This window comes from Gopherus flavomarginatus, chromosome 5 (assembly GCF_025201925.1).
Source record: "Gopherus flavomarginatus isolate rGopFla2 chromosome 5, rGopFla2.mat.asm, whole genome shotgun sequence".
NCBI lineage: Eukaryota > Metazoa > Chordata > Testudines > Testudinidae > Gopherus > Gopherus flavomarginatus.
This window is the reverse complement of record NC_066621.1, coordinates 97391393-97513090: the sequence shown is the minus strand read 5'-3', so window position 1 is coordinate 97513090 and position 121698 is coordinate 97391393. Positions and strand designations below refer to the sequence as shown.

General features: G+C 45.9%; 2 protein-coding genes across 10 annotated transcripts; both read left to right on the top strand.

Annotated features, from left to right (window-relative positions):
- The first annotated feature begins 22130 nt into the window (after positions 1–22130).
- Positions 22131–48031, top strand: LOC127050797 (transmembrane protein 151B-like). 2 transcript variants are annotated; one of them, XM_050952336.1, is made up of 2 exons: positions 22131–22441; positions 44519–48031. In XM_050952336.1, the coding sequence occupies exons 1-2, from the start codon at positions 22349–22351 to the stop codon at positions 45947–45949; spliced, it is 1524 nt and encodes a 507-aa protein (XP_050808293.1). In that variant the 5' UTR covers positions 22131–22348; the 3' UTR covers positions 45950–48031. The 2 variants fall into 2 exon arrangements, with proteins under 2 accessions (XP_050808293.1, XP_050808292.1); XM_050952335.1 differs by lacking the exon at positions 22131–22441 and adding an exon at positions 40880–40940.
- Positions 48032–55693: 7662 nt separating this feature from the next.
- Positions 55694–121130, top strand: TYRO3 (TYRO3 protein tyrosine kinase). Of its 8 annotated transcripts, XM_050954948.1 has the most exons (20): positions 55695–56224; positions 60811–60994; positions 65564–65664; positions 76356–76526; positions 80060–80146; positions 84764–84879; positions 87372–87549; positions 88553–88695; positions 90514–90658; positions 97640–97769; positions 97997–98097; positions 99396–99491; positions 101890–101970; positions 103686–103778; positions 104620–104741; positions 105037–105146; positions 106754–106913; positions 108723–108859; positions 114345–114757; positions 119433–121130. In XM_050954948.1, the coding sequence occupies exons 1-19, from the start codon at positions 56131–56133 to the stop codon at positions 114718–114720; spliced, it is 2625 nt and encodes an 874-aa protein (XP_050810905.1). In that variant the 5' UTR covers positions 55695–56130; the 3' UTR covers positions 114721–114757; positions 119433–121130. The 8 variants fall into 8 exon arrangements, with proteins under 8 accessions (XP_050810906.1, XP_050810905.1, XP_050810904.1 ...); XM_050954947.1 differs by lacking the exon at positions 119433–121130 and having other exon boundaries at positions 114345–116910; XM_050954949.1 differs by lacking the exons at positions 80060–80146; positions 119433–121130 and having other exon boundaries at positions 55694–56224; positions 114345–116910.
- Positions 121131–121698: the final 568 nt, after the last annotated feature.

Sequence of the window (121698 nt, the reverse complement as noted above, 5' to 3'; positions counted from 1 at the left end):
TTTTGGATTATGCCCCTACTTCAGGGGGTCGGCAACCTTTCAGAAGTGGTGTGCCGAGTCTTCATTTATTCACTTTAATTTAAGGTTTTGCCTGCTAGTAATACATTTTACCTTTTTAAAGGTCTCTTTCTATAAGTCTATAATAGAAAACTAAACTATTGTTGTATGTAAAGTAAATAAGGTTTTTTAAATGTTTAAGAAGCTTTATTTAAAATTAAAATGCAGAGCCCCCGGACCAGTGGGCAGGACCCAGGCAGTGTCATAGGTTGCCTGCCCCTGCCCTGGTTCATTTGAAGTAAGGAGGCTGCATTTTAGTTTGTTATAAGGCATTAGTTAATCTCTAGAACAGACTGGTCAAAGCATGACTAAACCTGCTGAGAGCAATACTACGCTGTAAAAGGGATGGATAAGCTGACCTAACAGGAATAAGTATTTTCCATCTCTGATTTATCTAAAATCTTCTGTACACATTCTGAGATCTGTATGGTATGACAGGTACTGTAGGCATGAACAAGGGAAGCGTCCATAACATTTTCTGTCAGATAGGTATAAAAAAATACTCAGTATTCAAGTATAAATTTCTCCCAGACAAGATGACTTCCTGTCAAAGCTGCCAGAGTTGTATGTATCTTCTCTCCTCATTTTTTTTATCATCAGTTTTAATAATACAGTCAGATGCTATATATAGTCTATGCTCTATCAATAAATCATGCCCATGCATCTTCATATTTGTCCTATAATTTATAAGTACCAGCTTACTTTTGTGCATTGTTAAATTATTCTAACAAAATGTCCCTAGTCTAGTTCCAGGAGTCATTAGAGGTGAACTTCAATGCTTTTTAATTTAGAATTAAAGATATTGTACTAGACTTTATGGACTCATTCCCTTCAGTCACAAACCTGGATAAACATCTTCATTCCCAGTTCTAGCCCACCACAAGCCCCCAGTTTAACACCTTGTAGTAGAAGCAATTCATCTTCTGATCAAGGGATGGCCATGGCAGTCTGTCCCTAAGGGCCATATACTTCCCCTCGATTGAGTGACATGGAAGAGAGCAGAATGACAAAGATCTCTTGGAAACGGGTTTGGAGGATTGTACAAAGGAGAAGGCAATGGAGATATACAGTATGTCCACCAATGGTCTGTCGCAGAGCTGCAACATGGTAAAAATAGCGACAGGCTGCCTGAAAGGGGGCTGGCTGGGAGATACAGCCACACTTGGCATGTTCTTCCTCCAAAAAGATGGAAGTTATGCAGCACTAGTCAGCCCTCTCCACTGTGGAGTTAATCCTGCAAGGTGCTGAGTGCCATCAGTTCCCACTGAAGTCAGTAACAATGAAGGCACTGAAGACTGCAGAGGAGTGCTCAGCACTTCACAGAAAAAGCCATACATAACCCCCCTGGGAACACTTATAACCCAGTCCAGCAAAGCACACAAGTATTTGTGTAACTTAAAGAATGAGTAGTCCCCCACGAAGTCAAAAGGGACTACTCGTATGCTTAAAGTTATGCACATTGTTACACGGTTTCACCACACTGGCACCTCCTGCTGGCTGTTTCAGGAATTAGCTCTGGTCAGCAGGTATGCCCTCCAGTGGAAGGAGCTCTCCCATCCTATCTTTGCCTGCAGACTCACTGCCTCTGCTTTGTGGCACAGTCCTCCAGCTGTGTCACAATCCAGGTTCCCACCTTCCAGGGGACTCCTTCCACAACAGGCTAGTTGCTCCTCACAGTGAGTTGGTAGTCCATAGCCTGGCTGCCTTTTCAGTGGCAAGTGGGGGAAGAGAACCCAGTCCCACCCAAAGTTCTGGGTCCCAGCCCAGGGACCCTGTAAACAATAGCTTCCCACTGCCATCACCTGCCTCAGGCCTGCAAGTCCTAGCAACTCCATTCACAGTACTAGTCTTTGGGCTTCCTATAGCACAGTCACTTGGTTTGGCCTACAGCTTCCTTTTATATAGGACAGCTGGGCCCTGATTGGCTAGGCCAGCTGCTGCCCTAATTGGCTCTTTCCTTGCAGCCCTCCAGCCTGTTTTAACCCTATCAAGGCCAGCGTAGGGCAGACTCCGTGTCGCACACATCCATATGAGCATAGCTGGAGCCAATGACAGCTTTGTTGCAAGTGGAACAAATTAAGAGGCAAGCAAAGCCAGTGTGCATGTCCATACATACCCAGAGATCCACCTACAGAGTTCTGGATGGCTTTTGTTTTAGATCTCCAGCCTTCATGGGATTTGAACTCAGGCCTTCTGTACTAATTGCAACAGGTACACCTCACCAAACAGACTGTTGTGGATTTATAGGCTCATGTAAGACAGGGATGTTTTCAGTAAAACCTCTACTTAACTCACTTCAAAAAAAAAATCCGTGGCCAAAGTGAATTCATGTAAACATATGAATGGGGATGTGTGGATTTTTTTTAAACAATATTTGCTCATATCTAGCAATGCATCTGCCAAGCAGTATGTTGGCTTCTGAGAATTAGCGTGGGATTTCCTCTTAGTTGTTTGTTTTATTGGATTCCTGTATATAATGTTATCAGGCTACGAGGACAGACTCTGAAATAATACAAGTCTTTAAAAACAAAATATAGTATTTTTGGAGAAGATGATTTAATTTACTCTTAACAAATTAAGGTATCTTCATTGCCTTATCACCATCCCCATCACAATCCCAAAACAACTCCCACTTAGAAAAGAGTTTTCCTGCAAAATCAACCTATAGCTGACACTCCTGAGGGCTGACTCCCTTGCAGACAGGAAGGTGTAGTCAAAGTGGATTTACTTCTCTTATGCTGTACATCATAAGTCAAGCACTTGATTTGGAGAACTGTAGGTGAAATTCTACATTTGTCCAGATGGTGAACACATCCTCATCAATACACAGAATGACTAAAGGAAAAATCTGTGAACTGAGGGTTGAGTCACTTTTTTTACTGGCAACACACCCCAAAATACCACTAATGAAATTGATGCTTCTGAATTTCATCCTCTTGTGCACAGGAGGTTTTCCCTCATTGCTACTGCCGTTGGACCTGTCTGCCAAAGTCTGAGTAATGTAACGGATGTATTTAAGTCTACTGTGGCTGATTTTTAAAGGAATCCTGTCAAAGTGCCTAAGCCTGACATTTCACACAACTTAAAATAGTTTAATGCACTGGGCTTGCTCCCTGTATCAAATTATCCTTGGGGATCTCCTGAAGAACTTTTCATTTTGGAGGTACTCCAGGATTCTTCCCATTCTCCTTCTGTCACTTTGTCTCACACATCATAGAAATCCATTCTCTGGCTGATTAGGGTGATAGAGGTCTAAATGCTGCTCCCACCATAACCCATCAATGTTACTCAGAGTGTAAGATGGAGTGACTTAAGAGGAAGTGAACACACACACACACAGAGTAAAATTGCATTGCCTTTGCAACACTTCCAGTGCAGGAAGCTCAGTAATGAATGATCCCTTTTGTGACAGCTATATTGTATTGTAACTAGGATCAAGCCATCAGAAAGTATTTAATACTGTACAACTATGCTAATACTGTTAGATCTGGCAGGAGCCACTGACATTGCTGATCTGAAGTGCTGACTTAAGCGACCTCGCAAAACTGACTGTGGAATCACACAAAATGGGCTTTGCTCAGTCATTTTTGAGAACTCAGAGGGTTGTGATGGGCAACTGTGTCTCCTCCTCGTGTCTGCTCACCCACGTTGTCCCACAAGCCTCAAGCTGGTCTCACCTCCTGTTTACATATATGTTAGTCACCTTGGGGAAACCCTGAGATGCTGTTGCCTCCTCCAGCAATACGCATGGAAATATGCATCTGTACTTCTTTACATCTTCATGTCAGCTGCACACAGCGCCATCACCCAGACCTCTAGGCCTAGAAGAGATAAGCAATTGCATGAAAAAATAGCTGGCTAAAATGAAACTCAGGCAAGATGGAGGTGATGGCTGGAAGACGGAGATTGCTTAAAATTGCCATTACCTTAAAGGGTCTCTACTCTCATGTCCGTTACACAGTCTCAGGATACTACTGTGTTCCTGGTTGCCTCTGGGATACCTAAATAGCAATGGTAAATGCCCTTCTCCATCTTGCACTGAGTAGATGCAAACCTAGTCATGGTGATCTGCATATTCATCACATCCAGACTGCACTATTGCCATGCACTATGCCTGGGGAGGAAAATGAAAGTCACAGGGAAGCTCCAGCTAGTCCAAAACACAGTAATTCATCTACCAAGCCACACTGATTGATGGGAGCACATTTTTCCAGGGCACTGCTTGCTACATTAGCCTCCTCTCCAATACCAGAGCCACTTCAAAGCTCAGTTCTTAATTTTCGAAGCCATCAGTGGGTTGGCTATTACTAGCTTAGTGACTCATTATGACAGCTGCATCCATCAGGAACTATGGAGCAGATAGTGTCCAGAGGGAAACTCACAGGCGTTGGACCAGGTGTTTTTACCTACAGATTTCCTTCAGAAATCAGATTGACACCAACTCTTGACACCTTCAAAGTGCAATGTACATCTCCTCTCTTTGCTATTAGCTTCACACAACAAAAACACTGGAGACTAGCCAAGCAATGCTTCCCTCAAGTTAATCAGCAAAGATTACCCGGTACACAAACAAAATTAAAATTAGAAGGCTCTTTTCTCTATAGCAGTGTAACGAGGAGCAACAGAGAGAGTACAGTCCTTCTGACCGCATGTTGCTCTCCATAATTATTTTAGAGCCTTGATTGCTGTGTGTGTTAACAGTTAAATTAAGTAGTACCTTTTACTCATCTTATTACTGAGGGAGATTCTATTTTAAAACTGAAGTCTATTTGGCAGCGGATACTCTGAGGGCTGGCATGTTGCCTTTGAGAGAAATAAAAGCAGCAGCAACTGCCCTGCTTTCTTCCCTAGGGGACAATCTTAGGAACACTCCAAGCTATCAGCTTGGCTACCGGATGGTATTGTCCAGATTGCTCTTTCTGCATCGCATCAGAAACCTTGGGCCCAGGTCATCCCTGATGTAACTCTGCTGAGGTCTAAAGTTAGATTTGGCCTTTTGAGTTTAGTCTGGGATGGTGTTTGGCCAAACAGCACCTGGTATGAACCACAATTCAGCATCCCTCCCCAGAGATGCAAAACAGGATGAATATTCACCCTTAACTGCTGAAGTCCACTTCTTTTTAGTGTCTTGAATAGGATGACCAGATGTCCTGATTTTATAGGGACAATCCCGATTTTGGGGGCTTTTTCCTTATATAGGCACCTATTACCCCCCACTCCTGTCCCAATTTTTCACACTTGCTATCTGGTCACCTAAGTCTTGAGCCACTGGCAGTTCATCTACCCCTTTGGCTGCTCCTCTAGTGAGACTTTTGGCTTGACTACTCTATTTGTTATTTAGTTGTGCTTTTGGCTCTTCCCAGCTCCCTTGTCACAGCCCCTGAGTAAACTATACCTCTAACCCCATGCCCCCTCTTTGTTTCCATATGGGCCCCCAACTCTAGTCTCAGGTCTCCAGCCATCCCCTTTCTCGGGACAGAATCCTACAGCCCTCTCCCCCCATAGATGGAGACCTTACATTGGAGACTCCTGCAATTCACTGTGATTGCCTCAGCAACTCTGATTGCAGTTGAGCACCTACAGTCCTGTTTTCTCAGAGGCAATGACAGGGTTATCCAGTGACCAGCCAGCTTTCTGCTTATTCAGAACAAAGGAATGTCAACAAAAACACATCTTCAAAATAATAATCACCTTATATGCTGTCATAAACAGATAGCTAAGGGTTAATGTCTCTTTCACCTGAAGCACCTGACCAGAGGACCAATCAGGAAACCGGATTTTTTCAACTTTGGGTGGAGGGAATTGAGTGTCTAAGGTCTTTTGTTTTCTGCCTGCCTGCTTTCTCTGAGCTTTGGAGAAGTAGTTCTACTTTCTAGTCTTCTGTTTCCAAGTGTAAGGACAAAGAGATCAGATAGTAAGTTATATGGTTTCTTTCCTTTGGTATTTGCATGAATATAAGTGCTGGAGTGCTTTGATTTGTATTCTTTTTGAATAAGGCTGTTTATTCAATATTCTTTTAAGCAATTGACCCTGTGTTGTATCATCTAATACAGAGAGAACATTTGTACTTATTTTTCTTTCTTTTTATATAAAGCTTTCTTTTAAGACCTGTTGGAGTTTTTCTTTACTTCAGGGAAATTGAGTCTGTACTCACCAGGGAATTGGTGGGAGGAAGGAATCGGGGAGATCTGTGTGTTGGATTGCTAGCCTGATGTTGCATTCCCTCTGGGGGAATAGGAAAGTACTTTTTGTTTCCAGGATTGGGAACAGAGAGGGAGATTCACTCTGTTTGGATTCACAGAGTTGGTGTCTGTGTATCTCTCCAGGAGCACCTGGAGGGGGGAAGGGAAAAAGGATTATTTCCCTTTGTTGTGAGACTCAAGGGATTTGGGTCTTGGGGTCCCCAGGGAAGGTTTTTCAGAGGGACCAGAGTGCCCCAAAACACTCTAATTTTTTGGGTGGTGGCAGCAGGTACCAGGTCCAAGCTGGTAACTAAGCTTGGAGGTTTTCATGCTAACCCCCATATTTTGGACGCTAAGGTCCAAATCTGGGACTAAGGTTATTACATGAGTGGCAGCTGGTGGGAGATAGACAGAACCCAGAAGCCAGTAGAAATATTATATTTTTCTTTTCTCTGCTAAGGGCTTTTTAGCAGAGAGAAGCAGTTGGTTTTAAAAGGGAACCAGAGAGAATTTTTTTTTCTGCTCTCTCTCGCAGTTTGTGGCTTGCATGTTAAGGGTCTTTTGTCATGCAATAGCCCTCCCATTAGGAGGCAAGTACCGGCACTTATATGCATGCAAATAAAGTGGTTTTTCTGGTTTCCCTTCATTGAACATTAGCTAGAGAGAGAAAAGGAAAATTAACTAAAGGCACTGTTGCTAGGCAGACTTCAGGAGGCAACAGAGAACCTGCAGTTCAGAAGATAAACACCGGAGGGCACCCCAACACAAGAAAACAGGAACCATGACTTCTAAGGCAAAAATTGACGCCGAAGAACAAATCAAAGAAGCTGAACACAGGCGACAACTGGAAATAAAACAAAAAGAGATGGAGATGAAAGAAAGAGAAGAACAGATCAAAGAGGCAGCACACAAAAGAAAACTAGAAGAAGAAGAGATGGCCTACCGAAGGAAACAAGCAGAAGATGAGTTGGCCCACAGAAGGAAGCAAGAAGAAGAGGAGGCGGCCCACCACCGAGAAATGGAAAAAACAACAAAAAGAGAATGAAGAGAAGGAAAAACAGAGAAAACATGAACTGGAGTTGGCAAAAGCTGGGCTGCCTGTGCCAGCCAACCCTAACAACCCGGCACCAAATATTGCTCCACAGCACAGAAAATTTCCCACCTACAAGGCAGGTGATGACACCGAGGCCTTCTTGGAAAATTTTGAAAGAGCCTGTCTTGGGTACAGCATTCCCGAAGACCAGTACATGGTAGAATTGAGGTCACAGCTCAGTGGACCTTTAGCAGAGGTGGCAGCTGAAATGCCTAAGCACCAAATGAATGACTATAAACTTTTTCTAACCAAGGCCAGATACAGGATGGGGATAACCCCAGATCATGCCCGTCGGCGCTTCAGAACCCAAAAGTGGAAACCAGAGGTGTCATTTCCCAAACACGCCTACTACATTGCAAAAAACTATGAGGCCTGGCTAACAGGAAACAACATTCAAACCTTGGAAGAACTGAACCTCCTCATACAAATGGAGCAGTTCTTGGATGGTGTTCCTGAAGACATCACACGGTACATACAAGATGGAAACCCCAAGAATATCGCTGAGGCGGGGGAGATTGGAGCCAAATGGATGGAACTGGCAGAAAGCAAGAAAGCTACTGTCAAGGGGAACGATTACCCCAGGGGGCACACAGACCATAAACCCTACAACCGAGGACAGCCAAAGACCCCACATACCACCCAAGTAAAGCCACAGATACCCTACCCTTCAACCTCACCAGTCTCCAGTAACTCACCTCGGCCCAGTGACCCATCAGATGGAAGATGCTTTAAGTGTAATGAACTGGGACATATCAAGGCCAACTGTCCCAAGAACACCATGCGAGTGCAATTCATTACACCACCATCACACCAAAGATCCCCAGGCCCGGATGCCTCTCAAATACCCTTGGAGCGAAGGGAAAATTTGAGAGTGGGCGGAAAGAAGGTTACTGCGTGGAGAGACACGGGGGCACAAGTGTCAGCTATCCACCAATCCTTCGTTGACCCCAAATTCATCAACCCAAAGGCCAAAGTTACAATTTACCCCTTCATGTCACAAGCTGTAGACTTGCCTACAGCTCAACTGCCTGTCCAGTACAAAGGCTGGTCAGGAATGTGGACTTTTGCAGTCTATGACAATTATCCTATCCCCATGCTACTGGGGGAAGACTTGGCCAACCAGGTGAGGCGGGCCAAGAGAGTGGGAATGGTTACACATAGCCAAACCAGGCAAGCTTCCAGACCCATTCCTGTTCCTGAACCGTCCACAGAGGCCCCGTCTGTGTTACCAGAGACCCAGACAGAGGTAGTGGACCCGGATTCCATGCCTACCACTGAAACAGCCACAGCATCTCCAGTCCCAGGCCCGGAACTGGAACAGCAACCAGCACCAACAAGTGCAACTACATCTTCAAACTCAACGCCAGAGGGCGCCAGCGAGCCAAAACTGGCAGAAGCCACAGACAGCCATACCCAAAAGGCTCGGCCAGAGCCTGAAATACCCTCAGGTGCACCAGCGGAGAGCGGTTCACCAGCAACGGAAACAACCCCATCACCTACATCGCTTCCAGAGGGACCAAGCCCAAGTCCACAGTCTGAGGAAGAACTGGTGACCCCAGACTCAAGGGAACAGTTCCAGACTGAGCAGGAAGCAGATGACAGCCTTCAGAAAGCTTGGGCGGTGGCCCGGAGCACCCCACCGCCTCTCAGCTCTTCTAATCGATCCCGGTTTGTTATAGACCAAGGACTTTTATACAAGGAAATTCTTTCTGGTGGACACCGGGAAGAATGGCAGCCGCAAAAACAGTTGGTGGTTCCAACTAAGTACCGGGAGAAGCTCTTAAGCTTAGCCCATGATCATCCCAGTGGCCATGCTGGGGTGAACAGAACCAAAGACCGGTTGGGGAAGTCCTTCCACTGGGAGGGGATGGGCAAGGATGTTGCCAAGTATGTCCGGTCTTGTGAGGTATGCCAAAGAGTGGGAAAGCCTCAAGACCAGGTCAAGGCCCCTCTCCAGCCACTCCCCATAATTGAGGTCCCATTTCAGCGAGTAGCTGTGGATATTCTGGGCCCTTTCCCAAAAAAGACGCCCAGAGGAAAGCAGTACGTACTGACTTTAGTGGACTTTGCTACCCGATGGCCAGAAGCAGTCGCTCTAGGCAACACCAGGGCTAACACTGTGTGCCTGGCCCTAACAGACATCTTTGCCAGGGTAGGTTGGCCCTGCGACATCCTTACAGATTCAGGGTCTAATTTCCTGGCAGGGACCATGGAAAAACTGTGGGAAACTCATGGGGTGAATCACTTGGTTGCCACCCCATACCACCATCAAACCAATGGCCTGGTGGAAAGGTTCAATGGAACTTTGGGGGCCATGATACGAAAATTCATCAACGAATTCTCCAATAATTGGGACCTAGTGTTGCAGCAGTTGCTGTTTGCCTACAGGGCTGTACCACATCCCAGTTTAGGGTTTTCACCATTTGAACTTGTGTATGGTCACGAGGTTAAGGGGCCATTACAGTTGGTGAAGCAGCAATGGGAGGGGTTTACGCCTTCTCCAGGAACTAACATGCTGGACTTTGTAAGCAACCTACAAAGCACCCTCCGACACTCTTTAGCCCTTGCTAAAGAGAACCTACAGGATGCTCAAGAAGAGCAAAAGGCCTGGTATGACAGACATGCCAGAGATCGGTCCTTCAAGGTAGGAGACCAGGTTATGGTCTTGAAGGCGCAACAGGCCCATAAGATGGAAGCCTCATGGGAAGGGCCATTCACGGTCCAAGAGCGCCTGGGAGCTGTAAACTACCTCATAGCATTTCCCAATTCCTCACTAAAGCCTAAAGTGTACCATGTTAATTCTCTCAAGCCTTTCTATTCCAGAGACTTACAGGTTTGTCAGTTTACAGTCCAGGGAGAGGATGCTGAGTGGCCTGACGGTGTCTACTACGACGGGAAAAAAGACGGTGGCGTGGAAGAGGTGAACCTCTCAACCACTCTGGAACGTCTGCAGCGGCAGCAAATCAAGGAGCTGTGCACTAGCTTCGCCCCATTGTTCTCAGCCACCCCAGGACGGACTGAACGGGCATACCACTCCATTGATACAGGTAATGCTCACCCAATCAGAACCCCACCCTACCGAGTGTCTCCTCATGCCCAAGCTGCTATAGAACGGGAGATCCAAAACATGCTACAAATGGGTATAATCCGCTCATCTACCAGTGCATGGGCATCTCCAGTGGTTCTGGTACCCAAACCCGATGGGGAAATACGCTTTTGCGTGGACTACCGTAAGCTAAATGCTGTAACTCGTCCGGACAACTATCCAATGCCACGTACCGATGAGCTATTGGAAAAGTTGGGACGTGCCCAGTTCATCTCTACAATAGACTTAACCAAGGGGTACTGGCAAGTACCGCTAGATGAACCTGCCAAGGAGAGGTCAGCATTCGTCACCCATGCGGGGGTGTATGAATTCAATGTCCTTCCTTTCGGCCTTCGAAATGCACCCTCCACCTTCCAGAGGCTGGTAGATGGTCTACTAGCTGGACTGGGAGAATTTGCAGTTGCCTACCTCGATGATGTGGCCATTTTTTCAGACTCCTGGCCCGAACACCTACTACACCTGGAAAAGGTCTTTGAGCGCATCAGGCAGGCAGGACTAACTGTTAAGGCCAAAAAGTGTCAAATAGGCCAAAACAGAGTGACTTACCTGGGGCACCAGGTGGGTCGAGGAACCATAAACCCCCTACAGGCCAAGGTAGATGCTATCCAAAAGTGGCCTGTCCCACGGTCCAAGAAGCAGGTCCAATCCTTCTTAGGCTTGGCCGGATACTACAGGCGATTTGTACCACACTACAGCCAAATCGCTGCCCCACTGACCGACCTGACCAAAAAGACCCAGCCAAGTGCAGTTAAGTGGACTGATGAGTGTCAAAAGGCCTTTACCCAACTTAAGGCAACGCTCATGTCGGACCCTGTGCTCAGGGCCCCGGATTTTGACAAGCCATTCCTAGTAACCACAGATGCATCTGAGCGTGGTATAGGAGCAGTGCTCATGCAGGAAGCAACAGATCACAACTTCCATCCTGTCGTGTTTCTCAGCAAGAAACTGTCTGAGAGGGAAAGTCACTGGTCAGTCAGTGAAAAGGAATGCTATGCCATTGTGTACGCCCTGGAAAAGCTACGCCCATATGTTTGGGGACGGCGGTTCCAACTACAAACTGACCATGCTGCACTAAAGTGGCTTCATACTGCCAAGGGGAACAACAAGAAACTTCTTCGTTGGAGTTTAGCTCTCCAAGATTTTGATTTTGAAATTCAACACATCACAGGAGCTTCTAATAAAGTTGCTGATGCACTCTCCCGTGAGAGTTTCCCAGAATTCAGTAGTTAAAAAGTGTTCTTAAAATGTAGAAGTCTGTTAGTTATATACTTAGGAGTATATGTAAAGGTGTATGTGTTGTATTAATCTGTTTATTTTCAAGTTCTAGAAGGAAATCGCCGCCAGTGAGCTTCCCCACTGTCTGCAATTTGGGGGGCGTGTCATAAACAGATAGCTAAGGGTTAATGTCTCTTTCACCTGAAGCACCTGACCAGAGGACCAATCAGGAAACCGGATTTTTTCAACTTTGGGTGGAGGGAATTGAGTGTCTAAGGTCTTTTGTTTTCTGCCTGCCTGCTTTCTCTGAGCTTTGGAGAAGTAGTTCTACTTTCTAGTCTTCTGTTTCCAAGTGTAAGGACAAAGAGATCAGATAGTAAGTTATATGGTTTCTTTTCTTTGGTATTTGCATGAATATAAGTGCTGGAGTGCTTTGATTTGTATTCTTTTTGAATAAGGCTGTTTATTCAATATTCTTTTAAGCAATTGACCCTGTGTTGTATCATCTAATACAGAGAGAACATTTGTACTTATTTTTCTTTCTTTTTATATAAAGCTTTCTTTTAAGACCTGTTGGAGTTTTTCTTTACTTCAGGGAAATTGAGTCTGTACTCACCAGGGAATTGGTGGGAGGAAGGAATCGGGGAGATCTGTGTGTTGGATTGCTAGCCTGATGTTGCATTCCCTCTGGGGGAATAGGAAAGTACTTTTTGTTTCCAGGATTGGGAACAGAGAGGGAGATTCACTCTGTTTGGATTCACAGAGTTGGTGTCTGTGTATCTCTCCAGGAGCACCTGGAGGGGGGAAGGGAAAAAGGATTATTTCCCTTTGTTGTGAGACTCAAGGGATTTGGGTCTTGGGGTCCCCAGGGAAGGTTTTTCAGAGGGACCAGAGTGCCCCAAAACACTCTAATTTTTTGGGTGGTGGCAGCAGGTACCAGGTCCAAGCTGGTAACTAAGCTTGGAGGTTTTCATGCTAACCCCCATATTTTGGACGCTAAGGTCCAAATCTGGGACTAAGGTTATTACATATGCATGCTTAGCTTATCAGGTGGTTAATCATCTTCCACATAGCATCCTGAAAGGTCTAAAATACTTCAGGTGCTTCTGCAGGGCCTGATTCTGCTAGACAATCTCATGCTTGCCAGTTCTTAGATGGAGTGAGAATGACTCTCCCCTCAGGTCAGGGCAGTTTTTATACAGTTTCAAGTCTTTTGTCTGACAAGGCCTTTTAATAAGGTCAAACCAGTCTGCGTGCAATTCCCCAAGGGAAACAAAACTTAAAAAACAAAATCTTATTACCTGCATTGTTTCAGTATGGGGAATTTGCATTAATTACCAGCCCTCCATTATCTTTAGTTCCAGCAGAAAACATTCTTTATCTTATCCATATAGCCAGGAATACAATCACTAGCCAGCTCATAAAGATACATATAATATTTATACCATTAACATAATAATCTTTGAATATTCCATGATTCCATAGCATCATGTTTGTCACACTCCTATGTCCGTAAGTTTCAACTTGGTTTCACTACATAAGAGTCTAATGCTCATGGAATGTGATGTGTTGGCATCTGTGGAGAACAAAGTCCTCTTTGCAGAGAGCAGGTATCACAAGGGCAGTAACTGTTTAAGATTCCTCATTCTGGCTCACCTGTGCAACTCTATCCTGCCTGGAGCTCGAGTGATCACATAGAAAATATGAAAAATCAGGAAAAGGGGTGGGAGGTAATAGGCGCCTATATAAGAAAATGCCCCAAATATCAGGACTGTCCCTATAAAATCGGGACATCTGGTCACCCTTCCTGGAGCTGAGAAAATAGTTCGCTTTCCATCTCTGTTGTAGGGTATGTTCTCCCTCTCCAGAAGTGTGAGCAGCACACCTTGAAAGAGGGGAGAGAACCTATAGTCTGAAGGAGTAGGAACAGGGAGGGATCAGAGGCAGCAGGACTAGGAGAGGAGTATCTCTTCCCCACTACGAGGTACCTCTGGAGATTACTCACAGCAGGGAATATGTGAGGAGAGGCTGCTCTTAGTGAGAGGAGCTCAGAGGCAGTGTCAAAAGGGATGATCCAAGTTTCTGTGAGTGCAAGATGGAGGGAGTGAGAGAGGAAGAGGTCATGGCTAGTGGGGATCTTTTCAGTGATGTAGTGGGGGTGGGCATTCCAGAGAGAGCAAGAGAAGTGGGGGAAGGAAGCGAAAGAGTGTGGATGAGTTTTGGAAAGGATGAGCCAGAGGAGAGGAGACGAAGGAGGGACCAGAGTTGGAACAGTTGTCACCAGAACCAAGGAAGAAGTGGCAGAAAAAAAAGGTGAGACACATTTGTAGAGGTGGGAAGGGAGGCACAGGGATGGAAAGGAGAAAAGAGAAGGTAGAGCTGGTATGAACTGCAAAGAGGGGAAGGTTGAAGAGGTGGGAGATGCAGCCGCCAGGAGATGGGAGAGGAGAGAGGCGCATTTCACACCCCTACAGAATGGACAGGGAAAATACAGTTGTGGGCTTTAGTCCTATCTGGGCAGCCCCAGTGCAGCCACTCAGCGCCTCATGGGACCCACACAGAGAATACATCCTGTCACATTTGCTATTAAATCTCAGGCCTTTCTATTGAGATTTCCAACAGGGGTCCAGTTAGTGGTATTTGTGATAAGGACACCTGTCCACCGGAAAGTGGACTGACTATGCCCCTTCCCCCCCCCCCCCCCGCCGGTGCATTTTACATAGTTCATTGAAAAGTCATCATATGACAACAACTAACCCAATGATCATATTTCTTTACCAATCCCTTCAACTACACAGCTCCTCAATATTCAGAATGGTTAATATTGGGATCAGAAAATCCCTCATAATGGATGCATCCTTTCCCAGTGCCAGCCCATGAGAAAATAGGAAGTCCTTACAGACTAAGAGGGAATATTGCACTTGTCCTCTTTTGCTCCAAGGAGGCAGCAAGGTAAAAGCAATAGAGGATGCAATTCAAGTGCTGATAAATTATTGATCCCCTGCTTCTGCTTTTTACTTACAAAAAGAATATCGAAGTTCATTTTGTAAATCATGTGAGCTGATTTTCAGTGGCACTCACACTGCCTGGGGCCTGGCCACTGGTCCGGGGGCCTCTGCTTTTTAATTTAATTTTAAATGAAGCTTCCTAAACATTTTAAAAACCTTGTTTACTTTACATGTCTGATAAAGTGGGTATTCACCCATGAAAGCTTATGCTCCAATATGTCTGTTAGTCTATAAAGGTGCCACAGGACTCCATTGCTTTTTACAGATCCAGACTAACACGGCTACCCCTCCGATACTTGACAACAATAGTTTAGTTATATATTATAGACTTATAGAAAGAGACCTTCTAAAAATGTTAAAATGTATTACTGGCATGCAAAACCTTAAATTAGAATGAATACATGAAGACTCAGCGCACCACTTCTGAAAGGTTGTGGATCCCTGTTGTAAATCATCCAGACAGATTTTCTTTGGACATATCCACAATTTGATTAACAGATATTGCATTAAGGTATGTAGGTGCCTAACTCACATTGATTTCAATAGGAGTTAGGTGCCAAAATGCCTTTGAGGCTCTGGGCCCAAGTGTTAGCACTGAAGCAATTTTACTGTCTTTGCAAATAGTAAGAGACATGTTTTGGGTTATGCTCTGATAAAGAGACAAAGGTTAAAGGCGGCTCCACTGTCACCCAAAGTAATTAACATGTAATTAAGCCCAGATACTCATCCGTACGCTAAGGCCCTGATTCAAAGACTGTTGAAGTTAATGGAAAGACTCTCACTGACTTTAACAGGCTGCAGATCAGGCCCTATATTTCCTATGACCACTAATGCAACACTTGTAGAACAATGTGATGTAATCTACTTGTAATAATAGCACCTCTCATCCAGGATGATCCCAATATACCTGTATACATATGTCAATTTACAGACCACACATATAGAAATTACTCTGCCCCCTACTGAAATGCAGCTACATCTGGGGCAGAAAGTGGTAGCTTTTTAGCAGTGCACAACAAGTTCTCACCAGTGTTCTGAGGAGGGAAAAAATTAAGCAGTCATAATTTAATTATTCAAATTGGAACTGGATCAGGACAGAAGGTTTAACATCTCTCTTTTGATGAAGTTCTAGAGAATCTCTAATAATCATAAGTGGTCAGGACCTCTGTTTTCTGTCTCATCTGAAAGGCAGAAAATGAACACGCATGCTCAAAGAGACTTAAGACAGTGATATAGCTCTGCAAATTTAGCCCCAAATTCTCTAACTAAAATATAGAACAACATGCTACCTACTAAATTGTGAAATAGCCTCTGGCTAATCTTGGAGGAAGGGTCATCAAAACTTTAATTAACATGTGTTCTGTGTTCCCACTCTTGAGTGGTTGATTCTGACTTTACAGTAGCAGCAGATACTGACTGCACCCACTTCTTATTTCTCTCCAGAGAGGAGGTGTCACTGAGGCTACGTCTACACTACAGGATAAATTCGAATTAACTTAAACCGATTTTATAAAACAGATATTATAAAGTCGATTGTGCGCGTCCACACTAGGCACATTAATTCGGTGGTGTGCGTCCATGGTCCGAGGCTAGCGTCGATTTCTGGAGCAGTGCACTGTGGGTAGCTACTGTAAAATAATGAGGCCAATAACGTCGATTTGCGTCCACACTAACCCTAATCCGATATAGTAATATCGATTTTAGCGTTACTCCTCTCGTTTTGTAGGAGTACAGAAATCGATTTAAAGAGCCCTTTAAATCGATATAAAGAGCAGTGTAGTGTGGACGGGTGCAGCGTTAAATCGATTTAATGCTGTTAAAATCAGTTTAACAGCGTAGTGTAGACCAGGCCAGAGAATGCATTTTGTTCCTTGTTTTGCTAGCCATAAAAAGAGAAAGAGACTAGGCATCAAGCCCAGATAGAGGGGGCAAACGTTAGGTTAGGGCATGTGAGTTTTGTGTGTCTGCCTGTAAAGCGCTTATCATACTTTGGCACTATATACATAATTATGCATATTTAATATGTGTTAGAATAGAGAGAAAGGCTTATAAAGGGAAAAAATAGCCCCTTCAGGCAGATAGCTCCAGTGACACTGATCCTCTGATTTATGGAATTGCAGAATGAGCTTCTTTGCATGGATTTTGCTGTCCTCTCTAGAATTTAAGCTTTTGGGTTTTTTTTCTGTCCCTTCTGGTTGTGAAGACAACCTTGATAACAAACTGATGGACTGAGTTTGCAGCTAGCAAGACTGAAGAAATAACAAGTGTGACGTGACCATTTCTGAAGCTTAATTATCAGGGACAGTAACAGCCATTCCTTCCTCTCCCCAGTCTCAGTTCTTCTCTTGTCTTTAGGCTTTTTCTATGCTTTGCTTCAACTGCAGCAAGAGCACTGACAGTATGCCAGGATGCCCACATCTGTGCCTCAGACCAAGAACCCCAGCTGGACTTAGGCGCAGAATCTCTACCTCTTTTGCACCCAGCCCTTGGGGTCAGCTGGCAGCAATAATCCTAGAACCGTCAGGTTAATTTAAGCAAATCAAAGTTTATTCAACATACAAAACTATATGAAAGAATCTATGGAAATGAAAGCAAATTACTATGCTTCATGCCACTGTCCACGGCTGCCTCAACCCTCATTGGGTAGGTTCTTGCTTAGTACAGGTGAATGAATATTCAGTAAATTGGGGGGATATATATATTATATTCAGAATTCAGCCAGGTCCTTGTTTTTCCTTCCAGTCTGACTCAGCTTTCAACTCAGAGGTAGCTCTCCCCTATGCTGCTTGGCCCACCTGGGCTGATGCCTTTCAAGTATGTCAGGGGTATGTGCACTGCAGCTCTGATCCAAAGTCCACAGAACTCAAGAAGAGTCCTTCCCCTGACTTCCCTGGGCTTTGATCAGACCTGAAACCAGGTGGACCTCCCCATCTTGGTGGGATAATACGCATGACTGGAATATTGGTATAGAAGGGCACAGCTTGCTCAGGAAGGACAGGAAAAGAAAAAAGGGAGGACATATTGCCTTATATATTAAAAATGTACATGCTTGGACTGATTTTGAGATAGAAATAAGAGACAGACTTGTTGAAAGTCTCTGATTAAGGATAAAAGGGGTAAAAACCAAGGATGATGTCATGGTAGGGGTCTACTAGAGACCACCAAACTAGGAAGAAGAGGTGGATGAGGCTTTTTTTAAACAACTAACAAAATCATCCAAAGCACAGGACTTGGTGATGATGCGGGACTTCAACTACCCTTACATCTGTTGGGAAAATAACACAGCAGGGCACAGATTACCCAACAAGTTCTTGGAATGAATTGGAGACAATTTTTTTATTTCAGAAGGTGGAGAAAGCTACTGGGGGGAGCTGTTCTAGATTTGATTTTGACATATAGAGAGGAATTGGTTGAGAATTTGAAAGTGGAAGGCAACTTGGGTGAAAGTGATCATGAAATGGTAGAGTTCATGATTCTAAGGAATAGTAGGAGGGAGAACAGCACAATAAAGACAATGGATTTCCGGAAAGTAGACATTAGCAAACTCAGGGAGTTGGTAGGTAAAATCCCATGGGAAGCAAGTCTAAAGGGAAAAACAATTGAAGACAGTTGGCAGTTTTTCAAAGAGACATTATTAAGGGCACAAGAGCAAATTATCCCACTGCGTAGGAAAGATAGGAAGTATGGCAAGAGACCACCCATGGCTTAACCAGGAGATCTTCAATGATCTAAAACTCAAAATAGAGTTCTACAAAAAGTGAAAACTCGATCAAATTACAAAGGATGAATAGAAACAAATAACACAAGTATGTAGGGACAAAATTAGAAAGGCCAAGGCATAAAACAAGATCAAATTAGCTAGGGACATAAAACGTAAAAGAAAATATTCTACAAATACATTAGAAGCAAGAGGAAGACCAAGGACAGAGTAGGCCCGTTACTCAATGAGGGGGGAAAGACAATAACAGAAAATGTGGAAATGGCAGAGGTGCTTAATGACTTCTTTATTTTGGTTTTCATCAAGAAGGTTGGTGGCGATTGGACTTCTAACATAGTGAATGCCAGTGAAAATGAGGTAGGATCAGAGTCTAAAATAGAGAAAGAACAAGTCTTCAAATCACCAGGGCCTGATGAAATGCAGCCTAGAATACTCAAGGAGCTGACTGAGGAGATATCTGAGCCATTAGCAGTTATCTTTGAAAAGTCATGGAAGATGGGAGACAGTCCAGAAGACTGGAAAAGGGCAAATATAGTACTCATCTATAAAAAGGGAAATAAAGACAACCCGAGGAATTACAGACCAGTCAGCTTCAGTTCTGTACCCGGAAAGATAATAGAGCAAATAATTAAGAAATCAATTTGCAAACACCTAGAAGATAATGAGGTGATAACTAACAGTCAGCATGAATTTGTCAAGAACAAATCATGTCAAACCAACCTGATAACTTTCTTTGACAGAGTAAGAAGCCTTGTGGATGGGGGGGAAGTGGTAGATGTGGTATATCTTGACTTTAGTAAAGCTTTTGATACTGTCTCGCATGACCTTCTCATAAACAAACTAGGGAAATACAACCTAGATGGAGCTACTTCACAGTCATGCTGGAAGGACATAACGAGTTGGGTCCCACAGGAATTAGTTCTGGGTCTGCTTCTGTTCAATACCTTCATCAATGATTTAGATAATGGCATAGAGAGTACGCTTACAAAGTTTGTGGATGATACCTAGCTGGGAGGGTTTACAAGTGCTTTGGAGGATAGGATTGTGATGGGTTGAATCACAGAAACCCCTTTGGGACTGCCACCTGATGTGCTTAGACTATCGCTGAGCCTTTTTTCCCTGCCAGCTTGGGACTTCAGTGCCCTGCCTGATTTGAGCCAGACACACTAGCCTGCTACAAACATAGACCCAGGTCTGAACTACATCCCCCAAAAGCTGTAGGCTTAGCTGAAAACAGCTTAAGAAGTTCTCCTGTCTCCAGCACTCAGATACCCAACTCCCAATGGGGTCCAAGAGAAGACTGAGAGGGGACATAACAGTTTTCAAGTACATAAAAGGTTGTTACAAAGAGGGAGATTATTCTTCTTAACCTCTGAGGATAGGACAAGAAGCAAATGGGCTTAAATTGCAGTAAGGGCGGTTTAGGTTGGACATTAGGAAAAGCTTCCTAACTGTCAGAGTGGTTAAGCACTAGAATAAATTGCCTAGGGAAATTCTAGAATCTCCATCATTGGGGATTTTTAAAAGCAGGTTGGACAAACACTTATCAGGGATGGTCTAAATCAGTGGTTCTTAACCTTTACTGCAGCCTTTGGTTCTCAAAAATATGTTCTTGCACCCCTTATAAAAAATCATTGAAATAAGTCAGTTATTTAAACCTAGATATATCAAAACTATAGAATGAAAGAGATAGAATTATATATTTATTTTAATTTTGCAGTTAAAATTTAACGCAGTAATCATTAAAAAATGTATAATGTTAATAAATACATAGTTTTGATGAAACAAAGTAGTTCTACTTACATGCCTGTGCTTAATTTGTGTTTCTGATGATCTACCTTCTAAAAAAATCTGGCATGTCTTGCACCTCCAGAAAGGGCATCTCGCACCCCCAGGGGGTGCATGCACCCCAGGTTAAGAACCACTGATCTAGATAATACTTAGTCCTGCCTTGAGTGCAGCAGACTGGACTAGATGACCTCTCAAGGTCCTTTCCGGTACTATGATTCTATGATCTTGAAACAACCCTCCATAGACAGGTCTCCAGTTAGCTGGAGCAGTTCTGTGCCTCACACTTGCCCTTGTAGCAGACTCTTGTTAGATATGCAAGGAGTGTGCAGCTAGTGTTTGACCCACACTGAATGAACAAGTACCCTTAACCCATTTAGTTCATTCAGACCAACTCTTCTAGGAAATCCCAGCACTACTCACTGCTTTCGGTTGTGCAAGTGAACTCACCCACCAAGCATCCCTCTCTGCTCCAGAACCCTCCTGGCCCTGGCGGACCACCTGATGGACCCACCAGCTTCTTTAAACCGGACTGGAGTTTATCAGAAAGGGAGCCAGCTTTAAAAAAGTAACATTATATGGCGGGACTGGGTGTGGGGATACTAAAGCCAATAGAGATGCTTTATGTTTGCTCACTTGCCAGCTTGTGAGACTTTAAAAGGCATTTAAAAAAATATACACCTCCAGGGCACAAAGGGAGAAAGGGATCCCAGAAGATGAGTCTCACAGGCCTGGAGCATAATGAAACATACTGCAAACATACAGGGATGCAGCCTGACCTCCTTGGTCAGACTGAGGGAAGTACTGTAAGGAATGAACGCCCTGAGCTGCAGGAAGAAATATGGACAGGGCCAGCCACTTTGCAGGAGGCTGCATTTGTATGGAGGGGAATGGGGGACCGGGGATCTCTTGGAAACTAATGCAACAAGAGAGGCTAAGGAAGCAGTGAGGTGTGTGGTGGGGGAAGGGAGGAGGCAGAAGCGAGCCTAGGGGCCTTTCCTTGCAGGCTCGCAAGTCAGATGAGAGGAGGCAGAGTTGGTGGGCCCGGGAGTGTGGTGCAGCTGAATGAAAGCGCTCGTGCTGCAGAACAATCAAGGCCACCGCCGTGGGGAGAAGGCGGAGAACAAGCCCAGGGCTGGGTTGGTTATTGCAGGGGGCGCAGGTGTATGATCCCAGAGTTATGCATGGGATCTGTCGTGGGGCGTGTTAATACCGCTCCAAACAGCAAAGCCCTCGCGCAGCGCTGAGAGCCCCGCGCCTCGGGGCAGGAGGGAACAACTCACCCAAACAGGCTGGAGCTGTGCTGTGCTCGGACCAAGGCGGCCCAGGATATTCCCGGGTCACTCGCGGCTGGCTGGCCCCGTGCACAGAGAGGCGCTAGCAGGACACTGGGATTTCTGGGCGCGGGGAAGATTCCCGCGCACTGTACTTCTGGCAAACAGGAGCTGTGGCTTGTTTATCCAGGTGGCGACACATGCAGAAGGTTGTTTTTAAAACCAGAGCGGCTGCCCAAGCGCGACACGCCTGCTGCTGGCCAGCCAGCGGCCCGAGGGGGAACGTGACGGCCAGTCTCAGGGAAGCCAAGGGTGGGCTTTGGAAAGGACGCTCCGAAGTTGGCAGGGACTAGCTCCACTGCAGACTCCGGGGCTGCACACGCTGAGGCGATGCACTGACGGGGAGCGCAGGCGGGGAGGCTGCACCCCCCGAAGGGAAAGGAGACCCTGGCTGCCTGCAAAGCAACCTCCCCAGCTCCGAGAGCGGCCTGCGTTGTCCTGGCTTTTGATCCCTCGGGTTAACGATCCGCGGCTGTACTGGATTGCCAGGCGGACTTCTCACACCGGTTGGTGGGAGGCACTTCCCTAAATGCGGCTTCTGGCGTTGGCTGATAAAGTGACCATACTTGCAACGCCAAGGGACTGCGAGTGACTTACACACACACACACTCTCCCCCTCCCCTCTTCATTCGGATTGTGGCGGCTGGTGCGTGTGTGGGGATCCGGCTCTGAATCGTGTGGATCCTGCAGTAGCAGGACTCTGCTTTGGCAATGGGGAGAAACCTGCCGTCCCAGGGCTTTCTTACTGGTAAAATCCGACTGTCCTGATGGGAGGAGGAACTTGGAAACCCTGCGGCGCCCGGGTTTATTTGAGGTGAGGGGGGCTGGGAGACAGGAATGGCAAAGAATGTCTTCGGAGGTGGAAACAGAACCAGCTGCCGAAATAACTTCGAGCAGCCCAGGGGGAAGAACCGCAGCACCTGCAGATGTTCGAGAGGAGGTGAGCAACCCAGGGCATATCTGTGCCGGGGGGTGGGGTAGGGGTATCATCGGGGTACCTGTATGCAGTGTGTGGATATATATGCGTGTATGTGACAGCCCCAGCTGGGCGGATGGAGACACACGTATGCATTGTATGCAAACGCAAGAGAAAAGTGATCGGTAATTGGTCTTGGTTCCTGAACTCGGCGGGAAAACCCGGACTGCGGGCAGGGCTCGATCACTTGCGGGGCTTGGTGTTTCTTCGCCCAACTTGGATTAAACAAATGAAACAGCGGGCGGCAATAGGGGGGGATTTCAGTGCAAGAAAAACAGTCTCAGGGAGCGAACGGAAAGAGCTGTCGCCGTTTAAGTCTAGCCAGCTAGACGGGCATTTGGGGACCTGTATGTGGTTTGTAATGCAAAGGAGAGAAAAATAAGTGATTGTAATGCAGTCTCGCTGGGCTTCTTGCAGCCCCTTTACTGAGGCACTAACCAGTCAGCCGGTATCAGTGGACAAACCGTTGCAGGGAGATTTAATCCCACCCTACACAGTAGAGAATATCCTCCAATGCCCCCAGCAGGCTCCGGGAGCTCTCCACGGTGCTGGGGTTCTCCCCATGACAGCATCGGATTTACCCTCCACCACACCCTGCAGGACGAGAGAACTGAGTAAGGGGCAGTGCTTTCCCCACCCGCGCCCCAAAAGACAAGGCAGGATCACCCAGTGCTCCTTGGCAGACCCAAGCACCAGGTCCCGAGAAGGGACTGGAGTCTCGCCCTGCTTCTCCTGTAAGGGAGTCACAAGACTAGCTCCACGGTTGTCTGGCTGACATTACAGTTTCTTGTTTTCCCCCCTAACCATTGGCTGCTGCAGATTTATAGACTTTCCTGAACAAATCACTGTCTCCAGACAGAATCATGAAACTGTCTCCAGACGTTTCAGTCTCTCTTGCTGTGATCTCTCTGAAACATGGATGCCTCGCAGAACAAGCACTGGTTAACTTTAATGCCAGCTGACCCTAACCACTAATATTTGCATTTTTAATTGGCCTCTACACAATTACAATACATGGGACCTTTAGGCAAGTACTAAAAATCTGAGTGTTCTAAAAAATTCTAAAGATCAAACAATATCAAAACTCATACTCATACTACACTTTCACATGATTATTGTTATAACATTGCAGCGATGCAATGTAATGTACTGGGTATGTGGAATGCAAACCAGAAAGTTTCAGATAGAAACATTTAAGCTTTGTGTTTAAATATCTAGCAATATAATATAGAACCAAATCCTGACGTTCTTCTTATGGCAAAACTCACCAAGTTCAATGGGAATTTTGCCTAAGTAAGGATTTCAGGATTTGGCCTACAAAAACATACTTTTCCCTCACACCTTTTTCAATTTCCAAGCAAGAAACTAATTGGCTGAGGCCTCAAGTGACTTAAAATAGCTTTGTACTATTGCCCTCCAGGATGATCACCTCTAATCAACTTGTGTTGTCTATTTGAAGGTTGACATAAAACATATTGACCCATAACCCATTGGCTGAGACAGAGTCACATGACTCAATGATTGTAAATATAAGCACCAGAGCATCATCCTATGTTAGAATACATTTAAGCTTTTTGTCACACTTAGTGCAGCATTTGGTGTATACTTCTTTGCTCTTCTGCAGTTTCATAGGCTTGTCATCCCCATTATGGGGCCTGAATTCTAGGAGGGAGAGGAATTTTTAAAGTAGCCTGAAGTTAACAACAAATTTAAGTGCTACCTTCTCCCCAAAGGAAATGAATATGAGGGGCATGCACTATCAATCAAGGAACCTCTCCACTTTTATTCAGGATAGCTGGGGCTCTGTCCCTGATTCAGAGGGCCACATGATCTTGTAAGTTTAAATAGAGCAGCCTCAGCAAACCCTACATTAAGTTCAGGTATATTAAGAGTAAACCATCACCAACAAAAAACCAAACATTTCTAAAGAGTATAAAACTGACCTTTCAGCTTAGGTTGAAAAAGTTACTACAGGACAATAATGTCATCAGTCAGTGACTTCAAGTATTTTATCCCCATAGTGAGTCACTTTTAAACTTGTGAGGCATAGTTCACAACTGTAAACTTCAACTATTATCATTCTACAATTGCTGATATCACTAGAACTCCCCAATGTAATTACAGCCTAATAGGAGGTCAATAACTGGGTAGAGCTGGGAAGGAATTCTTGATTTAGCCAGTCTGTGCTCCTGAACCACAGAGGGTTTTCACTGTATTAATCCCACCACAAAAATGTCTAGACTCTTAGTGGACATTTCCGAAGATGAGAGTACTTGATCTCCACACTTATATCATGCTTAAATGATCTTCCCTCTTAAATTTTTCCTCTGGTCCAATACAAACATTCTGTGTTTAAGTTTACACTAACTCCTTGTCTCATTATTTTAGCCTTATGTAATGAGTCCTTTCCTCCTTCTTCTGCCTGCACAAACAGTTTGTGTGTAATGTTCTTAGGTCCCCCACAGCCTCTTAAGTGTCTGGTATAACATGGGTGCTTATCTATTATTCACACAATTTGTGTGTTCCGGTTTCTTTATAAATCATGGAAGAAAATCTTACAGTGACTAGAAAAGCTTTTAATTGAAAAGACAAAACAAAACTGAAAGTTCCCAAGCTAGCAATAGATGTTTGAAACAGCTGAGTCTAAACAAATACCATTTAAAACAGACCTTTTGAAGAATAATGTGTTCTCAGTTACCTACTGTGACCCTGATCCTGCATTATTTAAGTCAGTGGATCTTCACCATTGACTTCAATGAGTGTAGAAACAAGCCCTAGGACTTAAGACCAATATGCTGTGGTTTACCTGCATGGTATTGACAATTAAAGCAAGACCTAGAATTGGCCTCTGCATTGTTTAGTAATGCCATCAGCTGTTGCAAAAGAAACACAGACTCATTAACAAAGGTTTTGGTAGGGAAGGAAAGGAGAAATGATTTTCCAGATATTTCAGAAAGCGTTTCTATATCTACATGGATTCTCCAGAAATATTTTCCTTCTCATTTACTTTCTTTCTTGACTGCCTTTCCTGCTCTAACCCACCCTCCTCCATTGTTATGTTTTAACTGCTGGCTGGCCAGGTTTCCCAGATTGGAAATTACTGTGAGATCCAGACACATACCTGGTGCAAATCAATGTATTTCCATTGATTTCAATGTTGCAATGCCAATTTACCCCAGCTCAGGATTTGGCCTTAAATATTGTAATTTTAAAAGCTCAATTGGAAGTTTTATTTTAGCCAATTAAACTTAATGAATAAAAAGTCATTTATAACCTTCCATAGCTAAATAATTGCCAAGGAATCAGGATACCAGCAGGTAAGTGGCATTTTGAAATATTTGTCTCATCCATTCCTGCAGATTTAAATAGTGCTTGTCCATTGCTGCTTTTAACTTGTCCTTTGTATTAAAAAACTTTAATTGAGTGTGATACAGTGTAATCAGTTAAGCTCTCCAGGCGACAGAGAAAACTACAAGAAGCCATGGGCAGACATTACTGAAATCCGCAGACTCGAGGCTGTGTGACATGATCATAACATTACAGATAAGAGACCGCTTAAGTCATCTCATCCATCTCCTGGTGCCAGTGCAGGCACATGGAGAGCTTATTTCTTATAACATCAAAGAGTGCCATTTATGGTCATGACAGCACCAATTAGTATTGCTACCTTTAAAAATACGATATTGCAACTTTTTAAAATATTGCTTATGTGGGAGCTTCTGTCTCTCTCTAGAGCAGCCAGCATGTTGTGTGACTCTTTTCTCTCTCACACATAAAAGGCCATACAACACAATGCATTTTCCATTTTGGGGTTTGTTTTAATCACAGCATCCTGATTTTTCACCATACCCCCCTCTCTAACATAACTCTAGGCATCTCAAATGCACTTATAATATTCATTTGCCCACTCTCTCCTTGTCATATGATAGTCCCTTGTGTATCCTAATTTATGCCATTTAATAAATTTTAGGTTGAATGCCCTAAATTTTCAGTCACGTATAGTGTTAATGTTAACAATCCCATTTCACAGCCTTGGAAATGCTAAGAATTGGATCAACTCCCTTTACCTTTCTTTATGACTTAGATTTAGACCCAATATTCTCATGTTCTAAATTGTACCCTTTTTATGGACTGAATCATAATCAAGGGAAGGTGACAAGAGGCCCAGGAAATTCATGGCATTTTCATCAAATCTTCCCTTTCAGAGAAAGGTTTATGGACCTTGTAAACAGGGAGTACAGCCCCCCAACGCTGTAGATCTTCAGAATATGCAGGGATGGGAACCCCCTTAGTCCCACAGAGGGACATTTCCTCCATGCTCCCCTCTTGTCCTCCTCCTTCTAAACTTAAAGGAAGGAGCTGTGCTACATTCTCTCCTTTCTCTGCTCAGTAGAAACAATGGTGAGGGAGGGGGGAAGATTCGTGCTGCTCCCAATCAGGTATCACGAGGGTCAGTAGGTGACAATCTTGCAGAGAGCAGTTGGTATCTTTCTCATCTTTACCCCCTCCAAAATTCCAAAAAGCACCATCCCCACAGAGTTCTGGCAGAGGAGCTTTTGGGGGTTCCCAGATCAGGGGCAGGAGGTGATGATGCCAGAGAAGCACCATTCCCTCCCTGGCCCCTTCTGAATCCCACTGGCAAGATCAACCAAAGTAACATCCAAGATACTAGCAGGGGCCTCACCAGAGCCTCATACAGCAACAACATCGCCCTTTGTTTCATATTCTGTCCCTTTGGTAATGTGTCCTAGTAACTGGTTCATTTTTGTTTTATTTATATAAACACAGCTGCTACAAACTAGGCTGATATTTCCACCTCTCCAATTCCCTTACCTGATTGCTTTGCCAGAAGACTGTCCCATGTTAGCACATAATCCTTATACTGCTGCTTTGATCACTGTCATAACTAGAAAGGGAAGGGTAACAACCCTCCTGTAGGCAATACTATAAAATCTCTCCTGGCCAGAGGCACCAAAATCCTTTTACCTATAAAGGGTTAAGAAGCTCAGGTAACTTGGCTGACACCAGATCCAAAGGACCAATAAGGGGACAAGATACTTTCAAATCTGGTGGGGGTGGGAGGGAAGGCTTTTGTTTGTATGTTCTTTGGTTTTGAGTGTGTTCGCTCTTGGGACTAAGAGGGATCGGACATCAATCCATATTCTCCAAATCTTTTTGCACAACTCTCTCATATTTCAAACTTGTAAGTAACAACCAGGCAAGGCGTGTTAGTTTTATCTGTGTTTTCTCAACTTGTAAATGTTTCTTTTGCTAGAGGGTTTACCTCTGTTTGCTGTAACTTTGAACCTAAGGCTAGAAGGGGTTGCTCTGGGCTCTTTGAATCTGATTATCCTGTAAAGTTATTTTGCATCCTGATTTTGTAGAGATGAAGTTTACATTTTCTTTTAATAAAATTCTTCTTTTAAGAACCTGATTAATTTTTCAGTGTTTTAAGATCCAAGAGTTTGGATCTGTGTTCACCAGGACTAATTGGTGAGGGGATTACCAAGCCTTCCAAGGGAAAGGGGTGTAGCGGTTTGGGGGGATATTTCTCAAGCCTACCTAACATTGACTTCAGTGGGGTGTGGATCAGTCCCATAGACTACTTCTTTTGAAGATTTCACAGAGCTTTATATTCACAAATTAAGTCCTACAGGATCCCCATGATGTAGAAAGGGATTATTATGATTATTATTATTTTTTTATTCTAAGTGTCTAGGTAAATTGAGGCATAAGAAGTCAAATGACTGGTCTAAGGATAGTGAATTGATGGTAAGGTCAGGCACAGAGCCTTGCAGTTGTAGTTTCTACACCCCTGTGAAACCCACAAGCCAATTTTGCTTCCTTTGAAAGCTATAGTGACAGTCTTACATTTCCTGTTTGTTTGTTTTTTCATTTCATCAATCAAATCTGTTTTAATGCAAAATCTATGTTCAAGACACAGTGCTATATGAATAATAAAACTTGCTCTGTCCTTATCAGAGATAACAGACAGTCCCGTGGAATGAGAGTTCAGTCTGAGGAGCAGAATTTGGACTGAAAATTTAAGTGAGTGTCGTCATTATCAGCATCCACTTTGAGTAAAAGAGTAGCTTTAACAGTTGTTCAGCACTGGATGATGAACTCATTCGGAATACAAAATTACTGGAAAAAGTCCTCCACTCCTAGAAATATACATGTTGAGTTGCTGCTGAGTCAGAATGCAGCAGCAGCAACATCGGCACACATTTTAAAAGGCGGTACTTTTCTGTGCAGTCATGTTTTGTGACCATGTAAAAAGTTGCCACAGATGTGGGCCTTTTATAAAATTCTGAAAAATCACGGTCACCTTATTGATCAGGATCCTCTGCTTAGACAGCTACCTAATTTTTTGGCCCTCACCACTGTAGAATCTGAATGCCTTAAACTCAAAAATGGATTTTGGGCCAAATTATTTTCTTCATGGCATTGGTGTTGAAGTAGGAGGCATTCCCACCTGTTCTAAATATATTACATACACTGGCTAAGATCCAAATTTACTTCTCTCTTGGCTTTTCCTTTACTTCTAACTTGAAGAACAAGCAAGCATCCCACAAGAACTTGCCCATTAACTTGACTGTTTTCAGGATTGGAGGCTCCTTCTGTCCCTGCCTCTGGTTCCCTCTTCTTCAGAGGGAGGCTCAAATGTTTTTATAAACTAGGTTAAAGTCAATAGGACCCATCTGCGATGGTGGCCAGTGTGAGTCAGTAGAACAGCTTTGTGCAATTATGGAAGGTCCTAGAGCCTGCCACTTGGACCAATCAGCAGAAGAGTTCTGCCTCTCTCTGCTGGGTACTATAACCTGCCCTCTTGTTTCAGGCTATTACTGAGGAGAGAATTTGCCCCCCTCCATTTTTCATGGCCTTCTTTCTCTAAACGTTCAGACTGATAACTTGATTTAATGAGAGGAAAACAGAAGCTGCAGACATTTAAAACCAAAAGAGATTCAGGAGCACAAGAAGCAGATGGGAGTGATAAGGATTAAATCTTCTGCAGAAATAAATACCTCTAGGTTTGTGACACTACAAAGGCACGGAGTGTGTGAAGACTTTTTTTTTTTTAGATCAAAGGAAAGAACATTTCTGAGCAGCATTTGACACCACAGCTTTTAAAAGGAGAGTTATTGAACAAAAATTTCACTTTGATTGGAATTTCATCCCAGAAGAGCAAACAGTGCATTTTTAACATATACCCAATAATAAACAGATGCTGTGTGGAAATCGTCCTGGATGCTATATGACTCTTTCCATTAAATTCTCCCCTTATATTTTCCTCTCTATACACTTTGGCAGCTATGCTTTCAGCACTTGCTGTTGGCTGAAGGTCATGACATATGGGTCCACACCTTGAAATTCAGGAGTGGTCAGCTTCCTAATTCAGAGTTGTTGGGAGCTAGACTTTTGGTTCAGGACCTTTTCTAGCTATATGAATGTCAAATTAGACCGGATATAGGGGTTCAGCTGGAACTAGATTGAAAAAGGAGCATGTGCACTGATTTTGAATGGTTCACTGTCAGTTAACTTTCTTCTCTAGACATCCCCACCTCCACAGCATTAGACCCAGTTATGCCAACTCCCAAATGGTCAGAAGAAAAGTGGATTGTAATGCAATTCTCACTGGCAGCTTCACAGGGAGTTTTCTGTCTCTCTTTTCCAAAGCCCAACTGAAGCAAGCTGAGAATATTTCTCTTTAGGGGTGGGACACTTTGGAATACTGCAGCACCTTGCTGCATGTACGGTGCGACTGTGCTGGAAAATATCATTTTATTAACACCCCGGTCATCCAACAGGTAGCCTTGCACAACATTTCTCTTCTCAGGTAAAGCATTTCCACAGCCCTCTCTAGATCAAGGTGAAAAGACTCACAGAATTATAGCAAAAATCCATCTCCACCCAGGCATGTCACACACCATCCTGCTGTAGAGTGTGATGTTTGTTAATCCAGTGTCCTTTCCTCATCTCACTGCCCTCATCCTCTGGGCCACATTCATCCCAGATGTATGCCCACTAAAGTCAGTAGAATTATACCTGGGATTAATTTAGCCCATCATATTTTTCTTTATTTGCTTGTTCCCTGTCTAGCTCTGTTTCCTCTTCTCTGATTTCCTTTGTTTGTGTCCTCAATCTTTTTTACTTATTTGCCCCTTATCCGATAAATAATAAAAAAAAAGGCTCTCCCATGTAAACAGTAACATTGGATCACTGCCCACATGAGTAATCCTTAGCCTTGTTGAGTTGTCTTACCATTGAATGGCATCATAAAGGCACTGTGGAGTGATGTCCTGACTTTGCAAGAGGCTCAGAAGGGAATGTGGACACACAATCAATCCATATTTCTGCAACGCTGTGATGCAAACATCACAGTGGAATGCAGAGGCATCCCAGCATGACTGATTGTTATGAGGCTCTCTGACTCCATTTGCCACAATCTCTCCCCACTGCTCACGTGTACTAAAATGGAATTTGTAGGAAAGAGTTTCTTTTTTTCTCTTTCTTTCAAAGCTCTTATCCAGCAAATTCCACAGGAACCATATGTGGTACCTGCAAAGGCCACATGCAACATTATAGCTACCCATTGAGGATCACTGCAGTATATCATGCTTTAGTGGTGTAATCTTCATTTCCATCCAATTAATTCTTACCTGCGCCCCATCTCTTTGCTATATTCCAGTCTCTTCCTGTGCAGGTTAGTTGCTCTCTCTCTCCACTGTCTGTCTTTGCTATTTCCCTGCCTTTGTTCCATTTACATTCTGCCCACATCTGGGTTATCCTTTCTCCCTCCTCTCGCTCACTTCCCTCTCTCTCCTTTCTTCTCAGTTTCCCTGTCATTTTTGCTATTTCCATTCAGGCCACGTCTGGGTTACCCTATGTTTTTTCCCTCAGTCTTTCATTTTAGACATGATAGCAGTTTGCTTCAGCAAAATTACAGCTCTTAAGGTCAGACATCAAAGGCATGCATGGTTTTTAAAAGGGACAGAGGTCTATTTTAGAAACGCTTTTGTAGTGATTTTTTTTTATTAAGTGTCAATTTTAATGCTTTTGAAAGAGGGGAACCAACAGAGGTGGCTTGGAGTCAGGTACAGCACAGTCAGCGCTGGGCCCCAAACTATCCACAAAGGAAATGTAATGGATCATTGAATTTACCTGCAACACATTTTCTGCAAATAGACCCACTGCAAGAGTTTTCAAGATTTAATATGTGGAAAATTTGAATTGGTAGTAACAAGGCGGTTTTTAACTAGAGAGAGAAAAAGAAATAAACATAGGTCATCATTTCACGTTAGGGTAACATATTTAATGACCTATAATTCAAAAACAGTTTGATCAGTTTCCTTTGAATTTTGCAGAAAATGTCTCCCCAGCCTTCAGAGTAAGAATCGTAATTTCAGGTCAAATTTATTTTGCCAGCCAGAGTTACAACTGGACTAAATATAAGGCTTATAATGGAAGCTGCTTGCAACCTTAGCTATCCTCTCTCTATAAGCTGCACTTAGCTAGAAAAAGATATACAGAGAGGGATTGCTTCATGCATCACCAAAATGTAATTGTTTCTGGAGTAGAACACTGAGGACCGGTGCTAGGGGTTTTAGTGCCCTAGGCGCACGGCAATTTCGCCGCCCTGCGCCCTGGTCCCGCAGCTCCAGTGGAGCTGCCGCAGTCGTGCCTGCGGAGGGTCTGCTAGTCCGTGGCTCCGGTGGAGCTGCCGCAGTGGTGCCTGTGGGAGGTCCACCGGAGCCGCGGGAGCAGCCGACCGTCCGCAGGCACGACTGCGGCAGCTCTGCGGACCAGCGGACCCTCCGCAGGCACGACTGCGGCAGCTCCACCGGAGCCGCCTGCCGCCCCCTCCGGCAAAATGCCACCCACCAATAATCTTAGTGCCCTAGGCGATTGCCTAGGCCGCCTAAATGGAAGTGCTGGCCCTGAGAACACTACTACTGTCTAACAGCATACAGCAACATTAAATAACAGTTTAGAACAGAAAGTAAATAATAAGTTATTCAATTAAACATAGGCTCCATCTTTATGAGTTACCAGGGGGTGCTCAACCCCCTGCTCCTCCCCAGGCTCTGCCCCCACTCCACCCCTTTCTCCCAGCCCCACCTCTTCCCACCCTCACCCTGTCTCTTCCTACCCCTGCTCCACCCAGTTCCATCCCCTCCCCTGAGCACACACTCCCTCCTCATACATCTAGAAACAATGAATGAAGGCCATACCTACAGAGTGGGGAACTGTATCCTGGAAAGCGGTGAGTCTGAAAAAGTCTGGTGTCCTTGTTTTAAGAATGATGTTGAGGTATTGGAGAGGGGGCCGAGGAGACCCACAAGAATGATTCAACAGTTGGAGAAAATGCCTTACAGTGAGAGAGTCAAAGAGCTCCATCTGGATTGCTTGTCAAATAGAAGATGGAAAAGGCATTTGATTACAGTGGATATGAAGCTTCATGGAGAGACAATACTAAAGGGCTCTTTAATCTAGAGGAGAAGGGTGTAACGAGAACTAATGGCTGGAAGATGAAGCCAGACACATTCCAGTTAGAAATTATGCACAATTGTTAACAGTGAGGGTGATTAATTGTTGGAACAAATTATGAAGAAGAGGTGGATTCACCATCACTTGATGTCTTTGAATCAAGGCTGGATGCCTTTTTGGAAGTTATGCTTTAGTCAAACACAATTGGGCTCAGTTTAGACATAACTGGTTGAAATTTAATGGCCTGTGATATATAGGAGGTTAGTCTAGGTGATCTAATAATCCTTAAATTCTATGAATCAGCTTTTAGTTTTAATGGAGGCTGCAGCTCCCTGGTCCAGAATATCCCTACAAAACCAGAAATATTCATAAATATTTTAGATGCTTAAGAATATCCTTAAATATCCAAGAATAACTGACGATATCCTTGATTATTATTTAAATGATAAAAATCCTAGCTCATTGTTAGCTGGGACCTGTCATATGGTCATTTGGTCAACATTTTCACATCAGCCAACATTTTCAGTTGTCTGCTAATTTTGGATGACGAACTTGACACACAGTGGACCTTGTTTACAAGGTGCTTCGTGCTCCTACCTCCAAAGTGAAGTTAATGGCAGCTGTGGATCCTCAGTACCTCTGAAAACCAGGCCCATAATGTTTCAAGTTGAGCACCCAAAAAGTGAGGATCTCAAAATCAGTGGAAGCTTTTGAAAATATTATACTACATTTTTACTTTTTTCCTCAGAAGTCAATGATTCTGACCACTCAGCTAGCATATGAAAATAAGCGCATCCTTCTGGGCTATCGTACAGCTCCATTAAAACTCTTTACCTCTCATGAGACTATCAGGAAGCAGAAATACAAAGACACTTCCTGACTGGAATAAATATTTTTCCTGAACCTCTAACTTCCATCTCATCTTTGGACTGTATCTTTTAAAGAGACAACAGCTATACTTTTGGAATTCTTGGCCATACTAGAGACATTTCTGCTGAAGACATTCAGAATGAGTGTAACAATGCACACCTTAACAGGCTCCTAACTACTTACTCAAGGACAATAGACATCACGAAAAGAATCCAGATGCCCTGGTACCCAGTTCCTTGCTCTGGCCAACAAAATACACTCCATCCCTGATAGGCAAGTGGAAGAATATGCCAGCTTGTATATTCAGACTCTGCTTTTCCTTCATCTGTCATTGGTATCTAGGAGTAAAAGCCAAAGTCTGACCCCAAGCTTGTTACAACACAAAATATTGTTTAAAAGGGGTGGAGCTGGGGGCAAGTACTAAGTTACTGCTGCAGAAGCAAAAGGACTAACATGTTGTAGCTGCAGTTCAGCAAGGAACATGAAGCACTGGGTGTGCCCGGTAAACCAAAACCATTCCATAGCTGCTCTTTATTTTTGGCACCTGTCACCCCACAGTCTTTGAAGGCAACTGCCCATCAAGTCAGGGCTTTGATACTTTATGATTTAAAAATGAAACTGCACACAGGATTCTCTAGGTCTGTCCTGAAGCGGAAAATTAACATAATTGTAGATTCACATACCTGCCCCACCTCTGGTAATCTCTTCAAGTGCCAACCTAGAAACACCTGTTTGGTAGATGTACCAGAAGTTCCAGTTCTTAATCTGCAGATTGTGACTTTCCAGACTATTTTCTAATAACCACAGGAACAAATTAAATAACATCTATCCTGTAAAGCAATGGTCCAATGGCTTCACACCAACAGATAGTAAACAAGCCATGACAGCATATGAAGCTCATAGATTGTAGTTTAATATATAATGAATTTGTATGAAAGAAGGGTGTGTTTCTTTATTAGATTTTGAGAGTGGGTGATATTTTATGACTATTATTATTGTTGTTTTTATTCTTTATTATATCTGGCATCTTTCATACACACTGAGCCAAAATGCTCATATGCCAATAGAATTACAACATTAAATAATTGTAATACCAAAGGAAAGGAGAAATGAAAATGTATAGGCCAGGGCAAAAATATTTGGGATTTGAGATAAAATGAACAGCTGAGGAGATAGAAAGATACAAGGTAGCTGCAGAGAGAATTGGGACAAAAAGATAGAATAAGACAGTGAACAAAAGGAGAAAAATAATGACAAGGTTCCCTGAGCAGTTCCATGGAGAGTTTTGAACACAAAGACCATTTTGAACTGGATTCTGAAGTGAATGAGGAGTCGGGGGAGCTGTTTGAGGATGGGAGTGATATAGTTGCACTTCTTTGTGCCTGTGAGGATGGGGGCGGGGGAGGAGGGCAGCAGCATTCTGTACCTGCTGGTGTGTGGAGAGTAGGCCCTCGAGAACAGAATTGTAGACAATCAAGGGAAGAGATGGAGGCGTGATTGGGGATTACAGCTGAGCTGCTGTGGAAGCATTGGCATGTATGGGCAATGGGACAGAGACAGTGATAGACTGTAGGGATGGGTGAAATCAGCTTGCCAAACAGCATGACTATCTGCCATTTTTTGGTGATTCTAGTATTTCCAGTATCACTGGGAACATATTAGGCATTCAGGTATCATAGCCAGCCTTAAACAATCCAAGCCCACCCTTGCACTGCGCTCAAGCCCAGCCTGGGGATTTGGAGAGGTGTTGGGACTACTGAGGAGGGCTGAGATTTTCAAAGCTGTGCAGGGGATTTAGCTACACATCTTCCATTACAACAGATGGCTGGAGCCCCTGCAGTGCTTTGAAAATCTCCTCCAGAATTCACATGTAACTGCCTCATTTTACACAAAAAGTGCCTGTGTGTGCAGGTGAGTGTGGATTTGAAGTTCCATCATGGCCTTCTGCTGTAGAAGGAAAGCCCAGCTGCTGCTTCAGTTCAAGCCTAGAGAGTGGTTTATAGACATTTACAGACCCCTCACAAAGAATAGGGCTAGAAACTTATTTTAAAATATAGAAAAGACATCTGAGATTCTTCATGAGGTTCCCACCATAGTTCCCACATATCGGGAGAGCCTAAGGCTGTGGGCTTTGCTAGGCCCAAAGGCTGGGCTGTGCAGAAATGCACAGCAGAGTAATAATGGGATTAGGGTTTAGAGATAGGTGCTAGACGGAGTTTCACAGGACTGTTCGACCCACTCAGGGTACATCTGCACTACAATGTAAGCCCAGGGTTAGTGGGACTTGAGTCAGCGGACTCTGGGTCTGAGAACTCAGGGCTTGAGCATACACAATGATTGCCAAATTTAGGTTAAGAATTTTTAACTCAGGGCCAGACCTAAAGCTCTGGCATCCACACTGGAGTACACAGACATGAATCCAACCAATTGTATCTTAGGCTTCCTAGCGCCCTCCAAAAATGTTAGGCACTGGTGGGCAGCTTGGCAGTGTTTTCTGACCCACGGAAGGTTCCTGACAGAGATAATGACAGAGCAGGAGAAGGAGTAGGACACAGACATAACAGACTTGAACTAGCTGATGCTGCTTATGACACTTGGCATAGCCACTGATATCCCTTCCTTAGACCAGCATTTCTAGAGCAAGGCAACAAGCACAATCGGGGCGGCTCCAGGCACCAGCACAGCAAGCGTGTGCCTGGGGCGGCAAGCCATGGGGGGAGGCCTGCCGGTTGCCGTGAGGGCAGCAGTCAGGCAGCCTTTGGCGGCATGCCTGCAGGAGGTCCACCGGTCCCGCACTTTCGGCGGCAATTTGGCGGCGGCTATGCCGAAGGCGCGGGACTGGGAGATCATCCGCAGAAATGCCGCCGAATCCGCGTGACCCCATGCTTGGGGCGGCAAAAAACATAGAGCCGCCCCTGGGTAGGATCACATTGTCATGCAGTCCTGGGATGACCAGAAGAACTTTCACACAAAAAACCCTGTATTTCTGGAGCTTTCTGAGCAGCTTGCCCTGACCTTACAGCGTAAAGATACATGCATGAGCCTGGCCATGACAGTCCACAAGCAACTTGCTATAATCATCTGGAAGATGGCTACCCCAACCTGCTACAGGTCTGTAGCCAATCAGTTTGGTAATGGAAGGTCGACTGTGGGTAAGTGGCAGTGGAGGTTTCTGAGGCAATCAGGCATGTGGTTTACCACAAGATGGTAGGTATAAAAGATATTCCTGAGGTAGTTGCTGGCTTTCAGAGAATGAGGTTTCAAAACTGTGCCAGGGCCACTGATGGGACCCATGTGCCCATAGTTTGCCCTCATCATGGAGCACATGAGTACATAAACCACAAAGGGTACTACTCCATTGTTATGCAGGCCCTCATGGACCACAGAGGACGATTTGTGAACATCAGTGTTGGCTGCACTGGAAAAGTTCATGATGCCAGGGTTTTCTGCTGATTGAGAGAGTCTATATTCATGGACAGGCTGGGACATGATTTCCACCTCATGACATTATTGCATATGAAGTTCCATCCCCACTGTTATTCTGGGGGATGCTGTGTACCCCCTTTTGCCTTGGCTTATGAAACCATATTCTGATCTCAGACGCCCCGGCAAAAGAAGGTTTAATTACACTCTTACCAGGTGTAGAATAGTGGCTGAATGTGCACATGGCAGACTGAAATCCCACGGATGGTATCTATAGACTTATTTGGATGCTAGTGTCATCAATGCTGTCCGCATTTCTGTGGCTTGCTGCGCTCTTCACGATCGTTGTGAAGCCAATGGTGAGCCATTTTCCCCTGAATGAACCTGTGACTGCAAGGCCCCCTGAACTGGTACACTCATAGGGTGACCAGATGTCCCGATTTTATAGGGACAGTCCCGATTTTTGGGTCTTTTTTTTATATAGGCTCCTATCAGTCCCCACCCTCTGTTCTGATTTTTCACATTTGCTGTCTGGTCACCCTATACACTCAGCCAGAGAGTGCATCTACCACAGCTGGAGCTGGATGCACCCAGGCAACAGAAGTCAGAGAGGCTTTGTGCTCCCACATTATAGACTTCCATGGGCCAACTGAAGAGAGAGAATAGTACCTCTGTGTGCTTGTGCAACATTGATTGCCCTGCATTGTAGTTTTGAATGACGTGACTATTTATGTAATGGGGTGGGGTGGAGAAACCAGAATGGATTGATGTTAAGAGCTGATGTATGTATATAGCTGTGGTGAGACATGGGTTTTGCGTACAACCTCCCACTTGTCCCTGCTCTTCTGTTTATCTTTATTATTTTAAAATATACATTACATGATGTGTTGCAGTGATAGCAATACATCTTCTTTATGAAATAAAAACCTTTATCTTTACACAGTTAGTAGAAAAGTACAATATTCAACCACTGCCTGGCAGGCCAGCTGCCATTAGCCCACCATAACACCAACAACACCAAAAGCTTTAAAAGAGCATAAACATGTGCAAACAGTGAACCGATGTACAAGACACCCCATATACACACTATTGTGTTTCCCCTGGTGCACCATTCTCCTTTCACTTTTGCCATGCACTTGATGCCAGGGCATGGGTGTGGAGACATCCACGGGGGAGGGGTTCAACACTGAAGCATGCACAGGGCACATTTGCCCGGCCCAGCCACTGATAGGGCAAAACTGCATGGCCCACCCAGCCATGGAATTGTCCAGGCTGTTCCCGGAATGCAGGATACCATGAAGGGGACGCAAGCCAGTGGAGCCTTTACTTTTGCAGCCATTTGAGACAGCTGCTGCTCAAACAGTTCTCTCTGTTGTGCTCAGTTGTCCTCCTTTCACCGCCTTTTCTATTCCAGGAACTGTGAAGCAAATGCCTGCTCCTGCACCACTAGCCCGTCCTCAAGCTGCGCAGCCAGACGGACGGCCTGGCTGCTTGCCTTTCAGCTTGTCTTTCCTCTTGCAATAGGAGGAGACTCAAAGGGTTACTGTCTCAAATAGCTCAGTGCAGGAGCCCAGACAACATCATCTTGGAATTTCAAGGACAGAAAATGTTCCTTGCTGAACTTCAGTGTATTGGCAGAGGGCTGCTTCACACCACTGATGCTCCATAGACACGGCCAGGCAAGCTCCCTTGCTCCGACCCTGCTCTACAGTGGGAGTGCTGGGCAGGCGGGCAAAGGAGGGCAAGTCCCCGTGTCCCAATCCCTCTCCCCAGCAGGAGCGCTGGGCGGGGAGAGCGAGGCAAGTCCCCATGCCCTGATCCCGCTCCCTGGCAGGAGCACCAGGCAGGGCGGCAGAGCAGGGCATGCCGCTGCCCCCTGACCCTGCTCCCTGGCAGGAGCACCAAGGGGTCGGGGGGACTGCAGGTGGAAGGGGTGGGGAGGGGCCCCCACTTGTCCTGGCCCAGGGCCCCACAAACTGTAATCCACCTCTGCTTCCCAGAAAAACCTCATTTTTACATGCTTGTTTTACTGTTTGTGTTTCCCTGTCTCCATTTTGAATTCCACAGGGTGGGGGAGGGGAGAGGCATTAGCAGATATACGCTGCTTCCCAGGGTTTGGATTGGTTCATAGAGCCAAAATCCATCTCATTCCTACAGTAAGAAATATACAAATAGAATCAGAAACGTACCAGGCTCCAGGGCGGCTTCTCCCTCTTCCATTTCTGCTGCCGGATCCACAGTTGGCTGTACCTCTGGGCCAGGAGAGCATCAAAAAGCTCCTCTGAGTATGGCCCCAGGATGAGTTGCTCCTGCAGCAAAACCTCCTCTGGGACTGGTTTCATTAGCAGAGTCACTTCATTTGCCTCATTCGGTGCATGCTGCTGGCTCCCATCAATTCCCATGCTGGCTACAGGGGCCAGCAGGACACCATCCCAGCTGACCAAGTGATTGTGCACCGCTGATGGCCCAGTGCCCAGTGCAATCCCCAGCACTGGGTCAAACTCATCATAAAATAGATACAATGCTGGTGACTTGCCAGAGGCACATTTGTGATCATTGGTTTTCTGGTACTTGGTCTTGATCCACTTAATCCATTCCCTGCACTGATCACCCCTACGGTAAATTTCCAGCACCACCAGCTTCTTTGCCATTTGCTTGTATGCATGGTCATTTCTGGTACTCTTACTAATAAAATTAATTGTTTGGTTAATCTCTCATGGCCTCTGTCAAGGTATTATTCCCACTTTGAACTTTAGCGTCCAGAAGGTGGGGACCTGCATATACCCTTCTAAGCTTAATTCCTATCTTACATCCAATAGCGCTGCCACCAACCAGAAATTCCAGTGTCTGGTACACTCCCTGTCCCCCCAAAATCTTCCCTGGGGGACCCAAGACCCAAACCCCTTGGGTCTTAAAACCAAGGGAAATAAACCATTCCCCCTCCTTTCCTTCTCCCAGACTTCCCCTCCCTGGGTTACCCTGAGATATACACTGATCCAAACTTCTTAGATCCTAAAACAGAGAAGAATTAACCTTCCCCCCACCTCCTTTCCCCACACCAATCCCCTGGTGAGTTCAGACCCAATCCCCTTGGGTTTTAAACAAGAAAAAAAATCAATCAAGTACTTAAAAAGAAAGCTTTTAACTAAAGAAAAAAAAAGTAAAAATTATCTCTGTAAAATCAAGATGGAAAATGTTTACAGGGTCTTCAGCTATACATAGACTAGAGGGACTCCCTCCCCCCTAGTCTATGTTACAAGTTACAGCAAACAGAGGTAAAATATCTTTCCAGCAAAATACACATTTGCAAATAAAGAAAACAAACAGAAGACTAATCCGTCTTCTAGCTAGTACTTACTATTTTGAACATGAGAGACTGTTTCAGAAAGATTGGAGAAACCTGGTTGCATGTCTAGTCCCCTTAGTCCCAAGAGAGAACAACGAACAACACAAACAGCACAAAGAAAGACTTCCCTCCACCAAGATTTGAAAGTATCTTGTCCCCCGATTGGTCCTTTGGTCAGGTGTCAGCCAGGTTCACTGAGCTTGTTAACCCTTTACAGGTAAAAGAGACATTAACCCTTAACTATCTGTTTATGACAGCCTCACACAATAGATTAACCAAAATCAGACTGTACTCCTGTAACCACAATGCAGCATGCTTTGGAAAGGACTTCTTCTGGTCAGTATCCCTGGCAAACACTGTAGGTCCTCGGATGGTTTGTTTGCAGGTTGGCTGTCAGAATAAAATGCTAAGCTGTTGTATTAGAACAAGGAGGGGTGCTTCTTTTTCCCTGGAGTTGACTGATGATTCTTGGGAGAGAGAGGACAAATGAAGTCTGCCCACAGCAGTGTGGAGACTTTTGGTGTACTCCAAGAACCTGAGTGCAGGGGGGTTGCATCTACACCGCAAAATGATAGGGCTCGAACCCTGGGTCCTACTTTGACTTGGGCTCAGACCCTCTACCTTCACAGGTTCCTAGGACCCTGGGTCCAAGCCTGAGAGATTTGAGTGTAGATGGAAAGGGGTTTAAGGCTTGAACCTGAGTCAGAGCCTGGGCTTACACTGCAGTGTAGATATACCCTCAGTGGTTGGATCTGGACTCAATCATATACCTACATGGCTCCTGCAGTTTTGCAGTTATTGTTCAGAGTTCTGGGTGCTGCTTGTGACCATTTTGCTGCTTTCTTCAGAGTTCCCTAAAGGAGATAAGGAAAAATGGGCCTGATTTACATTTGTAATAAGGTCCCTTTACACCACTATGGCAGCATAACAGGGCCTTAAAGTGGATGTAAATTACATTTTTATAAATTTGGTCCCTTTACACTGCCAATGGTTGTCATAATTTCCTCCTGGAAGCATTCTGATCTCAGATACTCTAGATTTACACTGGTGTAATTCCACTGAAATCACTGGAGTTACTCTGAGTTTACACCAGAGTGAGATGAGAATCTATGAAATTAGAATCTAGTCCCATGAGTCCAACTGTACAGGGCTCAGCCTCAAAGGAAGCAACAAAGATCTCTAAAAATGACCTAAAATAGCTCTTTCATGCCTAAAAATGAATGACTTTAACGTCAAACCTCAGCCTTGCAAAGTTAAAAGCAAATGTTGCTGTCCCACTGGGAAAAGGGCAAACTCTTTTTTCAAATGGCATAAAGCTCCCATTTCTAGCTCTGCAGGGTCATGAAGCATTGGACCTTAAACCCATCACTGGTCCAGAACTGAATTTTGCCTGTTGTGGGCCTCAGGCAACCAATATTAGGGGGAAACAAAAACATGGCATCTGTTGGAAGCTGTTAAGAAGTTTGGACTGTTAGAGGGGGCCCCTTGGGAGATAAATTGGTTCTATTTTGCATCAGAGGTGGAAAAGCAGAGAGATAGTGTATGTGTCTTGGTGTGTTTCAGTGTTTTCACTGCTGCAACACTCTTACTATAAAGTGGGGCCAAATGGCATCAGTAGCAAGAGGCCAGGACAGAGACACATCAGGTGTAAGGCTCTTGCTGAGTGTGCTCCTCCCAGCCTGTGCAGTGGAGCCAGCTGGTACTGGAACTCTCGCTGCTGCTGCTCTTTATAAAGAGACAGCTCAGTTGCTACAGTTTCTGGCTACTTGGCTTGATTTGTTTCTTATTACAGTCCAGCACAGCATGACATGCAACAGATTCATTGCAGCATCATCAGGGTGAGGACACTAATCCTGTCCTCTCAGGGAATACAGGTGGGAATGTACGAGTGTAAATTGTAAACACTTGTGATATGTGTCCTGCCTTTTGAGCCCCAAAAGCAGGGAGAACTGTTGGATTTGAACTATTCACATATATACCATTAGCTACATAGCTTAAGTCCTTTTTTTGCTTCTAGCCAATATTGTTTTCAGCTTGTTACCATGCCACCTGGAACTGTGATTCTGTCAGAACTGAAAGTAAACATGGTTGAATCTAGACAGTTTCTGGATGGGAGACGTCCAAGACAACGCTGCCGCACACATGGTGTTGATAATTTGGTAGGTGTCGCTCTTACCTCTGAGTCAGCTCTGTGCTGCTGGAGACACAGGCGCTGGTTCTGGTTTACATTCCTCCAGCTTCATGCTGCTCTGGCAGTTCTCTGCCGACTCTGGGGCGTGGCCAGAATGAGTGGGTGCAAAACCACTAAAGAAGAGTGCTCCCAAGGCTTCTCAGCAACAGAGCATGGATTCAGAAATTTAGCAGTTGCAGAATGTAAGGGCCGAGACAGCAGCCAAACTGTCTTTTCATTCGTACACTGTGGAACCCTATTGATTTCAGTGGGATTGCACAGGATGTACATGAAGGCAGAGGTTAGTCCATGTGTCCTTATAGGGGTGTAACAAAGAATAAGAACCCTGTGTGGGGTATCGGATCTGGGGCTCAGGCACACAGGAGTGAGCAGGTATTGTGCTTCTGCTTATCATCACACCTGAGCACATGGGCGAGGTGAGGATCTGTGAAGCATTGGCTCTGCCCCTACCTCATGAGGATAGTACAAGAACACAGTGAGACAGTATTGGTCAGCATGATTGACGCTGGCCTCAGCACACCGACAGCCTAACTGTTGTCATGTCTTTTGCAGGCATCACAGCACAGTAAAGTTTTAAGGAAGAGTTTGCAGATGGTAACAGAGAGCACCTCCCAGGCATGAGGGGCAACAGGGGAGAAAGCACAAAAGGTGCCTTTTTTGAAATTTAACACATGGGTGATGGAGGCTGGCCTCGGGCTGGTCAGAGGCAGGAGATGACTTTTCCATACTGAATAAGAGATGATAGGTAGGGTGCTTAATTTGTGCCAGGGCTGAGCTCTGGCACCTCTAGGCTTGGCAGTTCTTAGCCCCTGTGCCTCTGGGGTTGCTGCATCTGTTGTGACTGTAAAAAAATTGCTTGAGCCAGAGCACCTCTTTCATTACAAATTAAACCCTAGGTAGGGCTCTGTCATGAAGGGTCTGAAAGCAAAGACAAGCAGCTTGCATTTGATACAACAGAGAAGAAGGAGTCCATGAAAGGATACGAAGAGCAGGGTGACATGGTCAAAGAGACAGGCTAGCAAATGATCTTTGCCTTCTGAATGGATATGAAAAGGGCACAATTGCCTTCGTCAAGGCCAGAGAAAAGGATGTGGCAGTAATTGGGATGCGAGATGATAAGAAGACTGGATGAGAGTTTTAGCTGTGTGTGGACAGGAATGGCCATATCTTAGAGATGTTAAGCAGAAAGAATGTACAAACCTGGATATAGGACCTAGACAGAAGTCTGAATCAAAGATGACATCTGGGCTATAGGCATGAGTGACAGGAAGAATGGTGGTGTCCTCAGGGACTGTGAAAGAAGGTAGCAGGGAGAATTTTGGAAGAAAGATCTGTTTTAGCCATATTTGGCCGGAGCGGAAGGCTAGACATCCACAAGGAGATGTCAGAGAAACAGGCTGTGATTTTAGTTTGACCAGACGGAGAGAGGTCTGGAGTAGATTTGCTGTCGGTATAGGCCAGCAGCATGTTACTCCCATTGTGAAGCAAGGAGAGAAAAGGGAAGGTGTTGTGCTTTGGAGAGATGTTTCTGAGGCACAGTGCCTCCTGGGGCTACTCCTGTGACTGCAGTTTATAAACCACACCTTACTGAGGGCTCTGCGTATAGGCCCAAGCTAGCCCTAAGGCATTCAGCAGCTAAGCCAAACACAATCTTGAAAGTAAGAGTCATGTATTATGTAAAATGACGCCACTGACATAAATTACTCTTTCTCTTGCTTCTCAGCAACGCCCTGTCAAGCAGTCCTTGAGTGCCTCCATGTGCAGAGAATCTCACTGGAAATGCCTCCTCCTTTCCATCCTTATGTATGGCTGTCTGGGTGCTGTGGCCTGGTGTCAGCTAGCCCGAGTCACCAAGCTCAGCTTTGATAGCTCCTTCAAAGGCAAGTCTATGATCTACCATGATAGCCCATGCTCTGATGGCTATGTCTACATCCCCCTAGCTTTCCTCACCATGCTGTACGTGGCCTACCTCGTGGAGTGTTGGCACTGCCATGCCAAAAGTGAACTCCAGTACAAGGCAGATGTGGATAGCGTCTATGACCGTATCAACCGCATGCAGCAAGCCACTCCCTGTATCTGGTGGAAGGCCATCAGCTACCACTTTGTGCGACGCACCCGGCAGGTGACCCGGTACCGCAATGGTGATGCTTATACCACCACACAGGTCTATCATGAGCGGGTCAACACACATGTGGCTGAAGCTGAGTTTGACTATTCTCACTGTGGATTCAAGGACATCTCCAAGGAGCTGCTAGGCCTAGAATGCTACACAGCCACGAAGCTGAAGTTCACCAAGTGCTTCAGCTTTGCCAACACAGAGTCAGAGAACTCCTACCTGACCCAGAGGACTCACTTTTTCACAGAGATTGAGGGACTAGATGACTACATGGAGGTCAGGGAAGGCATGCAGCTCAAAAACATAGACTTCAAAGAGCTTATGATGGCCTATGGGGACCCAGAGCATCTCCCATGGTACGTGTCCCACTATACTTTCTGGGTGGCAGCTGTCTTGATGATTTCCTGGCCACTGCGGGTGCTCATAGAGTATCGGACTGCATACGTGCACTACCATGTTGAGAAGCTCCTAGGCCTAGAGTACACAGTGCCCAGCATATCAGAGGAGCCCCTGTATAGGTATTGCATGCCCCGGGATAACACTCAGGACAGCACTGAACTGGAATGGCACATCTGTACCAACCGACAGCTGATCCCCAGCTACTCGGAGGCCATGCTCCTGGACCTGACAGACTCCCCTGTGTACAATGGCTACTCCATGTGTGGGTACAGTGAAATAGCTCATGGCTGTGAGCGCTGCAACCAGGCCTCCAGCAACTCCTCCATCTTCTCCCGCTACGCCTTCCACAGTGGCAGCAGAAACTCACACCTCTCCCTCAACACCAGCCGCTTCTCTTTGTGCCAGGTACATGGCTCCCACAGGACAGGCCTCGGGAGGAGCTGCAGCAGCAGCATTGCGGACCGTGGCTGCCAGGATGAACAATGTTGCTCTTACTCTAGCCAGCTAGCCATCAATGAAAACCCACCCACCTACCAGGATGCCCGCTTTTTCCCAGTGTTAATTGTGCACAGGCCTGAAGGGCACGAGGGGAGGCGCTTCTACATCCGGCGCTCATCCTGCCTAGAGACGGCTCTGTGATCAGACCTTATGGTTCTATGGCTCCTCCCTCCTCAGGACAGCTCCACTGCACTAGTGCTGTTTGACAGAGATGCTATCAGCAGGGAAACCGTTAACTTCAAGACTGTGCCACCACACACTAGCTCCACAGGGCAAACTCTCCAATTCTAATTCCTCTCGCTGACAATGCAAGAAAATATATCCGCTCTGACAAGCAGCTACTCATTTCTCTTCCTCACACTTTCCATTACTTCCCCATCACTGGGTGTCCCCTCTCTTTTTCCCTCTTTCCTCCCCTTCTTCCGCTCATCAGTCATCCTTTTCCGTTCGTCCCCTGTTTCTGTCTCCTCTCTCATTCTTCCCCTCACATTTCAGTCATAATATTTTGCACCACAATAGCAATTTTCACCTGAGGATCCCAAAGTGCTTTGCAAACACTGATGCATTTAGCCTCCCAACTCTCTTTTACGGCAGGAAACTGAGGCCCAGAGAGGTAAGTGATTCGCCCAAGATCACACAGCAAGTCAGTGGCAGAGCCAAAAGCAGACTTCAAATCTGCAGACTCCCAGTCACCTGCTGTTACCACCAGACCAGGCTTATCTTTCCCTCCTTCTTCTCTCATTTACTCCCTCCCTCTTTCACTGTCTCCTGTTCTTCTCTGTCCACGCCTGTCTTTCTTTCGGCTGTCTCAGTTCTGCTCCCTAAGTTCTCATCCTTCCTTCCCAGGGTCTTAGAGAGTTGAATCTTACCTAATCAAAGTGTCTTCCTTGCTTTCCGGGTACAGCTATTTAGTAGTGATAAGAAATTATATCTACACAGCACAAGTTTAATGGTCCATTTGTATAAACAAAGGACCTGATACTGAAAGATGCTGCACACTCAGCACTTTCGCTGAAGGGTCAAGCCCCAAAATACTGAAGATTACCAGTAAAAGGAAAGAACAGGCTCCATCCCACCTTTCCTCCTACCCTATCATGATCCTGGGCCTTGTCAATAAAATTTCCTCCTGTTCCTAGCCCCATTTGCACTCTTCAGAGTTAGCAATGTTGGGGGAGCTAATGTAGACTGAGTTCTGGTTGGCATCACCATTTTTAGCATTGTGACCCTGTTTCCCAGTTACTCCATTCCCACACCTGGCACAGGAATGGGGTGGCCAAAAGGCAAAGGTGGTCTTTTGTCACCTTTGTGCTCCCCATATTCAGAGCTGCTCTAACTTAAACTCTGCTTCCCATGCCTTCTGTAAGCCCTGGGAAACAAAGAACAGCTGTAGCTCTGTTTACTAAGCTACATCCCCTGCCCCATTCTCAGCATCCCACTCCATGACCCCAACATCAGGGGCTGGGAGCATAGCTGTATCAGGCTAGTTCTATATTGGCTAGGAGACCCATTTTGCAGGGGTATCTTTGGGGTGCTGTTTCTCCTCCCCATAAGGCCCCTTTATGCTGCCTGACCATGGTAAAGGTGCCTTAGTGTAATGCCAGATTGGCCCTGTGTCATCTAATCCTGCTCAGAGCAGGTCTAAATGACACACTGGTTAAAACAGCAGTGGCACCTCATGACACATCTACAACAGGGTACTCTACTACCCATGGAGCTGAACTGCGGTTAGCAACACTAGACAAGGCTCTAGGCTCTGTCAGTGGCATTCCTGCTTTCCCATCTGGGGCGTCAGCCTTTTTTAAACATTTCCTAGCTCCAAGATTTGAACGAATCAAAGGCGGCTGGCCGTTCTCAGGAACTGCAAAGGATTCATCTCAGAATGCAAACCTGCATCCAATGAGTGATCGTCTAACACTGAACAAGACCTAGAAATGTTGTTGGGTGGATCACGGACATCATGATTATCAGTGGCTTACAGTGGAGATCAGAATGCAATATGGTATTTTTCAGAAACAAGGTCCACATGGCAAATAAATAAGAAGCACTGTCCACTAAGGAATTGTTAAAAATGCTTACTCCCAAATCAGTTTCTTATATATCTACTTGTAATTTTGAAATCTGTACTGTCTGTTTGGTATGTGTAGATCAGATCTGTATCTATACATATACATTGATTTCTTATGGCATTGACTGTTGCATCATGTAAAAATCCTTTTGGTTTAATTATTCTGTTTTGTAATATTGCATTTATTTCAACACGAGAGATAGGAATTGCTTTCACATATGCAACACAAAGGTAATCTGTAAATGATGGTGACTGCAATCAAAAGGTTGTCTCAGTCTACAGGAATTTATCTATTTCTATAAATATTTTATGTAAGTGCCTGCCACTCTGACAGCTAGGCACTAATCACAAAAGTTAGGAAACATACTTGATGCTTTTAGTTTATTACCTTTAAGAAAAGGTGCATAGAGTTACCTGCCCAATGCTTTGAAGAGCCAGATCTAGGTTTGGGGGAGTTTTTAGAGATGGATTCAACCCAAAATCTCAATTGTGATAAACCTCAAACCTAGGAAGAATTCAGACCTAGATTCACACTATAATGAGCACCCAAACCTCAGATCTGAACAATGGCATACCCCACCACCACTCAGAACAGGGGGAGATTTTAAATCCAGATCAAGAGTCAGATCTGAGCCCTATAGCTTGAGCTCATCTCTAATTATTTTTAGATGGAGTAGTTGAGACTGTTTAATATGATTCCCTTTGTCCTTTACATACATACACGCACAGAGTTAAACTGAGAGCATATGAAAGACTTAAGAACTGGAGGAGGCTGCAGCTTCCACAAATACAGGAACTAGACACATTTCAGCATTATTTCCTACTAGAAGAAGTGATGGAGAGGTAGAGGAGAAGGAGAAGGGAACACAAAAGGAGACAGAAAAGGGATGCTAGAGGCATACACACTGAGGCCTGGTCTACACTACGCGTTTAAACTGATTTTAGCAGCGTTAAACTGATTTAACGGCGCACCCGTCCACACTACGAGGCCCTTTATATCGATATAAAGGGCTCCTTAAATCGGTTTCTGTACTCCTCCCCAACGAGAGGAGTAGCGCTAAAATCGGTATTACCATATCAAATTAGGGTTAGTGTGGTCGCAAATCGACGGTATTGGCCTCTGGGCAGTATCCCACAGTGCACCACTGTGACTGCTCTGGACAGCAATCTGAACTTGGATGCAGTGGCCAGGTAAACAGGAAAAGCCCCACGAACTTTTGAATTACATTTCCTGTTTGCCTAGCATGGAGCTCTGATCAGCACAGGTGGCGATGCAGTCCCAAATCCAAAAAGAGCTCCAGCATGGACTGTACGGGAGATACTGGATCTGATTGCTGTATGGGGAGACAAATCTGTTCTATCAGAGCTCCGTTACAGAAGACGAAATGCCAAAGTGTTTGAAAAAAAATCTCCAGGCTACACAGTGCTGCGTGACAAGCGTAACGGGAAGCCAAAGAATCAAATGGACACTCCTGGCGGGAGGGAGGGGGTACTGAGGACTCCAGCTATCCCACAGTCCCTGCAGTCTCCGAAAAGTATTTGCATTCTTGGCTGAGCTCCCAGTGCCTGTAGGTTCAAACACATTGTCCGGCGTGGTTCAGGGTATAGCTCATCAATTTACTCCCTCCCCCCACCATGTGAAAGAAAAGGGAAAGAAATCGTTTCTTGACTTTTTTCAATGTCACCCTATGTCTACTGAATGCTGGTGGTAGATGCAATGCTGCAGCAGTGAAGAGCAGTATCCGCTCTTCTCCCCTCCCCGGTGGCAGACGGTACAATATGACTGCTATCCGTCGTCACCATCAGCCTGTGAGTTCTCCTGGCTGGCCTCAGGTGAGGCTGGCCGGGGGCGCCTGGGTAAAAATAGGAATGATTCCTGGTCATTCCCAGTAGATGGTACAGAACGGCTGGTAACCGTCCTCATCATAGCAACTGGGGGCTGAGCTCCATCAGCCCCCTCCCTTTCATGTTTAAAGAAAAGATTCTGTACTTCCTGGACTATCATAGCAGTGGGATGCTGGGCTCCTCTCCTCCGCACTGCTTAATGTCCTGCCTGGACTGTCATAGCAGCGGGAGGCTGCCTCCCCCTCATTTTATCTCATTAACAAGTCACTGTTTCTTATTCCTGCATTCTTTATAACCTCATGGCACAAATGGGGGGCACACTGCCATGGTAGCCCAAGAAGGTTGGGGGAGGAGGGAAGCAACGGGTGGGGTTGTTGCAGGGGCACCCCCTGTGAATGGCATGCAGCTTGTCATTTCTGCGGGATCTGACATGGAGTAGCTGTGCTCTCTGATACACTAGTTCTCTAGTACACTTGCACCATATTCTAGGCAGGACTGACTCTATTTTTAGAAACCATAAAGGGGGGAATTGACTCGGGGAGTCATTCCCATTTTTGCCTTTGCACCCCCGGCTGACCTCAGCAAGGGGCACCCATGATAGCAGCAGACAGTACAGAACGACAGATAACCATCATCTTATTGCCAATTTACAATGGCAGAAGCCGGTACAGAACGACTGATAAGCGTCTCTGCTATCATGCAAAAGCAAACAAATGCTGCTGTGTAGCGCTGCAGTAACGCCTCTGTCAGCAGCATCCAGCACACATACGGTGATAGTAAAAAAAAAACAGGTGAACGGGCTCCATGGTTACCGTGCTATGGCGTCTGCCAGGGCAATCCAGGGAAAAAGGGCGCGAAATGATTGTCTGCCGTTGTTTTCCCGGAGGAAGGAATGAGTGACGACATTTACCCAGAACCACCCGTGACAATGATTTTTGCCCCATCAGGCACTGGGATCTCAACCCAGAATTCCAAGGGGTGGGGGGAGACTGCGGGAACTATGGGATAGCTACGGAATAGCTACCAATGGTGCAACGCTCCGGAAATCGACACTAGCATCGGACCATGGACGCACACCGCCGAATTAATGTGCTTAGTGTGGCCGCGTGCACTCGACCTTATACAATCTGTTTTACAAAAGCGGTTTATGTAAAATCGGACTAATCCCGTAGTGTAGACGTACCCTAAGTGAAAGGAAGGGGCTCAGATGTGGATAAAGATAGCTCTCAGCCTGCGATCACAGCTATGTCAGATAACATGGTAACAGTGCGAGTAGCCCCAACACAGTTAAAATGAGGTTCAGTCTTGGAGTGTAGCTGAAACCTACGTCTCTGAACTGTGTGAGAGCTTGTCATGTCCAAGGCTCTAGCGCAGTCAGTTTGGGGACATGGTTAAAAGGATATTTAGGTGCAAGACTGAGACTGACCTGTGTTTCAACTATGTCAAGGGACAGCCGTATTGTAAGTGGGTCCCTAGACGTGGTTATTACTGTGCAATGTTGTTATATGATGTAAACAAGCTGTAACAAATCCATTATTTTGATGGGTTGGGCAGAACATGGGAGACAAGTGTTGCCAAACCAAATATTTAATCTTTTCAGTGATATGTTCACTAGGTATATGCACTACCTCCATCAGCATGCCCCCCATCTCCTTGGTTATATCCTTGGCAGGGCTTGAAAAGCCCTAAGGATTCCCACCAAGTTTTCCTCCCTCTCTTTGAACATGCTTTGGGGCATAATCGAGGAAGCTATACCTTAGCTTAGCAGGCCCACACCTTAGCTTAGCAGGCCCCTGGGCTAGCTTCAGCGCTCATTCATGCTATTTGACAAAACAAAAAGCCCGATGCAGCTCCCATTCTGACCTGGGGCTGAACATGCTGGTTCAACCATCCCCAGCCAGCTCAGGAAATATTTGAACAGTCATCCTGGATCTCCTTCCCCATAGAGCAGAGCTACTTCTGCTACTTGAATGTCACTTCACTGTCACTCTTGCCAGCACTTCAATTTACTAATGCAGGATGACAGGCCTGTCTTCTAACGACTGTGGGAACAACTTGTGCCCTTTGAAGCTAAAGTCAGAGAATGGAAAGAACTGGACATTCACATCTGAGTGGGAGCTATGTCAGCTGTTTGGAGACCACCTCATTTAAAACACAGGGAATATGCGTACAACTGCAGGGGGATAATGGCAGCAACGACACAGATGGATGTAATCTAGTAGTCTTTGCAGAACTTGATCCCTTTTGATACACAACAGGGACACTGTGTGACACTATAGTGAGGTCTTTATTTTGAAGCCATCAGAGAAAGGCTGCAATGGTAATGAAGACAAAGCTGCTTTGTCTTTTGATGGTCAGTTCTTCTTTTGTAGGCTAATTTTTCAGCAACCCTTGTAATCAGAGTTGGTTGAAAAACAGAGCAAAAAAATCTGGCCAATATTTAAAAGAAAAAATTTCCCCTTATTTTTAGAAATTTGTCAACACTTTGACCAGCTCTGTAGTTGCCCAAAAAAAGGAGTTGGGGGGGAAATCATGAAAATTTCATCACTAAATTTTTCACCAACATTTTTAAATTCAAAAAATTTCAACATGCTCTATTGGCACGTGACCCTTTGTAGGGCTGAGCTCTTTCTGCCTTTGCCAAAATGCATATAAAGCATCCACTGGGTCAGGTGAAACATGAGTCATTGTGGTGTGTGCTTTATAAATTGATGTGTAATGTGTAATGGACATTGTCATTGTCATTGGTAGTCTAGGGCCAATACTACAAGGGCACCAGTACCCAAAATCATTGATGCTGAAAAGCAAGGAACATTTGTTCATGATCCTTTGAATCTTAAAAGCATTCTAAAGTCACCAGTTCTTTTTGATTTCTTCATGATAATATAGCACTCCCCCGTAAGTTTTCCCACAGCAGTCTGCAGTCCAACTGGCAAAGCATCCAGGATTTCAGTCCAATTTTCACACAGTTCTTCCTCCTTATCATTGTGGATATAACCAACTTCTGAGACGATATTAGGCCAGATGCTCAGCTGGTGTAAGTCAGAGTAGTTCTGTTGAATTCAATAGAGCTATGCCGAATTATTCCAGCTGAGAGTCAGGCCTATGGCCCTTAACAAAAAGTTCGCATCACATACTCACGTTTGCAGAAAAAGCTGCTCCTGTAGCTCATTTTAGGGACCCAGCAGTTCTTACGTGCATTCTCTATAGTTTCCTTGCCTTTACCTGAACTCACTGCTAAGATGAGGAGACAGGGCTGTGTATAAGATAGCACATCAGATAAAAATCTGTATGTACAATTGTTTCTCTCTCATATAAATCTCTTGGGCAGCAGATCTCTTTTTCTGTGTGTCAGTTTTTTTATTATTCCATCTTGTTCTCTGTTCAGCTGCAGTTTGTTTCAATTATCTTGGCCCTGAGCATACTTGTATGTGAAACATTGTCTAATAATTACAGCATGGGACTGGGAGTCAGGAAAAATGAGTCGGACCTCAACTATGCCACTGACTCTCTGTGCAACTTTGATCAACTCACTTCATTTATCTATATCTGAATTTCCCATTTATCACTGCCTCAATTCTCCCTTCTCTAAATTGGGAATATTTATACCCACATCAGAGGGATATTGTGACATTTGTAAGCCTCAACAGTTGAAATCCTTAGATGAAAGATGCCTTAGAAATAGAGAGTTCATATAATGTCCATTACTCTTCACACAAGGCTGCTAAACCTTGAGAATATAGTTACTTTCTATAAGCAATGATCCACATAAATGTGTGCATCAATATACACCATATATAGCTAGATCTGTACATATGGATTTAAGGGAGAGATAGAGATTAGCTGCAGTGATTATACTGGAAATGCTTTATGCTTTTAGCAATCATATACATTGAGCATCATAGCCCAAGAACTGACAAGAGCACCATAGTCCCCACAAAGGATCTGCTATAGATTCCTTACCCCACGAGCACCCATGGCTCCCTGCTAGCTGTTTGATGTACCTGATTTGTCAGTGTCTCCTCCTTGCTGCCTTTCAGCTATGGTTCGCAGGGTGATTATGATGAAAGTACAGTGTCAGGGCAGGGGTGCTGGAACAATTTGTAGAGTGGGGGTCTGGGAAGCCATTGAACCAAACTGTAAACCCTGGATAGGATGGAAACCACTTCAAGCCACAGAGTGAGGCAGCATCCCTAGTTCCAGCACCTATGTGTCAGGCTATTTGCTATAACCTTTACAGGGTTCTTTTCCCCCTCACAAAAATAGATACATGGAAACTGGAAGCTAAAATCTGTTCCCTTTTCATAGGCTACATCATTTTGACATTTTGACAAGCAAAGGGGGCCCTAATCAAGCAGACTGGAACTGGGGGACACAGAATATCCCCCAACTGTGCCAAAGCTCCTCTGCAGATGAGATGCAGGGACTAGGCTTCACATATTGGGAGGAGGTTGGCCTTGGTATCATTTCCCCACCATAAGCCTTGTGGGGAAATACCCAGTGGTGAGCCGGAGCCGGTTCCCAAAGGTTCTCAAGACCTGGTTGCTAAAATTAGACCTCTGTGGAGAACCGGTTGTTAAAGGGCCAGGAGGTGGGCAAAGAACTCCAGTCTGCGGGCCGGATCATCCTGTTGCTCCCAGGATTCCCAGCTGGGGAGGCTGAGGCTCCCCGGGCCCCTCCCTCACTTCCCCCCAGCTTCTGCATGGCCAGCCGCCGGCACCAGCTAGGCAGCTTAACTGAGCTTGGGAGTTGTACTGCTGCCGCTTTTTGAGTGGCCCTGCAAGGTGGGGCTGCTGCAAGCTCCAGGGCTGGGCAGAGGGGAGAGGAGGGGGCAAGTGGGGCAATTGGCCCAGGCCCTGCAGGGGCACCCGGCTCCACAAGTATGTCTCCCCTCACCCCAACATCTCCCCCACTCTCCCCCTCCCCCAAATAAGAACTTTTTATAGGGAACCGGTTGTTAAGATTTTGGCAGCTCATCACTGGAAATACCTCTCTAGCATATGCCTCATCAGTCAGCATTACCTTCCCTGCCTCACTGTTGCAGGCACTCCTAGAGGGGAAGGTTAAGGGCTTTGCTATGAGGAGATGCAGGTCCCAAAAGCAGTGCAGAAGCACAAGTGCACGGTGTGGATGACCAGGCCTCTTCAGTGTTTGGGAGATCTTCTGGGCTTGGGTCTGACCCACCTAGTTGTGTTTGTTTTGGCAGAATCCATTCTCTCGCTCCCAGAGAGTGCAAGTGAGAGGCACTTCTGCAGGAGGAAACGGAGGCCAAAACTTTCAGACAAAATTACCTAGTAAAATTAGTCTCCTAAAGCCATAGTTAGACACCAAAATTAATGGCCTGATTTTCACATGCACTGACTAAGCCCCCAGTGACTCTCACTGATTTCATTAAGAGGTATGAGTGCTCAGCACCTCTGAAAATCAGGCCACTTATTTAGGAGTGTATATATGGGATTAGGACCCTAATGAGCACCCAAATTTGAATATTTTTTGCTTTTAATCTCCTTCTCCTAAATGTTTTTCCCCCCTGTGTAGTGGACAAGCTAACCACAAAATGGTTTTCCTCCACCCCATAAGCCTTGTAGGATTGCTCAACAGAGAGCTGGCCTGCTGGCATTTATTTAAAATAATAAATAGCACCAAAGCATTTCCGGGGGTTGGGGGGGAAGCCATATACAGAATTACCTGAATCTTGCAAATAAACTCTTGTCAGGAAGGTAGGTTACGTTTTGACTGACGCAACCGCGAATATCCCTCTCCCTCAGGAAATTCCTGGGGGAGACACTGGCTCTGCTGATCTTTTTATTTTCCACTTTATTAAAAGTTCAGGAAGCTTGGATAATAAATAGATTCTATAAATATTCATGAGGAGTGATGTCATAGGTAAGTGTGTGGGGAGGGGGGGTGCAAACCAGCTCTGTGACTGCCTGACAGCGCCATTTCCTGGAGGAAGAGGAGGAAGAACAAGAATAAGAAGAGCCGAAGGAATTAGCAGCAGCAACAGCAGAGGGTGCCCAGAGCGAGAGAAGCGGCCGTGGCTGCGGGGACTCCATGCAGCCCGAGGCCAGCAGAGGGAGACCGCCCTGCCTGGCATCCCCTCTCTTGTAGAGTGACCCGCTCTGGGAGGAGGGAGGAAAAAGCGATCGGGATTTTGGGGGCTTCCTGAAACTTCCCCTACACACTCCTCCTCCCCGGGCTGGCGCGGGGCAGCACCAGGGCCCGCTCCCGCCGAGCGAGCCCAGGAGAAGCGGCGTGAGAAGTTTGCACTGCAGCCTCCCGTGGGAGCTTCTTGGGAAAGGCGCCGCTTTGGGGAGGGGGGTTCCTTCCTCCTCCTCCTCCTTTCGGAGCGAGAAGCAGCCGCCAGCGTGGAGCTGGGGGGGATGCTGCTGACGATGAAGATGCGGGAGAGATGGAGATGAAGCAGAGCATGGGGATCCCGGGGCTCCTGTTGCTGCTGCCGGGACTATGGGCTCTGGCGCTCCGGGACGCCGCTGCTGAAGCAGGTAAGGCTGCAGGGGCACAGGAGGGAGAATTACCGCTCGCCCCGGGCTGGAGGCTGAGCGCCGACCCAGGCAGGCTGTGTAAGGGGCTGATCTTCCGAGGGGTAACGTGGAAATGTTTGGCCCAGAAGTTCTCGGCTGCTTTGCTGCTACCTTGTTATGGAACCTGGCGCCCAGCCAGCGGCTGTTGGCTTTTGCCCTGATCGTCAATTTCGTACTGATCGGAGCGCTGGGTCCGCCCCACCTCAGAGTTGTGTAAAGCTCCTGCTGACACTGCACTAACTCCACTCCTGGGTCCGGACTGCGCGCAGGAGAGGGGGCGGGGAAAGGGGTAGGGTGACCAAATGTCCCGATTTTATAGGGACAGTCCTGATTTTTGGGTCTTTTTCTTATATAGATTTCTATTACACCCCCCCCCACCCTCGTCCGGATTTTTCACACTTGTTGTCTGATCACCCTACGGGGGTGGGTAGGGGTGGAGTCCCTTTCAAGACCTGTAGGCAGCACTTGACGGAGGCCTTCTAGTCTTGAGTGTATTGCTCAGACCCTCACCTACTTCCTAATCAGCTGGAGCTGAGACAAGTTGCACTGGGCTGGAGAACACTATATATTATGGGGAAGGTGAGGATTAGATTTTTGGAGGGCAGTGGTCTTCCTGTGCAATCTATGATTGTGAGTTACTCTGCAAGAATTGTTTTCAAAAAACTAATTTCAAAACAAAACAAAACATAGCTTCTTTTTTATTGTTGCCCAACTGCCTGTAAATAGGTCTTGATTTTGATGAATTTAGGTGCTATTTTCAATGGCATAACAGTTTTTGTGAACAATTTTTAGCATGTACGTTCTCCAAATGGTTGAGATGCACCATTTATTTGCTCTTTGCACTATGTGATTGGTCACCCAACTGGCATGGTAATGTTTCTGTCCCCTGATGGGATGACTTGGGCCATAAAGAGTGCTTAAAGTGAGGATCCCCAATCCATATTTAGGCACACCTAAATAAGAGGCCTAATTTTCAAAAGTGATGCTCGACACCTCTGACAATGAGACCATTTATGGATCAGGCCATCTGTGCCTAAATGTGGGTTGAGGAGCCACAGTAGGCAGCTACATTTGAAAATGTTGCCCTCAAGTTTTCTATCTCCCACACACGATTTCCTTTGTAGTAGAGGTTGATTTCAATGGGACCTGCTGATCGCTCAGCCCTTTTGAAATTCAGGTTGCTTATTTATGTGCCTGTATTTGGGAAGGGTCTAAGACTCTACATATACATAATCCTGCCTCACTTTGTGGGTGGACTAGATAACCTCTAGAGATCCCTTCCAGTCCTACATTTCTATGGATTAAGGAGCCTAACTTTAGGCATCCATATTTGAAAATCTTGTCCATAAGCTTTAAAAACATAAAGACGTCCCCTTTCTGTTTGTGAATTATCCACCGATGTTCGACTATGTGTGATTAATAACAAGAGCTTTCCAAAATGGTGAAGAGAGCACTTCTAGTGCAAATGCTTGTGGGAATACTGATTCAACACTCACATTTATGAACCTTATGCTTGCTGTGAATATTCTTGTGAATAAGACCTAGATGGTGGCAAATAAATAGAGTCCTGAATATCAGTTAAGTGAGTCAGTGGGAATGTTTGCAAATGTATTGTTCCTGTATTTGCAGAGCTCAAATTGCTATATAGGAAGGCCAGGTGATAATCCATTTTTACATGGCTTTTGTTTGTTTTCCCTCTAGCCTACATTTTCCTAGTTTCACCTACAAGTAGACATACAAAGGTTTGATTTTATAGCCTAATCCTTCCACATACACATTTCCTATTGACATCACTGGGAATTTAGGTCTCAATCCTACATTTAGATCCACATGGGTGGAGCACTGTTGGTTTCAAGGGTTTGCCTTGTAGATTTTGATTGCTAGATTGGGGACCTCAGGTATCAAAGGAATGGAAGATCTTTTTGCCTTAGTAGATAAAAGTCTGCAGTTATCTGTTTCTCCCTCCACTCCAAAAACAACTTCAAAAAACTTCTGTCAGTAGTAATCAAAAGGTACAGAGGTGATAAATTAACAAGTAAAATACACTGTGCACAGAGACAACTGGTGCACTCATTTTGTTACCAATTCTGTCTGACAGGCAGCATGAAGTTAATATGATTTCATTTCCTAATCAGTTATAAATCTTTACTTCTACAGTCATCACATTTTGGAAAACAAAATAGCTAGTTTTTATTTCCTGCACTAGTAAAAATGTAATGAGGTAAAAATGGAGAGTGGGAGAGTAGGAGGAAGAATACTGGGAAGTAAACATTAATCTTAACCTCTCAAATGTACAAAAAGTCCAAGCCAACCTGTGTGCACCATTCCCTTCTCTTCAGAAAAAGGTGCTGCAGCTAAACTGCATCTTATGGGTGACAGAAATGTGTATCTGTTAAAAATCCCCATGTTATTATTTTCCCTGTCCTTTCAGTTCAGCTCTACTTGTGGATTACACAGAAGTGCTGTTGAAAATAGCCAAATAGAGTATAGTTAGCACTGTCCTTTAATTTCTTGCATAACCAGTTTGACTGGGAACTGAAATCTTTAAAGGCCTTCCAGATATCTTGTTGTGTATATTGTGATTAACCCTTAGCTTGCTACAGTCTGTTTTGCGGTAAGTCATTTGCTGTTTCAGTAAGGCACCTATTATGAAAAAGTGTCTGCCAATTTGTGTGTGCATTTGGATACCTGGCTACATTAGGTTTATATAAAACAGATGGATGTATTGTGAAATTGTAATGCTCTGTTTCAATATTCTGCATGGTGAGAAGGAGGATGCTTTCTGAGACCACTGGGACATGTAATTTATGCCACTTTCGTGTTAAGTAATCTGAGGTTAGATCATCCTCACTCAGTTTGGTTTGCCCAACCAAAGCTGCATCGAAAATTAAATGATCACTTTACTAGTTTCAGTGCTCTTAGTAAATTTACTAAATTAACAGCTTTTTATCTTTATTTACAGTTGCTAAAACACAGCTTAAAATACACAAAATATTTTTCTGATATCACTATGCCATGGAAGCATTTGCCACTTTTACCAGTGGGATGCCATGCAATGGCAAATGGGAAATGGGGCACCAGACTATTTCTGTATTCAAATGCAATTCATGCAGTGAAAAAGTTTGAGAACAGCATGGCTGCATGCTTAATTAAGGGCAATCTTGGCTTCATGGTAGGGTGACCAGACAGCAAGTGTGAAAAATCGGGACAGGGGGTGAGGGGTAATAGGAGCCTATATAAGAAAAAGACCCCAAAATCGGGACTGTCCCTATAAAATCGAGACATCTGTTCACCCTACTTCATGGTATTTTTCTATCGGGGTGTGGTGGGCTGGAATGTCATCTGGTGATAGAGCTGATCGCATGTGAGCAGAGATAGGATCCTAATTCTGCATGGTTGGTCAAGGGCAATATAGTGGTAGACAGGTTAACCTTTCTCTGAAGAATCTGGTATAGGCCACTACCAGAGGTAGGATACCAGACTAGACTGAGCCATTGGTCTATTCTAGTCTGCCAGTCCCTGTGCTAATGGAAAGGAAAAGGCTACTTTCCCCAGCAAGACTGAATACTTTACCTTTGTCTTCCACCTTCCTGCTTTATCCAGCGTCTCCCTTACTCCCCCCCATTCCTCATATACATGCCCATCTTTTTAAAATGTACTTATCCAGTTGGTTTCTGTGTTTTTACAAGGTGACATATTTCACACATTCACTTCTCATTTGAGGGGAGTGCTTCCCACCCACACACAACTGCGCTTTGGACCAAATGCTGATCACTTTTACACCAGTGTCAGTCACAGTAACTCCACTGATTTCAGCGAGTTATTCCAGATTTACACTGATGTAACAGATCCAAATTAGGCCCGTTGTCTCTTTTCTGGAGATACACAGTAGCTGGCTGAAGTATTCTCCCACCACATACTATGGAAAAATATGTTCTGGAAAATTTTTTTTCCTCTGATATGAAGCCTTTAAAGTAGGCTTTACTTTCACTGGGTTTATAAATTGCATTGGAGCTTTTGTAATGCAGTGGAACACTGAGTAACCTGCTGTGATTGAGTCTAAAATCCCAATTCTTTACAAATGCGTACAGTGGAACAGACGTATGACTTATTAGTAGCATAGGAACATACCATAGCAGCTGAAAAGTGAGAGAGGACTTGGGGGCAGCATGATACCGTTCTAAGGGAACACACACATCACCACTGTCAGAGCACTGCTGTGAAGAAGCTCACGGCATTCCTATCTAGCTGTAATGGGATGCTGCTGTGTGGACGCTCATCCTGCTGCTATCCAAATTGGCACTGACTTTGAAGAAGCCCTTTATAGATTAAGCTTCTGCCATTTTCAAGTAATTGGAATGTCAGTGTTCTCATCTTATAATCATGAAACAAACATAATAAGGCTCTGGCCAGGCAGTTAGAAAACTGTGCAGTGTGTTCTTCTTCAGTATGTCTTTACAGACCACCAACCTAGATTAATTTGCTGTACTCCAACCCCCACTTCTTTTGGGGCTGGGGAGGAGGAGTATTTTTTTTTTTTTTTTTAGGTATGAAATTGACAGGATCTCCAATCAAATTAAAGGTGTCCCAGGGTCAGTCGGTGAAACTAAATTGCAGCCTCGAGGCAAAGGAGGACCCAGAAATGTTGTGGATCAAGGATGGAGCGGTGGTGCAGAGTGTAGACCAGGTGTACATTCCAGTAGATGAAGAACACTGGATCAGTTTCCTCAGGTACAACAGCTGTGGAAGAGCTAGACTATCATGGAAGCTACAGGGCCAAATTCTGCTGTCAGTTACCTCAGTGGAACCCCACTGACCACAATGTGATTATACTTTGCCTGGGCATAACTGAGAGTGGAATTTGATCCACTGTGTTTAAGTCACTAAGGAAGGGTTGGATTGTAGCTGGGGGAATCTGGCAAGGCTCCTAGATACTGTAGTGATGGGTGCTTTGGAAATGCCTGTGATAGGTAGGTGACCAAGAGGTGAAAGGTATTGCTTATCCTATCAGCCATCCAGTCCTGTGGAATCTGTGCTGAAATTGTGAAGAGATATTCAGCTGTATTTCTGTCTTCTCCCTTTAAAAAGAAATTTAAAACTTTTCTCCCATTCTGTGTTGTATGCATACCTGAATGATATCATGGGTACAGAATGGCTCAAAGGATTATTAAAGGGGAGTGGAAAATCTGACTTTAAATCTCCAGTTCAAATCCAACCTCAGTCAGTTGTGTCTAATGGTCATTGCCATCTGAAGTCTCTTCAGTGGTCACAGAGATAGGTTAGTTGTCTCCGCCCAGTTACCAGTAAATAGTTCTTCACCACCACAGTTGGTAGCCTTGCTGCTAATCTCAGCAGAGGACTGACTAGCCCTTGAGACTGAATTACCTCATCAAATTCTTCCTGGGGGTCCCATTAGGCCAGAGCTAAGGATCGTAGTCAGGGGAAGCTTTTGCTGGTTCTGTCCATGCTGTATCTGGATAATCAATATGGGGCTCTCAGTCCAGCTCCTTTACCAGCACTGGAAAACAAACAAAACAAAAAGCAGCCTGGTAGGATGCTTTCACCTTGTTTGTTCTAATAAGCTCTGCAGTGCAGCTGGAAGCTTACATTCTGACCTGGATAAATAAGTTCTCTCTCTTGCAATCATTAATTCTCTTCCTCTCCCTCTCTCTGACTAAAAGGGTTAGGTGTCCTAATTAAAATTAGACTCCTGGACCAGATTTCAGTCCTGTGTGGAGAGGAGGATTTGTCACACACACCATCCCTTAGTCATTCCAGCACATTTACTCCAGCATTTATATCAGGCCTGCTTTTGTCAGAGGCCCAAAAAGCTGCTTGAAGAGCTAGTCTTTTATATGTTTTCTTCAGCAGGAGGTAGCCTCTCATGTGAGCCTGGGGGTAGTACTGAATTAAGTAAGGGCCCATGCTCCATCTCAGACTCCTTTCTCCATGCATAATAATAATAATATAATATATGGAGATATACCTATCTCAGAGAGCTGGAAGGGACCCTGGAAGGTCATTGAGTCCAGCCTCCTGCCTTCACTAGCAGGACCAAGTACTGGTTTTGCCCTAGATCCCTAAGTGACCCCCTCAAGGGTTGGGCTCACAACCCTGGGTTTAGCAGGCCAGTGCTCAAACCTCTGAGCTATCCTTCCCCCATGCATAAAGGGAGCTTGTTACAAACAGCATGCTCTGAGAGAGAATGTACTTGGAACTGCCAGGCTCAGTCTAGGATCACCTATTCGCAAACACAAGCCTCCTCACCTCCTTTGGATTAGCATATTTTGGGGTTTAATACCTGTCACTAATAGGGTTGCCAACTGTCTAATCACACAAACCCAAACACCCTGCCCCTGCCCCTGCCCCGAGGCCCTGCCCCTTTTCTAAGGCCCTGTCCCACTCCATCCCCCCTCCCCCTGTCACTCATTCCCCCACCACCCTCGCTTACTTTAACTGGGCTGGGGCAGGGGGTTGGGGTGCAGGAGGGAGCGTGGGCTCTGAGCTGGGGCTGAGGGATTCCAAGTGTGGGAGGGCGCTCCAGGCTGAGCCTGGGGCAGGGGGTTGGGGTGCAGGAGAGGGTGCAGGGTGCGGGCTCTGGAAGAGAGTTTGGGTGCAGGAGGGGGCTCTGGGTTGGGACAGGGGATTAGGGTGTAGGAGCGGGTGCAGGCACTGGGAGGGAGATTGGACTGCAGGAAGGGGTGCAGGCTCCTGGAGCGGGTTCAGGGCCGGGGCAGGGGGTTGAGGTGTGGAAGGGGGTGCAGGGTACAGGCTGGGAGTTTGGGTGTTGGAGGGGGCTCAGGGCTGGGGCAGAGGGTTGAGGTGTGGGAGAGGGTGAGGGGTCTGGGAGGGAGTTTGGGTGCAGGAGGGGGCTCGGGGCTGGGGCAGAGGGTTGAGGTGTAGGAGGGAGCGAGGGGTTCAGTCTCTGGCTGGGCAGCACTTACCTTGGGCGGCTCCCAGTCAGCAGCACAATGGGGCTAAGGCAGGCACCCTGCCCCTGCACCACTTCAGAAGCGGCACGTCCCTGCAGCCCCTGGGCAGGGGGCATTGCCCCTGCCTGCAGGCACTTCCCCCATAGCTCCCATTGGCCACAGTTGCCAGCCAATGGGAGCTGTGGAGTTGGCACTTGGGGCTGGACTTTTAATGGCCTAAAATTTCCCAGTTTGGCCTCAGTAGCCTCCGGGAGATAGAGCCCGATTCCGGGAGACTCACGGTGAAACCAGTAGGGTTGGCAACCCTAGACAAGTCCTGAGGATTTCATAGATTCATTCAAAAGGGACCAGTAGATCATCTAGTCTGACTTCTTGTATAACACAGGCTATCACATTTCACTCAGTTGCCCCTATGTTGAGTGAGCCCAATAGGCTAAAGCATTTCAGTTCTCAGGAGTCTAAGTTGCTGTGTTCCACAAGCAGAGAACAGGAGAGACCAAGATGCCACCAATGTCCCTGCAATGGCAGGGAAATGATTAGGTAGGATATGCCCAGGTGATCCCAGCAAGTGAACTATGCATCGTGCTGCAGAGGCCAGCAAAACAAAAACCCTGAAGTCCCAATTAATCTGATCTAGGGGAAAAATTCCTTCCCGACCCCAAACCTGGCAACCAGCCTGACCCTGAGCATCTGAGCAAGACCCCTCCAGCCAGGCATCTAGACACAGGATTCTCTGTAACACTTCACAGCAGTCATCCACCCCGTCCAGTGTCCCATCTTCAGCTGTGGTCAATCTCTGATGCTAAAAATCCCTCAAACAGAATACATCTAGCCAATTGTGCATGGGAGGGGGGAACTTCTTCCTGACCCCTGCAGTGAACTGTCTGAAACTTTGAAGCATGAGACTTGATTATAGATGAATAAGCTGCAATGAACCTTCCTCTGATAGGAAAAATCTGTGTGCAGTAATCCATCCTGCAGCACTGCATCATAGAACCCATTATAGACCCCTTCCCCGTCCCCAGATTAAGGACTTTTTTGTCTCCCCACACTCCCTTGTTCTCCTGGTCTGATCCCCATAGCCCTTTCTCACCCCTCATAGTCCTCCACTGACAATAGCTCCACAGCATCAGAGCTGACTCTGGATGCTGGATCTAGATATGGCCATTTTCTTTTTCTGTTTCCTTCTTCCTCCTAAAGTAATCATTTCAACCACCCACTGTTTTATGACTTTCTCCTACAGTCACTGTGTTTCAGAACAAGTGGCTGGATGGGCAGGACAGCTGGTTTCATCTGAAGGTACAGCTCTGAAAATCAGGCTGTAGTGAGAGCATTTTGTGCATTTCAGCAAGCACTCTCCCCTTCCTTTCTTCCACCCTGCACATTTACCCCATCACCAAGACCAACTGTTGGCATAAAAAAAAGGGAGCATCAGATCTGCTCAGGGTCCCTGCACGGCAGCAGATGCATGGCTGCAACATCACAAGGGTGCATTTTGCATTTGTATAATCAAAGGGCACTCTCACGTTCTCTGAGGTCTTTGGTACCTGAGACCCTGAAGTCTCAACTCCTGGAGCAAATTCTGCCCTATAACTGAGGGCAGAATTCCCCCCTTGAGGTCTAAAACTCTGATACCACTTAAGCCCCAGTTCTGCCCTCACTTGCATGGGCCACCTCTCTTGGAAGTCAATGGGAGCTGCACCTGAGTGAGTGAGACCAGACATGGGCTGTCAGGGTCAGATCCTCAGCTGGTGTAAATCAGCATGGCTCCACTGAAAACATTAGCCCTAGGTGGTTTGCAGTATGAACAGATCAGTTAGCTAGAAGCGTTCCTCGGATAAGAACAATGCTGAGTAGGGGCAGAGTGAAGGAGTGCCAATTCTGATCCATCAGTCGTTGTGTGAGGGTTTGTGCAATCAATCCTGTCCCTAACAAAAACACAGTATTTGCATTCTCAGCAGGCCTGTGAATAGGAGCTGCTGGCTAGGGATGATTTAGTAGTTCAAGTAGACTCTCTGGAATCACAAGTTCAGAATCAAGTGGGTTAAGTAGCCCCTTTATATTTCAAGATAGGTGAATTAAGTGCCATGCTGTTTCCTGTTTGTAGATATTTCAGATGAGGGCCTCTCTGCTCTGTGTGGGTACTAAAAATCCCCCAACACCTTTCACAGAAGTAGGGCTTTACCCAAAGTATCTCTGTTTTCTATCCACTCTTGTGCCGCATGCTTTGTGCTGGTTAGCTACTGCCCTCCTCCCCAGAGGTGGCTACATATCAGTGGTGTTGTGTGTGTATCTAGTTTTCTTATTCTGTGGGATGAAAGTTGTGTTATAAATGTAAAATATCAATGTGGTTCTTCACTCTTTTCAGTTTGAAATCCGTTGAGCGGACGGATTCTGGGAAGTACTGGTGCCAGATTGAGAACAAGGGGAAGAAGGAAGAATCACAACAAGTGTGGCTCATAGTGGACGGTAAGGAGGAAGAGTGCTAGCTTCCCTTTAGGGCTCTCTCATGTTGGGATCACACTAGTAGGACTGGTCAGAGGAGACTGCGCCAGGCTCTCCAGTCTTTTCACAGCTGGGGACAGTAGCAGGAACTGTAAGGTACCACAGTGAACTAATTAAGGTGCAGGAATAGGAAGTGATAGAGGCGACAACTGCACTGGAAGAGTGTGTATTAGTTCACAGATTCTCAGTTTTTAATTCTGCAGGCCAGGAAATAAGTGAAGGATCGTCTCATGGACAAACATCCCCTCCAACCTCCTAATCCTGCGTTGCTTGAGTCTTCAGATGGCTCATTCTGCAGGTCACCAAGAAGAGCTCCATGGACCATTGCTAATCCACAGACCATAGTTTTAGTACCATTCTCTTAGTTCCACGAGAAGCACTTTCCTTTAGAATTTCCATGACCAGCGTTGCTTCAAATGGAAGCTTTTTTGGATTAGAGCAGAGTTTACTCAAGTTAAGTGTATAATCTTTGGTGCATTTTGCACAGCAATCTGGCCTGGTAAATGTAAAGCTTCTACACATTTGTTCAATAGTTACTCCAAGCCAGAGTGGATAGGTGGCACCATATAGCCTGCAGCCATACCTCCTTAGGTTATGATCATATTAGGTCTCAAGCATTAAGGCTGCTTAGTATTTGAACAGGAGATCTGCAAAAACAACCAGTTTTCATCAAGAAGTTGTACTGTTTCTTTAGTAAGTGTACTTGTCTCTCTAGGCCAGAGCTGAGTGAGTGTCCCTGCATAGTCCTAGGGTGCATTGTGCTGCTGGGGATACTGTGTTTTGGATCGAAATGTGAAACCAGGGTCCTAGTCTTTCATAGTCATTAAAGCTTTCATAGTGGTCTTCACAATAATAGGGTGTTCATCCTGCTATCTGTCCTGACTCAGTTCCAGTGTTTTGTCAATGTAACATTTCTTCTACAGCTTCAATTGGAGAAAAAATGTTTTAAGATAAAAATATCCCCAATTGTGTTGTGTTGTTGGTTCACAACGGCTACCATGTTCCACTCCAGAGGTGGCTGCAGTAGAATGTTGAGTGTGTGATCCCTGTATATACAGTTTTGGTGAGCTTTGACATCCTTCAGGAGAAAACACTACACAGATATAGGTTATTAGAATTATCTAGCCAGGGTGAACTTGAATGAGTTCATATGCATTAATTTATCTAAAATCTAAGACAAAATCTCATAGTCTATATTCAGGCAGAAATCTTATTGCCCGTAGTGGGGATTTTGCCTAAATTAGGATTACAAGATTTGGCCTTTTGAGAAACTCTTTATCCAAGAATTTAAGAAAGCGCAATGACTTTGAAACTGGTTCCGGTTTAGAAAACAGAGTCCGTCTTATGTAAAATACAACAGTAGGTGATACCTGAGGAGGTAACATGATAGGTGCACTATGGTAAACATGACTTTTTAAAAAAGAAAAGCTAAGGTTCCTCTAGCACTTTGTCACTTTGAAATGACTCCGTGAGCCCTTTCATCCCTGTAGTAAGTGTCTACACTCCAGTGGCATAGCTGCGCTGCTGTAGCGCCTGTAGGGTAGACATACCCTTAGAGTCAAAAGACTTTAAACCACAATTTCCAAACTTGCATGGGTCTGAAACTAGGCATCTCAATCCATATTTAAGCACCTAGACAAAAATAAATGGTTTGCTTTTCTGAGGTGCTGAACACCGGCAGCTCCTGCTGAAGTCAGTCAGGCCATTTACTTAGGTCAGATTTCAGTGCTTTCATTTAAGCATATAAGTTCAGCCTGTGGCTCTCACTGGCTCCTCACCGCTGTTACATGATCATACAGTAGCAACTTCCAAAGAAGCCTTTTTTCAATTTTGTCCAGCTAGGAGAGTGTGACCTTTCCTTTTGGACACAGATTTTGCCATCCCCATCCATTCATAACAACTGTCATGACTCTTGTAATTTCAAGATTTGACTACTGAAATGTGCTCTATACTGGGCTGCATCATAAATCAACCTGGAAACTGAAGCTGATGCAGGATGTGGCATCCATCTTTTTATGCAGTGTATCTCATTAGAAGCATGCGTCACCAGTGCTCCAGGATCTGCACTGAGTCCTTATTGGTACCCGGGTAAAGTTTTAGTTGGTTTGGATCTAGAAAGCTGAATGGTTTGGGACCTATGTATGTGAGTGACCACCTTTCTCCTTGCACTTAGATACTGTAATCATGGACAGCAGTATAAAATCCAAAGACGCAGTTGCAGTCCGCTGAGATGCTGGTATGGGCCTGCTCCAAAGTCCTTTTAAAATCAGTGGGAATCTTTCCACTGACTTTAATGGGCTTTGGATCAGACTGTGTGAAAGAGAGCTGACAGCAGAGCAGGTCTGCGTGAGGGGCCCTCAGCTGTGGGATGGACTCTCCCCATTGATGTGAGAGAGCCTGACCGTTGTCTTTCAGGACAGCGACAAGGCTGTCTGTTCAGCCAGGCTTGTGGAGAAGGGCACAGTAAGGGCTGCTTTTTGTTTTATTTCTGGGACAGATATGGCAAGTTCCTGCAGTCGCTTTGGGAGATGTTAAGTTCAAGTGTCTTTGGAGTCCATTGTATTAAATGCAAAGGTTACATATTATCACAATAGTGGCACTGGATGATCAGAGGACTTTATTGAACGAAATGGAAGCCAAGAATGAACTTTTGGAACAATGCACGTGAAGTGGATTTCCTGGGAAATATCATGGGGGAGGTGAATGCAAATTCCCCTGCTTCTCACTGCCGATGGTTATGCAGAATCCCAGCTCTTTAAAGCTTCGTCCTGAGGAGAGATTGATAGTCTGCTGATTTATGTGATCCCAGGCCCAATCTGTGTAAATGAGGAACTCCTATAGATTCATGGGTGCTTGTTCTTAGCTAACAGCTGTTATGGACTTGTAACCACAGAAAACCAACTATGTGGGTTTGGAGTACTGATCCCTATCAGAGCCTTGGTTGGAGTGGTTTCTAGTAAGCTTATTGGCTGGTGTGGAGATTCTTTTATTGTTTTAATGTTTCTCTGGAATGCTTTCACCTTAAGAATACGTGTGCTTGCTTAGAAAGGGCTGTGCAGTAATTTAATTGTGGACAACTACAACTGTTTGTAGCCTCTGAGGAGGCAAAGCAGTCAGGCTTGCTGGGGAATTCATAGTGCAGGCAGGGAGCTGTGCAGCCTGGAAAAACCCTGGTCAGGTGGGCGGGGAGGGGATACAGATGCAGTTGCCCTGAACTGTGACAATTCCATCTTTGGCTAAATCTTTTCTGGTTTGTGGTTGAGTGCAGCTGTTGTTTCAACATTCTTATGGAACTGACTTTTTAATGTATGACAAAGAAACCTAGAACCTAGGCCAGGCACCTTTTTATATGTATAAAAAATTTCAATGGATGCATCCAGAAATATGGGCCATGAGATCTCTTGGCCTCAGTTTCTCCATCTGTAAAAGGGAGCTCACATTGCCATTAAAAGCCACCTCAGATGATTGTGTTGAGGCTTAATCATTTCTGGTGGGTATGACATTCCAGGGTGCAATCCACACCAGTGAGGACCTGTGTCAGCCTTGCCCTGCAACCTACGGTGCCTCACAATGCTTTGCTGCTCTAGCTTCCAACCTGGGCTCCTCACAGACAGCATGCAGGTCACATCCTGAGGGTCTGTGTATAGCCACAGCCCTGCTCCAGCAGCTCTGACCCCAGCAGCCTGTCAGCAAACACCAGCCACACTCTGGCTTCCAGCAATGCTGGTTACTACTTGCAGGGTGACGCCAACACACTCTCCGTCCCAGATGGTCCCCTAAAAACTTGTGTTCTGCACTGTCCAGCCCTCTCCTGGGCAGTCCAGATATATTAGATCCTTTGCCCCATAAGGGGATCAACATACAACAATCTGCTGCCTTAAATGGAGTTACCCAAACAATCCACAACACTGGATTAGTTTAATTAAAGAATAAAACAAGTTTAGTTAATTATAAAGAGAGAGGTTTTAAGTGAGTACAAGTAACGAGCCATGGCTGCAAGAAAAATAAAGAGAAAACTCTTTCTAAACTTAACAAATTTGATTTGGTTCAAGATGGAGTTTTCCCCCCATGTTTTCAATACATTGCTGACCAAATTCTCCGGCCAGGATATGCTCTCAAAGTCCAAGAGCTGCTTTTCTTGCCTTCTTAGGTGAACAGAGAAAGGTGTGTAAGGAGAGAGAACTTGAGGTGGTTTTGCACATAATTCTTATAGCTCAGTCATCCTTTGAAAACATTTTCCTGAGCGTGACCTCTGTTTAAAGTTCTTTCCAGCTGAGAGCAAGGCGACATGGAGCCTGACAGAGGAAAGGGGCTTCATGCTGTTTGCTTTCAATTATGTATACTGAAATACAGCTTTTCTTTGTCGTCTTTCCCCTCTCACTGTCTGTTTACAGCTTATACGCAAATTGAGGTAAAGGCACATCCCTTTGTTTAAGACCAGTTCTGCCGGAGCTACGTGAGTTTGAGCATGTGCCTTTAGCATCATACCAGGGAGATATCTTAACTTTGCACATAGTGTTGTGTGACAGACCCAGACCAGTGGGGTACAGGAGTCTGGTAGAGGGCAAATATACTGGTCATTGGATGAGTAGTTTTCTGTTCCCTGAGTGACCAGCAGGGGCTGCACTAGAGTAAAAGGAACCTGCTAGAACCAATTAAGGCAGGCAGGCTGATTAGATCACCTGCAGCCAATCAAGGCAGGCTAATCAGGGCACCTGGGTTTAAAAAGGAGCTCACTCCAGTCAGGTGAGGAGGAGCCAGAGGAGAGGAAGTGTGTGTGAGGAGCTGGGAGCAAGAGGCGCAAGGAGCTGAGAGGGAGAGGGAGAGGGAGAGGGTGTGCTGCTGGAGGACTACAGAGTACAAGCGTTATCACACACCAGGAGGAGGGTCCTGTGGTGAGGATAAAGAAGGTGTTTGGAGGAGGACCTGGGGAAGTAGCCCAGGGAGTTGTAGCTGTCATGCAGCTGTTACAAGAGGCACTATAGACAGCTGCAATCCACAGGGCCCTGGGCTGGAACCCAGAGTAGAGGGCGGGCCCGGGTTCCCCCCAAACCTCCCAACTCCTGATCAGACACAGGAGGAGTTGATCCAGACTATGGGGAAGATCACTGAGGTGAGCAAATCTGCCAATAAGCGCAGGGCCCACCAAGGTAGAAGAGGAACTTTGTCACAACTGGTGTCAGGCGTGGGATTAGGTGTGCACAGCGCGGCAGGAGGGTGATTTAAAAAAAATGGTAGAGGGTTTATTTTTATTTTTTTTCGCCACAGTGGATGACTTAGTACGGGCATTGATACAAGCTGCGGCAGCCCAGCAGGAGGCTACCTGTGTCCAGGCAGCTGCCCAACAGGAGGCAGTGCGGTTGCAGCAAGAGACTAATCGCCTGCTGATGGACCAGACTTCTCAAGACCAGGCTATGTTGTGGGAACTGGTAAACGAGGTAAAGACCCTTACAGAGCTGAACCGCGGCCATGATGGGACGCAGATCATACGGGCCAGCCATTGGCTGCAGAAAATGACGCGGGAGGATGATGTAGAAGCATACCTTCTGGCCTTTGAGAGGACAGCCCTACGGGAGGCCTGGCCTCGAGATCAGTGGTCTGGCATCTTTGCCTCATTCCTGTGTGAGGAGGCCCAGAAGGCTTACTATGATCTGCCTGAGGAGGCTGCAGCAGACTACCCCCAGCTGAAAGCAGAGATCCTGCCCAGATCTGGGGTAACGACCGCAGTGCGGGCTCAACGATATCACGAGTAGAGGTACAGGAAAACAAAACCCTGCGATCCCAATTGTATGGCCTTACCCATCTCGCACGAAAGTGGTTGCAAACGGAGTCCCGGAGTCCGGAAGAGATACTAGAGGTTCTGGTCATCGACCGATACATGAGGAGACTACCACCAGACCTTTGTGCCTGGGTAAGCCAGAACAAACCCTCCACCTATGATGAGGTTGTTGCAGTGGTAAAGAGGCGAAGGACGGCGAGGGAGCTGACCCGACCAGTTAAGGAAGAGGTATCCCGGGTAAACTAGCAGCACCAAACCCTAGAGTTCAGGTAACTGGGTCACCAGGAGAGCCCAGGTGGAAAAAGAAAGGGGCTGAAGGCCCACTAGAGGCCACAAAGAGTCGGAGCACGGAGGGAGAAGAGGATCATGATGTTAGATTGCCCAAACCAAGAGACCGGGGAATGCTTAGGGCTCCATACAGACGTTATGCCTGCAGGGAGTGGGGACATATAGCTTCACAGTGTCCCAATGCTGAGGAGCCAATGCAGTGTAACCTGGGGAACTGGGCAGACCCATGCTCCCTAATCCACCTTGTGGGGGTCTCACTAACCCCACATATGTACACCAGACCAGTGAAACTAAATGGGGTAGAGACCACGACACTGGTTAATTCGGGGAGTGCTATCACGCTTGTCTTGGGGAAGCTCGTCAAATGTAGTCAGCTGCTGCGTGCTGAGCGTACAGGGATAACATGCGTCCATGGGACAGTTGGTTATTACCCCACCATCCCAGTAAAACTCGAGATTCAGGGGAACACTACTGACATAGCAACAGGTGTAGTCCTTAAACTCCCATATCCAGTGCTTATAGGGAGGGACTTCCCACGGTTTGGAAACTTACTCCCAGTGGGAGGATTGGAGGAAAAGGGGAACCCTGAAGTTAGTGAGGCATCCACAGTAGACTATCAACCCCCAGTCTTCTCTGAAATATCCCCAGATTTATTTTCCATTCCCAGACAGGGTAGAAAGTTGAAAAGGGAAAGGAGGGCAGCTAAGGCCTTGGGAACCCGAATACTGACTCAAAGCCAGAGGATCACTCTTGTAGGTAGGCAGACTGGAGCAGCTGAAAAGGAGGCCACCCAGGAGGGAGAAGCACCCAAGTCTGACCCCCACCCTAATGCTTCTGAACCAGTAGAGGCAACAGAGACTGGGCCCCTAGATCTTGGGCAGATTAGCCTCGGGAGAGGAAATTTTGGATGGGACCAGGCTGAAGACCCAAGATACAACAACATTAGGAAGGAGGTGACTGAAATAGATGGGGTCCCTGTGGAAGGGAAAACCCAGGGACCAGGACCCTACTTCATAATGAAGAAGAATCTCTTATCCCGGGTTGCACCAATACAGGGGCAGAAGATACAGCAGATCCTAGTACCTCAAAAACACCAGAATACTGGTATTAAGTCTTGCCCATAGTCATCTTTTTGGGGGGCATTTGGGGGTAGAGAAGACCCTGGCACGAGTCCTACGACGGTTCTTCTGGCCCGGAGTACATGAAAAAGTGTGGAGGTACTGTGCTTCCTGCCCGGAGTGTTAGCTGCACAGTCCCCGTCCCCACCTGAGGGCACCTTTAGTACTCCTTCCCATCATAGAAGTCTCCTTTGAGCGAATAGCCATGGACCTAGTGGAACCCCTGGAGAAGATGGCTCGGGGCCACCAATATATACTTGTTGTTTTGGACTATGCTACTCGCTACCCAGAAGCCGTCCCCCTGCGGAACACAGCCTCTAAAATGATAGCCAAAGAGCTGGTGGGAATCTTTGCCCGAGTGAGGCTATCAAAGGAGATATTAACAGACCAAGGAACCCCATTTATGTCAAAGCTAATGAAGGACCTCTGTACGCTGCTCCATATACATACCCTGAGAGCTTCAGTCTACCATCTGCAGACTGATGGGTTGGTAGAAAGGTTTAACCAAACCCTCAAGGCTATGATATGGAAGGTGGTAAGGCGGGACAGGAATGATTGGGACACCCTACTACCCTACCTTATGTTTGCTATCCGGGAGGTACCTCAGGCCTCAACTGGGTTTTCCCCCTTCGAGTTATTATATAGGCATCACTCCCATGGCATACTAAATATCACCAAAGAGATTTGGGAAGAGGAACCCAATGAGGGGAGACCAGATAGCCCAGGTCACTCCTATTGTACGGGAACATTTGGAAAAGGCACAGGAGGTCCAAAGAACCCATTACAATCGCCAGGCAAAAGTCCGACAGTTCCAACCAGGGGATCGGGTGATGGTGTTGGTACCCATGGCAGAAAGCAAGCTTCTGGCCCAATGGCAGGGACTCTATGAGGTGGTTGAACCCATAGGGGAAGTAACCTACAAGGTGCGGAAGCCAGGATGCTGAAAACAAGAACAGATTTATCACATCAACCTTCTGAAACCCTGGCATGCACAAGAGGCATGCATAACTGTCCAAAAAGACCTAACCCAGGAAAACAAGCCTTCCAAAAAGGTGAGAGTGTCTCCCGATTTAACACTAGACCAGAAGAATGAGGTGTCTGAAATGATCTTCCGGAATCAAGATGTGTTCTCGACAAATCCAGGTCGAACAACCGAGACATATCACCACATCGTCACGAACCCTGGGGTCAGAATAACAATGAGGCCCTATCGGGTGCCAGCGGCAAAAAGGGAGGAAATAAAAGCAGAAGTAAAAAAAAGGCTGGAGTTGGGGATCATCGAAGAATCCCACAGTCAGTGGTCCAGCCCAATTGTGTTGGTGCCAAAACCTGATGGCACCACAAGGTTTTGCAACGACTTCCGGCGACTAAACGAAGTATCCCAGTTCAACGCGTGCCCCATACCTCGCATAGATGAACTAGTGGACCATCTGAGTAATGTCATATGTTTGACTACCCTAGACTTGACAAAGGGGTACTGGCAGATTCCCCTTGCGGAAGACACAAAGGAAAAGACTGCGTTCTCTACACCAGAGAGTCTTTTTCAATATACTGTCCTCCCTTTTGGACTACATGGGCCCCAGCTACTTTCCAGCGCCTCATGGACAAGCTGTTACGCCCGCATAAGAGTTATGCTGCTGCCTACTTGGTCGATGTGATCATTCATACCCCAGACTGGGAAACCCACCTAGAGAAGGTGGAGGCAATCCTTGATACCTTCAGGCAAACTGGCCTTACAGCAAACCCTGCCAAGTGTACTGTAGGGTTTACAGAGGCCAAATATCTTGGCTACATTGTGGGAAAAGGTTGCAAGAAACAAGTCCGGGCATTCCTAGGTGTAGTGGGGTATTACCGACGATTTATCCCCCACTTTACCACAAGGGCAAGCCCCCCTGACAGACCTAGTGAAAGCTCGTGGACCTGATCTGGTGAGATGGTCTGATGCAGCAGAGGAAGCATTCACAGACCTACAGACTGCCCTCTGTAGTAACCCCGTGCTGATAGCCCCTGATTTCACCAAGGAATTTATCCTGCAGACAGATGCATCGGAAGTAGGGTTGGGGGCCGTTCTATCACAGATAGAGGGAGGAACACCCAATTCTCTACCTCTGTAGGAAACTCCTTCCGAGGGAATAAAAATATGCAGTGGTTGAGAGAGAGTGCCTCGCCGTAAAATGGGCCATGGAAGCATTGCGCTACTACTTGCTCGGGCGCAGATTCGTCCTCGTGACCGACCATGCCCCTCTTCAATGGATGCAGCGGAACAGGGAGAAGAACACAAGGGTGACCAAGTGGTTCTTATCCCTCCAACCTTTCCAGTTCTGTGTGCAACACAGAGCAGGGAGCCGTCATGGCAATGCCGATGGCTTGTCACATGTGCACTGTCTGGCTTCCCAAGCTGCCCAACCCCTTGGTGTTGAACAGGGGGGAGGGATATGTGACAGACCCAGGCCAGTGGGGTGCAGGAGTCTGGTAGAGGGCAAATATACTGGTCATTGGATGAGTAGTTTTCTGTTCCCTGAGTGACCAGAGCAGGGGCTGCACTAGAGTAATCAGGAACCTGCTAGAACCAATTAAGGCAGACAGGCTGATTAGATCAGCTGCAGCCAACAAGGCAGGCTAATCAGGGCACCTGGGTTTAAAAAGGAGCTCACTCCAGTCAGGTGAGGAGCCAGAGGAGAGGAAGTGCGTGTGAGGAGCTGGGAGCAAGAGGCACAAGGAGCTGAGAGTGAGAGGGTGTGCTGCTGGAGGACTACAGAGTACAAGCGGTATTAGACACCAGGAGGAAGGTCCTGTGATGAGGATAAAGAAGGTGTTTGGAGGAGGCCCTGGGGAAGTAGCCCAGGGAGTTATAGCTGTCATGCAGCTGTTACAGGAGGCACTATAGACAGCTGCAATCCACAGGGTCCTGGGCTGGAACCCGGAGTAGAGGGCAGGCCCGGGTTCCCCCCAAACCTCCCAACTCCTGATCAGACACAGGAGGAGTTGATCCAGACTGCAGGGAAGATCACTGAGGTGAGCAAATCTGCCAATAAGTGCAGGACCCACCCAGGTAGAGGAGGAACTTTGTCACAGTTGCTACGTACATTTCACCATGAAATTATTTACCAGTGAGTAATTAGTTTTCAAAAAATACCTCACAAGGCATATTTTGGCCAAAGATGATCATAGTACTGTAGTGTGGGGTGTGAATACAGGGGTGCATTCAGTCACAGGGGGACTTTCAAAAACACCTCAGGGATCAGGTGCTCAGGTCCTACTGACTTTCAGTGAGAGCTGGAGGCCTTAATGCCCTGAGGTGCTTTTGAAAATGTATCCCTGGCTGTTTGTAGAGTGCTCTGAGATCTCCAGGGGGTGGCTCACTGCTCTATAAGCGCTCGGTATTAGTGCTAATGGAAGAAAGTGAGAATATCCTGGTGGAGGCAGAGGGAAACTCTTCTGCTACTACACCTTCGTGTTTGCCTTTCTAGGTGTACCCCACTTTACTGTGGAGCCGGAAGATTTGTCTGTGTCTCCTAACTCCCCATTCCATATGGCCTGTGCTGCCGTTGGCCCTCCTGAGCCAGTGACAATTGTCTGGTGGATGGGAGACTCCAGAGTGGGGCTTCCGGACATCTCCCCTTCCATCCTAAATGTGTCAGGTAAGGCTGCTTCCAAGATTAACATCACCTGCAGTGCAAGGGGAGCGGGGGGAAGAGGAGAAGAGAGCTCTCTCGCCGCCATGTGACAAGGCAGTGACCCCAGAGACCCATGTAATATGAGACTGGGCCTTGGCCGTGCTGTGATGCTAAAAGCTGGAGATTAGGACAAACACATATCCAGTATATGGCACAGGTCACCCAAAGGGGTAATTGTTCCCCAGGACATCTTCCATAGGAATATAAGGCACAGGCCCTGCAGCGCTGGCCACATGCTGTGGGAAAATGACACGCTGGAGGCCTCTACTGTAGCTTCACCTCTTGCGTGTGTTCTTGGTTTAATTAGATTATTCTGCTTGTAATATTTATCTTATGAATCCAGATGCCTGCAGCCAGTGCCCGCCCCCCTACAGCCCTGCTTGATGTATCGTGTCACCCTCTTTCCCCACCTCCCCCCATCCATGCCAGACGCTGCTTTTCCCCTACTCCTATGTAGCCCTGCTGGACACTGGCCCACCCCCTCTCATCCCTGCAACCATGCTGCATGCTCCCCTCTACCCCAGCCATGCTGGACACCTGCCCAATTAACCTTTGTCACCCAGTTGCATTGTTGGGAAAATGTGGAGTGAATTGATTGCTGCTAAAGGTGGCAGACTGACAGCCTTGGAGACCAGAGTCTTCTGTCCTCCCCAGAACAGGTCCAGTGCGGACCGCTGTACCACAGGCCTCCCCCTTGGTGTGCATGAGTTCTGAGCCAGAGGGAAAAACTCTAGGGTGAAAGGGAAGTTTGGCCTTTCTGCTGAGATGGCCCACAAGGGGGTCCAACTAGGATGACCAGACAGCAAATACGAAAAATTGGGAAGGGGGTGGAGGATAATAGGAGCCTATATAAGAAAAAGACCAAAAATCGGGACTGTCCCTATAAAATTGGGGTATCTGGTCACCCTATGTCCAACAGAGAAAATAACATCTGTCCACTAGGAACTGGACTGCTACTATCCACTCTTCACATTGTGCACCAGCCAGCCATCAGAGAGTAACACTGTGTGATAAGCGCAGCCCTGGGCCAGATTTGAACAAGCACCTCACGGACGATAGGTTCTATGCATCAAATTTATCCCTGGTGAAATCCATTTAAATCAGTGCAGTTGCACTAGGGATTAATTTGGTTCTGTATGCCATTGACCAGGCCTTGGGCTATCAAAACTGCGTCATATTAACCCTTCTAATTTATATAATATAATATATATATATATATATATTTAAATTAGTGCTTAATTTATATACAAATCAAAATAAGGGCTGCAAATTCATTATGGTTTTCTCTGCTGCACCCTCTTTTGGGTTGCTGTTTTGTGCTGTTCTGAGAAGGAAATTTAAATTTTCCTGGGTGGTATAATCTGTCAGTCGAAATGGAAGCAGGAGTGAGTGACAAACCAGTAGGAAAGGAAAGAGGCCAAGGAAATGGTCTCTCTACACCCACGATCCCAATCTCATGGCACCTCACAGAGCTTTAATCTCTTAGGCAAAGTGACTTGGGGCCACAGCAGAGGTCTGTCTAGTCCTCAGAACATCAAGGGTAGAGCAGTCTTCAGCCACATTCTTAGTGCATTCATTCACCCCAGGTGGCCTCGTTCACCCCTCCTCCCCCCAGACATGCACACACCAAGAGACCAGCTTTTCCTGCTTAGGGCAGCGTTGTTCTGCATTATGCTGGAACAAGGTTGTTAACACTGGAGATCCAGCACCTTCTGTTCTTGTGGAGAGTCTCAGTGTAGGTAGCAAGCTAGTGTCTGCTTTCACCCTTGGGACACAGCTCCCCCTGCCAGGCAAAGCAGTGCTCCACTCCAAAGTCCTGAGCAGTCTGGGAATTACTTCATACTTTTTTTTTTCCTTTTTTTTTTTTTAAACCATGAGGAGGCTTAAAAAAATAATCCTCTTGACTTGAAACCCAGCTAGTGGTTACTTAAAAAATTTAACTCCCCAGCATCCTCTGGCCTTTGCCTGTTGGTCTTGCCTTTGAAACAGAAAATAGGTTTCCCTGTGTGATGCTGTGTATGCTGGCACCAGGTGGTCGGAGTTCCCAGGCATGTCAAAACAGCAGGTCAGTGGGGGCAGGAGGACATGCTTATGTTGGCAGAAGAAAGTATCAAATCACTAAGGAAAATAATAATAAAGCGGTAACTAAAAAGCAAATGTCTTGAGATCCAAGTCAACAATCGGCCCCTGACTGAACAGGGAAAGGACTGGTGGATGGGGAAAGCACAGCTGCCAAACCAGAGTGTGATGGGAGCTTGGTTCACAATCTTCTGGGCAGGGGCTATGTTTCCCTCTGTGTTGGGAAATTGCCTGCCATATTTTGGGTGCTGCTGCTGCAATCCAAATAACAACAACAATAATAGTGCCTGCTTTGTTGCCAGCTGGAATGTCTTTTGCTGTGGTTTGGTGGGATCATGGAAGGTATTAAAATGTGTCATTCTCTCTATCACTCATTGTAATCTCTCCTTTCCTCCTCTGCCTCATTTGCCATCCCTCAATCCAAGCACAGCGAGGGCAGGCACTATGCAAGCTTCTCCACACAGCTTTGAAATGGCATCTCCATCCTAACTTGCATGCACAACTGCTGCAGTAGTCACTGACCTCGCTTGAACAGAACCTGTAAAGCAGACTAGGGCCATGTGTAGCAAGGGCAAGTGCTGGATGCACTTCTCCAGGCAGCTTTGCCAATGCCTCTCAATCCTGATTAATCTGTAAACATCAATCCCTGGCTTCCCCTGAGAAGCTTGCCAATAGTTCCGCATTATATTTTGGGTGTGAGATGTGGACAAATGGTAATTGAGGACAAAGGGCCTAATCCTCCCTTGCCCTGCCCCTGGTGTAGTCATTTACCCCAGTGCAAAGGGATGTAAAATGCCTCCATTCTGATTTAGTAGCATTTGACATGCACTTTATCCTCATTTCGCACTGGGGTTAATGGCAACCTACGGTGTAAGGCAAGGGACAATTAGGCCCTAAATTGACAGTACAAAACTCTGTTTACTCATGGCCCAAACTGGATTCCTACCGTAGCTTGAAGCTGATTATTATTATTTGGATTGTGACAGTGCCCCAGGGTCCTGATGAAGATCAGGGCCCCATTTTCCAGGCATGGTCCTTGCCCCAAAGAGCTCCCAAACAGTGAGTGCCACAAACAGTAGGAGGCACAGGGTGGGGAAGAAGGCCGAGGTTAACAATAATGAGATGGCAACCATGACGAGAGAGCTGCCAGCTTTGCGTTTTGATCTCCTTCCCAAGGTCCCTCTCTCTCCTTTGTTGTGCTGCAAAGTGCTGATATGGGCTCATCTACATTCCTCTCCCTTTTATAATGAATGATTGACACATTAATTACACTAAAATCCACCTGCTATTGGTTGGCCCCCAGTTGCACATATAGTGTGAGCTGGATGTCAGACGTAACCATGATTTTCCTTGTGGTTGAAGCTGGACTCTACAGCAGTTTGTGTTGCTTTCTTTGTCTTGCCTTGGCTGATATCCAGGTATTAACCAGAGCACGGTTTTCTCCTGTGAAGCCCACAACGTAAAGGGATTGTCTTCTTCTCGGGCAGCCACTGTTCGGATTAAAGGTGAGAGAGCCCCAGCGGAGAAGAATTGGGAGTGGGGGAGGAGGGAGGAGAAGCTGTTGCTGACATTCCTTAGAACCGAGCTGAGAGGAGCCCTCAGCAGATGGAACAACACGCTGTGCTGTAATGGCTGCGTGCTGCTTGATATGCAGGCCCATACCCCAGCACTGAAATTGGCAATTGAAAACAAACGGCAACTGGGTCAGGAGTGGAAACATGATGTCAGATAGCAGATTTTCCCCTTAAAGGAGAGAGTCAGGGCAGCAGAGTTGTTCACAAGAGATGTGGCTAGACGTAATCTAAAGTGTAAATGGGGAAATAGTCCCTTTCTGGAGATAGATGGGTCTCTTTGGAGCTGAAGATGCCTTTTCCTCTTGTGCCAATGCACTGGCCTCTCATTAGCTGCTGAAAAGAGAGAGGCCAAAGTCAGAGATCACCAGGGGCCATTAAAATCAACAGATTGACACTGATTTTATGGATTTCTGTGTTCTATACCCTTTAAAATCTCATTTAAAATAAATAATTTCTAACTCTTCTGTGAATATCTGTCATTCTGTGAATCCCTGAGCCCTTGTCATGTTTTCTTTTCAGACAGACTGAAACAATAGAGACCCAGGAGTGGCAGCTTTCCCTCTTCGTCTTAGGTCCTATCTGCCCTTGAGTTTTTGGTTGTGTTTGAACATGTGTTAACTGTGCAGTTGTAAATTCTAGTATAGACATGTCACATACATTTGTTCCAGGCTGCAGCCTAAAGTTCAATGCGACTAAGAGCAGATGTTTGAGTCTATACTAGAATTTACGATTGTTGTAGTTAATGTGTTAAAATACCCCTTAAATCCAACTATAGACCATACCCTGCGGGGGGTGTTTTTTTCTTTATTAATACTCGTATCTGCAAGATCCAGGCCAAGAATGCAACACTTTGTTCTGTTGTGATTTATGACTGACTTAGAAAGCATTTAGTGTTGTCAGCTTAAGGGCTTGTCTACATGGGGAAATTAACTGGAATAGCTAATGCAGAATAGGTATTCCACAATAGCTCTTCTAGAACAGTTCCCCCGTTGGACATTCGGATTCCAGAATAATAGTGCCTTTTTCCTGCGTAGCTCACTCCGCAAAGCTATTGTGCTATACATTCACCTCCTATCTTCATCTGAAATAACTTTTTCAAGTTGTAGACAATCCATAAATAAAGAAAACTTTTTAAAAAAGTTGACATCTTTAACAGTAAATTACCATGTAAATAATTAGGCTGGGTAAAGACTAGCACATATCCTTAATGGATCTAGAGTTCTCATATATTTCATAATAATTATACTTTGGCACAATATAGCACCTCCTAGCCAAGGTTCTCAGAATGCTTCACAATCAGAAATCAATGAATGAATCCCCACAACACCCCTGTGAGGAAGGCATTGTTCCCATTTTATAGATGGGGAGATCAAGGCACAAGAGAGATCCATAGAAAGAACCTAGATTTTTAGACTTCTAGTCCTGTGCTTTAGCCACGTGTCCTAGCTGGTATTCTTCACAAATATGCCTAAGAAAGTTGCAGTAAAGTGAAGGAAGCAGGGAAGCTTTAAAAAAGCCCAGTGTCTACAGATCTGATTTTGCTCCCATTGAGACACTGGCAAAACTCCAGTGGCTTCAGTGGGAGGAAGAGCAGAACTGAGGGGGCTCATTTAGCCTTGATCCTGCAAACACACATATGCTTTACTCTAAGAATGTGAGTAGTCCCACTGGCTTCCATGGGGTTACTCAAATGAGTAGAGGAAAGCACATGTATAGGGGCAGGATTGGGGCCTTACAGTTTCACAGATGTAGAGGCTGGTGGGGACTCTGGCGTCTCTCCCCAGTTTATTACTGACTCTTTTCATCTGTGGCTCCAGGGACAAACATTTTTGATGGGACATTTACAAACACTTTCCTCCTATTATTGTCATTATGTGTTCGCCATAAAGCCGCCAATGTGCTAGGTACGTTCTAAACAGAAAATTGTGGTTATTGTAGCATCTGCAGGCCCCACTTAAGTTCAAGGACCCATTGTTCTAGGCAATCTACAAACACACAGTAAGAAGCTATGTCTTCACTGCAGATTTAACTTCAGTTATCTACTCTTCCAAGTTATTCCCCTCTAGTTAGCTCAGCTCACAAGAAAGCAGCCACCCTGCCAAGTAACACTCTAGCTGGTGTGTCCACACTGGTACTACCTATGGACTTTTTGGAACATAGTCCATGGTTCTTAGCACTGCAGTAAACTGAGCCGCTCTATTAATTTTATCCCAGTAATTGTGGGAGAACTTGTTTGTCCTTTCTGGACACACAGGGGAATTATGGGAAGGCATTGGAGGACTAGTGCCACTCGAGTGGCGCTACCTACATCCATGCTACAGAGTTGTGCTCACTAGAGTTTGTCTGTATCCTGTGAAATAACAGCCAACTTGAGTTAAAAGCACCACCACGCTGGAGTTAAGGATTTGTGTGTGTGGACAGGACTCGAGTTAGGGGCAACATTTGACTTATAATTCGATTTAGGTTTGCAGTGAAGACAAGCCCAGAGTCAGTTCTTGCCCCAAAGAGATTACAGCCTAACTAGCCAAGACACAGGGCTGGGAGACACTAAAAATTATCATCCCCTTTATCACAGGGAAACCAAAACCCAGAGATGTGTGTGAGTTATTCTGACTCACACAGGAAGCCTATAGAAAGGCTGAGAACTGAACGGAGCTCTCCTGATTCCCCGTCCATGGTCTTAACCACCAGAGAGTCCCTTTTCTCCAGGAGTCCCAGTCTCAGCCCTGGAACCTGTAGCTAGTTATAGAATGATGAAGGCTTGCTCACTATTGGAAAGAAGCGGACATTCAGCTCCAGTGTATGGCACCCTCTGTCACAGCCCTCAGTGTCAGAGGTATGTGGGAGAGGGCTGGGCAGGACTAGGGTGTGCTGCACTTCAGCTGTGGGTTGGCCTCTTGGGGGCTGTTGCAGCCAAGCATAAATAAGCGTAGACCTGAAGCTCCTTCAACGGATGCAAGTGGTACCATGAGACTCTGGCAGGGTCGAGAATGGGGCAGGTGTAAAGGTGATTTAAAGTCACCTTTCCTCCTCCTCTCACCACTGGCCACAGCCTGGGAGAAATGGGGATGTCTCCAAGAGCGCCGCCAGCTTTTTTGGCGCCCTAGGAGGCGGAAGATCCCACCCCCAAAATGCCGCCCCTGACAGAGGTGGCGGAAGGTTCTGCCCCCGAAATACCGACGACGAACGGGGCGGCCGAAGACCCGGCTGCTGCGGTCGCCGCCCCCCAAATGTTAGTACCCTAGTCGACCGCGACCGTTAGTACCCTGGCTCTGGATGTCTCTGGCTGATAGTCTGAGACATGCCCCTGCCCTAAGGACTTTAAAGTCTTTGAAACAGGACACATGAAATCACCCCTAGTAGAGGGTGATATGGAGATGAGTGTATAGGAGAACAAGGGAGATGTAGATTTTAAGAAGGGATCTGTAGGTGAGAGAGGCACTTGCCAGGCATAAAGTTAGTGTTTGGATGCAGCATGAATGGAGAGACAAAGTCAGCTATGGGAGAAGAGGACGAGGGGGTGCTAAAGGGCAAGGCTTGGGAAAGACAAATGGAATGAGAGGGAGATTAGGATTAAATGGGTGGAGAGAAAGTGCAGGGGACTGAAAGTGAGGACAAGGAGTTTGCATTAATGCATTAAAAGACTGGAAGCCAATGAAAAGATTTAGGTGAATGGGCAGAGTGACATAGTAAGAACTGGGTAGCGAAGCTCCACTCATGCCTTGTTATGGGGGGAAGGACAGTCATGTTAAACTACTAGTCTGGGGGGCGTGGTTCTGTTCCCAGCTTTGCCACTAACTTGGAGTCTGACCTTGGGCAAATCATTTAACCGCTCCATGCCTCAGTTTCCCTATCATAAAATAGGGTGTCTTGTGGGCCAGTAACCATAAGCCTGGGATTGTCAACTCAAGTTCCATTTGAAAATGTTTGAGAGAAAAGTCTGGAACAACCGCCATGTGTTTGCATATAGCTTTAATAACCAGACAGTGAATAAGTTCACCGTTGAGCAGGAATTAGAGTAGCATGAGCAAGCCCATCTGGCAGCTCTCAGGGGCCATCTCCAAAGGCCTGACTTCAGTGGCCTCAAGGTCAGAGGCAGTGGGTTGCTAGGACTAGAGGGGGCTCAGCTGTCCCAAATCTATTATCTGAGCCATCTGTCACACCTGCCCAGATCGGCAGGCAAAGCCCCATGACTGGTGGTGCTATAGCCAGGAAGAAGGCAGAGTGGAGCATTGCAGGGGGAGGGCATGATGGGGGGAGGGCCCCACTTGTCCACAGATGTGCACATCAAGTGACGCTGTGGTGGGCTTCTCTGGATCTGTGAGCAGTGAGCACCAATGGGCCAGAGCAGGGAGCTGGGCTCAGCCCCGTGGGAAAGCAGCTAATGCTGCAGGGTGAGTGTGGGCCAGGCTCAGCATCCCCAAAGAATATTTTCAACCACTGCCTGTGCTCAAGCCCCAAATCCCCAGACTGTATCCTCTGCCTATATCCATGTGACCTTCTGCTCAGTTCTGTGTATATTAAAGTTTCCTTGTTCTTTTTCTGTAGCCATGCCTCTTCCCCCTTTCAACGTGACCATAACCCGAGTCACCAGCAGCAATGCCAGCATGACGTGGGTCCCAGGATTTGATGGCCGCTCCCCCCTTCATTCTTGCACAGTTCAGGTATGGCCCTCGGGACTCTCCTTTGGCCTGCATGCACAATGGGATCCCTCTGATTGGTCTTGCAGCAAGGCCATCCTTCACACCTGAATCTTCTGTGGAGCATTAGAATTTGTAGGCCAGCCCTTTCAAACTTGGGAGCCTATGTCTGGATCTCGGCACCGAAACACGTGGCCTGATTTTCAGAGGTGCTGAGCTCCTGTCACTCCAGTTGAAAACCATGGAAATTTTAGGCACTCAGCACCTCTGACAATCAGTCCACTTACATCTGTGCCTAGCTTTAAGTATCCAGGTTTGCAACATTTGGCCCTGGTGTTACTTGGAAGCTGAGCCATATGTTTGGTGCCGGTGTGCCAAGCAGAGAGACACAATCAATCCTACAACAACTCAGGCCAGTCAAACTAGGCTCATTCCCTCAGCTTGTGCATCTTTTAGGTATGAATACTGGGCAGTGTTCACACAGCCCCCTTTGACACCCCTCTCCTGTCACAGCTTGATGTGAGCTTCAGTGGAATCACCGTGTGATGCTGAGACACTTTCATTGGGAGGAGGGGATTAGAAGCACAAACGTAAACCTGGAGCACAGATGAAGCATATACTAACTTGCTTTCTCTCCTGTCCCCTTTGGGGAGGGGCAAGGAAGTTGGAAAGTCCATGCTCTGATGCTTATTCCCTTTTATAAATAAAATAAATCATCATTGCAGAGACATTTCCCTCCCACCCCCCGCCCCGGCAGAAATTATGCCTGGATGTACGTAGCTTTCTGTATCTCTGGTAGTATTTTGTTGCTGCTGCTGTTTGCAGTTCAAAATGAATTTCTTCCTATGCTTTGCAAGGCTGAGTTAGCCCCAGTTGGTACAGCCCATTCTTCCTGGTGTACATGCTCATCAGCCTCAACAATGCCAATCTTTCTGGGGTTTGAGCTCCTCCTCTCTGCTTTGGAGGGGGAGAGAGAGGCAGAAAGGGAGCAGAATCAAAACAGCTCAGATTCCATCCGCTCACCAGGCTTTAGCGTTTCTTAAGCCTCCCAGCCCTTTCTGTGCCCATGTTTGTGTTTCAGATCCGGTGAACTGAACAATAATACGTCCTTTACAGGAAATCGTTAGACCGAGGGAGCTGGGGTTCCCGCAGTGGTTTTGGACCGGCGAGCTCATGTTTCATTTTCCCTCCCTCCTCACCCCACAGCTCTGATTTTGTGCGAGCTATTGACCCACATTTCCATGTGAAAATGCATGCCTCTGGCTCCCCGTGAATGAATGATTGTCCTTCTGCTAGGAGGGTGCAGAAAGGGGGGCGCATTGGCTCTGGTTCTTGGACACCTTGGATACACTATGGATCAGTGCACCCTTGGCTCAGATGGGCAGGGAGCTTCTCATAGGAAAGGCTAAACTAGTGCCACTTCTCCTCACTTCCAATGCAAGAGATATTTCAGAGGGCGGGGATGGGAAACGAATGCAGCTGCTCTGACCCTCCAGAAGCATAAGCAGAACGACAGAATTTAAACATAAAAGTCTGCTAGCTCCCACCCAGCTCAGGATGACATTGGCTGGCAACAGGAACAACAAGTCAGCCTATTATATACTGTACACAACCGGAGTGTCATTATTATTAGCAAAACAAATAAATGGATCAAAATGAGGTGGAGGGCTGTTACATTCGTAGTGGAGATAAAGTTAGCAAAGATGTTTTCCCTTTGTCCTGGGCTCAGTCCCCAGGTTCGCTGCTGACTCATGGTGCATGTGTTTGAGTAAGATGTGCTGAGCTGGAGCTGCCCAGTGGAGTCCGACTATTCTCAGGCCCTCAGGGAGTGCTTGTGTTGAACCTGTCTGCCTACAAAAGAGACACAGTGAGGGTAAATGGGATCCAAAATTCAGGTCTGGTAAAACTTCAGTTTTAGAGAAACTAAGGCCTGTAGAAATAACGCCAAGGTTCTTTTTCTTTTTAATTCCAGTCGAAAGCTTTTTGGTTTTGAAAGAAAAGTGCTTTTTCTGCAGTGTTTGCAACCCAAAGACTGTTGCATTGTGCTAATGCAAGAGATCCTGAAAGTGACATTGATTAGAAACTGACCGTGAACAAGAAGGGAGCTGACTGGTCTGTTTTCTTTATCTAAGCTTAGAGAAATGCAAAAAATCAACAAGCAGCGTCAGTAGCATAAAGTACATTTCCATTTTAAAAATGCCTTTCACTTTTAATAATCCAATTGTGATTTGTAATGCAGGTGAGGAAACATTTTTAAATGTGGGGCCAGAGCATCAGGTGGGATAAATCATTGTACTTGCATTGAAGTCAGTGGAAGGGATGGCCCATGATTTTTAATTTGACAGCATCCCTTTGAATACGGTATTATACTGCTGATTCAGCATTTGTTGCTACTTGGTCCTGAACTGGTTCAGAAATTAGCCATTTGCATGAAACAAATGCCCCATTGTACAGCATGGTCTTGTTGTTCACTCTGTTTATCCTAATATATCTGCCTGCTTTTCCTCATAAAACAGGTTTCTGAGTCACCCGAAGATCACGAAGGCTCTACAGAAGTTGTCCCTGTCCCTCCTTTTACCTGTGGTTTACCAGGATTAAAGCACTCCACTAATTATAGTGTGCGGCTTCAGTGCACTAATGAGATGGGCACCTCCCCTTTCACAGACTGGGTTTATTTTCAGACCCTAGAGATAGGTAAGCAGATGTCAGACAGAGGTTGAAAAAGTTAAAAGAAGTGTTACTATATAACGAGTCTGTTCTGATCGGGGGTAGGGGGGAAGCTCGGGACAAACCATTGATAAATTTCATTGAACTCCTCACTGAGTCAGAAAGACAAGGAACCTATAGGTCATCCTTTTGGGAATCCACTCTGAAGTCTCCTAAAGTCCTGCTCCTATTATTTGTCTTACTGTGAGTGATGCTATTGTCAAAAAATGATTGTAAACAGTATATTTTGGGGAGATGGTTCCATATTTATTCTCACCCACTAGTTTCCAGATCATATATGCAAGTTTATAAGTCAAATGTAAAAGCTACAAACCCCGCTTAGGATCTGAAAATAAAATCAGTATACAGGGCCAAAGGTACATCTGGTGACTCATTGCTGGTGTAAGTTCATGGAATCACACCAGGGATGAATTTGGCCCATTCATTCCGCTTCTTACATCATCCCCACTAATAAAAATTCTGCAGTTGGAAAATGGCTGGCAACACTGATGGGCAAAACAGAATGGAAACTAACTCACCCCCTCTCATAGCTGTATTAGCTGGGCAGGCCTAGCAGGCTTAACGGCTTTCTTGTGGAGTTCCCTTTGTGCTGGTGGAAGATATGTTGAGCCAGTGTGCAGGCATGGGGCTACTGTTTGCATGTGCCTGTGCTCTGGTGGATCTCTGAGAGCCATGTGACCCTTAAGAGTGGGGGGTAGGGTAGAGATCTGAAAGGGAGAGGGGGCTAACCCCCTGCTTCTTCTGTAGGAGCGAGGGGGTTGGGGCAAACCCCAAACTGCCCAGTGGAAGAATTGAAAGCAAACGTAGAGAAAAGAACCTTGCAGAGACTTTTATTTTTCTCCCCGTTCTCTCTCCTTTGGATTTTCCTCTGAGAGCGGGTGAGCTAAGCCTTTTGGTGACTCCTGCGCCTTGGGGGACAGAAGTTCTTGTTCTGCAGTGCAATTGACTGGGTATCATCCTTTGTCTCCAGCTCCAGGCAGCACTCCACAAAACATCCATGTGATCCAGAGAGACACTAGCCTGGTTCTGGAGTGGGAAGGAGTGGCTCTGGACATGCTGAAAGAAAATCTACTGGGATACAGGCTGGAGTGGAGTCAGGATAATGTCACGCAGGTAGCATATCCAGACATCAACCCTGGGGAGATTGACGGTGACTCCTTCAGGACAGAGTTATGGAATGTTCAAATTGAGTCTTCTAGACCACGCTGCCTGTCCTGTGTGCTGTTGTCGCTGGGTTGGATCCTCAGCTGGTATAAATCAGCATTGCTCCCTTGGTCTCAGCAGAGCTCCTCTGATTTACACCAGCTGAGGATCTGGCCAAATTCTGCATTTTCCCATTCATATCAATTAAATACCATCAGTAAATCCGTGAACACAGTCACTTGAAATTAATGGGAGTTCTGGGTGTTCAAAATCTGTAGCATCAGGGGAGTGTGTGTGTGCGCCCGTGCGTGCATAATCACACACAGTGGCTGCATCGCAAGGCAAGCAGTCCCTTGGATTGATCACTTATTATATGTAAGATGGACTGTGCTTAGCTATCACAGCAATGGGTACAGGGCACTGGAGAATCAAGTCCTGAAGCATTTGAAAATGGAAAGTGATGTGTAAGTGCAAAGTATGATTACAATGTCCATATTTCCACATTTCCTTGGGCCCCCACTATGTCCACTTTGCACCCCAGAGCTTTTCTACCGAGACAGCTGGGGATTCTTATCACCCCTACAAGCCCTCCTCTCCCCACTTGCCCCCCGACAGCATATGCCAGTGCATGGCTGAATGCACTGGGCACTAGTGATCCCCAGCAGCATAACTACCTCTAGAAGGCCAGAGTAACTTAGCGCAGCCCTGAACTCTGATGCACATTGAGGCCCAAACCAGTTCTCAGCTGCTCCCTGCATCAGAGACACGTGAAGGAAAACCACCCCACTTGCCCTCTTAATGTCCTACACCAAGCAGTTTAGCCAGTGTGTTGGATCTGGGCCTTCTATTTTCTGTGGCTTGTTTATTTTTCTGGTTGCCAGTGATACAGTAGTATTAACAACTGCAAATTATGTGAAAGGGGTTTAAAATCCTTTATTTCATTCACTGATTAAGGGAGTTTAAAGGGAACTGCCAAGGGTCTGGACCCTAAGTTTGAACATCCCTGGTATCTGCTTTTGAAATTTATGTGATTCTTTATGGGGGTTTCCCACTTCCATACAAATGCTTTGGCAGTGACTTCGTAATGATGAGCAAGCCTGCAATAATGGACAAAGGGAGGGAATCACACATGCATCAATTTCACACCAGTACAGGTCCACTGACTTTGGTGGAATTCTTCCTGAATTATATCAGTGGGAGAGGAAAATCAGGCCCAATATTGGTAGCCAAAAAGATTCAAGGCTCTATTCTAAGTGATGCATGTAAAAATTATCTTAAAAATTATAGCAAATATCTTGGCCATGTGCTCCTCAGTGAAACTTGGCTACGAATGCTGGATTGTGATTGGAATTTGGCAACACATTAAAACAAACGGAATTAATTTTTCTGATTAAACTGGCAGTGGCTTTGCAGCGTGTTACAGCAGCTGTATGTCTTTGAAGCAGGAGGAACTGTGTATTCGAAAAGGACAGAAGAATACATTTCTGTAGCCACTTTCATCCGAAGACCTCAAAGCATTCATTAATTAAGCCTCGCAACATTCTTATGAGCTAGAATGATATTAGTGTTAGCCATTTTAGAGATGGGGAAGCTAAAACACAGAGGAGATGAAACCTAAGGTAACACAGCCAGTCAGTGACAGAAACAGGAGGCGAATCCAGGAGTCCTGACTCCAGGACTTGCTCTAATATCTGGACACAATGATCTATTTTAATAATAATAAAAAAAGCAAAGTTTTTCCCTGATTCCTTTGAGTGCAGGTTACTACTTGTTCTTGTCTGCTTTCAGGGGGAAATGACAGTGCAAGAGACAAAAGCCAATCTTACGACATGGAATCCCCAGAAAGACGTTATAATCCGAGTGTGCGTACTGAACGCCGCTGGCTGTGGACCCTGGAGTGACGCCTTAGTGGTTGCTGCCCAGGAGGTTGTAGGTGAGTAGCAGGATGATTTGAGTTTATTTTTGCTCTGGCAATGTTCTCTCATAAGGTGGGAAACAGCGCTTGCTGCTGGTACCACCATATCTCGCTGGCCCAGTGCCTTTCAGTGCACACAGCTGACCAAGCAGCATGGCTACATACATAGTACATTTCATTGAAGAAAACAGAATTTAAATACCCTTTAAAGATCTGGCATGAGCAGAACAATTCCCACTTGCTGCTGTCTTCTTTAGCTGATGCCGCAGTGGGTAGCACATGGAGGGGGGAGGGAGATACAATTCAAGAGATAAAGGCCAGGGCCTCATTCTCTTCTCGCTTAGGCTGTGTCCACACACATTTGCCCTGATTTAGTGAAAGCAGTGCAGTCCCCCATGTGGAGTCTCTTCTCTGGGTTTAGTTTAAACCAAAATCATCCAGGTTTAAACCGAGTCCCCACACAGCTTTTGCCCAGACTTAACTAAATCAGTTTAAAATCACACCTTATATTAAACTGGAGCAACCCTGCATGTAGACACATCCTTATACTGGAGTAAATCGGGGGTTATTTCACTGGAGTCAGTGGGCCAGGCCTACAGCTAGTATACACCAGCATGTCAGTGGAATGGAGCGATGCCAGTTTATACCAGCTGAGGACATGGCACTGTGGAGTTACAGTGGTGCAACTAGGAGGAGGCTCGGGCACAATGACCATGCTGGGTCAGATCAGTGGTCCATCTCGCCCAGTCTCCTGTCGTCCAACAGTGGCCAGAGCCAGGTGCATCAAAGGGAATGAACAAAACAGGGCAATTTCGAGAGATCCGTCCCCTGTTGCCCAGTTCCAGGCTTTGGCAGCCAGAGGTTTAGGGACATTCAGAGCATGGGGTTGTGTCCCTGACTATATTGCCTAATAATAACTGATAGACCTGTCCTCTCCATTTGCTTTCACCATGTGTGATCCTCTACTCCTAGGCAAAGGCCCTCAGTCTGAATGCAGGGGAGAATCTAGCCCAGTGAGTGCAAAAGGGCTGCAAAACTCTGAAGCTGAGATATGGAAGCACTTTTCCCCTGTGTTGCACTTCACATAAATTATTTTGGAGGTGCAGGGCAGTGGGCACTCAGGCCCTATTTCATCCTTGTGAATTATTTTTTACTGTGTTTGCTTTGAATGTGGTAGTTTTTACTGACCCTTACCCCGTATGCTGTTTCAGTGTCACTTTTTATAGTTCATTTCCTGCATTAAAAATCAACTCTTGGCTGGGTCTCATTTAAAAATACAATGAATTGTGTAGCTCTGGCGGTCATGAAAGTGACAGATTAATAACATTGGGGAAAATCCTGAATTCCAAGGGAAATCCTACCTCTCCCATCCCTCGTTCCATACTGATTCTGATGACATATGGCCTTCCATGCTTGATGATGATGATGATATTATTTATTTATTTATTTATTTATTTGCAAATCAGAATTGGGGCCCCACTGATTTTCAATGAGATTTAGACTCCTAAATGCCTTCACTTTTGGAAGTGGGACTTAGCTGTCTAAATCACTTGGGTCTTGCAATGTTGACCGAGCAAAGCCCAAAAAATACCTTTCAAAATCTGAGCCTTACAGTCTAAATAGACAAGACAGACAAAGGTCAGGAGGAAAGAATGTGGCATATATACAGGTGATCAGGATTTCTATTCTATTTTATATAAGTTCTTAGATTGCGCTCCTGACCATAGCATCTGAGCTCCTTCTAGTCATGCATTAAGCAGCATGACTAACATCTGTCATGAGTTGTTTGTCCTCTCATTCTCTCAACCAGGGGAGAAATGTGTGCTGTGGAGCATCTTATCTTGGTAGGCATTGGGGGAGCGGGTGGTTTTGTTTTTAAAATATACATGTTGCAATGTATTTATAGTAGAGAAAACAAGGTCAAAGAAATGCAACTTACACTTAGTTCTTGGGGGAGTTCATTCCATCGTCCTGAGGTGGCCCCCAAGAAAGTTCTGTCTCCTACATAGATGAGCTTTACCCTTATTATTGAGAGTTTTATTGGGCCAGAGAAGTGAAATTGTCAACCACAGTCTTTATCCCAGAACTCCAGGTGGTCTTTCAGAAACTGGGCCCAAGCTATGAAGCTCCTTGAAAATAAGGACCAAGACCTTGAACTTGATTTGAAATTCTGTGGGAAACCAGTGTGGAGAACGGAGTACAGATCTGAAGAAGCCTGTGTCGCTGAGGAAATGCGCTGCAGCATTCTGTACTAGTTGGCGTTTCCTAAATGCTGAAGGCTTTGTGCCCAGATATATCAGATAGCTGTAGTGCAGCTGAGAGGTGATGAAGGTGTGAATAATTGAGGCCAGGTCATGGTTCATCAGGATGTGATAGAGTCTCCGAGCCAACTGGAGAAGATAGAAAGTGTTATGCACAGATGCTGCTATGTGAGTGCTTAGCATCTGTGAGGAATCCAAGAGTACTCCTAAACTACCAACTAAACTGGCCAATTTTGTGGAGCCTGCACTGTGGATGCAAAATTTTCAAAGCACTTTCCTCTTCTGACCAGCATCACCTGTGTCTTGCTCAGGTTCCACTTCAACCAGCTGTTCTTCATCCATGAGATGATCTCATCCAAGCACTGGTCCACCGTGGCAGTAGCAGTGTGGTTGTATGTGGTAAAGGATAGGTAGAGATATGGTGAAGGATAGGTAGAGCTGTGTGTCATCTGCATATTGCTGGCATTTGAGTCTGTATCATCTGAACCATTCACCTAATGGCTGCATGCAGATGGTGAAAAGGAGCAGAGAAGAGAATTGATCCTTGTGAGATTCCAAGTTCTTCACAAGTGATGGAAGTGCAGTTTTCCATCACTACTCTTCGGGTATGTCCCTCCAGAAGGACTCGGACTAATTTTGTACATTACTTTGGACCCCTACCAACTCTCTCATGCAAGACAGCACAATCTTATTGTTAAAAGCATTGAATGCTGCAGAGAGGTCCAGGAGAATGAGAATGGATATCTGCTTCTGTCCACTGACAGGAGGAGATCATCCATTAGTGCCACTAAAGCAGTTGCAGTTCCATGTCCTCGCATGAATCCAGATTTTGCCAGGTCTGTGACATGAGCTCCAGATAGAGGAGCTTGTATTTGGCTTTTGGATGAAGGATGAAAGCAGTGCTGCCAGGAAGATGGGTGGCACGTGTCCTGTTTGCACCATGTTTATTTTTTCCATTTGGTTTGGGATTTATTTTGTCTTGTTTTAATGATATACCCTGGTGTGAGCTGGGGAATGGGTAAGGGAGGGGTTAATAGGGGCCTAGGTGTGGGAAAAGAAAGGGCAATATGTAGGGGGACAGATGGAGGGCAGAGACTCACAATGTGTTGGAGCCGGGAGATGAAGAAAACAACAAACCAGAAGGGAAGAAAAATGTCCAGCATCAGGATGTGAGGTGGTGGGGAGAGTCTCCCTGAAGGTTCCAAAAGCTTCAGAATTGCTGTTGCTGCTCCCAGCTCCTGTTGGGGAGAGGAGGCTCTTTGCTCTCAAAGGGCCAACTTCACTTGTGGTTTCTTTCTTCCCCAGCCCATGTGACTAAGGTTTGTGGGAGAAGCATGAGCCCTGGTGCTCTGGGTGAGAGGGTGGACTGAGGTATAGGGGGAGTGGTGGGGAGAGCCCAGCCAGGTTTCACCAACTACCGCTCTCTCTGTTGCTGCTAATGATGCTTTTGATGATTAAGCCAGCCACGTAGCCCTCTAAAGCACCATGCTTGCAGCGAGGTCAGCAATGGTGGTCATCTGTGCCACGCAGCGGTCATGACAGGATCGGTGCCTAGGCCTTCAACATAGGGCTTAGGTGAGACTGAAGGGCTGGCTCCCCGCACAGGGTGAGTGTTAGGTAGCGTCCCCTGCGTGTCTTTCCCAGGGCAGCTACAACGAGAAAATCACCTTCAAGAACTGGAAAATGTGACTGGAAAATCACTGAAACTGGCAGGGGCCTCTGGGGCAGGTGTTGTGCCTGAAGCAGTGTTTAGCCCATTCTCATTCGCTGACTAGATTTCCAGGGGATGATGTCCTTTTAAATTGGAATAAGATCACTATAAAAGAACAAAACAGGTTTTTGTTTGTTTTTGTCTCAAAAATTTCTTTTTTTAAAAAAAAAATCTCTGGACTGATGCTTGTTGTGGCCGAGAGTTGGCCCATGACCAAGGGTACAAAAGCAGGGAAATATAGTTATTTATAGAAATGCTGACAGGCCCTAAACTATAGAACTGCAGAAATAATGTCATTTTGTTCCAGGCTGTGCCTTTGAGAAAAGAAAAGCGGCTGACTTTCCAAAAATAGCTAGTTGGCACTGGATACACTTTGCGTGGGTGTTCTGTGTGCAAAATGCCAAGAGTGGGTCATTAACATCTCCCTGGGCTGTGCTAGGGGCGGCTAAGCTTATAAAAACTTTGAATCGTGTCATATGGCAGAGAGCCAGTTGGAGCTCTGCTTTCTACACATAGGAATCTCTTGCTTTGATAGAAGCACCTGACACAAATTCTGCAGAGACATGGGCAGAATGATCTAATAGGTTTTCTATCTCTAATGTTTATGATCATGTTCTCAGGGGGACCCTTAGGATGTACTCTTTGTACATCCTTGGGGTGAAAGAACTGCAAAGCTAATAAAAACCAGTGCTCTCATAACACTAGAATGCATCTAAATGCTCACGTTAGCAAATATATAATTCTGCCTCACACAGTACTGTCAGTAAGACACCTTCCACAGACAGAGACATGGGCTGCAGAGTGAGGAGCTGATACAATCTGTGCCAGCCAATATTAGGGTGGGAGGAGTCAGAGCAGCCAGCTTCAGCGGTGTTACTGAGCATGCTCAGTCTGTGTGAACATGCTCAGTACAAGCCAAGTAGCAAATCTAGGGTGACATGATCCCGCATGCCCCCTCCACATGCGCCACCTCTGGTGAGGAGACAACTCTTGCTGTCTTTACTCAGGCTGCAATGCTTCCCTCTAGTTCAACAGGAAGAAGGGATGTAAATGGGAACATCTGGAGTGGGGTCCAGTAGCTCTAGGACACGCACTTCCCTTCCCTCCAACCCTATGGATAAATTGTGCAGTTGACACTCCTTGGTTCATGAGGGGTTAGAGCTAAGGGAATGGTCACTCTGCAGCACTAATCCCTTCCATCATGCACAGAAGTCAGACAGGGCTGGTACATGGTGGTTCACCATTCCAGTATGTCTCTGCTCATCCTAGAAGTTTCTGTAAATTTAGTTTTCCTTTAAAAAACAAAAACAAAACAAAAAAGGAAGGAAGTTTCTAGCCTTTCTGGTTTTTGAAGGAGACTTTCTGCATGTGACCCAAAGTGATGCCTTCAAACAGACTGAAACAATAGCTTTGAGAGAGCTGTGAACTGCCCTCCTTTGTCTCAATGTGGCATTATCATTAGGTTCCAGAGATGGTCTGAAGGTGATTAAGAAGATGTGAGTGCTGATAAATGGACAGCAAATCTCCGTTTACACCAGTGCAACTAAAGCTCTGATAGCTTTTATACAAGCATAGGGGTATTAGCCTCAGTTTCCTGGATTTATTCCAGCTCAGGAGTTTACACTGTCTCCTTACATTTCCCCAGTTTGTTACATTAATTATTCTTCACTCCATTAAAAATTCCACACCAGGGGTATACAATTCAACCGATACAGAAGGCCCAGAAACGCCCTCACCAGACAAGGCTCCATCAGCTATAAGAATGCCGGACTCTCTTCCCCCGGTACCCATCAGAGCAGATGGGACCCATGAAGAGAGGTTCCTCCTATTCTCAGCCCATTGGACTGCTACTTTTTTCAACCAATGGTGACTGAAGTGGTCAGCAAGAATTCCATAAAATTCCTCAGACTCCTCGCGGATCATTCCCCTCAACCTCCCTCTCCCAGAACCTGGTAAAGCCACAGTCAGATGATGGAGTTTATGAAGCCAGTGCCAAGGCTGGAGAGATGCCAGGGACCTGTTCCACATTCTTCTCCCTCTCCCAAATAGTTGAGAAGCATTAAGGTTATTCTGGATTTGAAGAACTGGAATAAATTAGTAAAAATATCACAATTCCAATTGAGACAGCAATGGATATTTAGAGACCATATATCAGCACTCATATCTTGTTGCTGAAGTCACTCCATTGCTCCATACACTTCCTGATCAAGCAGGTTCTAAGGTTCTCCTGTGGCTAGGGACATTTGCAATATAGGGTCTATCCTTTGGCCTCACCACTTCCCCAAGTATATTCACAAAGATATTTGTTCTGGAGGCAGCTCTCAGTCAGAAATGGGTTCATATCCATCCTTTGGTGGACAGCATGCAGCAAAGAGCACTGTCAAAACAGAAGCTAGAACCAATGTTATGATTAGTTTCCTCCAAGAATAGACTCACGGTGGACTTTCAAAAAATCATCTTACTCCGTTTCGCTTACAAAAAACATCAGTCACAGTTAATGCCCAGCTCCTCCACTGTCTTTCAGAAGGCCACTAAGCCTGTGAGATATGCTTGGTGTCATGTATAGATATCTTGGCCTGGACAAGACTACTCACTTCAGAGATAAAACAGAATGAAACCTGTACACAAGACTACCCTTGTTAAGCAACCTCTTCTCTTAAGAATCCATCCCAATACATTCTGAATGAAATTCTGATCTCATTTTCAATAGGGTAATCTGGAACAACTTCATTTACTTAATTGCCACGGGTGTAACTAAGAATAGAGTCCACCCACATGATACAAGTCTGCTCCACCTTTGCTAGAAGTTCATCTCAGTTAAGCAACCAGGTTTTAGATGATCAGTTGAGTAGTTGCTTAAGCCAAGTCTCTGTGTGCCTTGGGGAATCATATCAACACAAAGTTCAGCAAGATTGTTCTATTAACTTGTAGAGGAAAAATATCTTGGTGAGGTGGATTAATTCAGCTTTTGTTTGTCAAGCATCAGTGGTCTCCTACTTTCTAACCAGTGTCTTATCTTCCACCTAGATGGCCAGAGACAATTGCCATATGGGACATCCTGGGTCCCTGTGGCTTTGGGCATTCTCACTGCCCTGGTTACAGCTGTTGCCCTGGCACTCATTCTCCTTCGAAAAAGAAGAAAAGAAACTCGGTTTGGGTAAGATAGATTATTTTCATGGTTATGGATGCTGGAGATGGTGGTCTTCAGCTCCCTTTCCACTAGGTTTTTCATTCACTGTTTTTTATACTGAAGACTTGTGGCAGATTGAACATTTCTGCTCCTTGTTTGGAGCTATTGCATTGTCTGATAGATTTGGGCGGAGATACCCCTGTAGCACGGAATGGCCTGTTCATTGTAACTTTGTGCTTCTGTTTGCCTCCTAGACATGTCTTTGGCACGGTGATCGGCAGGGGAGAGCCAGTGGTCCATTTCAGAGCAGCCAGGTCTTTCAACAGGGAAGGCCCAGAGCAGATTGAGGCAACATGTAGGTAAAATGGTCTGAGTGACTCTTTCCAACAAGTCCCATTCACATGTATATCTTGGTCTCGCTCACCTTTCCCTAAAACTCACTCTTTAGGATGAAAAACTGGGATTAACTTGAATGAGGCTCCAGACGCAGTGTGAGCAGGTGCTGAGCATGTTTCCCTACACCGTTCTCATAGCTATTAAATGCTAAACCTTTATCTAATCCAGCTCTGGGAAAAGGCTGTCAGTAGGGATGGACTGTCCACAGGAGTCTAGGTTTAGGCCACCATGTTGGAGGTGAAAGGCTAGTGTGTTAGCCTACTTAGTTACATAGCTTCTAGCATTTGAGTTTACACTAAGAGAACATCTTCTGGCCGCTATCTTTCCATACTACAGTGCAAAGCTCAATGGGTCTGATTCGCCACTCCCCTGCACCAGTGTTACACTGGTATGACTCCATTGAATTTAATGTCAGTGGTGTAAGGGAGATCAATCTGTCCTAATAATAATAATAGAACAGTCTGTAGCATTAAAAATAGCCCCTCAAAATGTGGTACAAACATGAACTAATTAATCAGTATGCAGAAAGGAAGAAATATTAGGCTGCTGTTTACAGATGAGGCACTGAGTCACAGTTAAGTGATTTGTGCAAGAGTCAGATCCAGGATTAGAAATTCCATCTTCCACTAATGTGCTCCAAGCTCAAAAAGGTGCAAAGGGGTGATTCCTTGGAGTGGTGCTGCATTGCTGGACTGGGATGGTTGCAACACATTCCTTTGAGTCTGTTCTTGTGGAGTCAGAAATTGCTCTATTGCCTTAATGCCCATCATGTATTGGGTATTATCTTACCCATCCTCATCAGGCACAGGGAGACTTGTACTGTGTGTAATAACAGCTAAGGGTCAGATCCTCAACCATTGTAAACTGGTGGAGATAGGCTGATTTATACGAGCTGAGGTCCCAAACACCCTCTGGGAAACTGATGCAAGTCTGGTTCCTCAGTGTTATTTACTGTACTCTTGTATCCCGCTTGCTTTTGGGGTTCCCCGAAAGCAGTGTTTCATAGCATTTCCATCACTGCCTCTTTGGCACTGAAAGACCAATTTTCATGTGCCTGAAAGTTATTGGCTTCTTGTCTTGCATGAGGCTTAAGGATGTGGGAGGAGCTCTCCCTTTTCCCAGGTCACCAACATATAAAGTGGGAGCAGGACTGAAGGGCTGGATTATGGGAGTGTTCTAAAGGGCTGGACTCACTGCATGTTCTCATAGAACCTTTTGTTATGCATCTCTCTTTTGATCCTTCCTTCATTTTTCCAGTGGACAGTTTAGGGATCAGTGATGAGCTGAAGACCAAACTCAAGGATGTTCTAATCCAGGAACAGCAGTTCACTCTGGGAAGGATACTAGGCAAGGGTGAGTCTGTACCAAAACCTGAACAAGACCTAATACACTCTGATTAATGCCCCATCTATTTCAACCATCACCAAATCAGCGGGAGGGGTTACAACCCGTTTGTCCCTTGATCGTGTTAAACGTGGTTAAACGTTGTAGTTTAGGTGGGCACTAACCATCTCCTGGGTTAAAACAATTCAAGGCTTTGGCTTTGTTATGGGGATGTGATTAGGCAGCATCTACACTACAGCTGTTAAGAGTTTTTTAATCAGGTCACAAGACTTATGCAAACTTCCCAGGTGTTTTAAGCTAAGGAATATTTGTTTAAATTTCAGCCATCCCATCAACTTACAAATGTGTATAGTGCAACTAAAGGGTATGGAAGGAGTTCTATAAAAATTGTATTCCAATATGCTTTAGAGTCTTAAACGAAATAAGACAGCACAGAGAATATGAGGTACTTTACAAAACAAACAAACAAAAAAAACAACTCAAGACCAAAAAAATTATATGGATCCAGATTCAAATGTTCTCAGTCTGGGGCAGTTTGAATGCAGGATTTGGGTTTAGAGCATTATATGGGTAAGTCTGCAGCTGGATCTGAATTTTACCAGAATTTGAGGATGTTCAGCTTTAGCGTTTTAGTTCAGATTAATCACTAGAAAAACATAAAGCATTTAATCAAAAGGCCGGCAATTAATCCAAAGGGAAACTGAAATCAGGCGGCATAGGCAATGGAAAAAGGATCTGGTTTTCGTTTTGACATAAACAATAGATTTCTAAGATTAGCTTTAATGCAATTCTCTTCAATCCTGCTCCAGTGAGACTGTTCCGCCCCCCACACACCCACCTCCCCTGCCTCCAAAAAATGTGCTTCTGAAAGTCAGTTTCATGGTAGGAGGATGATCTTTCTGCAGAAGAAAAAGGCTCAGATCTTGATGCCACTCGGCAATAGAACTTGGGTAAAATTGGTGTGGAAGCAACGTGTGCCTGCCTCTTTTGTGTCTGGATTTCATTGACAGGTACAGAGGATCATCCCACTGTTGACCCATCTGGCCAGATCCTCTGACCCTCCTGGACTGTTTCCATGAGCTAGAAAGTTGCCCTAACAAGACACTTGGGCATTCCCTTAGTCTGAGAGAATCCTTAGCTGGCATTGGCCTGGTGCATCCAGTTCCACACCATCTGCTCCAGGCCCCCAACCCCAATTCTCAGCACAGGGGTGTTGTGGGGATAGGAGAGGACATGGGTGCAGTGGGTGGAGTACCTTGCACTCTGGTGATTCCCGGCTGTGTAACATGCTTTGGTTGCTGTTAGGGACACCATAAAGATGGCCTTCAACCATCTTTTACCTCCTGCGACTTTGGGTCCTGTGACTTGCTCTATTGTGCATTGTGATTGTGGAATGACCACATACAGCACTGGGAAAAGCTAGCAGGAAGAAGCTGACTTCTGTCAGGTCCTTTCACTTGTGGTGTAGATGACAGAACCACCTTGCTCCATTTTTTCACTCTTGCTCCAGTCCTGTTTACTTGGCAGCATTTCGATTTGAAACAATATACCTCAAACCAAGTGCATTCATCTACAAGATAAGCGGTTATGAAATCATGTGGATTTAGCAGCTGGAACTTATTCCATTAGGCAAACCAAAGCTAGACTGAAACTAATGCAAACTGATACATTATATTTGTTTTAAATCTGTGTTATAATTTAAAACCACTTCAGGCCAAAACAACTTTAACATGGTGTAGCCAGCCATACTTTTGTCTACACTGGGGCCTTGTTTCCACTGGAGAAATTTACTGGGGCAAACACCCCCTTGATCGATTGACATGTGCTTCCTGTCCACATGTAAGTGCTTGAATAGATTGTCAGGCCAGCTATAATCAGTGGATGTTAATCCCTGAATTTGCAGATATAAGGCCTGATTGTGTCTTGGTTTATTGATGAATCCCACTGGCATAATCGTTGGGTTATCATCTCTGACAGCTGTCACCTTGGAGAGCTTCCTCAGATGAAAGCTTTCTTAGTTCTTCAGCTGAGAGACCCCTCAGCCCCAGCCAAGCCTGATTCAGCCATGCCCCTCGGAATATACCTTTTCCAGAAATACTCCTCAGCTGTGATCCATGACCCTCCCTCCAGCTCTGCACATCCTCAGTCAGCAAAGGATTGCCAGTTGAAACTGTCCCCTACCTAGTATACCTCCATCATGGTATTTTCTTTACCTTGATCATGCTGCTGTGGCCTCCCACGCGCACACATGCTCATGAGGCTGCTGTAGAAGAAATGGAGCTGGTAGCTATACTTCTTATATAGCTCTTCAGCTTCCAGCTGCTCCTTCCATGATCCCTGGAGTAATGTGATGTGAATCATCTGTGCTAGCACTGTCTCCTTAGTTCCTGCTCTGGTTATTCCACAGGCGAGTTTGGGTCGGTTAGAGAGGCGCTACTGAAGCTGGAGGATGGCTCTTTCCAGAAGGTTGCAGTAAAGATGTTGAAAGGTGGGTGAAAGCGGGGCCACTTGAAACACTTAAAATAAAATCACTTGGAAAGATTACATTTAGGCTTGGAAGGATTCGATTTTGATTGGTAAATGTCCGTCAACATTGTTTTCATCATACATGCTCCCACTGAGCCACCTCACTTGTTTGTTAATCCCTTTTCTTTCCCCGTCATCTCTGTCTATTTCATCTTTTAAAGCATATAAGCTCTTCAGGGCAGGGACCATGCCTCCTTATGGTTTGTACAGCACCTAGCACATCCTGAGCACCAGCAGAAGCAAATAAGAAATATTATTGCTACTAAGTACAGAAAATGCCACTCAGTTCCTTGATTCTGCACCATAGTAAGTCCTATGGCATGGACAATTCTGTCAAGTCTACTTGACCCTACACAGGAAGTCATGAAGGGCCAAATCCATCCAAATATATCCTGAAGTAAATGGATGAAAGTCTCTGGGCCAAATTCAGTGGTGAAGTAAATAGTAACGTAAGTTATGTGTCAGGTGTAAGTGACAAAATAGCAGAATGCCCATTTATTTGGCATTCAGTGGACGTACAAAACAAGCCCAATTTCTATGTTGACTGGGAAGTGGGGTTGTAGCTGGAAAAGCAACTACCAGACAAATCAGATAAAATAAAGCAGGACCTTATCTCACATACACTCACTCACATACTAGCTTGCGCCACGCCATCCCTGTCACTCCTGGAGCCATGGTCAGACGTGGTGTAAATGGGTGCAGCTGCCATTGACTTAAACATAAGCTATGCTTGCTTATGCTTGGAGCTGAGTTTGGTCCCCACTGAATACAAGACCGTAAACAACACTCACTTTGCATTTATTGAATGCCAGATTAGTGGAAGTTACACTGCTTTGCCATTTACAAGCATTTTTCTGACCAGCTTGTAAACCTCTGGGTCTGAATGTGATCTCCCAGCAGGTCTTAAGAACTCCCACCAAATTCAGCAGTGACATAAAGGAAGGGGAAATGACATGCTGCACTGAACCCTTAGCTCACTTCACAATCTGGAATAACAGCAGAAAAATCTAGGAAGCTGCTCCAGATTTATACTGCTGTGATCGGATTAGAAACTGGTCAATGAGTAACTTTCACACCCTTTAATGTCACTGCTGAATTTGGTCCAAGATCTCCAAGGCTGCTGGTGCCAAAGAAATCATTGTTCCTGCAAATTAAAAGAAGCAATACTGCTAAGAGATATAAAAGCATTGATCTTTTGTGCCACCAAGCTCATGTATTAAATGGTCTCCCCATTTTGGACTAGGATTCCAGACTATCTAGTTCATTGGCAACATCTTTAATCCCTTCTGCCAGGCTATCACCTCGTGCTCCCGCCCCATTATAATTCAGTTCCTTTTAGCTAATTAATTCCCATGTCTTTAAGCCCCACTCATGATTTCTGTGGCTTCCAATGAAAGCTGTTGCTGAGAAAAGAGCTGCTAATCGACAGGCCTTTGCTCTGCCAAGAATGAAGTCACCAGATGTCCCTGATGTATGCTTGAGGCTCTCTCCCTGTTCTAACTTCTGTTCTCCCCCGACATCCCAGGAGAATGTGGCAGGCTAGGCTTTGTTGTGAAATGTTATCTAATTGTGCGTCTGAGACAATGTGTTATGCCTCACAAAGCAAGCTTCTGATAATCATGTCTCTTAATGCTCCTCTGAGTCACTGAGGAAAAATCTCGTGCTTCTGCCTTTCAGCGGATATCTTCACCTCAAATGACATTGAAGAATTCCTGCGAGAGGCTGCCTGCATGAAGGAGTTTGACCACCCACACGTTACTAAACTGATTGGTGAGCCAGCAGCAGAGTTCTATGGCACAATGTAGTTCCTCTTGCCTTGCCGGATCCCAAACTGCTTAATAAACAATACACATAAACGTATGCAGACTATGCAACAACATTGAGATGCAGCCACCTTCTGAAGTGGTGGTCCGCAGTGTTCAAATGGCCCTTCCCATTCTGTGGGATGTGGATGTTGCTCCTTTCCAGGCCTACCGGGAATTGAAGTGTGTGTAATTATAGACGTGTGTGCACGTGCACACATATTTTTAATGCAGCTGTAATTGATTTCTCTTAAGCCATTTCTTCATTCTTCTTTGGCTTTTGGAAATCCATTCGGCAACATTAGCCACAGATGTCCTGGCTGAGAAATGGCTTGTGAAAGGGATATGTTAGATGGGTCAGTGGAAAAATAGGTAAAAAATAAACCTTTGTTATCCATCAGATTAGAAACTCCTAAACAGTGAGGAAGAAGACAGCAGGACATTTCCTGCCTTGTTGTAAGGCATTGTGGGACATGGGGCAATCAATGTAAGCAAAACTCCGAGTGCTTTGTGGGGCAGGTCACCACCCCCTTTGGAAGGATCCTAGGTACTTTAGGGCCCAGGCCTGGAAGGAGCTGAGTGCCTCCTGAGCTGTGTTGAGCACCTGCAATTCCCCCTGAGGTAGGAGTCTCTGCACCTCATAGGGTCAGGCCCTGAGCAGGAGGGTGGCACATGGAATTAAACCCTCCAGAAATGGGGGTGACGGTGTTTCCCCTGGACTGTTAAGAAGAGGGAGAGGCAAGTGTAATGCCCTGCTGAGGATAGATCTGTTTGCAAACTGCTCTTTGCTGTGTGCTCTCTCACCCCAGGAGTCAGCCTGCGGAGTCGTCCTAAAGGTCGGCTCCCAATTCCCATGGTCATCCTGCCCTTTATGAAGCACGGAGACCTCCATGCTTTTCTGCTGATGTCCCGGATTGGAGAAAACCCCTTTGTAAGTCTTTCTCTTTGTATGACCCCTCCCGGGAGCGGGTGGGTTTGGGAAGATCACATTCACACTGGTGCAGGTTTTTATTTCTCAAAGGTACTTGCAAGAGGCTAGAATGTTTTGATCTCACTGGTGACTCCGGGCTCACAAAGTTCTGAAATGACTTTACTTTGTCGCGCTTGCGTTGAGGACAAGCTGCCTCTCCACCGCCCCCAGTGTAGACCAGGGGGTAAATGCCCCAGTTTGGCCCTGAGTGACTGGAATGTTCCAGGGACCAATCTAGAACTGTGCTTTCTTGCAGAATTTGTCTCTTCAGACACTACTCAAGTTCATGATTGATATTGCCAGTGGGATGGAATACCTGAGCTCGAAAAACTTCATACACAGGGACCTTGCTACTCGGAACTGCATGTAAGTGGGCCAGGTGCTTTCAGACCAAACAAAGGCTCGGCAGGGAAGAGAGAGATAAGAGAGAAAGGGGAGAGAAGCACCATGAAGTCACAGGAAGGGGCAGTAGCCTGCCTTCTCCTGAAGGGTTAGCCGGATACAGTTCTTCCTTCCAAGAAAGTGACAACAGATATGGGGAAGCTAGGACCTGTTAGCCGTGCAGGGATTCATAGATTCCAAGGTCAGCAGGGACCGTTGTAATCATCTAGTCTGACCTCCTGTGTAACACAGGCCAGAGAACTTACCCAAAAGTGGAGCTTTTAGAAAAACATCCAATCTTGATTTACAAATGGAAACTCTACCACAACCCTTGGTAAATTATTGCAATGGTTAATCACTCTCACCATTATTTCCCATCGGAGGAGTGGCATATCCTCACAGGTGACTCCTAAGATTCAGCGAAGCACCCAAACTGAACCCTATCTCCAGCACTCCTGTCATTGGGTTCTGTGTGTATTTTGCAGGGCTGATGTTTGGTGGGGTGCATGTTACATTTTTGCAGCATTGTGTCATTCTGATGAGACATGGTCAGGTATCGATGTGAGGTCACAATACAACATACAGAGCAGAGAGTGGATTTGGGCTGTGATAAGAGAGAGGAGCTTTTAAAACGGCCAGAAAACTGTATCAGCTCTGAGGGCTTGATAATGAAAATGTAAAAACTAATCTAGGATTCCTCAGAATGCACATGGAACCCTCTGGTGACACATGGACCCTGGCCCACGTGGAGGATTTTCTCTTGAAACAATTAAATTGTTGACAACTGTGCATGATGCAGCATTGCAGCTTCTCTCTCCCAACCACCTGCCTGCTGCGAGGAAGGAGAGGGCTTTGTTTCTCATCCCTCCTCCTCCCCTGGCTACTTGGAATGGAGCAAGGGAAGGAACCAAACCCTTTTTCAGTAGAACTGGTGTACATCTAAATAAAACCACTTCCAACCTACTAGGCACCTGTCTGCATCCTTAGGCACTTAAATATCTTTGAAAATTTGGCCTAGGCAGCGGAAGCTTAAGTGCACCGTTTTGCACAAACACTGTGGGAAGGGGAGGCGATTCTCTCTGGACTCCTTTAGGTGGAAATCACTCTGCTCCCGCACTTCCAGAGTCGTAATGACTCCCCTGTTAGTCTCTAGGAACTGTACTGAGACCTACAGCCTATTTCACATCGGCCACAAAACAGGATGACTTGGGGACACCACCAACTCCGGGCCCTGTTTGAGTTGGTGAGCTAAGGCTGAAAGCAGCAAAGAATCCTGTGGCACCTTATAGACTAACAGACGTTTTGGAACATGAGCTTTCGTGGGTGAATACCCACTTCATCAGAAGCATCTGACAAAGTGCGTATTCACCCACGAAAGCTCATGCTCTAAAACGTCTGTTAGGCTATAAGGTGCCACAGGATTCTTTGCTGCTTTTACAGATCCAGACTAACACAGCTACCCCTCTGATATTTAAGGCTGAAAGGTGCTCTACCTCATTACAGCTGCCCTGAGCTGGCCAGTCTTGGACGTATTTCTAGCTGCCTGAATGTAGCCAGTAGTTTCTTTCTTACTCATTCACATTTTCCCTTAGGTTGGATGAGAATATGAACGTGTGCGTTGCAGACTTTGGGCTTTCTAAGAAAATCTACAGTGGAGACTATTACCGTCAGGGCTGCGCCTCCAAGCTGCCAGTGAAGTGGCTTGCTCTAGAAAGTCTTGCAGACAATCTTTACACAACACACAGTGATGTGGTAAGTTTTGCTCTGGTGTTTGGAGGCAGGTCCAACTCCCCTAGAAACCAGTGAGGATTTTTCCGTTGACTTCACCAGACAGTGAATCAGGCCCTTGGTGATGGAAGAGGACCATGTGAATGGTTGATGCCTTGTGTGAAGGGATGGGCACATCCCTGCCTTCTGGCTTGGATCATGATGTCAGAACTGGAGAATCTGGGAAATGTTTTGAAGCTGAACAGAACAGTTTGTGGTGCAAATATGAAAGCGATGAATCCTTCTCTCCTGGCCCTCTTCTTCTTTCACCCCTCATCACTTCTCATCCCTGGCCTCCTTCCCTCACCTCCCTCTGCCTCTCTCGTTCCCCCACCCCATTCTTTCTATTCCTCCAGTTTCATCTTTCCTTTCTCACCCTTGTTCTTCTCCCTTTTTCTCTGTCATCGTTCCTTGCCACCAGCAGGTGTCATGATCTCACACACACCCACTGGAGTAGCTCTGGCAATGCTATTTCATCCAGCAGAGGGCTATGTTGAGGATGACACCACACATCCCTGCCATATTGTTATGTGGATTAAAAGGCCACTCATTCCTTAGATCAGGGGTAGGCAACCTATGGCACAGGTGCCGAAGTCGGCACACGAGCTGATTTTCAGTGGCACTCACATTGCCCGGGTCCTGGCCACCAGTCCGGGGGGCTCTGCATTATAATTTAATTTTAAATGAAGCTCCTTAAACATTTTAAAAGCCTTATTTACTTTACATACAGCAATAGTTTAGTTATATATTATAGACTTATAGAAAGAGACCTTCTGAAAACGTTAAAATGTATTACTGGTACGTGAAACCTTAAATTAGAGTGAATAAATGAAAACTCGGCACACCACTTCTGAAAGGCTGCTGACCCCTGCCTTAGATACTCCTCCTTATTACGTTTCACCAAGGAAGTGAGGACAAGCACATGCACCTGGAGCTCTTCTTCCTTTCCTCTAGGTCTGCCTTGTGGTTCCCTCCTCTCTCCCTTGCTGCTTTATGAGCTGGTTTCCCACTGGCTCCTTCCTTTACCTGTGGACCTGCACTGCCAATTACAAGTTATTGACTCTGCCTCTGAAGAGATGGCTGGTGATACCCCAGTGGTTCTCAAACTGTGGGTCAGGACCCCAAAGTGGGTCGTGACCCCATTTTAATGGGGTCGCCAGGGCTGGCATTAGACTTGCTGTGGCCCAGAGCCAAAGCCCCAGCCCCACTGCCCAGGGCCAAAGCTAGAGGGCTTTAGCCCTGGGTAGTGGGGCTCAGGTTACAGGCCCCTTGCCTGGGCCTGAAGCCCTTGGGCTTCAGCTGTGGCCCCCTCTCCCACCCAGAGTGGTGATGCTCGGGCAGCTCAGATTTGAGTCATGTAGTAATTTTTCTTGTCAGAAGGGGGTCGCGAAGCAATGAAGTGTGAGAACCCCTGCAGTACAGCCTGACTGCAATATTGCATCAGTACTGCCCTCGACCTTGCTGCGGAATGCGCCCAGCGAGTGACTGATTACACAACTGCATGTATCGCTGATTACGAGAAACAGTCCCTTTGCACACAGCAAATCCTGCTGGTTAGACTTCCCCTGGCATTTTCCAAAGATACAAGTCAGAACATACTAAGCGAAAAGTGGCTCATTCCCTTCACTGCCCTAGGCATCATGGCCAAACTCTGCACATCCCCCAATAGCCCCAAATCTGGCACTGTGCAAGAAGCTAATTAGCTCACAGCAACCAGTTGGAAAAAATAATTCCCCCTGCCCTGGCAAACAGGGAACCTATGATTTGCTAGCTCTGTTTGCTGTTCTGTTTCAGTGGGCATTTGGTGTGACGATGTGGGAGATTGTGACACGAGGACAAACCCCTTACGCTGGCATCGAAAATGCAGAAATCTACAACTACCTCATCAGTGGCAACAGGTTGAAGCAGCCCCCAGAGTGCCTGGAAGACATGTGAGTAACTTGTTCCTTGCTTTGTTTTGACCACCATGGAGAATCCTCTCTTAATGGAGACAGAGAGAGACGGAGACAGCTGTCCTGGCTTCTGTTCACAATCTATTTCTTTTCAATATTTGAAGACACCTGCTAGAGACAGTCATTGGGGTTGCTACAAATTATAAAGGGGCCAGTTTCTTTGCTTGCGTCACTCCGCCGAAGTCAGGGTAGTTACACTGGCAGCTAAGTTGGCCTGAGAGCTTGGACAGCGTCAGCACTAGAGAGTTTTGCCCCCTTTGCAAAACTATACCCATGTTCCTTGAAACTCACTGCTACCCACCTCCTCCAGGCCAAAGCCTAAGCAAAAAGATGGGCCGCATGCCATGCCCTGAAGATCAGGAGATTAATAATCTGGCATAATGATGGAGGAAGCATATCTCAGAGCAGAGGACCCTTTATTGCATATTCCCTTCAAAGCTAGGCTCTGTCATCAAAAGCGTCTCTGCTGACCTCAACTGCAGTTGGCAGAATATATAGGAAGAGAGGGGGGCCTCTCAGGTAGCCAGAACCTGAGCCATGTAAGGCTTTATAGATCAGTGTCCACATCTTACACTGCGGCTGGAAATGACAAGGAAGCCAAGCCAGTGTTTGGAATATCCTCAGACCCTGCAGCTAATGCCACTAGGCAGCCATATTCTGCACCAGCTGTAGCTTCCAAATGGCCATCTCCACACTGCATTGCTGGGTGATGAAGTGTTCCCTCTTCATAAAATTACATGGAATGTGTGTATCCGGATCTTTCACTCTATAGCTGCTGGCATAACCCCCCCAGTGCTGGAACAGACTTCTGTCTAGATTGAGCTATCAAGATGGAGTGAATCCTTTGGGGCTGAAGCAGTCTTTATAGTTCCTTAGCTCCACCCCTAATACATGCTGACCTATCAGTGTCCTCTACCTGACTCAAAAAGGAGTCTCAAAGCTGGTAGCAAACACTGCCATCTTTCTCAGCTCCAAGAGGATTACTCCAGCGCATTTCCTAAGGTAAAAGCCTTTTCATTTTGGATAAAGGCATTTGAGAAGAGGAAATGAGAAGCCATCCATGCTGAGCACTCCCAGCCGTTGGTTTCTACTTTCCCATTTTTCCTTGAGCATCTTAGTACAAATAATATATTCTCCATTTAACCCTTTCACTAGCCACCCTATAAGGTCTCCAAGTCCTCTATGGCAGACCACTCCATCACACAGCCCAGTGCAGGGGACGCTTCTGAAAATGTTGGCTTTCCCCTCTCTGTCTCACTTTCCCCATCTGTAAAGTGGTGCCTAGAGAATGATCTGGAGGAGTCCCTGTTTCACGGAGTTGCCTGTCCCCCACATTGGCTGTTCCACATAAGGGAATGATCTGGGCTCTTGTTAGTGAGTCATTCACCTTAGTCTTCATGGCAGATCACTTTTTGACTGTTTCCTAGCATTTGTATATCTTTTTGTCAACCCATTGTTTGACTCTGGCAATGAAGCCAGAACATACAGTGAATGTGTCACTGCAAAGTAGCAAGCAAGTGAGAGTAACCAGGCTTTGGTCAACTCTTTTGTATGGAATATTTGTGTAGTATGTGGGCCTGCTTCTGACTGGTGTAAATCAGGAGTAATGCCATGGAAGCCAACTGCTCCACTGCAAAATTAGTAACAGGCTCAATAAAGTGCTGTCTAGCTACAGTGAGAAGAGTAAAAAATGCCATCATCCAATTCTGTATTCTTTGTTTTTCAGTAAGCCCCATATCAGATTGCTCAGTTCACAAGTTTACAGGTCTATTTGTTTTGGGCTGCTTTTCACTGTCAGAACTGTAAGATCACAACAATAAAGATTCTGGAATAGGAATTTAGTTGCCAGCTTGGTGGGTGATGCACAAAGAATACAAGAGATCTGGCTTTTTTCCAGCTAAATGAGTGCTGCTGTGCTGATGACACTAAGAACTTGTTTTGTTCCCAGGCTGAGCAGAGCTGAGTTAAGTATAAAACACGTTGGACCTGAGTCTGTATTCCTTACCTGAGTAAAACACGCACTGAAGTCAGGGAGAGTTTGGCCTGATTAAGAACTGTGGGTTCTGATCCACATGAAGCAGATATGTGACAAAGATCCCACTTTTCAGACTATATCGTCACCCTGGCCACCCCACAGGATCTAACCCTTGGAGTATCTGGGGTAAGCTAAAGGTGCCTTCCCCAGTAAAATCACAATAAGGGGCAATACCACCATTGCCTCCCTCTGGAGGGTGAATCCTGCCTGGCACAAAATGGCCAGCCTAGCTCTGGGAGGTTTGATGTATGCCTCTATGCACTAAGTTCTGTGAGTTTGGCCCTCGGTCTCTTGTGCTGCATTGTAAGAGGGAAGAGCTTCCTGGCCATCTCCCTTTGTCGGCTGTGCAGTGGATCCAGTGCTTAATTTGTCCCAGGGCTGAGCCCTGGCACCTCTGGGCTTTGCAGTTCATAGCTCCGGCACCTCTGGGCTTGCTGTGACAGTTATGAAAGTAAAAAAAATTGTTTGAGCCCCGGCACCACTTTCATTACAAATTAAGTACTGAGTAGGTCTCACTGGAGATCTCTGTCTGTGACCACTGCAGCAGATGTTTCCCAGGCATGTCTTGTGCTAAGTGAGAAGATGCTCTCTGGAGAGTAGGGAAGCATGTGTGTGCCATGTCTTCAGCACGTACCAGTTGTAGGAGGTTATTTACCAGCCCTGGAGTGGGTGGTCAGTGTTGTGATCAATTTGGTCGCCTGGTCAGTTTGACTAGGACCAGGTTTTTCTAAAAGTTCACAAACTCAGGATAGTAGATCACGGTTTTATTTAAATAAGGAGGAGCAGCCATGTGATCCCCAGCCTCCAACTCTGTTGGCTCCCTGTCCATTTCAGGACCCAGTTCAAAAGCCCTGGTTTTATTTAAGAACCTCCATGGACTCTCTTTATCCCATTTCATAGATCTCATCTTCCCTCCTCACTTTCTTTGCTCTTCTAACATGACCTAGCACTCCTGGTGCAAGAACTACAGTGCCTGCATGGAGGAGTGACTGGATGGAGGGAGATAGAGTGGGGAAGCGGGTTGTCAGCCAGTGAAGTGTAAGAGGTTCTCCTGCTGAGCCACAGTCAGGAGCGGAGCGAATAGCTCCATTCCTGACTCTGACCTTCATCTACTCTGGCACTCATACAACTTTGCCTGTAATGACTGAAGCTCAATTGATACTTGACCTCAGAAAAAGCAGTCTACGTAGCATGACTGGTACTGTGGCTGATAATGACTGATAGAGTTTTGCATGCTGAGATGCAGTGTGTCACAGCCATTCTAGGGGGAACACACAGTAATCCTAGTAATTTTTTCCAGAGCAGACAAGGCCATTTTAAGTTCAGTTATTCAAGCAATAAAGACTTTGTTTCTTTATAGCCCTCTGAACCAGAATAATAGTGCCCATGTTACATGGGGATGGTGCCTTTTACCAGTCAAGTTGGCATTCCATCATAGTAATAGTAATAGCATGGGTGGCAGGTGAACCCCAGGCTCTGGGAGGCTAGACCCGGGCCCAGACCATACCTTCTGCCCAAGGCCCCACCCCTCTTGCCAGAGCCCAGAGTCCCTCCACCTCCTGGTGCGGCAGCCAGCCCCACCCCCATCTCCAGGCTGCCCGAGTAACCCCAGCCCAGGAATGCCAGGCGCGTGAGTAGGCGGCGCACGCGCCCCCCCCCCCAGCCCCAAAGCACTGAATAGGTGAGTGGACAGCACAGCCCTCCCTCCCCCCCAGCCCCGGAGCACCAGGTGGGTGAGTGGGCGGCATGGCCTCTCTCCCCTAGTCCTGGATTGCAGGCCAGCCCCGATTAGCCCCCCAGCCTGGGGATCCGTCCAGAGGGGGAAGGGCCCCCTGCGGCACAGCCCAGGAAGCAGGAAGGGGCCTGGGGGTGAAGCGTGGGCAGGACCACGCAAGGCTGTTTGGGGAGGCACAGCCTCCCCCTGCCTTCCATACCCACAGCCCATGAATAGTGAATGGGTTCCATTATGCCCCCGGAGCTGAGATAACAAAGTTTAGATAGAACCATTTAAAACTCTGACCAGAAATTGTTGCTCCTAAAAATCTGGCTTCTATTTTGGTTTTGATTTTTTTATTTTTCCTCCTCATGGTTTTATCTATCATTTGATTAGAATCTGGAACAATAAAATCTCTGATCCACTGTTGAGAGTATAATACACACACTATTGAAGAAAGAGCAGCGGTTCTCAACTGGGGGCCTGTGGCCCCCTGGGGGTCAGTGAGCCCTTTCAGGGGGCCTGCACGGCCCTATGGCTGAAACCCAGTGCCCTGAGCCCCAGCAGTGAAGCCAGGAGCAGCACGGGGCTGAAGCTGCCCTCCCCCCGCCCCCAAGCTAGGAGCAGCTCCTGAGCGAGTCAGGGGCTGGAGGTGGTGCTCCCTCCATGGACCCCGCTGTGTGGAGCTAGCTCAGGCCCTGCCAGCTGCCAGCCCTTGTCCCTCAAAATAGAAGTTAAACTATGCCTATGCCCAAGGGTCCCCTGGCTTGGAGCCCTGAGTTCCCCTCCTCCACCCCCACTGGGCTGTGGAGTTTTTATAGCATGTTGAGGGGGCCTCAGGAAGAAAAAGGTTGAGAACTCTTGCTGAGAATAAAAATCTATTACTAACCATTGCATTTATTCGGGGTTCTATTCATGCCAAGCAGCATGGCTGGACTGATGCTCTACCAAATCAGCTTTGTTGGACTTGGCCTTTTAATTTTGATTTTTTTGTGTGCACAACTCCTGAAAACCCTGCTTCTTGGCAACAATCATTCTAACCAAAGTGAAAATACTCTGGAAAATGTGAGGAGACTAGGAATTTGATACTATTGAACATACTGAAGGCAAATCCTCTCACCTTGTGCCAAGCCTGAGCAAATGGCCTTTGTGTCAGTGAGTTCTGGAGAGGGATGTGTGCTTTTTATTTTTTGGTATTGTAGCTATGTCAGTTTACCACCCAAAAAAGCATCTAACTGCTTCTAAAACATTCTAGTGACACATCTAGCTCAACCAAAAAATAAGCATTCAGAAGTCAGATTTGACAAATGCCCTTGTTAACTTCCCAATACACCAAAACTAGAACTCTCCCTTCCCTATTGTCCTGTTTTTTCCCACTCAAACCACCCCAGAGAAATCCTAGGAATATTCACTGAGGGCTGTGGGTGACTCCTCTGCAGATCTGGCTGCTTGAATTGCCTCTGTACACAGAGATTTTGGGGTGGTATAACAGAATTATTCCCAGAACTTCCACTGGGATAGGGTGGAATTGCATGCCCCCCCATTATGGCTCATTGGCACAATTTACCCCTAAAGTGGTGGTTGTACCATGTCACTGAGTGAAGAATTGGGTCCTGTCTTCTTGTTAGTGGTGTTGCCACATGATTAATGGGCAGGGTTGCTTTGCACACAGACTCTCTATATTTTTCAGCTCTCTTATTCTGTTTGCATTGCAGTTATGATCTCATGTGCAGATGCTGGCATTCTGAGCCCAAGCTACGCCCTAGCTTCGGAATGCTGAAATTACAGCTGAAAATGATTCAGGGGAGAATGTCCATGATCTCGTCCAGTCAGGATCCTTTATATGTCAACATTGGGGAGGCCAAAGAGACTTCTGGGAGCGATCCTGCCCTGTACACTTCATTTAGAAATTTGGACAGCGGAGACAACATTGCTGGAGCAGCTGCTGCTGTCACTAGTGACTATCGCTACATCATGAGCCCCTTGTGCCTTGGAAATGACGTTGGAAGTGAAAGGCATCCCAATGCAGCTGAAGGGGAGGCCAGGAGCCTTCTGCAGGAGCTGGAGTCAGAAAGAGAGAGAAGTTGTTAGCTTGTAAGGAAAAGACGCTCCAGTTCTCTACAACGGGGTGTGTGCAGCTGGATTGCCATGTCGCACTGCTTTCTAAAGCCAGTTGGAGGATGTTTTTAAACTGCATGGGTAGCTATAATTAAGGCTACTTCTGTAGCTAGCACCATCTGTGTGGACTGCTGTTGCAGACAGCTCAGAAAGATCACAAATCATAATAACCCTCTGGACTTTTGGGGGGGTAGGATTAAAGGTCTATCACATCCAATGGGAGTGGGTTCAAAGCTACAGCAACCAATGAGTGTTTGTTTGCTCGGCTAATTCTCATTGGCTGCCACCACAGAGTCGAATGCACATACTAGTCCATCAGTGCTTGCTATTTTGTGGATGCTTTTTCAATTCTGGCTGTGTGAGCTTTGGACCAGTAGATCTGGAAACACTGGCGAATATTTACGCTGTGGTTCAGGACATAGGGGAAGAAAAGCCCCCTTGTGTTCACTCAGCAGTGCTGCCTAGACCTGTTGCCTACCTCAGTGGTTCTCAATCTGTGATCTACGGAGCTGCTTACATACAGTGATAAAATAGCCAGTGTTTTTCAAGCAATGACACTTGTTGCTAGAAGTAGCCCCACCCAAGGCTCTCTTAGAATGTCCAGATGCGTTTGTTGAACAACTAAACTGAAACCAATGAAAATCCAACACCTTTCTCCACCTTGTGCACCTTGTATCTTTCGTTGTCTTCTGTTTGGTATTAATGCAGCCCTGATCAAATGTACAGCTGTTGTAAAATGAGTTGGCAGGGGCAACCATGCAAAAGGATAGAACCATACTTCACAGGGAAGTAAATCGAGCTCTACAGTGGGGGCTGGCAGCAGTGCGGGGAATCCCTCCTCAATAACATAAAGTGGAGAAGAAAGAAACAGCACAGATACAAAATGAAGGCCGGTAACCATGCATTGACTTCATCAGAAGTAGGATCCAGCATTTGCTTTATTGCTTTATTTTAATCTTCCCCCTTAACTGTCCCTCTCTTATGTTTTTCATGTAACCAAGCAATGTAGGTGCCACTGAAAAGATGTGGAATCGTTGGGAGCAAAGAGATCAACAAGCAGGGGTGCTGGAACAATTTGTATAGTGGGGGTTTTGAGAGCAATTGAACCAAACTGTAAACCCTGTATATGATGGAAATCACTTCAAGCCGGGGGGTGTTGCTGCACCCCTAGCACCCATGTCACTAAGGGGATATCTGTCTAAAAGAAGCAGTCCTCACTATGAAAAAATGTGAGAACCAGGGGCCTTGCTGATTAAGAGGTCTTCAGGCATCTGCAAAAGATCAACCACACTGGAACATATTCCGTTTATCACTGCAGCCTTCCAGTGAGGGAGAGATTCATATTACAGCTCTCTCCTCCCCCCCGAAATCAGCATGTCAGATACGTTATAACTGCAAACAGTCATGTGTCTTGTTTTTTAAATAATGTAATATTTTAATGTAAATGAGCAAGTGTTTTGTATAGCGGTCCCCAGCACTGCCAGAGACGTGCAGTACACCTTACCCCGGCTGTCTGAATGTTTACAAGACCAGGATCTAGCTCATCTGACTTCCTGTGCTCTGAAGAACTTTGCAGTATCGTGCAACTTGGGCTTCCACATTGCACTCCCCTCACAGTGAATGCTGTAAAATTCAATGTTTATACTTTGAAATGAAGTGCTAAAGATGGGACCAAGCTGCAAAATTCAAATCCAGATCTGCAATACGAATACCCAAACTTTGCCGACTATGATTTCCATTTTACCCATTGTAAGAGAGGTGCTGATAGCAAAATTCAGAGCCACATTCGAGTCCTAATTTAGAACAAAGTCTGGTGTAGTTGGCGCTGGGGTTTTGAAACTCAAAACAACAATGTCCTAAAGCTACTTCCCAGAAGTTCCACACAATAGACAGCACCATCTTATAGACCAGGAAATGTAGGATTTTTCTTCTCTGTTTAACTGGTATACAGAAAACACTGGTTATAAGTGAGCAAATAACACATAACAAAGGGTATTGTTTTACCACAGTACCTGTGCAGATATGTACATGTTTATTGTGAGAGCTGAAGGCCACGTTCCCTGCAGCCAGCTGGGAAATGGAGATGTACCTATAGAATCTAACTTCTGGAAGCATCTCATTAGTTTTTATTCTTTTTTTAATAATAAAACGTGTACTGTGTCCGAGCCCCAGCCTTGTGTCCACTACATCTCACAACTGGTGATGTTTTCTTTAAGGGCCTTCTCATTCAAATGAGACACTGATAAAATTGGTTGGCCTCATACGTGATTCCCCCTCCTTCACATAAAAACACAATGAGCCAAATCTTTCTCCTCACCAAGCCTGAGGAGCTGAGCTCAGGGCAAGGGGATTCCTGGGAGTGGGGCGGGGATGAAGGAAACTTCCAGCCTTCCTATACTGCAGATCTTCTCTGTGTCACTACTGCAGGCTTGAGACTGCCACTGCCCCTGCTGTGGTGCCCCAGTCTGTGATGGCAAGGGCTGGTGGAGTAGCAGATGTTATAGCCCAGCTGCCTGAGCCTTCCAACTCCACTGGGCAGGAGCTCAGACAGAGCCCTGCTGGGGGATGGTCTATTCAGAATGTCAGTGACTGGGATGTGGGCAGTTGTTCCTAATGGTCAGAGCAGGAGTCAGGCCTTGTGGTTCAGGAATCAGAGCCAAGGGTCAGAGGTCAGAAGTCGGAGCCAAGGGGCAGAACTGGGTTACCTAGAGTGAGGCAAGGCAGGAGCAGGTCTAGGAACAAGCAGGTGCAGGAGCCATTGGCAAATGCTTTGAGCAGCCACTGAACTGCTGCTACTGCTGGGCTAAGAGCCCCACTGCGGACTCTTCCAACCAATCTGCCAGTTAGGCAGCCTACTGCAGGCCTGCTGTGGAGACTGGCTCTAGCTCTGGCTGTGGCTCTGCTGCAGGACGATTCCTGACGAAGAAGAGCTGGTGCCAAAAAAGGAAGGAGGCTAAAAACAGTCACGGGTGCATTCATACCTTAAGACAGGCCTTGCTCTGTGCTCTGAAAATAGCAGCTGAGTGATTCAGGACAGACTCAGGGAGGACCTTCCATACAGAGAGTACCTGATCAGAGAAGATTGTGCCCCAGATTGGTCCAGGGGATCTCTGGGACGGACAGTAGAGATATCCCAGCTAATCCCAATTGCCTTGCGGGTTGCTCAAATATTTTGGTGTTAGATTGTTAGGGGCTTCATATACTTGGCTTGTTCTTGCTCCCATTAAATCCATTGGGAGCTTTGCCATTGAATTCCATGGCAGTGAGATCCGGACCACCCTCAGCAAGATTCTGAGTAAAGTCTTAGCCTAATACTTTTGATTTTGCCATTTCTGGCATCATTTTGGAAGGCTGTCTTCAAAACTAAACCAACTGTTCCCCCTCCTTGCATGGAGCCAGTAGAATAGCGCAGACTCCCCCATAATGGTAGTTTTGCTTGGGCTGCAGCTTCACCATAGCATTCCCTCTGGTGGCAGAGCAGTCAGAAGGTTGGGCTGCCTGTTCTTACAGAAATGGGAGTGCCACAGGAATCCAGCCTGCAGATTTAAACCTGATCACACTCCCTCCTACCCCCAAACCTTCCTCAGCAATGGGACCATGACTCTTCTCTCCCCTTCTAAGGTCTGTTCAGACCACTCAGTGGCTGTGGCACTTACAATGCCTTTTGCAAAGTAAATTCTTCTGCCTGGGAGTGGGGAACATACCCTGCTGCATGGTTCTCCCTTGTCTGTGGAGCTATAGCATACTGGCTATGAAGAGGAGAGAGGCAGCTATGTGGTGAGGATGCTGCTGCAGCATAAATTGCTTTCTCCTCTGTATATGCATGCCCCTATCCCTTAGTGAAGGTCCCTGTATCCGGCACGGGGGGAAGCATACGCCCCTTTAAGAAGGAAAGAGAAAATGTACTACGGTGGTGGTCAGATTTGGGGCCTGTCTACCTAGACACTTTCCCCTTTGGGAAATAATTAAAACCCAGTTATTTAAAATGTTGATTTACTTCTAAATCTCAACAGAATTTCTTAGCCCTGGGTCATCTCACCAAAGGGGAATAACCTCAGCCTGTTACCATGCATGATCATTTATTTTATGTCAGCAGCTACAGTTTTGGGCAAGCTGGGATGATTCTTTCACCTTCTTCCTACAGTACCTTCTTGTAACACTTGGGCCAGAATAGGCCCCTTTTTGAAACATTACTGTGCTATTGTGTCTCGTAAAGGCGCCTATGGAGTCTTGTAGCACAGCCATATTTCTTGTGCAGCTTGTTTATACATAAGGACTGATCCTGCACTCATTGCAACCTCTCTGTTGTCAGTCCTATTAGCTAGGATAGAACTTCACGAGTGCAAATAAGGTCAGAATTTGGCCCACAAGTTTGATGGGACAGAACAGACGTTTATTGATGTGGCCAGACACGTCTGCAATATGAGAATAAACCTCTAACCCATGCAAATGAACCATTCTCCCCACCACTGCCACCCCAACTCCCTTTTTTTTTTTTGGCGTGCACTTAGCTAAGTCTTGCAGGCCTTACTCGGTAAAATCTCCTACTGAAATCAACCACCGTTTTGCCTGGCTAAAATCTTGAGCTGGTCAAATAATTGAAAAAAGCATGTTTGCAAATATATTCCTGAATAAATGACTTGAACTCCATTTGGCTGTTATTCACACTATTCATTTTGTGTCAGTTTTCAGCCAACTGCCAGCATTTGTCAATTGCCAGCGTTTCAAGAGTCCATTGCTGAAGTTTGTTTATAAGCTTTTCTATGACGCTCATCGTGAGTATCTGAGACCCACATTCACGGATTGATCATTATTCATTAGTCAACATTCATTATGTTCCTGTTTAAAAATCGGTTATCTAATCAGAGAACAGAAAAGACAAAAGGCCCTGCTTCTCATTTACTTGTTCTCTCAGTGTAAAAGGACCTTAGTGTCAATGAGCATTAAGACTGTAATGACTGTAGGTTTTGAGCCTGACAGTGGTAAAATGTGAAAAATGGCTATGATTCTGCTTTGGCACTGTCTCCTATTCCATATAGCCTCAATCTTGAGAGAATATAAGATATTCCATTCCTAAATCTGTGTGGGCTGGGGAAATAGGGTATTCTCTGCTCTGCCCGCAGTACCATTGAAATTGCAGAGAGGCTGTGTATTTAAACACTATTGCTGCTCACCTGGGTCTAGCAGAGCTTCTCTGACCACTATTCTGAGAGCTTTCCAAACATGGCTACAACTAGCATGTTTCCAACTGTAACATGAAAATGATGAAAATGTTTTGGGGGGTTGTTTTTGCAAGCTTCTGTTTTCTAACTGAGAAGTTACTACAGGAAATATTTAACCTTAGGAAATGTGTTGCACCTGCTAATTGAAGTGCTCACAGATAGGGTAGGGATTTAAAGGGGCTGGTCTTGTTTTTTTAAACCTTTTTAGGGACTGACTGTTGCCAATCTGCTATATGAATGAATGGACTTAGGAGCAGGAAGGGGGTTGGTCTGTATGTGGAAAATCCTGCTGGAAATACACAACATGATGCTAAATAATGCTCAGAGCATTTCCCCAAAGAAACAAAACTGACAGCTCTGAAAGCCTTGAGACAACGTGGAGAGCACTTAAGAAAACATTCTGTAACTGTAACATAACTAGTACACTGGATTCAGCATGTCACTGCACACTTAGCTGACATATAAGACATGGTTTCTGATTGCTACCTTGTTATTAACTGGACGGTAGACTGCTGTAGTGTTTCTCTTGTGTTCAGACTATTATTACATTTACAAAAGAGGTTTTGCCTAATGGAGTATTGATGGTTCACGGAGAACTTGCTGGTGGTTTGCAGAGAGCTGGTTGGTCACATGAGGGTTTGTCTCTAATTGTTAAAAGAAGCTCAGAATAGTTTGGGCTAAATTCTGGGCTGGTGTAAATAGACAGAGCTCCACTGACATTAGCTGAGGAGCTGGCCTATTAAATAAGTATTTTCCTAATACTATTTCTCCATGTAAGCAACTGCTGTAGTTTCCACAAGGATATTCCATAAACATGAAAGGGCGGGAAGGTAGTCTGCACATTTGTGTATGGGAGGGAGATGTACATGGGAGAATTGCTTTATTAAGATCTAGCCTACACTGTGGAAAAGTTTGAGAACCCCTAATTTTAGAGTATTGAGATAAAAATACAGGGTGCAATATGCCTTTCCAAATATAGTTCTTCACTGTGGATACATGTTCTTTATTCTTCTTCACATTCTAGTAAAATAAAGTATCAGAGGGGTAACCGTGTTAGTCTGGATCTGTAAAAGCAGCAAAGATGCATCCGACGAAGTGGGTATTCACCCACTAAAGCTCATGCTCCAATACGTCTGTTAGTCTATAAGGTGCCACAGGACTCTTTGCTGCTAGTAAAATAAAGTGACAATGAGAAGCACATTTCACAATGGTATCCAATTCTACTCAGTTATACTGGTGTAAATCTAGAGTAAAGCAACAGTGAAATTCACTAATTTCATCTGAGTTACTCTGGATCTACAGCAGTGCAAATGAAAGCAGAGTTTGGCTAGCTATGTGCAATATGCTCAGAACAATAAAAATCATTAATTCGCAGTTTAAATCCACCATTAGTGCTCTGCTTACTTACCAATTTGAGCTCTGAAGGTGCTGTAATAGCTCTTCAGTGATCATGGAGTGTATGCCTAAGGTGTAATATGTTACTGAGATAAAAAGTGCAAATTTGAATAAGGGGGACACAATAAATATGTGAAGGATCTGAACTGAACTCTCAGAAAAACATTTTTTCCTCTATGTCATTTAAATATCTTCAGATATAATGGGTCAGATGCTGGCTTCAGCTGTGCTCAGAAGGCCGCTGTGTGGTTTTAAAGGTATTATGCCAAATTCTGATCTTAGTTATGCCAATGCAGCTCCATTGAAGTTAATACATTCGGTTGCACAAGTGTAC

What these genes read in the sequence shown, in the direction of transcription:
- LOC127050797 (XM_050952336.1), top strand. Translation starts at nt 22,349, where the DNA reads ATGTCTTCGGAGGTGGAAACAGAACCAGCTGCCGAAATAACTTCGAGC. An exon ending in CTGCAGATGTTCGAGAGGAG is followed by an intron (nt 22,442 to 44,518) that starts GTGAGCAACCCA and finishes CTTGCTTCTCAG; the next exon opens with CAACGCCCTGTCAAGCAGTC.
- TYRO3 (XM_050954948.1), top strand. Translation starts at nt 56,131, where the DNA reads ATGGAGATGAAGCAGAGCATGGGGATCCCGGGGCTCCTGTTGCTGCTG. An exon ending in TTCATTCTTGCACAGTTCAG is followed by an intron (nt 84,880 to 87,371) that starts GTATGGCCCTCG and finishes CTCATAAAACAG; the next exon opens with GTTTCTGAGTCACCCGAAGA. An exon ending in GGGAAGGATACTAGGCAAGG is followed by an intron (nt 99,492 to 101,889) that starts GTGAGTCTGTAC and finishes GTTATTCCACAG; the next exon opens with GCGAGTTTGGGTCGGTTAGA.